Here is a 121,896-nt window from a genome sequence, read left to right on the forward strand (position 1 = left end):
AAAATTGTAAAAAACAGAGAATGGTTGAATCTTTGATACAAAATAGAAAAAAGTGCAATATATGAATGGAAAAGTAATTAGAAATAGATTAAATTATAAAAGGGACACAATATTAGTTTCTTTCATTATTTAGTTCAGTGGCAAAATCCGACTGGTTAGTGTTCATTAGTTGTTTACTCTTGGTGTGCATCGCTGTTTTCACACTGACCTGCGTATGAAGTGTTCATATCACCACTCATACGTTATGCCAGAGCTTGCCGGAACTACGCAGACTTATGGTATCTAGCTAGAATTCTATCAAATAGGTTTCTGGAACAGGGTTATGTTGATACAAGATTGAAGTCATCACTACAGAAGTTTTATGGTCGTCATCATGAACTCGTGGATCGATATGGTGTATCTATCTGCGCCATGAAAACTGATTTATTTAACGTTTCACATTTATCTTTCCCCGTTTGTCTACCCCGGACTTGACTTTTTATGAGCAACTCGGCGGGTGTTTCTTTTTGTTCTTTGTTGTGTATGTCTGTTTTTACATGTCTGGTCTTTGTCCCTGGATTACATTGATAACACTATCTTCGCTCACCCACACGGTTTTGAAATGAAAGTATCTGCTTCTTGTAACAAGTGGTTAGTTCAATGTCGTTCATGCCTACATGTCTTCTTGTAAATGTATGTGCTTTTTTTTTCTTCATATTTGTTTTGTATTTCGTTCAATAATTTAAAAAACACAAAGAATACAACAGACAAATTTAGTTCATACTTGTTAATAAACAATTTAATTATAAAAATGGTTATCATTCCGTACGGCTTCTTTTACTTGTTTGCATGAATATTCATAGAATTCTTTATCAATATGTTATGATTTCTTATCGTTGAATAGATTTTTGATCAGACAATATTCCTTATAATTTGTGAAATTATAATGTCTGCATGTTTTATTATCATTTGGCACTAACAGTTAACTCGTTACATTTGAAATCTATGATTTTCTTTTTAGGAACAATTTTAGTTTGTTTTCCTTTTTAGTCCAAAAAAAAAATATTTGGACTGACAACTTGATTACCAATAACATAGTTAACATATATTTATGTTTTTATCCGTGACATTCGCGTGATTTTTTATATTTTCATTCAAATTTACGTTTTTTGATTTAATAAATAATTTTATTTCAAAAACCTGCTAATAAAAAGATAAATATCCATATCATCTAAATCAAGTTAAAATTTAATGTCTGAGTAAGCAAGTTATGTAATAAAAGTAAAAGTAATAAATATATATATATTACAGTTAATAAATTATTATGATATAGAAGGGTTTGGCATCAGAGTAGAGGATTTGAAAGACTTTTCCCCATCAATATTATGTATGAACCAGATATGGAACTTTATTCTCCGTCTATTTGATGATAATAGATGTATTTATCGTAAAAATGAAATGCAAAGAATAACTAAGAGCATTGATTCGCCATGGGGCTTTGTCCAAAGTAACAAAATGTATGGATTCAAATATTCTTATATTTATATTACGAGTCAAAACCTAACGCAATACCTGTTGTTGGAGCAGTTTTAAGAAAACACAGTAAAATCATCATTATGGTACGTGTTTAAAGTCTAATAAGACGAAAAACGTTCCAAACTCGGATGGTATAGTTGGGGTCTTCTTTCGTTGAATACGAAAAGAAATTTCTCGTCTTACACATGTATTGAATGATTAGGTGACAAATTTAAGACATCAAATAGAACCATTTAGAACACAAGGTGTTTTAGACCAGATCAAATGTTTTAACTGCTATAACCTTCATCAATTTGGTTAACTAAATTATAAAATTGGACAAAACATCAACTACAACAACAACAAAAGGGTTTGGAAATCGTTAAACATTTCTTCTTCAACCAAACGATAGCTTGTGAGCGAGTTTAATTTCCTGACAATGATTAGGGCAATTGATATCTATGATTCGTTCGTTGCCAAGTAAAACAATAACATTTTGTCATAGAACAATCATCGAGCATCATTAATGGCATCAATCATTGGCATTTGTTAAGGTAAAGTCAAGTTCTTCCAAATAACGCCATACTCTGATGATTGTGCCAAAACAAACATAACAATGAAATGTTCAAAGGTAAATTAGTATTCTTATATCGATAAAATTGCAAGGCAAATACATTTTTGAGTAATGACATACCTATATCTGTTTTGATACAAAGAATCATACATTTTAAACAGTAGACCTGTGTAATAAATTATAATGTCTGCAGCAATTTCAAGAAATTTGAAAACATCGATATTATACTTCCGTACAATCACTTCGATCATAAATTTCAAAGCACTGGGAGTTATTTTTTTAAATTAAATTTGTTAAGATGACGTTATGATAGTTTCAAAGTCTGCAAACAGCATACGTCTCAAGAAGCGCAAGATCGTAAATTAAATAAATGCAAACATAGATATGAAAATGAATGACCTAATGGTTTGTCCAACAAATGAATGGATGCCATACAAGCCGACTTTGAGTTTTGAGTAATTCCAATTAAAATAAAATTCTAAAATATTTTATTTGCACCATGGATATAATTGGGTCATTTAAGGATGTCCGTCCTTGATTTATAAGACTTGAATCTATTCGAAACTTTTCAGTCGGCCGTATTGGCTGCTTCAGTAATTAATTCTCAAAAACCATTTTAGTAAGAACTTATCGTAAATATATTGAAATTCGATACTTCTTATCCGTCAATCAAATTGTAAGGACGACAATTAACCTACTGTTGGGGTGATTACTACTAAAGGGTGAACGTACTCCTGTCTTAAAATATTGACAATATCCTTGCAATGTTAAAAAGTCTTAATAATTCAAAAGCCATTGTCATCACGTTTGTCGTCAGGTTTCGATTTCAAATGTCCTGTGTCCTATATGTTTAGTTTAAGAACTAGGTATGAACCACACGTACGTGTGTCAGGCTTTTCGTTTGAACACTTATTGAATGAATAATCAAAGAAACCAAAATTTTAGCGGAAATCATAAAAAATGTAATCCAGGAACAAAAACCATACATGGAAAACAAACACAACAAAGAACATAAAGTAACTAAAATAATACATTCAAAGTAACAAAGGTCCATGGGTATAGTAAGTATCCTCTGCTTTTCTAGAAACACCCGCCGAGCTGCTCATTAAAAGTCAAGTCCGGGATAGACGAAAGAGGAAAGGAAAACTATGTTGAACAAATAAGTTTTCATGGTGCAGATGAATACACCGTAACGTGTTAATGATGACGACAATAAAATCTCTGTGGTAATGCCTTCAATATTGTAGCAACATAACCCTGTTCCAGAAGCCCAATTGAAAGGAGGAATAAAATCCTTCGATCCGATGACAGCTGCTTTAAGGCATAACACCTTATTCAGATGATAATTCAGATGGCTATTTTATACTGTTGTCAATAATCGTTCTCCTGAAACTCACTAGTTAGATAAATTCTAAGTTATTTTTTTAAGAAATCAATTTCATAATGAAGTTGATACACTCATGAAAAAAATAATCATTTTAGTTATTAAAAAAATTGAATATCAACATAATATGACATTTATATTTGCTTTTCTTTTCATTGCAAGTAAACATAAAGAACGCGGAGTATACAAAGAAGTCTGATGAGGTAGCAATGTCTTTGTAATAATTTGTATATAAAGTATTAACAACTGAAAAAAAAAGCTTCAATTGATTTGTATCCAAACTAAAAATTGAACATAATATACTAAAATGGAGCTTCATTAACCAATTAACTATAGCTACTTAACTTAACTACAAAGTACATTTATTTATTCTTTCATTTCATATTAAGCCAGTCAATTAGTAAAAAAAATAAAAATTGCTTTAATTTCTACCCGAACGACAAGAAATGCAATTAATATAATTAAAATTCCCCTAAGAGATGGCACCACAATACAATTTGAAGCAAATATATTCGTTATAAACATTAGTGACAAAGAAATTTATGTGTTCTTATATCAATATTTACACAATGAATCAAACCCCGTTCGAACAGTTTTACGAACATGCACATCACCTTACGATAAGAAACTATTGATCGAACCATGTCCTTCTTTATATATGTAAAGTATCAAAATTACATTTGACTTGTTTAAATTCAAGAATGGCGGAGAGCAGTTGCAGGACAGCTATGTGTCGATTGCACAAGCAGGAAAAATACAAGTAACAGTGTAACGTCTGTATTTGCATTCAGTGCTTGGAGGAGATTCATGATGATCAAACCTTCTGCAAAATTAAAAGTGCAGAAAAGGATATCAGAGAAGACCTTAAAGCATTCATTGAAAGTTTGGATGAAAGTATTAAAAATACACCAATGAATGGATGCCATACAAGCCGACTTTGGTAGTTTTGAGTAATTCCAATTAAATAAAATTCTAAAATATTTTATTTGCACCATGGATATAATTGGGTCATTTAAGGATGTCCGTCCTTGATTTATAAGACTTGAATCTATTCGAAACTTTTTATTCGACCCTATTGGCTGATTCAGTAATTAATTCTCAAACACTATTTTAGTAAGAACTATCGTACAAATATTGAAATTAGATACTTCTTATCCGTCAATCAAATTATAAGGACGACCATTAACCTTCTGTTGGGATGATTACTACTAAATGGTGAACGTACCCCTATCTTAAAAATATTGACAATATCCCTGCAATGTTAAAAATTCTTAATAATTTAAAAGCCATTGTCATCACGTTTGTCGTAAGGTTTCGATTTCAAATGTCCTGTGTCATATATGTTTAGTTTAAGAACTGGGTATTTTTGTAAACAGTGTAAAGTCTGTATTTGCATTCAGTGCTTGGAGGAGATTCATCATGATTGCACCTTCTGCAAAATTAAAAATGCAGAAAAGGATATCAGAGATGACCATAATGCATTCATTGCAAGTTTGGATGAAAGTATTAAAAATACACGAAATCCAATTCAATTAATGAAGATCAAGATCACATTTACTCTGAGATGTTTTCAAGTATTTGTATTCAGCAAGAACGTTTTGAGAAATTACGCTTAAAAGTAGCCGTGAAAAATACGAATCTGAATGAAGTCGTCGAAAATCTAAACTTTCATCCAACACTCTTGAATAAACTTTGTATGCACATTCGGTACATGATTGCGATGTTCTCATCGGTAGCATATTGATGGCAACCATGCATGGTATTATCAGCAAATTTGTAAGACAAGGAAAACTCGTGCCCTTTCCTGACGTAGGTGACAACGACAAGTGCTGTCCTGGTAGTCTTCATGCTCTTAATAATTTGGTCTATGTAAATGTTTGTAAAAACCAAAACCTTGAGTCTTGGGGTTTATTGCCAAATATAGGCTTTATCAGAATCGATGTTTACTTTGGCGAAGGAGTAAGAATCTCAACTACACCGTATATCAGTGACATATGAGTCAAATCAATTAAAATTGGTGAGTCAATACAATGGTACTTTTGGAGCGACCCATGTAAAACTTTTGATTGCACTGGAATTTGCGTCGATGATGATAAGAACGTTTTAGTGGTAGACCAAAAATACCAATGTGTTTATACCCTAAACAGAGATCTGAAGTTCAAATCATTCGTTATTAAAAATACAGACTTTGATCTAGTAGAACCATAGCAGTTTCTAATGGCATTCTGTGGTTAGCTGATTTGGGAAAACTATATAAATTCAAATATGACAGCAAAATTAAAACATTGGTGTAAATAGCCAACTCAATTCATTCCACGTTTTTAGTATATATATATCTACAAACTTCTCAGAATGTGACGACTCTATTCGCTACATGTATCATTAATTTAATCCTCTTTCCTATATAATAACACCTATATGAACTGTCCCGTACTACCATACATTGTGCACTAAGTTACAAACCTAGTTTAATCCTACGAGAAGGAATGACCCGGCAATGAAAGCTATATTTTATATAGCCTCGTTGCCCGAATAGTCTAGGGCGCTGGACTTTGTGAAAGCGGTGTTGCCATAGATATCACAGCGGTACGAGTTTGAGTCCCGCGGAGGGAACGACACAAATTTTACAGTTCTAACATCGTTGGGAATTTTTCAGACCGACGTATATATATATATATATATATATATATATATATATATATATATATATATATATATATATATATATATATATATATATATATATATATATATTAAAGAGAACGGTACACCTAAACTCTGGAATCGATGTGATGCTGCAAATTCGCAATGCCGTGGTAATGTTTACGCTTTACCTTTACTTACGAGTAAGTATCACTCTGTTAATGAAAGCTATATTTTATCAAGCCTACTTGGCCGATTGATATAGAGTGATGGACGTAGTGCAAACGGTGTTGCCAAAGATGTCAGAGCAGAGAAGGGGTTCCACCGAGGGAGCGACCTCACATCTTTTCCAGTGTTTGGGTGTACCTTAGATTTGGTTATATATTAATCCTTGCATCCTTGTTTTTGTTACGTTTCACCATAGCTATAATTTTTTTACCGTATGTAACATACGTGACAACTCCTGGCTTCAGTGAGTCATGGAATCTAAAGCCCGCTATATATCTATTTAGATAAAAACGTCGGAATAATGTTATGTAATTTAACAGCGCAAAACAAGGTTGAAACTATAATTTTATAAGATTGTGTAAATAGATTTGTCATTACATGTATCATGCACATAGAAACATAGAAAAAATGTGATAATAAGTTTGCCATTACCATGTTCATAACAACTTACACTTGAAAGTCATCTTGCATATTGAATTGAATACAATCAATGGAAAAGTTATTGGTTCGTTTCATTAAAACACAATCTTAATCTTAACATCTACATCATTAGAAAACTTTCTTGATTTGTTTGAAAATGCTTTGTGCCTACAGAAAATGTGGACTGACGAAGGGATGAACTGACAGACAGTTAGATTCCTATTAACCCAACGTATGTGTTTGTGCGGGGATAGTATCTTCGTTCCCTTTTTAAATACTTATCAGATACCCGAAAGCGAAAAACATGTGACCCACCATCACAGTAAAAATGGTCTGACCTTTTTAACGGAATTCAATTTGTAACCTGTTTATAAGCATTCAAATTCAGAAAAGCGCACTGAAACCTATTTGAAATTGAATAGATAGCCTTAGATGGACATGCTCATTGAGTAAAACAAATATCTCATTTATTGATACATCGCATCTACCCAAAACAACTTGAGATAAAGGATCCTACAGACACTGTAAAGTCAGCCTCTTATCTTGACCTAAACTTAGAAATCGATGGTAAAGCAAAACTATCGACCGATCTTTACGACAAACGTGATGACTTTTCATTCAGAATTGTCAACTTTCCTTTCATCTGTGTTCAACATCCCTTCGGCACCTGCGTATGGAGTGTTCATATCACAACACATACGTTATGCCAGAGCTTGCCGAAACTACGCAAACTTTTTGTATCGCGCTAGAACTCTAACAAATAGACTTCTGGAACAGGGTTATGTTGCTACAAGATTGAAGTCATCACTACAGAAGTTTTATGGTCGTCATCATGAAATTGTGGATCGTTATGGTGTATCCATCTGCACCATGAAAACTGATTTATTCAACGGGTCATGGTTTTCCTTTCCTCGTTTGTCTACCCCGGACTTGACTTTTTTATGAGCAACTCGGCGGGTGTTTCTAGAAAAGCAGAGGACGCTTACCCTACCGGTGCACCTGATCCATGCTCCCAGTTTTTAGTGGAGTCCGAGTTGCTCTTTTGCTTTTGTTACTTTGTATGTATGATTTTAGTTACTTTATGTTCTTTGTTGTGTATGTCTGTTTTCCATGTCTGGTCTTTGTCCCTGGATTACATTCTTTTGATTACCGCTGTAACCTTGGTTCCCTTGATTACTCTTTCATAAGCGTCACGTGTTTAAACAGGTCTCCCCAAGAAGATACATGTACGTTTTTATTAAAATTGTTGTATGATATTTCTTCTGCATGACAAAAACTTAGAAAAGTGTTCAGTAACATTCAAAGAATGGCGTGAACTAAGTAAAATCGGGAACCACATTTTCCCTATTGGTCAGCCCTATTTCGATACGTGTAAATAATTTTATTGTATGAAAAAATACAAAGAAAATAAAACAGATTATTGAGAATGTCAAAAATATGAAGAAATGTTACAGAATATGTTACAAATATAGTTTCATCTCCAAAATGTATACATTCGTCAATGAATTTGAAGAACACAAGGATATATCAAGCGATACTAGAGTTCGACATACCCAACAGGTAAAAAGACAAATACAAGTTTTAAAAAAGTGTAATTAGTCCAAAATAGGTACTCATTTAATAATAATAGATAGGATACGACTGACCGAAAACTGATTGGTAATCTATGAACAATCGAAACTATAGCTGCATAGATGAGTATTGATGACCATGCTGCTGAAATACGGGAATAAATTTTAAATCTTTTGATATAACAGTACAAAAAGTTGATAATTAAGACATTATAAAAGAAATTGAAATCTTTATATATACAATCAACATCAAGCAGATCACACCTTTACTATTCAATCTACAGCGACCTAATCTAAAAACGAAAGAAACACAAAACGTGTTATGCCAATTTGGAGACTTGGACCACCTTTTAAATCTATCTTCAACAATTTCTTCAACAATTAGAAACTATGCGCTCTAAAGTATATCATGCACATTATTAGTTTCATTAGGAAGATGAACGAAAAGAACAAATAAGCGTCTACTTGTAATGTAAATACTTTAATACTTTAAAGTTCTCAACATGCTAAACCTCATGAATCAGGACATTTGACCATGTGAAATTAATATTTGTGCTGTATATTCAAGATTAACTTCAATATGTTGATCGTCTTGATGCTGTTTATGATGCATGAATACTTTTCAGAGAACATGCAAGCTTTTACTAGGGACCAAGAGGCAAAACTTTGAGAAGATGTGTGTTGCAAGATTATATAATATCATACAATCGGCAGACAGTTCTTCTTACTAGTTAGCAGGCAAACAAGATGTGTTAAACGGTTATGAGTATGTACAAATTTCGTAATATATTTCAATGGAAGGAAAAAGTTCCTTAGAGAATAATGTAACATGTGCAAGATGCTGCTCGGTGAAGTTCTGTGAACTGTTGTTATAAGGATGTAATGTTTATTGCTACTTTTTTTCAGTAATTCTTGGAATTCTGCAGTCGCTAGCGAAAGCGAGGGATAAAATATCGGCATAAAAGTTATGCCCTTGAGTAAAACAATGAAACACTGGAGTTTTCGTGATATATCGATTCTTATACGACAATTACGGTATTTTATTTTACATTTTTGTGACCTACTACGGTAACCTTAGACCCACCATATTGTCAATATTTGGCTGTACACTTTCCGCTATGTCAGTTGAAACGGGCGAATTAATTAGATCGATGTCAGATATAGCAATAGTTGTTTGCATTATAAGGTCACAGTATTCACTCATAGACAGGTACAACGTTTTATTCATTGACGAATTATTTACTTTCCAAAACATAACGTTCAATATTTCTATTAAATATTAATTTGATGTTCATTCACGCCACTAAAATGAATGAAAACAGCTGATACACATCTGAAGTTTACGTGTGTATGTTTACATGATTTAAAATGGTTTATTTGCCACAGTGAGGTATGAAAAGTGGTCAATAAAAATATTCTTCAGTTTTTTTGGGTTTTTTTTGTTTTGTTTTTTGTTTTGTTTTTGTTTTTGTTTTTGTTTTGTTTTGTTTTTTGTTTTTTGTTTTGTTTTTGTTTTGTTTTTGTTTTGTTTGTTTTGTTTTTGTTTTGTTTTGTTTTGATTTGTTTTTTGTTTTGTTGTTGTTGTTGTTTTCTTGTTTTGTTTTTTTGTTGTTGCGACAAATTGATTTGTAGGTGGGAGCTCATATGGTACCTGAAAAGCATATTTGGGTATTTGAGTGGAGGTGGCATGGGGTTTACTACTGGCCGGAATACAGTTCGTCAAGGTAGTGTTTGACAAAAAACGGTCTCGACTTTTTTTTAGATATTTAAAGGGGGTCTTCGAAATTTGTTTCTGGTTTGCATAAAACATTCATTAAATTTCACCTCTGCAGTGCTAATTCCCGTATTCCTACACTTGTCGACTGCAATTAACATGTTTATGCATTTTTATCTTATATAATATTATGTCTTTGTTTTGTTTTTTTTTATTTTTATTTACTGCTGGTTACAAATGTATACATTTTTAAATATTAATTGTTCTGGTTATCTTGTTTATTTTTTTCTAATTGCTTGACAATGTTTAAAAGCTTTAAAAACCCTTAAAATTTTGATTACAGTTTGTTTCCTCTGTATTAGAGGAACCCCGGGTCTTATTAGGGGTCTGGATTCTTACATTGTGCAGAGAAATTTCATGTTAAGTGGACTGGACACCTCTATTTAGTGCACCAGTTTTTACCTCTGTGTTCATTCAATTTGTATTTACATCCTTAATTGAAGTATTTTCATTGCTTTTTGGAATTTCTTTTAATTTCTTATTTCTACTACTTCTTCGTGTCGGGCGCATAAACAAATCTTAACGGGATTGACACTGACAACAATAAATATATAAAAATATTACGAGTAGTAGAAACGTTTGAGAATTAACTAAGTTGTTGTAATGACATAAACAAAATATTATTCACGATAAATATGGTGCACGATACGGTATTTCACAACTTGGGGAGGGGCTATTTCATACAGAATTGAGATGTGTAATTAGCCAATTAAAAGATCAAAAGATAGGGTAAAATTATATTTTGGAAGGGGGTCTTGATGTTTTTCTATCCACATAGAGGAATGTTGAAAAAAAACTTTCGAAAATTTGAAAATTCCTTCCATCTCCTCGTATGAAAGTAAATGATCAGTCACAGTGACTTAATCTGCAAATATCTAAAATGTTCCTTGTGATATAAATAAATGAAGACTGATTAAAATAGAAATTGGTAAAAGCCAGAGACAAAAATAGTTTTTCTTTTCCTGGTAAGAAAGGTTATTGCAAAGCGATCGTTTTAGAGATAAATCCACGATTTATTTTTGCAAGTAGTTTGATAAATTAAAGATAACAAACTTGTACAAAAACCATTACAATAATGACCTTGTCGTTAAAGGAGGAACTTTCCGAATTTCATACTTTCTTCCTTATTATCTGTCATTTATATAACATTTTAGCTTTCTAATGGGCATACAGAAGATATTGGCTAAAACTGTAACAAAAAACAAAAATAAACGTCATTTTCACCTTCAAATGGTAATAGCTCTTACAAGGAGTCATCTGACAACTTGTACCTCTGGAGAATTTCGTAGGCCTTATGATAAGGATCATTTCAGCAACTGAAAGAATTTGGCCAAACCTAACGGTTTTGGAGACATTATATACGAGAAACTACTGTCTGACCTCCATGTTCTATTTTTAGTAACGACATCCATGTGTTTTCCATGGATAAAAAATCCACACATCAGTACTATGTAGGATAAACCAAGGAACATTCATACCAAGTTTGTTTCTATTTTGTCGAGTAGGGTAAGAGGAGAAGATTTTTTTTTTAAAGAAATTACATTAAAAATAGCAAAAACGTCGAAAAAGAGCAATAACTCCAACATAGCATAACCGACTAAAACGAACCTTTGACCACAGATAGATCTCGTAATGCTGAACACTTTTATCCATGTCAGAATTTGGCTATACCTAATGATGAGCATTAGCCCACGAGGCCTTCAGCCTTAGTGAGGTATAAAAATAGGACAATAAAAAAGGAATTTGGCTAAACCTAACAACGAAATAAACTAAAAAGTATTTTTTGCATCAATGAGGTATAAAAAGTGGTCAATAAGATAATTCTTTATGATCAGTTTTTTTAATGTTTTTGTTTTTGTTTTTGTTTTTGTTTGTTTGTGACAAAATGATTCGTAGGTGGGAGCTTTCAGGGTACCTGAAAGAGTAATCAAGGGAACCAAGGTTATAGCGGTAATCAAAGGAATGTAATCCAGGGACAATGACCAGACATGGAAAACAGACATACACAAGAAAGAACATAAAGTAACTAAAATCATACATACAAAGTAACCAAAGCAAATTAACAACTCGGACTCCACTAAAAACTGGGAGCATGGACCAGGTGCACCGGTAGGGTAAGCGTCCTCTGCTTTTCTAGAAACACCCGCCGAGTTGCTCATAAAAAGTCAAGTCCGCGGTAGACAAACGAGAAAAGGAAAACCATGACCCGTTGAATAAATCAGTTTTCATGGTGCAGATGGATACACCATAACGATCCACGATTTCATGATGACGACCATAAAACTTCTGTAGTGATGACTTCAATCTTGTAGCAACATAACCCTGTTCCAGAAGCCTATTTGTTAGAGTACTAGCGCGATACAAAAAGTCTGCGTAATTTCGGCAAGCTCTGGCATAACGTATTAGTTTTGATATGAACACTCCATACACAGGTACTGAAGGGATGTTGTCACAGATGAAAGATAAGTTGACAATTCTGAATGAAAAGTCATCACGTTTGTCGTAAAGTTTGGTCAATAATTTTCCCTTACCATCGATTTCTAATTGTAGGTCAATGTGGGGTTGACTTCACAGTGTCTGTAGTATCCTTTATCTCCAGTTCTTTTGGGTAAATGCGATGTATCAAATCCCCGAAATTAGGATTGTTTAAAGATAATACGTCATCTATATAGCGGAAACTGAGATTGAAGGATCTAGCTAAACGATATTCTCTCTTTCTGATCAGATCAGCTATGAAGTCAGCCTTATAACAGTGAACAAATAGGTCAGCAAGTAAAGGAGCACAATTTGTTCCCATTGGAATGCCGACCGTTTGTTGAGATACACGTCCATCACACTGGACAAATATGTTGTCGACTACAAATTCTAGCATTTTGTAAACATCTTCCTCTGTATATTTGGAAAATGATTTGGAATTATTTCTTACAAAGTATGAGGAATCTCTACCAAGAACTATATATTTGTATCTAGGTGTACTATCTTTTTGGAAAAACAACGATGTATAATGTTTTTAAGTCGGGATTTTAACTGAGTATGGAAGATAGAAGTATACAGTGTTGAAAAATCATAGGTTTTAATGCTATTATATTCAGATAATAGTCTTGAACTAATTGTCTCCAAAAGATCTGTCGAATTTTTCAGGATCCACATTGAATACCACTACGGAAGTAACAAGTGTTGTTGTAGGACTACAGACCCTCTTTGACAGTTGTGAGTATAGAAATTAAAAGTTTTGAAAGAGGTTTGGTGGTAAATTTTGCAGATTCTGCTATAAAACGTTGTTTGTATGGATTCATGTGGAGTTTAGGAATCCAGTACATAGACGGTAAATCACAATCATCGTCTTTGGTTGAGAGACCAATAGAGGATAGCACAGATTTATGGTTTTCCACAATCTCTTCTTTGGAGAGTGTGGTAGCAGTATAGGCCTTATCACTGCTATTATTTGCTACGTCTACCTCTGATAATAGACATTGGATGTAAAACGTTTTGCGGACAAAAACAATGTTGTTTTTGGGCTTTGTCTGCTGGTACGACAACACATTTGTCATGTATAGTAGACAATGTCTTTGCTACATCGGGGTCTTCGAAAACTGATGTAGCCTTGGCACTCATTGACCCAGTTAAAACTTTCATTCGTTTCAAAATTAAAGACCTCACAGCCTTTAACCACTCTGACAGAGAATCAATGTCTTCTTGTTCTCGTTTTATCCATTTTCTTGCATAGTCCTTGACGGCATCCATAAGAACTTTAAAGTTATAATTCCAGTTTATGGAGCGTGGTTCACGGTACTTGAGACCTTTAGAAAGGATATTACGCAGAGATTCGTTTTCGATGATGGTTAAATCTCCCGTAACGACGTGACTAGAAGGACCATATTTGAATGGAGAGGTTTTGCAAGAACAGTCTGGTGGTTTAGCCTTGAAGTCCTCAATCTCGAGGTTTTGCAATAGCCTTTTATAATTGAAAATTTTGGATGCAATGGGTGGAGTATAGGAATATGAAATAATTGTATGGATTTGTCTTTGAAATATTGGGGAATTGTGTTGTTAACGTTTTTGTGATGGAGGATGTTAGCCAAATTAATTGCATCTATACCTTTGTTGACAAACGATAGTGGAAGAAATGATCGTTTTTCTTCATCTTGATTTTTCACACAAATTGGTTTAAGGAGTCTGTGGAAACCAATATCCAAAATGATGGCAACAAGTCTGTATAATGATGAGGTGGGGTCAGAAACAGGAGTGTCAAGACTTGTTTTGTAAAGGGAGTGTAGTAGAGTGAGAGGTATAGGATAAAGTTTGGTTCTAATGTGATGAACTCCAAGAGGTTTTTGTATGAAAGGAAGGTGACCATCTATGGAGACATCATGTAACTTAGATGACGTATAGTGGTGATGGTTTCCTATACTTTTGATGTTGTCATTGCATCCGTAATGTATTGCAGTACCTAGTCTGCGTATCCAGTACTCCTCTCTTTTCCTACGATAGTTTTACGTAGAACCGGTCTGTTCGTAGGATGGTAAATTTTTTCTAAAATACCAACTTTCATGGAGAGGACTGAATGATCTTGTTGATTAAAGTGTTGATAAACTGTCGGGAATTTGATGGTGTTAAATTCCGAACGATGACCGCACGTTCTTTTGTTTAATCGTTCTTGCGTTTCTCCGACATATACTAAACCAAATAAGTTGCATTTAAGCCATCTATAATAAGCAAATGAAAAGCATATTTGGATTTATGAGTGGAAGTTGCACGCGGGTTACTTCTAGCCGGGATGCAGCTCGTCAAGGAAGTGTTCGAAAGAGGAAGGTCTCGAAAATATTTTTTTGGATGTTTAAAGGGGATCTTCGAAATGTTTTTCTGGAGAATTAATTTGGAGGAAGCTTAATATATAAGTGTTTCGTGCTCAAAATGACTGTTTTGATTTCAAAATCTGTTAAAAAAAACCAACCGTTACTAAAAAAAGAACACAGTAGTCAGACAACTTTTTTTTTGCAAACTCATTAAGTGTTAAGAGTTATTGCTCCTTTTATTTAGACGTTTTTTTTTTTTTTTGTTTTTTTTTGCTTTTTTATGTTAATACTTTCAAAAATCTTCTCCTCAGAAACTACTATACAGAATTCAATGAAGTTGGCACTACTGTTTTAGGGGTATCCTGCACAAAACAAAATGACCGTTTGAATTTTTGATCCGTGAAAAAACATGGACACTGTTTCTTAAATATATTATAAGGGTCAGACAGTATATTTTAAAAACCGTAAGGTTATTAAACCAAATTCTGACATTTGTTTAAAGTGTTCACCATGATTAGATATATCTGTGATGCAATGTTGGTGACAATCTGTTGACCCATGTTGGAGTTATTGTCCTTTTTGGTCGTTTGTTTGCTGTTTTTGTTTTTACTATTTTCAAAAATCTTCTCCTCAGATTCTACTCTACACAATTTAATGAAAGTTTGTATTACTGTTTTTCAGGGTATCCTGCACAAAATGACTGTTTGGATTTTTGATTAACAAAAAAACATCGCCGTTGTTACTAAAAATAGAACAATGGGGTCGAAATACAGTTTTTGGCAAATAACTCAAAAACCATTGAATTTATCAAAATTCTGATAGAGGGCTATATTGTTCACCATCAGGAGAATGACCTTTGACAAAGGTTTCAAAATGATTTGCTTCCTATTTAGGAATTATGGCCCCAGGAACAGATTTTTTGTCGTTTAACACTCTGAAATAAATTGCAACAAAATTTAATAAAAGTTGAAATTATTCTGTAGGGTTTCCTCCACAAACTGATCATGTATGATTTTTCATCGGTCAAAACAACATGGCCCGTTACTGAAAATAGAACATTTTTTCTCAGCTATAGAAGAATTATGAAAATGAAAGCTATCCATAAGATAAACATGATATTCTGAGTTGACGGCAGTATTGAAATTATTTTTAGGCGGCCATTTTAAAGTGGCTACCATTTTACAACCATTTTTACCAGTTGCTTAGATTCCATCATTAGGAAACTATGTGTTTTAAGTTGAATGGTGTTGACAAGAGATTGTTTTAGGCGGCCATTTTCCCGTTTTTTTATACTTACTTTGATTTAAACGATAATTGGTTTCTATAGTAAAAATGGTCTCCTGATATGAATGGTGATTATGAAAATTTTGTATAGCTTTGGTTTTACTTCATTTTAAGTTCTTTTTAAGCAAATCTATACTGGGCTAATGCCACCTCAGACCTGGTGGAATAACAGGGCATAACTGCTTATTTTTTCAGAGGTTCTAAAAACACTTTGAAGGCATTTCCAACATTTTACAGTGCCTCAGGTACTCATTTGGTCGAACAGTATTCTTCAATATATACTCTTTTTTCAGCATTCTTTGTCAAACATGGTAACAAAGCATGATACCTTTACTTACTTAGTTAATAGGGTATGATTTATCAGGTAAGTGATTCAGGCTCTTCAGGAGCATCTTCTTTCAGAGCAATTTATGTTAAATGGATTGGACATCTCTATTTAATGCACCAGATTTACTCTGCGTTTAATCAATATGTATTTACATACTTCACCGAAGTATTTTCATTGCTTTTAGGAATTTCTTTTAAGTTCTATTTCTGCTACTTTTACATGTCGAGCGCATAGACAAATCTTAACAGGAATGACACTGACTAAAATTCATATATAAATATACAACGAGTGATAGAAGAGTTAGAGAATGAATAAAGTTGTCTCATTGACTAGAACAAAATATTATGCACGACTTTTCCTATCTACATAGAGGAATGTTGAGAAAAAAAGTTCGAAAAAATCCCTCCCATTCCCTCGTATGAAAGTATATGACCTATCACAGTGACTTAGTCTGCAAATATTTAAAATGTTCCTTGTGATATAAATAAATGAATACTGGTTAATAATAGAAATTGGTAAAAGCCAGAGACAAAAATATCTTATCCTGGTAAGAAAGTTTATAAAAAGCAATCTTCATAAGAATTAATCCACGACATATTTTTGCTAGTAAGTTCATTTCTAAATTAACAAACTTGTACAAAAAGGCATTGTGCAATGTGACTGTCCTTAATTGTAATTGCTTGAATTTATTATTTCCGACACCGCAATATCTCTAAATGTCTGAATAAAGAACCCGTCACTAGTATCAATTGTGGTGAGTTACTTAGTTCATAGCGTTTAAGTATATATTTAACATAAGAATGCATAGGAAAGATGCTTCTTTATACTGATCCAAGGGGGAGGGGCGGAGGGTCAGCTCCCCTTATGCTAAAAAAAGAGAGTCACATGAGTTAGTCCCTCTAAGGGGCTTGGGAATTTTTTAATTCGCTTATATATAAATAAATTAGCGTATTTAGAAGATGGCATTGATTTTCATCTTTCCCTTTTTATTTACGAATTTAGCATATCTCGATCCTAACTAAACAATTATGACTGTTGTGTATATTTGGACAAAATCAGACAATAGTTGGGGCCATGCTTCTCTAGAGGTAGATGATGTTTACATAAGCTGGTGGCCAACGGACTCCAAGTCCAAAAATTCTCTTAAGAACAAGAAGGTATGTATTTTCTGACATCTGTGTTGATAAACCTGAATTACGTATTCGGCAAATTATTGATTATTAACCCCATAATGTCCGAGTCGTCCCACAGGCATAAGTGTACTCAAAACCCTTGATAATGTGAGGATGCATTTAGTGACTAAGCAGTGACTGCATGGAATATATTGCTGGTATAACTTTAATTAGATTGACAGTGCGTAATAAATGTAAATTTCTAAAACGAACTGAATAGAACTAAACCAAATTAAATTCACAAAAATGCTCGAATTGCCTGCAATTGGTTTCATACTCCTTAACTATGTGCAATGATAAGCCCGAGGAATGTGTATAAAATTCGGAGCATTATCACATCTAAAGAACATGTTTCGATTTTATTCTGCAATGCGTTTGAAATTTAATTTATATTATTTCTCTAGAATCCTAACCTAATGTAGGTTACCGAAATGTCATTACGATGTTTATATTACTACAACATAAATCTGCATTACTCTGTTGTCGTTCATAGACATTTATCGTCAAGACAATTTTTGAAATGTACAATAACGTATTATACCACAAAATGAGGACTGGGGTTGTGACTAGAACCTTTTGGGAACAAAGGGCCATCATTTTCTTGATTTCCGCGTATAACCTTTAGTGATAGTGTACGGATTTCTTTGTAATTTTACCGTAAATCACAATGCTCCAATACGAAGAAAATCATGGTTGTCACTTGAATCAATTAAGAACTTGTGGTCAGAGAGATTACTTCATATTTGCTTATCTTGTGTCAAACATTTTATTGGATCAGAAATTAAAGTTTTGTCTCATGTAAAAGAAAAATAAATAAATTATAGATGTTCGTTGATGTGATCATGGTATCGATGTTCTGTCACAATTAAATGTGAATATAAAAATTTAAATCAATATGGTCTTTGCCATGTTTTAATTTTCAACTGTATTTAAAATATTGATATCGGGTCAAATAAAGGAACTGCGTAAATGCAGTTTTTCGAAAGTTTTTTGACACGTTCATTATGTGTCAGAAGCATAGTTTTATGCTGTTTTAACCATTGAATTACAATCCTACTTCTAAGCTGTATTTTTATTTTGAATATTATGTCAATACCCCAGCTTTTATTTTCGTGGTATTAAGCAGCACCGGATGAATATTTTTGACTGCATTTTTTAATCTTTTTTTGAAGTTTATTATTTTTTCTCAGACTGAAGGTCGCATAAAAGAAAGGCTTCCAGAGAATTACTCCGATGAAAGAAATAACTTCACCGGACGTCCGGCGAATCATGTTTTTCATATTTCAACAAGTAAAGTAGATCCCAGTAAAATTATAGGATGGTGGAAAACAAAGGTTAAAGAAGGCTATCACTTTTTATTCAATAACTGTTGTGATATTGTTGTACAAGCGTTGAACGCAGGAGGAGCTGCTATTCCTTCGGCATTGATCAGAACACCAAATGATTTAGTATTAAAGTGTGAAAAACTCACATAAGAAAATGAAAGAGTTACTATGTAGATATTAAAATTTCAGAGACTTTTTGTTGTAGTGTTAAAATTCAAATATTAAGTATTCTTTAATAGATTAATTAATTAAAATAATTTTATTCACACAACCTTCGTCAAAAAATTTCTTAAGTCATAGCATCACTTTAACGACTTTGATGTATCCATTTTTATATGTATCCAATTATTCCTCAAAACAAGATTCTTTAGCACCATACCATGACGGATCAACCTTTTCTGATTGTTCCGTGTGATATACAAAGATGTTAAAGACGTACAACCAATAAAAGAAAATATTATACCGAGAAAAAGTTAAAAAAAAAATGTAAAGTTGCATGGAAATTGTTGTCTTCATATAACGTCTTTAAAACATCTGTAACACATATTCCGCGTTGAATCAACAAACAAGAAACACCTAGAACCAAACATATGATCAGTAACATGGCCACCACTCCCCTAACTTTAGGCCCTACATCTGAATCATCACCTTCTTCATCCTGATCCTTTTGTTTGTTATCATTGCCTTAGTGTTTGTAATATAATGGTTGGAGAGTTTCAAATGGACGATCTGGCAATGAAGTGGATGTTATTAAAGGCGTTCCTGATATACAACATTATTTAGTATATGGATTACAAGGTAAAGTCGGAAGAAGAAAACTCTCTTGGAAATCGTCTATAACGGAAACAAATATATATGTAGTCACTTCATTTGTTAAATTATTATACAAGAATAAACCTTTTGTGAAAATCATTATCATATATGCACGTAGTATTATTGCATTCCCTAAAAATCAAGACACAAAAAAATTAAAAAAGTGAGTTAATCATAGAAAAATCAAATAGAGACTGTAAAACAAAAAAAAAATTGCTTAATGCGAACTCGATTGAAGAAAGTGGCATTATTAAATCTTTTTCAGTAAGTTATTAATACTTTGGGCGGATCCAGGTTCCAAGGTTTAGATATTTTTATTTTGAAAACACTTCAGGTAAATCAAGGTTTTGTATAGAAATATCTAATTGTAAGACAAGCAGAAGTAAAAAAATAAAAACACTTTATATGCATTAAATTCTTTTTATTTTTGAAAACACATCAAGACAATTAGGCCATATTATTAAATAACATTACAGAACAATATAACAGTTAATGGGATAATCCTATACTATTATATATGACATACAACACGTGGTTAGGTCTTCCATCCTCAATTCAAATTACTGGTATAGCCTTGATTTGCTTTGATGTTGATTGGCTCAAAATGGTGGCCAGTTTTTCAATATCTTTTATTGAAAGTTTGATAAGAATAATCAACGGAACCAAGGTTATAGCGGTAATCAAAAGAATGTAGTCCAGGGACAAAGACCAGACTTGGAAAACAGACATACACAACAAAGAACATAAAGTAACTAAAATCATACATACAAAGTAGCAAAAGCAAAGGAACAACTCAAGCTCCCCTTAAAACTGGAAGCATGGACTATGTGCACCGGTAAGGTAAGTGTCTTGTGCTTTTCTAGAAACACCAGCCGAGTTGCTCATAAAACGTCAAGTCCGGGTAGACGAAAGAGGAAATGAAAACTATGACACGTTTAATAAACCAATTTTCAAGATGGATACACCATAACGATCCACGAGTTTATGATGGCGACCATAAATCTAGTGTAGTGATTACTTCAATCTTGTAGCAACATAACCCTGTTCCAGAAGCCTAATTGTTAGAATTCTAGCGCGATACAAAAGTCTGCGTAGTTTCGGCAAGCTCTGGCATAACGTAGGAGTTGTGATATAAACACCCCATACGCAGGTGCTAAAGGGATGCTGCCACAGATGAATGGAAAGTTGACAATTCTGAATGAAAAGTAATCACCTTTGTCATAAATTTTGGTCAATAGTTTTTATCATCGATTTCTAAGTTTATGTCAAGATATGACTGACTTCACAGTGTCCGTAGTATTTTTTTTATCTCAAGTTCTTTTGGGTAGATGCGATGTATCAAATCCCAGAAACTAGGATTGTTTAAAGATAATACGTCATCTACATGTATATAGTTGAAACTGAGATTAAAGGATCTTCTTTCTTTTGGATAAGATCAGCTATAAAAGCAGCCTCATAAGAGTGAAGGAATATGTCAGCAAGTAGAGGAGCACAATTTGTTCCCATATGAATGCTGACCGTTTGTTAAAAAAAAGCGTCCACCACACTTAACAAATATGTTATCGATTAAAAATTTCAGCATTTTGTAAACATCTTCCTCTGTATATTTTGAAGATGGAACTATTTCAAAGTATGAGGATTCTCTTCCAAGAACTATACATTTTTATCTAGGTGTACCATCATTAAACGATGAATAATGTTTTTAATTCGGAATTTTAACATAGTATCGGGAATAGAAGTATACAGTGTTGAAAAATCACAGATTTTGATGCTATTGTATTCTGATAATAGTCTTGAACTGATTGTCTCCAAAAGTTCTTTCGAATTTTTTGAAACCAAATTGAATTTATACCTCTACGGGAGTGTTGTGGTAGGACTGCAGACCCTCTTTGATAGCTGTAAGTATAGAAATTAAAAGTTTTGAAAGAGGTTTGATGGTACATTTTGCAGATCCAACTGTGAAACGTTGTATGTGTGGATTCTTGTGGAGTTTAGGAATCCAGTACATAGACGGTAAATCACAATCCTCGTCTTTGGTAGAGAGACCAAAAGAGGAGAACACAGATTTATGATTTTCCACAATTTCTTCTTTGGAGAGTGTGGTAGGAGTATAGGTCTTATCACTGCTATTATTTTCTTCGTCTACCTCTGATAATAAACATTAAAAAAAAACGTTTTGCAGACAAAAACAATGTTTTTTGGGCTTTATCTGCTGGTACGACAACATATTTGTCATGTATAGTAGACAATGTTAAAAACTGATGTAGCATTGTCAATCATTGACATAATTGTTTAACTTACAGTACTAGTAACCAGAGTAACAAAATAAGCCTTAAAGATACTTTGATGTAGAATCATATGTTCTAAGAAGAAGGTGTGACTTTTGCCTTGTTGTACGTATATTTGTAATTATACCAGATACATTAGGTCTACTTATACGATGACATACCTGTTGTCAGTGTGTGAAATTCATGGTCTCCTTGCCTTGATGTATGCAAACAAATATGTCAGCAACCATTGTCTGGGTTCTGCTGGTTTAGAAATGACCTAACTCATTCACCACCATCAAATATGTCTGTGCATAAAAAAGACAAATATATGCACGAATGAATGTTTGATCGAATTTGAATGGATACAAATGTCACAAACGGTTTACCGTGTTGGTCTTAACGAACGGTAACATCTCAAGAACAAATTCGGTCAACATTTTAGATATATTTTCTAAATCAGTCTCATATACGCAGATTAAATCGCAATAATTCCGCTTAAATCTTTATTCGTTTGATACGATTGCGTACTCTTTCATAACCGTGATTACCTAAATATGTTTTCAATTACCAGGAACTTGATTAAACAACTTACATTGGTTATATATAGATATCGATGTCGTGCTGATAAACATGTATGTGACCTTTACGTAGTCAATTAGAACGAGCCCTTGTGTTTGAATTGGAAATTGCATAATATTAGATAAATTCAGTGCTAACAAATCATTCCATCTTTTAATGTAAACTGCACGTTCCCATACAAACAAAAAACACACATAGACATGTGTACATGTATGATATATTTAAAAAAAAAAGAGGTACGTTGTAGCGATCTTTGGGTCGGTTTTTATATTAACCAGGGAACCAGATTAGAAACCAGAATAAGCTACTGAAAATTAGTGTTCATAGATACCTTACTAATGTATATGACCTATATACTCTTGCTACAAGCCCCTGTTCCCGAATCGGAAACTGGATAATGTTCAATGCTAAGCGATTATTTAATGTACAATATAAAGTTAATTGCCACTCTCATTATTATTTCCTCCTTGACCAATCAGGAGTGACATGCTAGAAATTGATGAATGTAGAGCTGGCCTGTTTCATGCAAAGTTTCATGCGCGTAGAAAACATGTTCTACATCTGATTGAATTATACTGTATTTACATGCTATTGTTTTCTAAAGACAGAAGAAAAGCCGTTAGTGTCGTTGTTTTTCGCTTTTTGATATGCTGCATCTATCAAATCGTACTCCCTGCGTGTGGGAAAATATAAATGCGCGTTTAAATCAAGTTTCAACTTCGGATTTCTATACATCGGTTTGTATCAGTTTCGTCCTATTTATAGTTCAATTACTACTCGTACTGGCATGTATTGAACCAAACCCGGGACCTCCTAGCTTATCAACTAATGATTCTGGTAGTTCATCAGATGATTTAAGTATGTTTGAGACATTGTCGTCTCAAGTGTCATTTCTACACTTGAACTTCCAAAGTCTGTATCCAAAACTTTATCTTATCAGTGTGGAATATGCTGACTTTGATATACTGTCCTTACTGAGACTTGGCTAAATACCAACCATTCTGGCGATTTCTTAAAGCTTCAAAATGTTCAAAACCCATTCCGTAGAGATAGAGGAGCTCATAATAGTGGAGGAGGCTTTATCGTATATGTCAATAATACTATCCATTCTACAAGACAACCGGACTTAGAATCCGAACATTTGAAAGTGGTGTGGGTTCAGCTCAAAATTAAGGAGAAGAAGATCTTATATGGTACTTTTTATTTACCGCCTAGCTCTGGGCAAGATACGTGGAGTCTTCTCCACAACTCTATCGAGGCAGCAAGCGATGACGCAAGTACTGATTACGTTGTAGTTACCGGTGATTTCAATGACAATCAAATATGAAAACAACTCGGAGCTCAATGATATTTTATCACGCTATAACTTTTCTGAATGCTCTTCTTCCACTATCGATCTTATTTTGACTATCAACGGAAATTTTGTTCCTTACACAGCTGTAGGTCCACCATTATTGGCCAAGTCAGATATCATTGTCCTGTTGTCGGATTTCTAAATTGTGAGCAGAGTATCTATAAAACATCTAAGCGAAAAGTTTGGTTATATAATCAAGGTGATTATACAGAATACCGCATGAAATTATCTCTCGTTGAGTGGGATGTATTGTTTTTAACAAAAATACATCAACAATACAAAGATTGATATAACTGACTGTGTCCTAGAAGCAGCTCAGGCAACAATATCTAGCCGGATCATAACTGTCCGTAAGGACGAACCGCGATGGCTTACTAGTAATATTCGCCGACGCATGCAACAGAAAAATAGGATTCATAAAAAGGCGAGACGTACAAACATTCCTAGCAATTGGGAAAAGTTTCGTACAATACGCAATGAAGTAATAGATCTTATTCGTAAATCTCGGAGCGATTATCCAAATAAATTGATTAATAACTTATTTGAGGTCAAATCTTCTTTTTGTTCTTGTTGGAAGACATGCAATCTAAAACGGGCATGAAATCTCCCCACTCGGCTATTCCTCCTTAAGTGAGAGATAATGCCTCTTTACCAGAATTACCTCTAAACGGACTACAAAAACTTGACAACATCATAATAACCGAGAGCGACGTTAATGATGTATTATCTATATTAAACGCATCAAAATCTTCTGGACAAGACTTGATAAATCCGCGTCTTTACATGAAGCTGCTTGCGACCTTACCTACCCTTTATGTAAACTATTTAATCTGTCTTTGACATAAGGAACATTTCCATCGTCCTGGAAAATAGCACACGTGACTCCGATCTATAAGAAGGGAGCACCAAGCAATATAAAGATCTATGGACGTATTTCTTTCTTATGTGTAATGTCAAAATGCATGTAATGTTGTGTTCATAAATACATGCAAAAACTTTTTGTTAGACAATGCTGTCATTACATCGTACCAGTCTGGCTTCACTCGGGGCAATTAGGTGGTTAACCGATTGGTAAATATTTCAAATTTTGAGGGCACTTGACCGCGGAATGAGTTCAGGGTTGTTTTATGTGATATCAGTAAAGCTCGATCGTGTTTGGCACTTGGTACTTATTTTCAAAATTCCAAAATATGGCTTCTCGGGGACGTTTTAAAATGGACAGAGAATTACTTGTCTGGTAGATGCCAACGTGTCGTATTAAACGGGTTTATTTCAGAGTGTGTGGATATAAACGCGGGTGTTCGCAAGATTCTATTCTAGGACCCCTGCTCTCCACTTTATTTATAAATGACATCCTCGAGGAATTTCAAGCCGAAGTGAGGCTTATTGTTGATAAACCAGTGTTGTCGACCGAAAGGCCGAACTATGATCTAGATGATGTCCATATTTAGGCCCGAAACTGGTTAGTCACGTTCAATCCCCCCCCCAAAAAAAAAAAAAAAAATCCCGAGACTATGACGATTTCGCGTAAAGTAATCAAAGTTATCCACCCAGTACTCCAGATACACACTGTTCTTATACAAGAAGTTGTCAATCATAAACATCTCGGCATCACTATATCAGATAATGGGTTGTGGCTTGTTCCCATGATCGTCGACAAGGTATATCGCCATTTAAACATCCTTAGAAAATATAGATTTTTGCTCGACAGGTTCTCACTAGAAACCATCTATTTGTCCTACATTCGAACAATATTCGAATACGGAGATGTCGTGGGGGATAATAGCAATATTTTAAATAAAATCGAATCGGTTCAATTGGAGGCAGCTAGAACCGTGACGAATGGCACAAAACTAACGTTTTTGCATAGGCTCTACAAAGAGACTGGTTGGCAAAGCTTAGCCACTAGACGTGAAGGGCATGAATTAGTTCTATTCCATAAAATGGCTAATGGTATCGCACCGTTATATTTACAAAATATGGTTCTACACGCTCGTCTACGTATGAATTGCTCCTCGCTCCGTGAACACAGATTCGATCGCAACCTCATCGATTCACCTAAATGCTCATATTGAAAAATTAAATCCACTTTCCATTAATTACTCAGAAGAAACCGTTACACTCAGCTTAGACACGACAAGTTTCGTCTCTTCCCTTCCAGATTACTTTTGACGAAGATACTCTACTTTTCGACTCAGCTGATCTTTCAGATGATCAAAACAAACTATTATTTTTACAACTCTACAAGTATGTCATTGACAGCTAACGGTTCACTTGATATGCACTTCAACTTCATACATTTTTTTTTAATTAATATTATTTAATATATTAAATATTGAATAATTATATTCTTCAATTTCTTTATTAACTTTTTGTTTTGTCTCCCTATGTTTTTTCTTCTTTCCAAAATTTTTGTTCATTTCATATTGCTAAATTTGTTATTCTCTGTATTTCATATTATTTCAACACTATCCATTTTCTTCCAGCAATTCATCGTTTTAGTAAATTCGTACACAGAGCATCAAACTATGTTATAAGATATTTTAATAGTCCTACTTTATATGGAGATGGATTAATATAAGCTTTGCTTGTTTCCTGTTCCAGTATGTATTATTGCACTGTGTAAAATTCAAGCAGAAATGTATTTGACTGAATAAATATGTTTTAACTAAATATATTTAGTTTGTTCACACATGCCGTCCCGGGAAGGCTTAAATACTTAAGTATTAAGTACAATTAAGTCACACAAATCTTTTTGACCCAGTGCGGTACAAATATAGACTTATACTGATAAAGATTCCGAGAATATTCTTTTGCGACAAATTGAATCGGTAATGCGAGGTATAAAGGTACATAAAAATCCCCATGAAGTTGATGAAATGGGGCGCCCAGTGGACCGTCCCAGCCCATGGACTATATCATTCCACCTTAATAATAACTTCTTGTGTTGAGTTGTCAAAAGAATGTACCCTGCAATGGAATAACAATATTTTATGTCATGCAAAATACAAATACAACAGAGGTTGAAGGCTTAATCAATGATTTTTTGTATTATTTTACCTTCAGTCTATTTCCACCTTTTCATAGTTGTCAACTTAATATACATATACGGTTCTACCTTACCAAAAAAATCAACTTCATCAAAAGGCCATTAAGCCCAAAAGCACCATCATCACAGGTTTACTCTCACATATTTTCCTTATCTGGTAAGATGTACTGAAAACAGTGATAAAGAGATCGGATCGAACATATTCCAAGAACTAAACAGTGTAAACAGACACAAACAGCAAAGGACAATGAAATAACCGAAATTAACACGTACAAAGAAACTAAAAACAACCCGGACTCCACTACAAAGGGAGTATTGACCAGGTGCACCGGTACGGTATACATTTATTCGCCTTTCCAGAAACACCTGCCGAGTTTGTTATAAAGTCCGAGAAAGACAAAAAAGAAAATATTACTCATTATTTTTGGTCACGTAATGGTTGATTTCATGTGAAAACATGTTTGCATGCTGAAATAAATTGCATAAATAAAGAAATTGGTATAGCTATACATTTCGTCTTGCTAGAAAATGGTTAATGCTTGCTCCCATTATTGATTACTGCTTTTTATGGTACACTGTTTTCTCCAAGTTAGTTTAGTCTATTTTAAAGTTGGTTAGTGCATTGAATGTAGACGATCTTGGCTTGGTTTACCTACAAAGCGGTTTACGTCATAGTGTAAATCAACCTTAAGTCGTTTATAATACTATTGTAACCAACATTATTAAGATAATTTATTTTTTTCTTTTAAAACACTAAAACATTAAACAATTGTTTTACCATGTATTAGTATTTTTCATGTTTTCAATCAATAATTAAAGCGCTTGAATTATCAGAAGATGAATTTAAATAATGTCATTTCACAGTTCTTTTTAGTTAGTTTCTGCTAGTATAAATCCTCCAGCGCTTGACTATTTTTGTCAGATAATTCCATTATTAGATGTTCATTCTTAATGAAGCCTTGATATATTCGATTTAATTTTGATAAATTTTCTTCCTATTCCAAATAGGTGGCATGATATCCAAGTCCAAGTACATTCTGAACCTGTATGATATTTCATGAGCATTCAAAGTATGTAATTAAAGAGTAGTTAAAGAAGACAAACAGACAAACATACAGCACGAACTCAAACCAATGTCTCTTTGAAACATGTAAGTCAAACACAAGATCAATAAAATAGCTTTAAAACAGTCAAATTAAATTAAATCATGTCTACCAATTTGCATATGTTGTTATCAAAAACCCAAAGTGACTCTTTCTCCCACTGTTTACCTTAAGTAACGGTTGCCCAAATTATGCATTTCTGGTAAAACAAAACTAATTGTCACAAAAGGATTTGTCTGTGTAATCTTTATTTTAGTCTTTAGTAATATTTCAATTTTATGAAGCGCTGAATGGTTCAGTGTTATAGAGCAAAATTGTTCATTTGGTATCATTTAACTAAGTTTTGAGCTACGCGCCTAATTACTGTACTCCTATTGTTTCTTAATACATTAAAACAGATGTGAACATATGTAATCTAAGAATTGTGTTAAATAAGTAGACGATTTTTAAAGTAGGAATTTAACAATAATTCCACTATATATAACGATGCAACGAATGAGCAACATCAGAGACCGAGTTGTTAATAAAAATAAAATATAGACAAGAAAAAAGGAGCGAAACACTATTAACAAATTGTCAATAACACTCCGGAATTTCGCATATGGACTACTAGGACGATTTTAAGTGATGTTCTTAAAAAACCCACACACACAAGGTTAAATAAGACAAGACATTTGTTAGGACTCATGCGTTTTCTAGTATGAGGTAGAAAATATACATTTTGTGAAAAACTAAGGTAATTCTAAAAAGAAGTATCAAATCTGTTTGGATATTTTTTGTCGACAATTTTGAGTTTCGAGAAAAAGTAATGTTCCAACAGAATCATTGGAGTACCTTTGGGAACAAACTGTACGTTATTCTTACCGATATATTACTTTATTTGAATAAAACTAGCCATAGGGTTTTAACAAGGACTACAACAGAAAAAAAAGAGTAAGAGAAGCGAATGGCACATTTTATTTTGATTTCGGTTTCTATTATGTATTTGACGTTATATATCTGAATAGACCTTATTTCAAGGTTCACTTAAGTTAGATCTGCCCAAATGAATTTGAAATTAAAGAGACAATTAATACGTCTTCTTCTGCTTCATATCCTAGACCTTAATATATGAAAACTGGTTTAGAGGCAGAATGTTTGAAATCGTAACATTATGACAATTGAGATGATTTGACTTTTTTTGAAAATCTTTGAAGCTGGCGTACTTTTAAATTCTTCGGACATTGTGACAATCAAATAATATTAGGCCATCTGGAAATGATGCACAAAATCATTCACTTTTTCCCGACATTGCAAAATTCTTGTAATTTCTGAGAGGGCGGTTTGCAGCACCTTGAGTTAGTTTGGAACGTCGGATGACATTCGAAGATGGGCTTACTGGATAAATCATTTTCGTTTTGTGTGTGTGTGTGTGTGTGTGTGTGTGTGTGTGTGTGTGTGTGTGTGTGTGTGTGTGTGTGTGTGTGTGTGTGTGTGTGTGTGTGTGTGTGTGCTGATTTTTACCTTACAAATCATTGGAAGAAAAGAAAATATCTTTACACAAGGGAAAGGCAAACATAGCAACACAGATTGAAACAGATACAGAATTGGCAGTGAAGAAAATAACTAAATCAAGTCACGAGCATTTATCAAAATCGAGCAGTTGTATCTCAGTGAAAAAGAAAGTGTCAACGGGGAGTTGCCAACGCTAGACTCTTTATAAAAAAACTATTTTCAAGCTAACATCAGACATGCTTAAGTCATGCTGTGAAACGATATATCGACACTGTACAGAGAATAGTTCGGACTAACTTTAGCAAAAACAACATTTTATTCTATTCCAGGAATTTCTAGCCATTTCTATTGGTAAATTGAAGACGACTAATGATAATGAAAGAGTAATCAAGGAACAAAGATTCTAGCGGACACGAAGGCAAAAGCAAAATTGAATTCAAGACCTCATCGGATGAAATCAGAGAAAATCACCCTATAATCATTAAAGATCCTAAGATATTGTGTATCGGATAATCAGTGCCTAGTGTTAACTGCCGAAAGTACCCTAACAAAAATACAATCATTCAACCTTGAAGACAGGAAAGTGTTTGGAACCGATGTTGGCAATTGACGTAATAAGTAAAGAAAGGTCTGTTCTGCCTTTAAATATAAGTAACTGTGGAAAAATATTTTACTTTCATTGAGCATATATCACAATTTAACCTATAAGTCCTCATCACTCCAGTTTGGAAATTTCAAAAACCATGTCAGGAAACTTTTGATACAATTAAAGATCCGAAATGTTCATATGTCATGTCGGTACAATATAAATTTTGTTTCACGTCGGTATGTAAAATGGACAAGAACTTTGAATATACTTGAATGTGTTGAAACAATGACGTTCATGTTATCATATCTGATTTAAAGTATGAATGCGTATATGAATTGAACAAAGACTTGAAATTTAAAAGAAAGGCTATTTTGACATTGAAAGCACTACCACTGTCAGCCCTAGGATAGGAAACATATACATTTTGAAATATAACAGTTAATTAGCTTGTATAGATATGTAATGTGAAAAGAGAAGTTGCGAGTTTTCTACGAGTTCAGTTCACATACCTTCGGCCTACGACTGAACTAAGTTGTGAAAATAAAAACAAAATGCCGAATTTTTTTGTTGTTGTTAAAGTTAAACGTATTACTGTGGAGACTATATATAATGTATTTTTCAGATTTTTTTCCAGATGTTAACCCCTGAATCTCACTGGTTCCCCATCCTTGACCAGAACATTATAACTTGTCATGCAAAATTGAAAATTTACATACAATGCCTCTGAAGATACATACTTATGCTTCTTATGGACAGGCCGTCCTGGGCCATCTCAAGACGCGTACATGCATTGTCATCAAAGCCGCGGAGAAGGTGGAGCTGTAGTTGCTCGGGATGCTCAATGGTATGTCTTAGAAGTGAATTTTTAACTTTCAAATTCTAAATTTTAAAAACAATCCGGGCTAATAATATAAAATTCAATAAGAAAATAATCAATGAATTTATTTCATCATCAATGGATAATCGGGATCTCCCGAAAGAAGGCCTTCAATTTGATTGTATCTCAACCCAGAGCATAACGCTTCAATATGATTCCCAAGATACATAAAATTGGGAATCCTAGGAGACCGATTGTCTCAGCCTATATTTGTCCTACGTAATACAATTCTAGTTTTTTCACGATATTTTCATGTACAATGTAGAGAACCTACCTACATATATCAAGGATACTACTCATGCCCTCAATATTCTTCTTTTTTTCAGCAAGAGAGTTCAGATTTTAAACTTTTCACTATGGATGTGATAGTCCTATATACAGGCATACCAAATAATGATGCCATGATTGCTTTGAGGCATTTGCTTGACAGAAGACCCAATCCTTATGTCAAAACTGAAATCGTCTTGCTTGCTGAAGTTGTCTTCTACCTCAATATCTTTCATTTTGATGGTAAATACTATAGCCAGTCAGATGGGGTAGCAATGGGAACTAAAATGGGACCAGCTTTGCTTGTCTGTTTGTTGCCTACCTGGAGGGAAAAATGTTCTCTGAGTACACATGCCCAATTCCATAAAAAGAAACAAAGACGATTTCTTTGGTGTGTCCTCCAATGAAGAACACGGTTAGAGGTCTTTTTGTTTCTTTTTACCATCCAGCCATCAAATATATCTTCAACATCGCCAAGGGGAGCCTTTTGTTCCTTGACATCAAAATCTGATTCTGATACATTCATGTCGACTCAAATGACCTGATTCACGTTAAAAGTATGTTCAGTGGTACATTTTTGGCTACAATGAACAAAAAATCAACAATTTCGCTATATCCACTTTAGACATCCACATTTTCGTTCTGTTTTGTGACCTACATAAATAATCATTTGCAGATTTTTAGATTTTTTCAAAATGTTCAGAATAAGTTTTCGTCTAAGTGAAGATTCATGTAACTTCACATTGTCATAGTTTTCATTTACTCTTTTTTCTACCCCGGGTTATCAGCAACTTGGCATGGTTGTTTCCTACCGGATCATCAGGTTCATGCTCCCAGTATTTAGTGAAGTCTGGGTTGCTCATTTGCTTCTGTTTCTTTGTGTGTATAAATTGTGTTATTTCACATTCTTTGTTCGTTGTGCCTATTTTCCATTTCCCTGTCTACTCTTTGGCCTTGGGTTTTATACTTTTGGCCTTTGAACCTTGGTGTCCCTTGATAACACTTTTGCATCAAATTTTGCAAAATGAACAAATCCTGTTTTTTTTTTTTTGTTTTTTGTTTTTGTTATAAGCAGTTTATTCTACAGTTCATGTTCTGCTCAAGACAACAAATAAAACATTGATGTTCTTTAAAATGTTTTAAAAATCAGTTTTATAGTTTTCTTATTTAAATAGAATTCATGAAAGTCAGTCCATATATTACGAATCATGTCGAAGTGTAAACAACTGTAAAAGTTTTATTTCTCGCAATATAAGGTATGCAATTTTTTTTCTATCAAAGTGCCATTTCATCTTCTCCTTTAGACTTTTTTAATACAAGCTGATCTTTATAAATACTTCAGTTACAATGCAATGTCTAAGAAGTACGACTATAAAGAAGCAGTGTAATGTCATTGCACAATTTAAAGTTAATTTGTCTATTTTACAATCAAGTAAAGTCATATTCAATAGTAAATACTCAGTCATTTGAATGCACTGAATGTAATTCTTTATCTATCAAATTAGGCTTTAGTACTAATATGTAGTCATGTCTTTGTTACTGTATATCATATCTATATTTAAACCAAGCTAACAAGATGGCGAAAAATGAAGAAGCTATTCAATGTCGTCAGCACAGTCTGGAAGTGTACAAGTTTTACTGTAAGCAGTCTAGAGACTGTGCATGTTTTCATTGTCTTGGTCAATTTCACACAGACCACACCTTTTGCTTGATTGAAAGTGCAGAGGACGAGATTCGACGAGAACTTAAACTATTCTCTCAAGATAAAGAGACTGAAAGTACAGCTTGTTGCTTAAGCAATTCATTGAAGCAATTTAATGAAAACCTTAAGTTTCAGAGACTAGGAGTTAGGACGCAGATAGACAAATCCGAAGAGAAAATTATAGCAAAGATACAGGAATCTAAAAACATTTTGTTGATGGAATTAGAAGCCGAGTTTTCTGCAGACTTTATCTGTCAGAAAATTCCAGATAGAGCTTGAAAAGAATATGTCAGGACAACAAAATACAGATGTTGAAAATCTAAGTTTTAGCCAAATAGTGAGTATTTTTTCAGAAAATCGACTTTTTTGAGAACTCATGCAAACATATTTTAAACAACGGGGGAGATATAAGATTCGTCGCTTCAAATTGTGAAATTTCATTAGGATGCCTAGTGCAAGGTGCCAAAGCAAACGCCCCTATAGGAAAGTTAAAGGAAACTTTAGACTGTGTGAATTATACATGTAATGAAGTTCAGGAAACAAAGGAAAATGAAATTCAATCTTCTTCGGATGAATTGCGAGAAATAAGCCCGATTGTCGTATCTGATTCCAAACTATCAAAACGTGTCACAAAAATCATTCCCATTTCACAGCAGGATGCATGGATATCTACAGACTGGTACCTAAGGATGATTACAAACTATGCCGTAAGTGAAACAATTTTCGCATCTGATGTAGATGACTTCGATATTACAAAAGAGGACTCTCTTCTTGTGATTTCTAATAAAGAAAGTAACATACGGAAGGTTGTGTCAAGTGGACGAATAGTTCGTTTTGCAGAAGTTAAAAATTTTACGCCTTACTGTTTATGCATTTCAGACAATTCTGTTTTTGTACATTTATGCATAAAAGACACGCAGACAAATCGTCCAGTGTTTGACCATGTTGTAAGGTTTGATATGAGAGGCATTAAGTTATCCAATTGGGATGTTTCTCAGTATAACTTTTATTCCCATCATACAATAACAAGACATGTTCAGAATGTAAACTCAGGTATTCTACAATGTGTGGGATGTCGTAGAAATGGGAAATATTGTGTATTGCTTTTAGAACACTCGTCAGGCTCTACTAAAATTGCAAAAACATTCAATGGAGCGTTTGGAATGGATCCATGGCCAAACTTCGGTCTAGGGGGAATCTGTGTTGACAAATACAAAAATATCATAGTGTCTGATAACATTTATAAGTGTGTTTATGCTTTAGACGAAGATTTGGAATTCAAGTGTTTTATAGTCAGTAACAACTTGTTGGAACTGAAAACCCCGAGCGCCGTTGCAGTTTATGGAGATAATCTTTGGTTGGCCGATGAAGACAAAGTGTATATAATGACATATGACAGTAAACTAGCTTGTCTAAAATTATGATGCCAGATATATGAGTAACTTGTAATTGTCATAAATAGAATCTGTCAAATATAGAATACAAATGTCTGAAAAAAAGCAAAAGGTAATTTAGCTAGGCTATATAATAAGGGGAACAACAAAATAACCGGACACTTATCTGATTTATAATCAAGTCAAGTCAAAAACTATTCTGGTACAATAGTAATTAAACCACAAGAACAGCTGATACAGGTATTTCAAACGAAATGGTGCGTTGATTTTAGGTTTTACAGTGCACTAAACCTCCCTCTGGTGTGGGTATACCAGTGGTGATTAAAAAGCATTTGCATGCTATTTCTATAATCGATAAATCAGCGGTCACAACAGCAGAAAGAACAAATTACAAAAAAAAAAATCATTTCTAATTTTTTTTAAAAAGAAAATGAGTATTTTTTAACCAAGGACTGATATCTAAAAAAAAAGAATTTGGCCAGAGACCTTCATTTCTTCATACCCCTGATTCAGGAGTCTGTTACGCAGACATTTTTGGCGTTCAAAGAAATCAGAGTAGTTAGTATTTGCTCTAGCGTAACGAATCGATTGTAAAATATAAACCCCACATGCAGGAGATGAAGGGATATTGCTGCACAGGTACAGAACATTTATGATATCAAAATTAAAGTCGTCTCTTTTATAATAAATCTTAGTGCTGAGATGACCACTATTGTCAAATTTGAGATGTAAGTCTAACAAAGATGCAGAACAGGCTGTTTCTGTAGTCTCCTTTATCTCGAGTGCTGGTGGATATATTGACGGTAATCATTTAATTACCAAAAGAATGATTGTTGAATAAAATATACCGTCAGTATATCTGTATGTATATTTTAAGGATTTAGCGTCTTTTAATTTTTAATTCTTTACAAGGTTTTTAGGAAATTCAGTCTTGTAGAAATTTAAAAACAAATCGGCTAGGAGAGGAGCACAGTTAGTGCCCATTGGAATGCAAACTTGTTGTTGAAACATAGCTCCTCCAAATTTGAAAAATATGTTATTAATGAGAAAATCAAGCACAGCGTAAACATACCTTTGTGTGAAGCACTCTTTGCCATTCTGCGATGTTTTAGAAAAAAATGTGAATTTGTAACGATGAACAACACACTTTTTAGCAAAAGATTTCCGAATAAGTCCTTTCAAACGATATTTCCATTTATCATGTGTTCACATAGTGTAAAGAGTGAAGTAGTCACAAGTTTTGAGAGAACTAACTTCGAAAAGCTGCGGAATTTAAGGTTTTGAAGTAAACTTTTAGAATTTTTAAGTATCCACATTTGATTAATGCCACTACGAGAGTAGGTGGTATTGCAATACGCTTGCTGTCCGTCATTCACTGCAGACAATTAATATAGTTTTCGCTAGCGAGGTCATTCCTCCTCGAAGAATAAATCTTGGGTTGTAATTTAGTACACGATATATGGTATTACGGGACAGCTCATATAGCTGTTGTTATGCAAGATAGAGTATCAAAACAACGATACACGGCACAAAAAACAATAGTATGCATACGCCTCAGAATGTTACGACTCTATTTGTTATACTGTTCCATCAGATAAATACAGGGAAGGTGGCAGTGGTCCATAGTAGCTTGTGATTGGGGGGGGGGGGGGCTTGTGATGTGGTCCCTGGCCGAAAAAAACATAATTGCAAAAAATGGTTTAACTTCCCAAAGTATATGGCATTTTTTTATATAGATTGGTTAAAAGTTGGCTTGGAGTTGTGTCTGAAATTGGTAATACAGCTTGAGACTGCTGTTTTCGTGTGCTTACACATTACAGTCCGTCTTAATCAGATAGAGTAGTACAATGCATGGCATGCCCGGTTAATCAAGCGTTCTTGAACAAAAATATAAAAAAAAACGGAATATCAGTGTAAAAAACATCTTAACAAAAGGAAAAACAAAAATTCAAAAACCTGTATATGACCCATGGAAATGTCTCAGTGGGGGGGGGTGACTGTTGTCTTATTCCTTTGAAAGTTGCACACATAAGGAAATGTCTTTTCTGTTTTGAACGTTTAAAGTAAGCAATGATGCATAATACAAAAAGTCAATGTAATTTCTTTGAAATATAAAAAAAAATTAGTAGGTATCAAGCGGACGTTTCATACGCCAACGTGGATGGATGTTCTTGCAGAAAACAAAGAAAATTTATGGTTAAAGCTGTGTTATAATAACATTATTAACATTGGAAAATGCTCACATTAATACAATGTAGAATTAAGGCAAATATTTAATACTTCATTTGTATTTGATTTCAAACGGATTGAATTTTGTCCTTTTAAAAAACGAACCTGACAATCATTGTTTAAGAGCGTCATATAATCTCAAACACTATGTCTATAGTCTTATATGTTTTCAGGTAGAAACGCCTGAGTGATGTTATGTAACTTGTTAGCACAAAAGAAGGTTGAAACCATAATTTTGAAGGTTGTGTAAATAGATTAGTCACTTTATGTAACTTGCCTATTGAAACTTATATTTGAATTAAAATTACCAGTAAAAAAAGTTTTGATAATGGACTTAATCATAACCATCTTCATAAAAAATATTGCATTTGAATATAAGCTGAGTTGACCAAGTTATCGATATGCTTCAATAAAATGCAAAATCAATATTATTCTGTGTAAGAGCATACCTCAAATATACAACACATTTGCAGTAAATCTGTCGCTGGAATATTACATCTATTAAAAAAAAGTAATCGAAATTGCCTTGAAACTGAATATCAAAAACGCAGAAAAACAGAATAATTGGAAAGTAATAATACATAAACCAATAAAACGTCATGATTGTAATGGGGTCGATTGCCATTCCGGTTTAATTCATTCCTAAAAATATTCACATTGTTTCTGCATACCTAGTTATTATGCCCAACCCTCATAAAAATATAAGCAAAGTCTCTTCAGTAGTTTGGAGATATTGCGCCCACAGGAAATGTGGTTTGACAAACGGATAAACAGACGCTGTTTTGAAACAAAATTGTTTCTAATTTCCTCATTTACAAAGTGGGAAAATCAACTGATATTTGATGTGAGGTACTTTAACAGTCTCGCAGTGATATTTTAGGATTCAATTTTTCAAATTTTTATTTCCACTCAGGCATTTACCATCATCTTTCTCCATCTCAGGTTGTTCCTGGTGGACAGCAAATATATCTTATGGTTCTCAGTCTCTTCACTTCTGAGAGCGCTTCTATGATCTACAATTAACACATATATATGATTTCTTAATGTCTGGGTTTATTACAATTTAAGGATAACTCTATTGATCGTACATGTAACATTATTTCAAAATTCTTTTTTGTTGGTTCTTATTTGTGTCTATTAATATACTTATTGTTGTTGTTTGAGTCCCATTTCTTCCTGCTCTAAGATCACTTATTTGTTCGCCAGTTTTGCATTTCTGTTTCTACAGTGCATCTGAAAAATACAATTTTTTTTCCTTCTAGTAGCTTGCCTTGTTCATGTATTTCTGTTCCATTCATAAAATGTATTTTCAATACATCAAAAATACAAAAAGTAGGTTTATATTGCTACAAGATTGAAGTCATCACAGCACAAGTTTTATGGTCGTTATAGTGTATCCATCTGCACCATGAAAACTGATTTGTTCAACGTGTCATAATTTTCCTTTCCTCTCTCGACTACATATGTACCTCGGACTTGACTATTTTTATGAGCAACTCAGTTGTTGTTTCTAAAAAAGCAGATGACGCTTACCCTAACGGTGCACCTGGTCCATGTTCCCAGTTTTTAATGGAGTTCGAGTTGCTCATTTATTTATGTTACTTTGTATGTATTTTTTCTTTCTTATTTATTTATTTAGTTACTTTTGATTTCAGCTAGAATCTTGGTTCCCTTTGATTACTATTTTACAGGTACGAAAAATATCAACAAATTCAAATTTAAATAAAGACGTTTCATGAATACTGATATATGAGAAAATTCCTTGAACATACTTAATTCGACCTTGTTTTCAGCTTCTACAGATTTCAATTTGACGGCCTGACCATTCTGGCTGTTGGAAATTTGTCCTGAAAACAATTACGATATCACAAAACGCTCATGTAAAATATCCAAATCTTCGTTTGAAGAATTCAAAGATTATCAGTTTCGTTTCGTTGGATGGACAAAACATTTTAACACAAGCATGCGTTGGCAGAAATCTCTGCATAGGTACGTAATTTACTTAAAAAAAGGATGTCTACCACTTTTTCAAGTTTGTTCTCAAATTTTAAATATAAAGATCAGGTAAAATTTTATTTTGTGTAGTTTTTCGGGTAAAATGCATTTGTCCCCATATCAATGCGTTACTTGTATGTATAGACAATGCCGTTGGTGCACTCAATTGCAAATAGCAACTGTAAAACGGATAAAATTTCGCAAAGCATTGTTAACCTTTTTATGATTTGACAAGGGGTTATATCATCTTACCGTTTTTATCATTGATATTTTCTGCGTTCTCCTTTGTTATCTACATAGAACATAGAATATCAATATACATCTATAGAATATTGGACCTCAGCCACAGAGAGGACACTTTCATCCGTTATTATTTATGTCTTCTTTCTTCTTCAGTATTACTGAAAAACGTTTAACCATGAAAGACTTATTTATCTGTAATGTACGATTAAGAATTCCCTAGTTTTTTTTTGTTTTTTTTTCAACCAAATTTTCTTGTTACTGTATGCCGGATATGTGCCAATGAAACCTTGGAACAGTAGATCGCAAAAAAATTATAATGACCGAATGTTTAATGAATATTTAATACTACTTAGATGTCGTATTTTTTAAGGATTTCATATTTATCGCTTTTTTTTACGTTACTATTAATAGAAGTGTTTCTATGGAATGAAAAAGAAGATGTTTTCAACAGCTTTTCTTTTCCAAAAGTTATGTCTAACTGTCCTCATTACTTTAATCAAATTCTTATTTTACATTTAAGCATAAGAATACCTCTAATGTCTTCGTCAAAAATACCAATCGGCAAAATAACAATCCCCGCTCTGCAAATACGTCTACACGCTTCAATCGATGACGACCCGACGATAGGGTTGCCAACGTCGTTAACAGTGACGTACGCGGTTGAACGTAACGCAGAATCGTCAACATAAAGTCCATGGCGGTTCACCTTACAGAAAACACGTTTTCTGAATTTTTTTCCTTTTCACCACAAATCAAAATTTGACCCTACCAATACTACTCCAAACCTGAAATAGTTTGATTGATAGGAAATGAAATGAAAAATAATTTTATTTCGATAAAACCTGAAATTTAACTCTAGATGGTACTTACAAATGTATGGGTATCTATATTCCCATTCATTTGCACATCATTTCAGTTCATACAACTGTTGTTTGAATACTCAGTCTGAATACGTTTACTTGTTACTTGTGACGTTTTCATATTGATAGTTACCAGACATTTAGTGGTAAGAGGTTAATGATTATTATCGTACATAATTTTAAGCATTCATTAAGGGGACGGTCATTTGGTTCTGAAAGTTTTTTGAAATAAATATTCTAGCCCCACAAACTTTCCAGCCCCACCTTCCATAATCATATGGTTGTCCTCTTAATGAAATCTGCGTCAATAAAATTTGAATAGTATAGAAAAGTGTTCTCCTGCTAGAACTGTTGAAATTACTTTGCGTGTCATGTGTCTTGATTGAGACAGAAACTAAAAATATAATAAGGCCAGACTTAAGTTGGTTGGTCATTGCTTCAACATTTTGTTAGATGCAGAGTAGCTTCGAAAACCAGCATCGAAAAGTAAGCCTTAAGGTCACTTCTCAGTATGCAATAAATATTTAATCAGAATATCACACACAAATACACCTGCACCTAATCATGATAGTGCTTAGGCACTAATTCAATGTAGGTCTAAGGAGTGTTATATAAGATACGAGATGTGGGTCTAAGGCTGTGATATATGGTATTCGATATAGGTCTAGAGGTGTAATATGCAATATACATGTAGGTCTAAGGGTGTGATATATGGTATGTGGTATAGATCTATGGGTGTGATATACATTATGCGATATAGGTTAAGGAGTGTGATATAGGGGTATGTGATATAGGTCTAGTGTGTAATATATACTGAATATTACATGTCAAAATCTGTATTATATGCTGTATCAACCCGAGACTCTTATATCACCCCAAGGGGCACCGGCCCGTGGGGTAATATAGGTCGAAAAGGGTCTTATTATTTTTCACCTTTTTTCCATCTACTCCATGCTTGCTTTCATCCTGTGGTAGTGTCTAAGTACCTGAAATTTTATGACATAGTATTTGGCTGTTAGTTTTGGAAAGGCAGCCCCTGATTTATACTAAAACTCAGTAATATTTTTTTCAGTATGTAACCATGGCTACTGGATTTTAAACCAATAATCACTAAATTATTTTTAAACGACTTGAACCTCCAAACACCAAGGATTTCAAAAATATGCACGTTTTTATGACAAGACACTAGCAATTTCTGTGCTGACTGCCTCAAAATAGCCTTTTTCAATAAAATGAGACCCAATTTTAAGAAATGACCTAACTGTATTGTACTACCTTATATGGAATGGGGTCTGATTCCTAAGATGTTACGGATTTTATAATTCTATAAAATATAAACTGACTGACGCGTAAATATTTGGTTGAAAGTCTCATCGCTTGATCTGTTGTTTTCGTGTGTTTTCAGCATCCTTTTTCTTAATAATTTCAGTGATTTTTGAATTAGTTATAATATGGGCAAATTTTATTTTATTAGCTCCAGTAAAAAATCAACCAGTTTATCTATGGTTTTAGAATCGGATCGGTCAAATTCCAGGCAGATCCGTCCGCCTAGTGCCTCCGAGGTTTTTCTTATGTGTAACTCGAAAGGCTGAAGTGTTGACAATTGGCTCGACCCGTCTATTAGAAGCGATTTAATTAGCTATTACAATTTCTTTGACTGTGATGGCTCGTGCCACGTACTTTTATTCATTAATATAGCTCGAGAGTGCAATATGATATTTTATTGCACAGAAACAATATGTTAAAAAGTGGAATATCACGTGTACTACTTCTGGCCAATAGAAAAACAGTAAATTAGAGCTTTTTGTATTAATTACTATTATTGATAAATATTTATGTCATAGTGCCTCATTTTGCAAAAAAATGCACAGAACAACTAATTATCAGTGTCCCAATAGTGACAATTCAAATACTTCATTGTACAAAACTGATCCAGGTCATATTAGAGACGCAAATTAAGGATTTATTTTTAAAAACCTGGCTTAAAATTGAACAAATACGGACTTCCTGCTAGCCATTTATTGCTTAAGTGGGTACTTTCAAATGTGCGTGGGTTGGCGTTATAAGATGATAGTGCAAATTGATCAGTTTTGTTCGTTATATCTTTGGCTACATTGATAATACTTCATTGAAAAAGATGTCTCATAAAAAAATTCCATCTTCCCTGCATTATTTGATAGTGCAGTAAATGCACTACCTTCTCTATCTACCTTCGTGAAATCACTATTTATTGCGACAAGGACGTTACACAAGTAAAATGTTGTCGAAAATCCTCTGTATTTATTAATCTAATGTTCCAACGCTTTAAAATAATTATGATACATGTAACACTTTTAAAAGAACATTTTGTTCAAACTTTTTGGAGCCAAGTTTTTCGAAACAAATAGAAGCTCACTCCATATAATCTTTGTAGATCGTTTACTTTTTCTTTTCAATTTTCTTCTTATTCTAACAGCATTGAATAAGAACACTTTTACCAATCAATCAATATATATCTCTTAAATTTATTAGTATTTTGTTAAATCCGTATCTGTGAATAAATAGTTGTACCCATTCCGAAAATGAAATGTACAGAGTAAACTAGTTTCTTATTTTTAAGAGTTAGTCTTATCAAAATTATACTCAATTCTACCTTCTGTTCATAGAACTTTTGTGAAGAATCCGTGGGGATTTCCCCTTTGAATATGAAACTTTCACAGGCATGGAAGTTGAAACCCGATTGCCACATAAAAATGGTCATCAGAAGAGAAAATAGAAAAGTGTTTTATTGCAGTATTTGCTTCATGTTGTTTTAATTTGACAAGATTCAAAACAAGTGACGCATTTATTGAACTTTATGGTGTTGTTATGTTTCTTTGATATAGATATAGTCATGCAAATAATAAAAAAACTAACTTATGTTAAATTTTCAAATCTCTGGCAACGGATTTATTTTACATTTCATTTACTTTCTTTTTAGAGGAAAATCCAACAAATCAGCAATATTTATGTGTTCTTCTGCAATATCAACAATAAAAAGGGTTTTTTTTGCTATGCATTTGTTAAAGTTTCCTTTCCTAGAGTAGAAATCAAAACTACTTTTTTAAAAAAGTATAAATATTTTGAAGACAGGTATACAAGTTGATAAACAAGATATAAAAAGATGAGTCTAACTTTTAATTTAATTTAAATTTAATACAAATTCATAGTTTTATTTCGCTTTTGAATGGACATGGAAACGTAATGCTAGGATTCAAAGGAACCTGTATTGATGTGTTCTATTTATTTACACTGGGCCTAGGCTGTGCTGATGAATGGAAAACTTGATAATACTTCATTCCTAAAGAAGGTAGGTAATTGACAGTTTCCCTTCCGGTAATCATTTGGGCGATAACTCCACTTTTTTCAAACCTTTTATACCATGGATTTCCATACAAAGAACCCTGAAAAATAAATCGAGAAAGTTAAGACAGTGTAACTTAATGATAGATAAAGTGTAGCTTTTATGGCTTGAAAGTTTGTTACATTACTTGTCCGCTGTATGTTCTATTTATCCAGTCAATATTACAAACATATATACATACACGTATACATACGAGTCAGATTTTCAAATTTTGTCTACCAAACATTCCTAGACAACGAAAAGGTTGTTAGTTTCGACTGCATCGGGATGCCAACGCGAATGACTCATAAACGGCCGTTGATCGACCCTTGATGTCAATTAAATTATACAATCTGACATTATTGAATATTGGATCTCGTTTGGTTGTTACATGAAATTGGGAATCAAAAGCTCAAAAACCTCACTGATTTGGCACATGAGATTAGTCCTCAGAAATTCATTCAACATGTGAATTTCAATTACATTTTAAAAACTGGAATCAACCAAAAGTATAAAAGCAAATAAATTCAGTGCCAAAGATTTTCATTCCAATTAGAGGAGGCTGGATTTTGGACTATTAATTATTTTGGTCACATTGATAGTCCATTAATATCCGATGAGCTGTTCGTATTTCAAATACATCATACCATGACCTGATAGTCTATACATGTGTCTTCATATTGTATGGACAATATGGTAGTAATAGCGTCCATTTACAGAATAAAAAACACAAATGTTCTTTGTACACCAAATGAATCTCCGGAAACATTTTTCGATTGGAAAACGAAACGTCGATTGCAAAATTTTAGCTGGCATTTAGCGAACCTTAAAGATACATTTACATGTATGTATTACTAAAATTAACGGGATCTTAATCATTATGCTAAAAGTTTACAAGAAAAATTCAACAACGAGAGAAAATAATACTGACAAATAAATTGTACGAAAAGGGACAAGTATCTCGGAGACATATTTTTGGATCTCCCTCTTACATTCGTTATACTGCACTTCCAACAAACATGTCTTTTGTTAGCACCCAGTTTAATATGCTCTTTCATATTTGTTACCTCGAAAAAAGTGAACATTATCCGGAAACATATGTAATTATTTTTTTTTTATATTTCAGCAAAAAAAATCAAAATCATTTTGTAACGTGCCTTGTAAAGTAATGGATAAATTATTGAATAATAATTTTTATCTTTTTCAAGAGATGAGTAAAACAATTTCTCACTTCCTCGTTTAAAATGGCCGTATCATAAGTTTCATAAAAAGTAGAACTGGAATTCTTACATCGGCAGAAATGAATTACGTTAGAGTATTTGTTATGTTTGCATTGCAAATTGACAGTGTAATACATTATTTTTTACATTGTTAAACGTTTGATATAATAAAATTACCATATATTTGAAACTCCACTTACAAATCATGACAAATATCTCTGGGTGGACCCCCTGATGGACCATAGAAAATTATTTAAACGGTAAATGACATGGCGAATATTACATCTAGGTTCAGAAGATATTCATAAATAGAACTTAATTTGAGCCCACCACGAATTTCCCGCCAAATCCTACCAATGTTATTTTCCTATGCTGCTTCTTAAGACATAATGAATGTAATGAGTTTGTTTTTCAAAGTAATAAACAGGCTTGTGATTCGTAAGTTGAAGTGTTTAATGATTGATTATTATTTTTACGCGAAACCAAGGCCAATGCATTAATTACTTACCTTATGGGCTGTTCTAAAAGGAACATCTATTGTTGTTTCTCCGCTCAATACAAGCGGGAACTCATATGCTCCAAAATCATATGAGGTAGAGCTGGTGAGATCAGAGTTTAAGCTCTTTACTCTTGAGCTATATTTGTCCATCCAGTAAACTTTACCATTATTGGCATGGTCTGAAAAAAGATTGATTATATATGTACAACCTAAAAAGTATTTTTAAACTTTAATGTACTAAAGTAAGACAATGTTAGTTTTTTTAATATTTTGCTGTTGCATAAATATGATCATTCGCGTAAGTTATTAAACTATTATAATACAATGGCTTTGATCGACTACAATTACGCAAAGGAAGATTTTTAAAAATTCTAATTTGGTTCTTTTTTTTTTCAAACTGATTCCCTTTAACTGAGACCACGAAGAGCTTGGTGGTTTAAAACAAAAGGTAGAATGTAACATTCTTCTCTATATTTGTTTAACATCTTAACTGTTTTATTTATTTTCGTTCTAAATCTTTGCAGATGAAATTTTTATAACCATTTTTAATCTATTATTCCTCAACTGTATTGAAACTCATGTCAATCAAACCTCATCTATTTCTCATTGATTTTACCAACAAAATAGTCTTTCTGCTACTGTGTAGGAAGTTAAAGTTCCGAAAGACTGGACTAAAAGTCTTGTACATGTAATGTTGCTTCCAAAATAAGGTGATATCGGAATTTGGGACAACTGGAGAAGGATTATCATAATATCGACTCTACATTAGTTCAGAGTAATAGCATGGTCCATGTTGAAAACGCTGAAAGACTTTGATTTTGCAAATACTTTGCATTATTATTATTCCGGTATTTTCATATGTAAGAAAGGCAAACAGACTTAGTTATTTTGCAATACGATGTATTAAGAGAGAATGTACAAGTTCTAGAATGTTAATCCTCTATTTTTCAGCTAAAGTATGCCGATCGAATGGCACCGACCCAAAGATATTGTTGAGGTTATGACTGTATGAAAATGATTTGCTTTGAATTTTCTTCATTTTTTATAAAAATTAACGTACATATTTTTGCTCTTGGTGAATCGACCTGATACACATTATGTTACGCCATAATGACAAAACATGAATCTTCAGAGATTGCTCTTGAAGAAATAAATTGATCTTGATATAACTGACCAGAGTTTTGCAATAAGCCTTTTATATTGCTTTCCTTACATATTTTGTACATGACTTAATGTAAAATGTATGTAATAAAACAATAGACTTACACCAATTACATTTACAGTTGAATTTTCAATCGTTAAGTACAAGCACAAACGATCTTATTTCATTTAAAACAGTGAAAGAGAAAAAAATGTAGATGTACATGTAATTAGGGAAAGATGGCATTTTTTTCAAATACAATAAGCCTTCATGTATACCAATTGCAAAATAAAATCCACACAAAAGTGTTCGACCGTCGTTCGTACAATTGTCTATTGTAAGCGGGGATCTGTTGGAATCCATGTCTCCCTGTTGGAGAATTTCTTCCCAGCCAGTAGTTTCAGAAAGGAAGTAGTATTTCCTTTAATAAATACATACACAGTAATGTAGATATTGGTTTTTAGATGGAAGGTGTATATTCTTTTGTATAATGAAACTCGTAAATTACTCATTAGTTTTTTTTAATCCATGTTTATTAGAACTGTTCTTTAAATATAAAAACATAAGCGCATGGATTTGTAAAGTGAAAGAAAAATGTGTTCACTTCTAAAACACCTGATTTTAAAACTCTAAATTGTAGCCAAGATAACGTTTTGCATGGTAACTTGAATTTAATTATCCATTTGATGTTCTGAGAAACAAAGCATCTGATGTAACAATTTGAAATCGAATTGAATTTACCTATTTATTGGATCCACCTGGAAATTTGAATACCAATTAGACCGTTCAATATTGCGTAGAAGTGAACTTTCACTACCATCTAAGTTCGAAGTGTATATGACTGCATTATACCCAAATCTGTCCGCTTTGCATTTCCAATATAATTTATCATTGATCCAATCAACAGCAACTCGTGGCTTGTTAGCAGTAGTAGTAAGTAAAGTCTTAATATCTGCGAGTACACCATTTTGAAGTCTAGCTGACATTATTTTCCCCCTGTAATTTAAATAGTTTGATAATATTTGTGGTATATTTTTATTTATTTTTTTTTCAACCATCTAGGATATTTTGTAGTTTACATATTTATTGCTTTTTAATCTATACTTTGTTAGAAAAAACGACAGACTTGATCAGTAGTAATAGTACTATTAGTAAATAATTTGACAAGTGTATTACATGAAATACTGAGCGTATTATATATTTACCGTGAATTACAAATTTTTAACAAAACAACAAAACAAAACACCATTAATCAAAACAAAAGATACAACTTCCTCCCAAAGAAAAGGCTTCAACGGTAAAATTAAATGAAGAAAAAAGCAAATGAATAATTTTGGGAAGGAGCTAAAGGAAGATAATTGCAACCCATATACGCTATTTTTATGAGAAAGTAATGTTTTTTTCTCGTTGTAGTCAGCATGATACCAAAGGCGATTTTAAATTATTTATTCAATTATTACATGCTTGATTGACAGAAGTGTATAGTCAATCGTAGAGAAATATATCATAATCTGTCTATGACGTGTAATTATACCTGTTGCCATAGCCACGTTCATATTCGGAATAACCTGCAAATATCATCTGCTTTTCATAATGGAAATCAATGGAGTTAAACTGTATATTCTGTCTGGTATATAACATATGCTTTGTCCATGTAAGTTCGTCCACTAGATAAATTCTATTATTTGTTACAGCGATGAGTGGTGGGCGACCTAAAAATGGCAAGATGGCGTATAAAAATCAAAAATTACTTTCGTATTCTGTGCATTGAAATAATTGACCTAATCGTCTTTTATATGTATTTTCTGGTTTTGACTAATTTTCGGATCATTAAGGAGTAAGATTTCGCATTTATTAACGTTCAATTTTGTTTTTGTTTTACAAAACCAAGAGAACTTGTGCTAGGATTTCGGGGTCTTAATATTGTGAAGACATCATTCATAAGTTTCCCTCTTAAGTTGCAGATGTGTAAGTAGTCATAGTTTTTACGCAACAAATGCTATGCATAAAAAACAACATTTTTCCCATGTCTATTATAGAAAATGACTTCAATAGGAACACTACATATGCTCAACGATTTTGATTTTAGTATGCTATACAACCGTAAGACATAATACTCTCCGGATGAAATGCTATTATGTGGATGTTATTTCACATTTCTTTTCAGGGGATATTATTTGCCTATGAACCATTTTCCACAATTTAAATACTATAAGTAACGGTATTATAGCTAATTGCATTGAGGTTATTTTTAAAATAGACCGAAAAAATATAATAGGCATTCCTTGTAATTTAAAGTTAGAGTCAAAATTCGACGAGTAAATCATTAAAAAATGTTGATGACATCATAGTCACATTACAAGATACCGGACACAATTTTTTTATCCAATTAAAAAGTGTGTCACTTCTGAAATTAGATTAATGAAAATTATCCATAATAACTTTAAAAAAATATTCTGGATGCTAACCAGTATATGGAAGTATTCTGGATACTAACCAGTATATGAAAGTATTCTGGATACTAATCAATATCTAAAATAGTTTGGATCCTAATCAATCTCTAAAAAATATCATGGAAAGCATTTCACTTCAAAGACTATCCGAATCATAAACACCTTATTTTGTGAACTCTTTTTTTTACCCCACAAAAAACCAAGCCCCACTTTTTACATATTAATAGTAACCCTAAAGGTAACTCTCAGACACATGAAAGAAAGTGTAATCAAGGGAACCAATGTTATAGCGGAAATCAAAAGAATGTAGTCCAGGGACAAAAACCAGACATGGAAAACAGACATATACAACAAAGAACATAAAGTAACCAAAATTATATATACAAAGTAACAAAAGCAAATGAGCAACTCGGACTCCACTAAAAACTGGGAGCGTGGACCAGGTACACCGGTAGGATAAGCGTCCTCTAGAAACACCCGCCGAGTTGCTCATAAAAAGTCAAGTCCGGGGAATACAAGCGAGGAAAGGATATTCATGACCCGTTGTATAAATCAGATCTCATGGTGCATATGGATACACCAAAACGATCAACGAGTTTATGATGACGACCATAAAACTTCTGTAGTGATGACGTATAATCATGATAAGATTATGTGTATATGGAAACAATTTAACAGCAATGGAAAACATTTAACTATTACAAGATATCCCACCTGATGAAATTTGATACTATTTTTCCGGTCGAAAGCATCTCACATAGGATACTATTCGATGATACAATATCCTGTCTGCACATCGCCGTTTATAATATTCTTTACAAGTTTGAGGAAGTGACGAAGAATATAGTACTTAGCTCTTTTTAACATTATTTAAAAAGGACAATTATACTTACCAAGTGATTGCCCTGAAATCAAAATTATCATTCTGAATTAGCATGTTTGTCAAACCATGAACAAGTATATATATAGAAACTTACAATTTGTTCTCACGAATCCTTTTGTTTTAAATAAAATGAAACCGAATCGTTGAATAGAATTATTGCAGGCTTTGTTATCTAACTTAGATGTTTGGAACAAATTTGTGAAAACTATTATTTGTATATAAATGAAAATGTCTTTCAGCTTGTAAATTTATTAATAACGTTTTAGTTATCTGCATCGTGTCTTGCCAAAGCTTCAAAAGTGGAAAATGGAAGAGACAGCTAGATATGGTAAACACATGAAACAAACAAACAAACATGGACAAATAATAAGTATACTGTGGTCTCACTCTATCACAGTACTATTTGATAGCTCTCTCAACTCTGGCACAACTGGCCTCTGGAATGTGAATGCTCATTTTGCCTGAAGTTAGTTTATCTTATTTTGCATTGCAAGAATTTTCTTAATACAGCATCTTTTACATTACGTACTTATTTACCCCCAAAAAAATGTTCCCGTTGTATCACACTATACATAAAAGGTCTAAATATTTTCTTAGCATATTTCTGGCAACGAAAATGCATATGTACACGCTTCAACTACTCATCACTAAATCAAAATTATATATTTTTATATTCTTATTTCATTTTCATTCAATTTACAACAATTTTCCAATAATAATTTTACAGAAATAAAAAAATGTCCGAAAATCCGTAAATTTCTCGGACAAACCTGAACAAAATATGCATTCGAAGTTTACGCTTTGTCCAGCACGCCACATACAGAAAATGTGCACTATCCAATGCTCTTATTTCAGTTACACCGTTACACAGTGGAACCCATGATACAATAGGAATGCAGTATAGCGGGGTGGGTAGTACAATTTGAATCTACCTTACCTTTTACGTTGTTTATATATGTTGGAGATGGAAAATGGGAATAGAAGAATCGGGAATCAGTCTCAGCATTTTTAAAATATAAGATGACGATTATATAATATAGATTAAGTAAAATTTAATGTGGGATTCTGAAGTGAATGGAGAGTTTTCAACAGGGGAAAGGGGGAATTTATAATGGGATTTGAGCATGGGACAATAAGTAATGGTGGATTTCATTGCGTAAAAGGTTAATTAATTACATTTAGGAATATCAGTTTACTTTATTTTCAGTAATTGTTTACCACTTGTGATGCAGTATCTAAGGCGATGACGGCATTCAAAACATTCACAAGAACAGCATACTAACATGAAGTGTCGCAATTATTTCCGTCTCAAACTTTAAAGCTTTCTTAACACAGATAATACTGTTATTAGAAGATCATGATGAAGTTTTATGCACATCACATAAATACGTGTGCCATTTAAGCAATGCTGATGCTTGTAATGAAATGTAAATATACAAACGACATTATTTTGTCATTTAAAACAGTTCAAATGGTCAAGTTTCACAAAACTTACCTTCACTATCGCTTATAAGCATTACAACTGATATTACTAAAAATCTCATGTCAACCATTTTTCGTTGATGAATGCTCTAACCTGTATTAAACCTTCGTTTTATTTAATTGATCTCGAGTGCATACACGAAGAAAGCAGCTGGATTTTACAGTTTTCAAAGGTTATCCTCATTAAAATCGTACATTTGTCATCCATGGTATTTATCATGATCACGCCTGCTGGTCGTTCAACGTAATTCAGTTTGAATGTATTATTTGATAAAAACGACGAACAATCATTAAAAATAAAAACTTTTTAATAGGACACAGCTTACGGAAATAATACTGGAAAAATTTTGTCAAAAGTTGTCGCTTTTCAAGACCAATGATCGTCACCAATGACCTAATTCACCGATATCGAGTTGAGTGTAGGTATTCTGCTGCTATTTATTGTAGTTTCTGTTTATCTCTAGTTGTTTGTGTGTGTGTGTGTTTTTTTTTTTTTTTTTTTTTCTTCAGATGGTGTTGTATTGGTTGTCTTTTCTTAGCTTTCATATTTTGTATTCAGACTCCTTTGGATTTTATTTTCCCAAGGAAAGCAGTTGTACTGTTTCTTTTCACCTAAAAAATTGGACTAGATTCTTAATATTTGCTTCCAATGATATTGGTTTCGTTGTGTATTCACAGGTACAGAAACATGAGAGTAGCCCTGAAATATGAAATATAAACAACCTATAAGGCATTGTATATGTCTATTTCCTTACTTTTGATCGGTACGGACTTCTGGATAAATGTATTTTTATTTACACTGACGTCGATGATTCGTAAGAGCAAAAGCTTAACCAACGTAAGTAGCATAAAGCACATTCAGTAAGTAATACGACCTTAGCTTGACTGATAATAATATAATGAATTTTGAACGGTGGAAAGTTTATGCTCCCTGTTTATTTTGTACTGCCAATTAAACGTGAAAGGACTAACCGTAATGGTTTCACGTGCTATCAAACCTGTTTTAAAAACAATATTTCCATCGGAAATGCCTGTACTAAATCAGAAACATTGCAGGTCTTTTTTCCTTGATATTGAAACTTGTTATATGGACATTTCTTTAAGACATTTGCCTAGAGTTCATCACTTCAGTAATTTCGTTATAAATCTTCACTTTATATACCTGCGTATATTTTTCAATAGCTATGACAGCTTCGTCATGTACTACATAACGAAACCTCAATACTGCAGATAGGCTCGCTTTTAAAGTGAAAATTTTAAGTTAAGTGTGCTTAAAAATTTTATCATTTCAGTGTTTGTGAAAAAGGTGTTATACACTAACGTTTAGATGTCGAAGGCAGGTGGGTGGAAACATTCGTCGATTGTAAGGTTGAAAAGACGAATTCAGGTTTTGTTGATACATCTGCTGTATCTCTGTTTTCTGAATTTGTTGTCTGTTCTGATGACTTTGTTGGAGTAATAGATTCATGCTGGATGGAACTCCTTGTTTCTGCGTGCGTCGACAATGAACCCGCAGTCCATGCTGTTTGAGATTTTGTCGTCATTTCAATAATGGACAGTCTAGTGAGCCGTTTCATCTCATGTGAATCGGTCGTTTGTACAGTGTTAAAGGCGATTTTGTCCGTTGTGTGTACTGTTGCTGCATCGACGATTAGTGAACAGTAAGGATTACATGTGGAGAAACCCTTGAAGTCATATCCGTTTTCATTTTGTCCACATATGTATTGTGTACTAATTGACAGACTAGTTATGTTCACAGTAAAATAACCAAAACATTCAGAGGAGCTATTGTATTATATCCGGACTCGCAATGCACTTGTAGTGGGGCGTGCATGGACGAACATGGTAATGTTCTGGTGTCTGATATCAAGCACCAATGTGTTTATGCCTTAGACAAGAAATTGAAGTACAAAACAACGGTGGTGCGAAACGATGAATTCGAAATCAAGTCTCCAGGGGCGATAAGTGTGCACAATGAACTGCTATGGCTTTCAGATGTGGGGATAATTTTCAAGTTCAAATATGACAGTAAGCAAACTGCCTTGTGCAAATAGTTGTTGTTGCCGAACCACGTGTAAATGATCATTCTCATATTTTCACACAAATGTTTATTTTCTTCGAATAAAGACTTCATAAGTATGTATTTGTACATCCGTCATATCTATTCTGATTACCAAAAGTAAGGTTTGTTTAAAAGAATATCTATTTTGAATTCATAATCAGTAAAAACTATATATTTCTGTCATAAAATATATAATTATATTGAGCATGCAGTTGTTCGGTGTACTATTATAAGCAGATTTCTCCTTCGTCACCATTAAACTTTATTCACTGGAACTATAACACATAGATCCACTAGAATTGGTACCAAATACTTGCAAACAATTATTTGCTTGCTTCGTATGGCAATACAATGCTTTATATGGGCAAATTGATTCGACTGCAAAGGTCGACATGACCCGTAAACCGTTGGACAAATTCAAGCTTGAAGAAAACGTCTTTCTTTGATCCCATTCTATATCTCAATTACTAAATGGCCGAGGCCCCAAATCAAAGCATCCTTCCATTTGTGGTATGGTAACTTGTAGTACGTTTTTAACAATGCCCAAGACAAGAAGTAACCACAAATAACGACGCCAGACGGCAAAGGTAAAAGCAATATGACATTTTACCGCTGAAAAATATGCGTCGTATAAAATAATAATCAACGATCTTATCTTAATAAAGATACAAATTAAAATTCAGGTAGTGGTGATTCTGGTACTATAAAAAGAAGTGTTAAGTCTTCTTATGGAAATTTTAGGATCCTAGACCGCTGATTAGAACCACCGGTTCTTATATCATACAGATACGACTTTAAAATTCAAAGGGATTCAAATACTTCTTTTTACACATTATCAAGCACCTAAATAAATCTGAAAAAGATAACGAGTACCATTAATATGAAAACGTATAACGAGTAGTATTTTCGATTTTGGTAAAGTGTCGTGTTGACTATCAGAACATTGTGCTTGATAAATATGTTGCAGTCTAGGTTACAGAATTAAAAACATCAGTGATTTGATTTTATCTATATTTTATACAAATTTTATCGGGTGAAGAGGATTAGAGACACGGTTAAAATGATATCTAATGCAAGGACAGCTTTTATTGTTATTATTAATACCTTACCACAGCCAATGTTATCACAAACACCAATTACTGTGCAAATGTAAAGATATAAATGGCATTTTGCAGTATTATCCAATAGATATTTAGTGACAGCAAATCTTATAATAGGCTCAGTCAAGAATTGCTGTAAATTAAAAGCATTTTCTGTTGTTTGGGACATACATGATTATGTTCAAAGCAGTTTTAGTGTCATTACACAAAATGTGTGTATTCAGCAAGGAGGGTATATCTGGTGCTAATTTATCAAAAATTGAAAGCAATGGTTTTCCCTGCATGACAATGCATTGTCAACAGATTGGTTCTGAGAATATTTAGACAATATCAGGTGAATCTATTTAAATGCTATCTTGAAAAAAAACAGTTATGTACTAATAAGAATCTACATTTGATATATATTTTATTGACCCAATAACAATGTTTAATGTGTTTTGAAATACAAGTATTCGACGGAATGGCACATATAATAATGCATTCTATTTTCGTTTTACTGTAAAGCCCGTATGTAAAGTGTTCATTTTTGAAAAGATAAAATACATTGTACAGTAAGCTAAAAATATTTTTATCTGTTTTTCTTAAAACAAATTCGTATAGTTCATGTTTTATTGTCAATCTTTAAATGACAAAAGATTATCTGTTCGAAATCAACTCGATAACGTGACCTTTGTAAATTATAGAAGATACTACTTTGAGAGGACCTATAAAGCGTGAATTGTATCCGTGCGCCGACTATCCCTACTGACTTAACAAGAAATGTAGAAACAAACATTTTATAAAATTTATCTATTTGTCAGATAGATCTACACACGCAGATAGTGTATTGACAGTTTCCAGACCTAATTATACCAAACTTTATTAAAAGAAATCTTAGCGTGTAGTTTACACACTTGCACTTTTGATGTATGCCAAAAAAGACGCAGATACGGTGTGTCACTCGTCTAATTTCCCCTTCAGACTAAAAATGAAAGATTATTTAAAAGGTATTTTATAGTATATGCATGTATGAATAATAATAATAATAATCATAATCATAATAATCATAGTAAATTATTTTATTAATTGTATTTAAGTGTCATGCATTGACCTTACAGAACAGTCAGTCATATACAATCACATAGAATAAAAGATCAACACCCAACATATATATATATATAATGTCCATGGATCTTCACAGCAAACCAACTGATAGTCACCAATACTTATCTCCCAATAGTTGTCATCCAAAACATTGTACTAAAAGCATCCCATACAGTCAGGCACTTCGAATTCGGCGCATTTGTTCTTCTGACGATACCACCAACAAACGTCTAGATGAACGCCGTGGTCATTTGTTATCGCGTGGCTATAAATCAACAGATATAGATCGGGGATTTGAACGTGCTAACAAAATCAGCCGTAAAGATCTCCTCGAGTACAAACCTAACAAAAAGAACAAAAGGGTCCCTTTTGTACTTACGTACCATCCAGCCTTTGAGAAACTCTCGCAATTACTGCATTCAAATTGGAAAGACATTCAAAAACATCCCAAGCTCTCCAAGCTCTTTCCGGGGGCCCCGGTCCTGGCATTCCGTAGACCGAGGAGCCTAAGAGATGCCCTAGTAAGGGCAGAGATTTCATCTCAGTCTTAACAAAATACAACGGGCCAGTGTCGACCATGTGGAGATAAGAGATGTAAGACCTGTACCCAGATGCTGCACACCAAAACTTTTAAAAGCTACTGCACTGGAAAGGAATTTGCCATTTTTTTGCGACGTAACTTGCAAAACCGAAAATACCATATACCTTCTCCAGTGCCGATGTGGTATGCAGTACGTTGGCGAAACAGAACAACCTTTCAACAGGCGTATGAATGGTCATCGCAGTGACTACAAATGCAAACCAGACCTCCCTCTGAGTCGCCATCTTAGATCTGCCGGACACACCCAGGAGGATCTCCACAACATTGTTGTGACGATCATAGAACATAATAAAAACTGGTCAAAATGTAAAAGAGTATCTCGGGAAAGCTTTTGGATGAAGAAATTGCAAACAACTTCTCCAGATGGAATTAACGAGAAAAAATAATTCATTTTTAGGTCTTGGATCTAAGGCTGGTACAGCACTACTTGCTATACATCAATACGCCGTACTACTATATTTGGACCTTTTAGTTTTTTTAATTGTTGTCCACAGTTAATTGTAACTTTGATAAAAAGGCCCTCTTTGTTATTTTCATTCAGGCTCTTCATCAGTTGCTTATGTGAGCTTTTGATAAAGGTACAATCACCCACAGCGCACACTATTCAGCTTCCGAATCTGCTTTGATCTTGAACTTTGTGAGTTTTATGCTCGTAAAGTTTTGTGAGTTTTATGCTCGTTAAGTTTTGTGAGTTTTATGCTCATATAGTTTTATGAGTTTTATGCTGAGGAAGGATATCTGTTATCCGAAATATTCAATTTAAAATTTATCATCTTCATATATATATATATTTTAAAAAAACAATCATCCATACCAATTATATAAAATATATATAGTGTTAAAGGCAATCGATCCTACTATAATGTGATTCGAAATAAAATAGATAAGTTTACTAATGAATAAGTAAAAATATCATATTTAGATAAAATACCTTGATTTAACACTTAAATCTAAAATTGTAAAATAGAAAGAGGTTCAAACGTTGATAAAAAAATAGCAAGAAATGTAATAAATGAATGAAAAATAATTAGAAGTAGATTGAACTATAAAAGGGACATGATATCTGTAGTATATATAAATATTCTGAAAATTATATTATGTAAAGGTGAAAAAAAAATAAAAAAAAAAAAAAAAAAAAAAAAAGCTCTGTGAACAACTTCATACTAATAAACCTCCTGAAATAAAATTTGTGAATTGAGTCTGCACTGTTATTTGAATGTTATCACAGGTCATTAAAGAACTGAACTTACACTCTATACTCATGTTATCGAAATTTTCAATTAATTGGCGTGTCTTTTGAAACAAGTCATATCTTCATACAGGGAATAGACCATTAAAAATGAGTTTCATGTTCAATGTTCACAAACTTAAAAATGCATTTACATTTGTTTTGTACAAACGATAAGTCCGTAGCTTATTTAAGTTAACATTGTTTCTATCATTATGTAGTTCAGTGACCGTCTGATTTTTCACTCATAATGTGCACCGCTGTTTTAACTGTGATTGTGACAGTATGAACATCTACATGCTGAATCCAACCTTTCCGTCGCTACAAGGCCCACTTCGCTATTTCTGGTATAAGTCTGTCTTCGCTAACCTGTACGATTTTGAAATGAAAGTTTCTGCTTCGTGTAACAAGTGGTTAATCCCAGATCCTCACTGACAGCTGTGTTAGAGGTACGTTTCCCAACCGCAAGAAAGCATATTGCAGCTTTATTCTGTACGTTGTCGATATCTCTTTGAGATTTGTATCCCCCACTACTGCCATAGAACATAACGGTATTCACCTTCGATGTATATAGTTTATAGTAAAATTTCCAAGTCATGCACCAGCAGCTATGAATTCACCGAAAAGTGCCCCCAAGAGCTCTACTAGCTGATTTAGCTGGAAGTTCTTTCACAGCCTTTTCTAGATTTACAAAACAATCGTCGAATCAAAGTTGTAAGAGTTCGTATGTTATAAATATTATCTCCACATTCAAAGTGAAAGTTTGACCTTGTTATTGAAGGGTTCTTAAAATGAACTACTTTGGCTTTTGACAGATTGACTTGTAATTTCTAATCCTCGCACCATGATGCAAGTTCATTCAACATTCATTGTAGTCTGTGTTCGTCAGGGGCAACCACGGCTGTATTGTCAGTATACAGGAGTATGTCAAACGCAATATCGTCATTCCATTCGGTTGGTTCGTTCGGCTAGGTACACACCCGAATCTACGTTGAAACATAGCGAAATCACTCAATAACTTTGACGGAGCATTTCACGCTATCATACAGGGATTGAATTGCTTTCAAGATGATCTTTCCTTGTACTGCAGATGTGAGAAGTTTATACAAAGTAAACTTCTTGGGACGGAGTCAAATACCATTTGCATATTCATGAAGCACACTAATGTTGAGATGTTCGATAATTTTTTTTTATTGATGACAGGATGCAACGTATGTACATGTTCTTTGCAACTTCTCTGCGCTCGGAAACCGTTCACATTCGCACAGAATTTTGTTTGCTTCTCAGACGATAATTTAGTACATGACATTATATTTAATAGGTACAGAAACTAAAGTGATACCGCGATAGTTCATATGGTTTGTCTTATCGTCTGATCCAGCCTTGAATGTTGGATTGATAATCTCTGTTGTCGATTACGGACCATGGAATGGTTTGATTTCCCTCATTTGCTAGTCTAATATTTCCTATCGATTTCCAGAAATCTCTTTGATTAGTTGAATGTAATTTTTCTTGAAGTTTTACTTATTCACTACAGACATACCTCCGTTTATGTTTTCTGTTCAAGACACAGACAATCGGAGCAATATTTTTCCTTTAACCTTTTCTTAAAAGCATTCGAAACGTTCACTCATACAGACTGTTCCATTTATTTTGGAGAGTGTTATCCAAATGCAGTTTGTGCATATCTTTTGCCCCGTTGTTTCTGTTGCTTGCGGTGTTAATAAACGGGAGTTTTGCTGTCACTTCGTCTTGTACCACATCACAGAAATTAACGTATGCCTACTGAACACAGTTGGTTGTCTACATTTATGGATTTTTGATGCGGTTAATTGCTGCAATTATTAAATCAAGACGTTATTGATCACGCAAAAATTGCTTGGAATATTGCTTACATTACACTTTCAACAATACCGGAACCCTGTCTGTCTTTTTTTTTCTTTTTTTATTTTTGCGCTATTGGGAATTTCAAGTCAAATGCGGATGACTTTATACACTTACTTGACTATGATGCACTATGTTGATTATGTCGGACATTTTTACAACTTGAAGTCCAGTATATTCCTTAATTGCAAAAAGGGTACACAGACGTAATTCACAACCGATTTTCCTTTTGATGAGATGTATGTAAATCGTTAGTTCCTACTCTCCCATTCAACACAGCGATGAAAGTATCCGTCAAAAATTCAACAAACAGATCCCCATTATTATTTTCGGAATAATCAGTTACATTTCCTGGAATTATATCATCCACATCTTCTACGTATCTTTTTTTCAAAAAGGGAATTAAAATCGCCACAGACGACGGTTGAGCCTTTATTTTGGTAACAATATATTTGCTGAAGAGGACCATCAAAAAGCGTTCCTGGTCGTTATGTCTACTTGACCACCTCCCACTTTGGTGGTAAATTACATAGGGCAAAGCAAATTAAAAACGTCAGTTTTTACTTTTAGTTTGTACCCATAAAAGTCCACACTTTATTTAGAGTAAGAATGTCGAATTCTTCATACATTTCATTTCTGATAAAGACTCCTACTCCACCAGGGCCACGGGCGGTCCTTTTATGCATGTTGTTTCGGTTATTTCCGGTCCATTTATGTCCATCCATATCATTTCATTTCCGCGAAAAAAAACGTTTCTCAAATGGCACATATATCGTAAATGAAGTTCTAAAGCACAAGTTTTCCAAACTGCAAGTTGTCATTATCTTTAAAAGACCATCCCCGACAGTTCTGCAATTCACACCACAGTTTGTCCTGATGCTTTTTCTTGGTCAGTTTGTTGCCCATGAAGGTAAACTCTTCCTTCTCTTCCATGTTCTTTTAACAATGTTCTCATATTGTTTTACTGTATTCTAGATTCTAAGGGCGAATCGATGTCAATGTACACTGTAGTTTTTATCTTTTTTAGATCTTTTTTTCTCTTTTAAGATCTCCTCCTTTTGGTTACTGTCATTTAGTTCTATAATTATAACGAGATCTTACATGTAATTTACATGTCCTTGCTTTCTACTTACTTTTGATATTCTTTTGATTTCCTTCCATACTTTTGAGAATTCTTCGTCTATTTGAGTTTTTAAAGCAGTTTGTATTATGGCAGAAATCTTCTCTTCCATATTCATTTTAAGTTGTATGCGATTGTTGATAGTGTTGAAACTAATAGACATACTATTGGCCAGATTTTGTACAGCCAAATATAAAATTAGTTTACATTCTCTCATTTGAGAGATATTTTGGTCAGAGATTTCTATCAGTTCATTGTTTCCAGTGCTTTTTATTCTTTAATATCACTACACGCTGAGATTGGAATAATACCTGTCTCTTTCTCAACGTGCTACATATTGACGTCTCTGGGCTATAGTCTGTTGATATATTTCAAAAGAGTGTACTTGACTTCTACAAACGGTCTAGTTGTTTAAACTGCTTGCTATCTCGTCAAAATACCTTTAAAATCACACTTCGAGTCTAGGTTCTTATCGATAACTAAATAGTTACAAGTACAGTCCACTAGTAAATATATTCCACTACAGGAATATTTGTTCAGTGTGGTGGATGTGTTTTTCAACAAACGGTCGGCATTCCAATGGGAACAAATTGTGCTCCTTTACTTGTATGGAGTGTTCATATCACAACTCATACGTTATGCCAAAGCTTGTCGAAACTACGCAGACTTTGTGTATCGCGCTAGAACTCTAACAAATAGGCTTCTGAAACATGGTTATGTTGCTACAATTTAAGATAAAGTCATCACTACAGAAGTTTTATGGTCGTCATCATGATCTCGTGGATCGTTATGGTGCACAATGAAAACTGATTTATTCAACGGGTCATAGTTTTCCTTTCCTCGTTTGTCTACCCCGGACTTGACTTTTTATGAGCAACTCGGTGGGTGTTTCTACAAAAGCAGAGGACGCTTACCATACCGGTGCACCTGGTCCATGCTCCCAGTTTTTAGTGGAGTCCGAATTTCTCATTTGCTTTTGTTACTTTGTTTGTATGATTTTAGTTACTTTATGTTCTTTGTTGTGTATGTCTCTTCCGAAAAGAACTTCAAATTTTAGCATCAGCTACATACCAATAATTATGTGTATGTATTGATGGATTATTGACTAATAAGATATTTAGCTATATCATTTGCAGTCCTAATCGTTGAAATGGGATTGCGGTACCTGAATGTACATGTATACAAAATGATTTTTTAAGTAAAAATGTAATATTTGTAAACTTAATGTCAGAAGTTAAATTGTAATAATAAGGTCTTCCAGCTTTCTTGAAATTTCTGTAGCTCAGGTTTACGGTAAAGTTGAATAATAGATTTTTTTTGTTTAGGATGTAAAAAGTTCATATGTTTGATACTATATAATTGTATGCTATCATACAAAAGCTTGTCTGAAAATAAAATATCAAAAACATGTGAAAATCGGAAATTCTGAATGGTTCACATTTTATCATTTCATAATGATTAAAACCCAAAAATAAAAATGTATCTAAGGGTCTCAGTTGATGAGATATTTTGGATACACCATTATCTTAATGATGAATACCTAAAATATGAGTTTACGGTGTCGATGATAATTATGTTTGTTACTGAAACAAGTTTTCTAGAGGTAAGTTATATTTTTTTTATTTTTGTTAAGGAGTAATAAACTGCCTTCATGAAAATTAGTTTCTCATGACTTTTTATGTAGGACATTAGATTATCTGTCAAATAATGCCAGTATTGAGACATGTTGGTTGAGCAATAATATGTACAGTCGAATGTATGCGACTTTTTATAGGAAAATCAAAAATCGTATTATGTTGCAATTTGTGATAAATTCTGACAATAGAAAGTCGCGACAAGTCATCAAAAGAACCCCAAAAGTATCAATTGTGATAGTAATAAACAAAAAATACAAATTCAATCTTCTTCAATTAAGCATGAATACTCTCGGGGTTTGATATTGAAAATGTCTCCAATATCCTAAGTGTTACCCCGACGTATTTGATAATTTTGGAAAGCGGGATATTCGGCTGCCTGTTAACGGTGAAAAATGTCAGTCTAAGTCGTTTTGAAGAAAGGAGAAATTAGATGAATTCAAAGAATGGATGTTTGCCTCAAAGAGGTACAAGTGACCCCCCCCCCCCCCCACACACACACACAAAAATAAAATAAAATAAAATAAAAACTGTTTTTGGCACAAACAAGATTCATTAATAGGAGGTATAAGGGTACAATTTAATATGACCTGCTACAAAGCTCTTTAGATCACAGCCATGGAAAAACATTTCGTGCAACACAAAGATTGCGTCTATTCAAAAATATATAGAAATTAGTCCTATTTAAATCAAAATGAATCAAAGAAACTCCATTTTGTCATCGTTCTAACATAGGCTGGCCATTTATATCGTTATTTAACTCGTTTCTCTCACAACATAAATGGACAACCCGTGGTAAAACAAATATTAAATGGAGTTTCCGTGATTTATTCCTTATTTATAGACTGGGTGGGAAAAGTGTACGTGATTTTTAAAAAAAGTTCTTATGATGTGTAAAGGAGACAACACAAAGTCTTATCTCTGTCTTAACTAGCATTATAGGAGTATCTTATACTCAAGCAAAATTATTTCACATAATTTTTACATGAACTTCACATGATTTTTACCTGAATTGAGCAAATAAACTAAGTGACAGGGTTCACGTGCAATTCGGGTGAATGGAGCCTTCACGTGAAATTCACACGGAATGTTCACATAAAATTTGTGTTTAGTGAATTTCACATGAAAATCATGTTAATTTCATGTGAATTTTACATGAATTTCACATGAAGAATATTTGCCTGTGGATGTCCTTTGAATTCTGATTTTAGTCCGTCACATTTTCTCACGAGTAGGAAACTCGGGTTTTCAGACCTTGTACAATTAACATTTTATCACACAAGGAGTATTATGATATTCAGTTCAAACCATTAAAACCGCTAAAAATGGGTGACCAGTCTTTAAAGGCATGGTAATGATCCATGGAGACCAGTTATTGTTTTATTCAGTACACTGCTAGATCGTTTTGTAGTTAAAACCAAAACAGCGCCCTTTGTAGGAGAAACTGACGGGATGTAATCAAAGCAAATAACAACATTCCTCTTCCTACAAACGATTTTCATTTTTCTGAGAAAAAAAGGAGAAAGCAGGATCAGACCGTGAGTTTAGAAAACACTAATAAAAAGTCCAATATGATGTGAAACCCAATTGAATCTCTGTCAACACACTATATCAGACAGCGAATTAAAGCCTAAGGTAAGTGAGTCAATGTAACTATATCTTTACAGATATCAGATTTTGTATCTCTCTGTAGAAAACTAATATGTTATTGACTGTCATGCACTTTTATATCATATTAACACTTGTTTCTGTTTTAATCATTTCAATGGAAAAGGGAAGGTATGTATGCAGTTTATTAGTGCTCCAGTGCTTTGAATTGTTTTGTAAATGTAGTTGAGTTGTCGAACTTTTTGGATTATTGATTTTGACAGCAGTCTGGAATACGCCCATCAAACGCCATTACGATTTGTAGAATTTTCGAACTGTTCATTGTTAAAGGAAACAATTTTATGACAACATGCTACAACAAACATGCAGGTAAAATATACATTGACATACTTTGTTAATTTGTGTGAATACAGAAGATGGCGGAGAATAATAGTGAAACATTAAAGTGTCGATTCCATGATCAAGAAAGTTACAAGTTTTATTGCAAGCAATGTAAAGAGTGCATTTGTTTTCAGTGTATTGAGGATCGCCATGAAGATCATACGTTTTGTAGACTTAAAAGTGCTGAGAATGACATTCGAACTGAACTTATGGTGGTTATAGAAGACTCAAAGAAGGAAAACTGCAAATCTATCAAAGGCCTTCAAAAAACGCTATCGGATATGAATGAAGATTTAGGAATCGCCAAAGCGCAGTTAACTAGTAAAATTGAAGACGCAACCAACACAATAATCCTAAAATTAAACGAATCTAAACAGAAAGCACTTAATAGTCTGAATGAAGAATTTGGTAAAAGAGAAGCACTTTTTAATAAACAAACGGAAACGCTGGAATGGTTAAGTTCAAGATTTGCGGAAGTAGATGCAAAGTCAATGGATCTAACCGACATAATCGAAATGGTCACTATTGCAAGAACAACTTTTAACTCGATCGAAAACCTTACCACGAGGAAGACTAAACCGATGTTCGTCGGCAATGATTCCGACGTAACAGTTGGGCGGTTTACGAATTTAGAAGCAGATGGAAATTCTTCTGGATTTCAAGAAAATTGCAATTATTATGCGGATGCTCAAGTGATGAAAATCGTGGGAAACAAATCGTCAGATGAAGAAAGTGAACATACATACCCGATGGTTATTTCAGACAAATACGGTAGACAGGCAATTAAAATCATACCAGTATCTAAGAATGACGCTTGGATTTTATTTGAAGAAGGGAATATTGGAAGGATCACGTCCAACGTTATCGAAACGTACATATACGCTTTAAGAACAATAGACTTTGTTTCTCTGTCAAATGGTAGATTGCTATTAGTTAGAAAAGATGATAGCTTTATTCAGGAAGTACTTAATGACAAAAGGATCGTCCCGTTCGCTGATATCGGTGGTAAGAAGGGTTACATTCCGTGTACTTTGACTATGTACAACAAATTAGTTTTTGTTAATATTGGATTAAAACATACCTATACTAATTTGGACAACTCTAAAACTACCGGAGTTACATTTAAAAAAATATGCATCTTTAATACAGACGGCATCCAAATCTCTTGCACTGATATCTCATCATATAGCAATGGAACATATCCAAACTTAACTACACATGTTCATCAGACAGAATCTGAGACGTTCCAATGCTGTCTTTTCAGAAACTTATACTATCAAAATACATCGATTATTCATCTCATTAATTACAAAGCTTCAGAAAAACCTAAAACGGTTGCCACTTTCCGAGGAGTTTTTGGAAGAAATCCTGAATTGGAGTTTGTGTGCTTTGGAGTCTGCACAGATAAAATTGGCAATATTATTGTTTCGGACTACAATTACAAGAAAATATATGCATTAGACAAGAACCTTAAATTCAAATCAGTTGTTCTAACTAGTGCTCAATTAGAGTTACGAAATCCAAAAGGAGTAGCTGTCTATGAGGATATTTTGTGGGTGGCTGATGTTGGGAAAATACACAAACTCAAATATAATAGCCAAGATGCGACTTTGTGTAAATGATTGTGTTATTAACTACCATAAAACTTATATACTAAGACGTATACCTTATTATCTGTATTGAAAATATTATTGTGTATGTGTTTTGGTAAATATACATTTATGAAGCAGTAATTCATATTCCGATGGTATAACACAAAATAAGACTGTAGTCCATCGAGGCTTTTGTAAATAATAAAAGTTTCAACATTTACCGGAAGTGCACTTTTAAATACCAAGGCTGTTTTAAAGTACAATTATTTATGAAATTCACCAGATAGGAATAGCTCAGTTTGACTTGTTAAATTAGATGCTATTCTCTTCAGGATAGAACATTTCTTTTTTGTCTATCGCGGACTTAACTTTTTGTGAGCAAATTGGCGGATGTTTCTAGAAAAGCAGAGGACGCTTAACCAAGAGGTGCACCTGGTCCATGTCGCCATTTTTTAGTGGAGGTTGAGTTGCTTATTAACTTTTGTTGCTTTGCGCGTATTATTTCGATTATTTTATATTCTTTGTTGATCATATCTGTTCTCAATGTTTAGACTTTTCCTTTCATTACATTATTTTGATTTCCGCTAGAATATTGGTTCCCTTGATTACAGTAATCTTTCCTGCTTTAAGGTATTTGTAAAGCATTAGACTATTATGATGTGACGCGAGATATTTCAAAAATATTCACGAAAAAAGCATTACAAAATAACTTATAAAAGTTTACCTTGTGATATATCAGATCATTGTTTGCTTATTTTTATCCTTTAATATAAACAATATTTAGCAAATTAATTACAATGTGAAATCTTTTAATGTGATATCCACCCGTTTGTCCTTGTTTGTTTGTTGTTGTTTTCTTTTTTGTTTTGCATGTGTGTGTATGTGTGTTTTTTTGTTTTTGTTTTTGTTTTTGGTTTTTTTTTGTATTTATTATTTAAATCAAATTTCGCTTTTGTAAAGAACAAATAAATAAATATTAAAATGAAGTTCAATTACAGTGTATTAAATTGTAAGACCTATGGTATATAATGAAATTCACTTCCCACACACTTCTGTTTTCATATATACATGTATGTCATAAAATCATATGTTCCTAAAAAAATAGTGTTAGATGACATTTAGCGGCTAATTAGTGCACATCACTTAACTTAACATTTATTAAATGCTATTTCCTAGACTGATATTTTAAAAATTTGGTCAATTAGGCTATAAAGCCACTCAACATTATGTAAAAAAAAAACAATAAACACTGTATGATTGACTTCCCATGTCTTAACAAGAGATATGAACAGGTATTTTAAGAAAGATAAAAATACTATTATTGCAAAAACAATTAAAACATGGAAGATATTGCTCTAAATATATGACAGTTTTCTAAGACACAATGATGAAAGAGCATAATTGAATTATTAAATAAAATTATAAAAATGGATTAATTGCATTAAAGACCTAACAAAACACACATCTAGAATTCAGCATTTAGATAATCTTCATCAATATTTCAGTACATATGGCACATATAACCCTCAGTGCAAAAAAAGTGAGTTCTGTCAACAAGTAAAAATAATTAATACTGCAATATATATAACAAATGGTATAGATCATGTCGAAACCATAGTTGAATAAACACTGCAGTTATTTCAATACAATTATATCATTATTGTATTTTAAGGAAAACATTGTTTGAAATAGTAACGATAAAAATTTTATATTTCCAGTACAAGTTTAAATAAGTCCTTGTACCTAAGTAGCGCAATATGTTGAATGAGTAATCAAGGGAACCAAGGTTATAGCGGTAATCAAAAGAATGCAATCCAGGGACAAAGACCAGACATGGAAAACAGACATACACAACAAAGAACATAAAGTAACTAAAATCATACATACAAAGCAACAAAAGTAAACGAGCAACTCGGACTCCACTAAAAACTGGGACCATGGACCAGGTTTACCGGTAGGGTAAGCATCCTCTGCTTTTCTAGTCCGGGGTAGACAAACGAAGAAAGGAAAACTATGACCCGTTGAAAACTAAGAAGCATTTAAAATCCAGTATTTTAAGTTTTGTATTGTTTGACTGCACAAAATATTACATCGATGTGCTAAAAATAAATTTACAGATTGCTATGCAATATACATGAGTACATTAAAAGATTCAAATGCGCAAGATGGCGGAAAGCAGTGTTAAAACCTTTGAAGTGTCGAATTCAAGACAAGATAACTTATAAGTATTATTGTAAACAGTGTACAGTCTGTATTTGCCCTCAGTGTATGGGGGAAGTTCATGGGAATCACACTTTCTATAGGCTTAAAACTGCTGAAAGTGATATTCGAAGTGAGTTAAAGGTGATAGATGCATTCGTAGCCAAACCTGAAACAAAATTTATTTGTAATGGTACCTGTATTGATAAAAATGGTCACGTACTTGTCTCCGACTTCAATCAAAGAAAGTATATGCTTTAGACAAATCCCTTAAATTTAAATCAGTAGTCCTTAGCAATGCAGAAATAGACTTAAAATATCCAAAAGGAGTTTCTGTATTTGATGACATACTATGGGTTGCTTGTAATGGGAAGTATGTACAAATAAGCAAGAGTTATTGTTTGTTAAACGCCCGGTGGCAAAAGAATAGGCCCGCGGCAGCACCACCAGGCTTGTCGTAAAAGGCGACTAAATAGTGCTCAGATCCCTGGCCGGGGGCTAGAGCGCTTTGCGCACAGAGCAACTATTTTTTTGTGCCTAAGGTGGTGGAATGGTGTATCCCCTGTCATATTGCATGCTGGTGTCGTCGGGCTATAATACGGAAAACCTGACCGCCAACTATAGTGGTGCAACGTGTTAGGAAAGATGCCACATTCCTCGCACGTTAAAGAACCCTACTGTTGTATTCTCCCGGAGTAGAAATCACAGGGCTACGCCAGAGAAGGCTACATTACCTGACCCTTCCTACCTCTCCCTATTTCCAGTGGCAATCAAAATTTGTCGACCCCATTACCTTGTGTCGCATCCCATATTTCATTCCATTTCATCATCATTCGGTGTTCGTATTATCATCCATTTCATGCTCATCGCCTAAATATAACCGAAATATTGCTACTCGGGCGTTAAACCCCAACAGTCAATCAATCAATCAAAACTGGTATATCATGCATGTAGAAAATATCTCCATATTTAGTAACTTTTACATAGTTTCAATATGTATTTTTGGTAAGTACAAAAAAGAAAATTCAATCATTTATTCTTTGTAGCAGTCTTTGTACGAATCATGCAAATTCTGTAACATGTGATACACCCGAAAACAAGGCTACACATTTTTTTAATTTTTTTATTATGTTGCATTATGGATCTATATGATGAAATTTATAATTACTCATTCCAATATGTATGCTCTTGGGAAATAAACCATATTGAAATTCCAACAGTTCACAATTACACAAAGATGCATATATATTTGTTGGATAACAAAATTATTGAGTATGTGTTCACATATTTGTATGGATTTGGAATACAGTGGAACCTATCTTAACCAAGCCCTATATAATTGGAAAATATATTTAAACCCGACAATTTTGATATTGCTTAATATCAATTAGTGTATTTTGAATCTTGGTAAACCTAGCACCTATCTCAACAGACCATTCTTCGAGTCCAAAAGGGGTTCGGGATAGATTGGTCCACTGTAGACAATGGATTAAACTTCTCAATGACACAGTATCATGACACACTTTAACACCAATAGGCATGGCAACATGTGACTGCATTCTTCTACGATTGATAAGAAATTTATTAGAAAAACTTAATGATAAAAAACAAATAGATTATTACTATCATAAGTAATCATCACATGTCACTTCCGGCTGGCAATATCAAATCAATGTAAGTATAAGTCTTATAGGCTTGCTGGAGAAAGCGTACATGATTTTTAAAGGAATTTTAGAAGTGGAAAAGATACAACTCTTAGTCTTATCTAACATTGCTAGAGTGTCTTATTTGTCTATCAATGTTGGTTTTAGTCCGTCACAGTTATGAATCATGAATAAGAAACTCGGGTCATTCATACCTGGTACAATTGATTAATTAATCACAAATACAAAGTTATATTGTGATACAAGACACATCGTTTTTTTAAACAAACGTACAAAAAGAAATATTCTAATAGGCAGCCGATCTTTTTAATGGAGTACATACAGGAGATTCTTCTAGGTTTCAAGAAAGTGACAATAATCGGGCAGGTGCTCAAGTGATGGAAATCGTAGAAGAAAACTAGTCAGATAAAGAAAGTTCAATTAAATTACACATACCCAGTGTTTAGTTCAGACAAAAACCTTTGAAATGTAATAAAAATCTTCTTAGTATCTCAAAATGACGCTTGAGTTTTATCAGAAAATGAGGATATCATCCAATGTTATGGAAACGTTCATACCGGTTAACGCTTCAACAGTTAAAGACATTGTTACATTATCAAATGGTAGCTTGCTAGTAGATGAGAGTTGTATTCAAGAGTTAATTCATAACAACATGATCGTTCCTATCGCTGATATTGGGGAGGGGGACAAGCAGGGTTACATTCCGTATACTTTAAAGATATACAACAAATTAGTATTTTACCTCTACCAATACCGACCACTCTTAAACCACCGGAGTAACATTTAAAAAAACATTTAGAAAATATTTTTGTTTGGAAATGCAAATTGATGTAGCTTAATTAAAATATCTAATGCAGTGCAAGCTAGGAATAATGTATGACAAATTGCCAGATTTTAATGAAAATTTTATTGTTTTATGGTTATTAGTGTTGGTACTAAGCTGAATTGGTATGAAGTATCCAAATACATCTAAATGTAAAGAAATGGCAGTTTTTCGAGAACATTAATGCCAGCTTGCAATGCATAATACATTTAGGAACAAGAATACATTTCATATTTCTAATCTTATTATTGGCAGCTGTAGATTTATTCTAAAGTATGTTGTTTACATTTTTGTTGTTAATGTTATAGAAGTTATAAAATATGTTTTCATAAATTTGGCTTGTGTTTGTGTGTTAAATACATATAAAGATGCATTTAGTAATGTTTCCGCGCTAAATTTAATGTATTATTAAAACTAAGAATGAAAACATTTCATTAAGGAATGTCCCAGATATTGACTTTAGCTGAACCTCAAGGTAGATCAAATCTATTAGAAAAAGCTTTTTCTGCCATCACGCAAAATTATGTCTTGGGCATTATCTTATAAATAGTTAAATAACAAATATTAATTTTGTATAAATCCTCTTTCAAAAGGGGGGGGTAATTTGTGGAAGAATGTTCTAAATAAATGTAAAGGGAATTTGAGGTTTTTTATATTACATAAAAAATTGTTCGGTGACCCCCGCTTTTCGTTTTGAAATATGAAAATAATAGTAGGCGTAACTGTCAAAATTAATTACAGAATCCTTATATATAGAAAATAGTCTATTTAGCCTCAATTATCTCGAAATAAAGTTCGGTGACCTATATTTTTTATCTTAAAATTTTAGACTATGTTCTTTGAAGGTCATCTTTGAGAAGAATAAGGAAAATGTATAGACTAAACGTATTAGGCACGATATACCTTAAGGTACATACGACATTGTACTTCACACACACTTTTGTATTCAAATTATATCACTTAACTGAAAATAAATTGAAGGTTCTTTCCTGAAAATCTTTATTTACATAGATAAACATTTGGTCAATGAAACATAATGTACATGGAAAGCCACTTCTTTTTCTTATTTGTTCTACAAAAAATCAATTACAAAAAAAGTTAAATAAGGAACATATTCCTCTCAACAGAGTATTATTTCATAGCTCAAATTATCCTAACGATTTTACGCTTGTACTTTCCTGGCCTAGGTATAACAAGGCACAACGTTAGGCCAACACATGTGAAATGAATGCTTTAAAAACCTAACAAACCTAGACTTCATTTGTTAGATGATATTCAAAAATATTATTCCTGTACATAGGACACTTTGAGATCATCGATGCAAAAAAAAAAAAAACGAGTTTTGCGCATATAAAAAATAAATAATATTGCAGTAAATATGACTAATATGAAAACTACAGTTGAATAAACAATAAAACCGTCATTTCAAAACAAAGATGTCATTTTAAAAACAATTGTTTGAACTGGTAAAGATAAAAAGTTAATATTTAAATTGAGTCCTCCTACACTTTATCTAAGTACCCTAATACATTTAAAACTAATACGCATTTGATCACACAGTATTGATAGAATACACAAAATATTTCATCAATGTGCTAAATATAAACATGCACATTATGATACAATGTAAAGACATGAATACATTAAATATTTAAATATACAAAATGGCGGAGAGTAGTGGTAGACCCTTGAAGTGTCAATTTCATGATCGGGAAACTTACAAATACTTTTGTAAACAGTGTAAAGAATGCATTTGTCCACAGTGTATTGACGAATTTCACGAGGATCACACATTCTGTAGGCTTAAAAGTGCTGAAAGTGATATTTGTAGTGAACTCAAAGTGGTAGTTCAGGAATCAACAGAAAATGATAAATCTATTCAATGCTTAAACAAAACTTTGAACGAAATTGATAACAATATGTGCATCAAAAAGGAGCAGTTGGTCACCCAAATAGAAGCAGAGACGGACAAATTGATCCTGAGTATAAACGAATCCAAGCAAAAAACACTTAACACTTTGGATGAACTTTTTAATGGAAGAAAAGCTTTTGTTGATGCACAGAAAGCGATAATAGGACGTTTAAATCAAAGAATAGCCGAAATTGATTTTGATTCGATAGATCTAACCGACGCAGTCGAATTAGTTATGACCACAAGGACAGCTTTTAGCGCAATTGCAGATTTTACCGATGGAGAGACAAAAATACACTTCGTCGGTAACGATTCCGATATAACGATAGGGCAATTGAAAGGTATAGAATTAGGCCAATATCATATTGAAGCTGAAAGTGGAGTTGTGTCTGACAATGTTCGTGTGGATGCTCAAGTGCTGAAACATACGAATAAGAACTCACCAAATGAGTTAAATGAATCCACATATCCGATGGTTATTTCAAACACTGACCTCACAAATGTCAGAAAAATCATTCCAGTAAATCAAAATGATGCATGAATTTTAGTCGGTACAAATCTTAGAAAAATAACTTCCAATGTTCTCGAAAGCACACCATATGCTTTAGATGTAAAGGATTTTACATTTCTGTCAAGAGGAAGTGTACTGTTAGCTAAGCGAGATGAAAGTTTTATACAAGAAAAACTATCGAATGGAAGAATGTCTCCTTTTGTTGATGTGGGAAGCTGTTTTAATTTAGTTCCCTGTACTTTGAATGTGCTTGACGAGTCTATTTATGTTTACATTGCCTCGAAACGTCAATTCTGGGAAAATTATAAATATGTGACTGAGTTAACATTCTGTAAAATTGGTGTTTTTAACATGGAAGGTATCCAAATTGCTAGCACTGATGTTTCACGTTTTGATACTAACATTTTGCCAAGCTTAACTGTTTATACCACTCAATCAGAATCTGCGATTGTTCATTATTGTCTATTTGAAAACTTTGAAAACTTGAAATCAAGTATTCATCTTCTGAATCACAAGGCTCAAGAAATTCCGAAAACGATTGCAACTTTCCGAGGAGCATTCGGAACCCAACCAAACACCACATTTATCTGTCATGGGGCATGTATTGATGAGAATGGCCATGTACTTGTCACCGACTTCGTTTACAAAAAAGTATGTGCTTTAGATACAAACTTAAAATTCAGATCGGTTGTTCTTAGCAATGCTGACATAGACTTCCAATATCCAAAAGGAATTGCAGTACTTGATGGTATACTTTGGGTTGCTGATCATGGAAAAATTCACAAATTTAAATACAATAGCCAATATGCCACTTTGTGCAAATAAAAAATGCGTTATTGTTCACGAAGATAATTTCAAAGTGTTAAATGTGGTTAATAGTAGAAAATTCTAATGTATATTGATCAGTTTAGAGATATTTTCAGTTTTGTTTTACTTCATTGTGTTGACCATTTTATGTCTGACAAGATTCTTTTCAATAAGATTGTATTCTGTATTTTCTTGTAGCTTTTTTAAGCTTTGAGGCTATTTTTTACTGTTCCTTGATAGTATTATGTAATATATCTCTAGCAAAGATTACGAAATATCTGAACATTGAAACGAGAAAAACTTTCTATAATTGGTACATTCTTTCACTTATTGACTACTGATGTATTGTATGGAGTGGCTCTGAAGGATTAGACAAAATTCTTTAACTCCAAAAACGGGCTATCCGCCTCATTCTAGACGCTGAACCCTTTTCTCCATCAGAACCCTCGTTAAAAAAATTAAGAATCATGAAAGTAGAAACAAGTATTAAATATCACAAATACCTATTAATCTATAAATCTCTCCATGGGGAAGCACCAAGTTACATATCAGAAAAGTTATCAAGAAACAAACCTTATTCACTAAGAAATGCTGAACAAGGAAATTTGATAATCCCTAAAATTAAAACTGAACTTTTCAGACATTCATTCATGTATTCTGGGTCTGTCTTGTGGAATAAGTTACCCAAACATTTACGTAATCAAGTCACTGGCAACTCATTCAAAATCAGTCTAAAGAAGTACCTTAACACTTTTGAATAGAGTATCTTAAAAGAGAAAATTGTTGCTGCTTACACTGTTTTTTTTAATATTCTACATTGTATTATCTTTAAGTGATTTGGTATTGTCAAATCAGCTTTTGTTGTTGTGTTGTGTTGTTTATTTTTAATTTCTAGTAGATATCGTTTTTGTGTGTGAGGGCCTCATGGAAGATTAGCTTGTAAACTGTGTAACCCTCTTGAAATACAGATTTTATTATTATTATATTTATCTCTGATACATAAAATGATTACACCAATCATTTTTAACAAGGAACTCGAAAGAAAACAAACAGAAACTGTAAGACCTTCAACTTTTTTAGAACTTCTGAAATAAATCTAAAAAATAATTCTGTGCAAGGGAATCAACATTGGCGAAAATAATGTTATTTTGAAAGTGGAAAGACATTCAAATGTGTCTATGCCCTGGAAAATACTTGAAATTTAAATATGTCATTAAAACAAATCCTGACATAAACGCAAAATCAAAAAAATGTTATTGGTATCTATAGCTATCAATGAAGGTTAAATTTAAAGTTTCATGTTTAAATATTACAGCCAGCAAGTTTTATTACAAGCTTTCAAAATTCCCTAGGAATTTGATTAAAACATTTATACTTCTCCAATAATATAAGGGTCAATGAATATTTATAAATAATTTTCAATCATCTGTAACTTTAAAGCTTGTTTTTATTAGCTCACCTGGCATTCGGCGAGGTGAGCTATTGCCATCACTTGGTGTCCGTCGTCGTCATTAACAATTATACAAAACTCTTCTCCTCTGAAACTACTTGACAAATTAGAACCAAACTTGGTATAAATGTTCCTTGTGCTATCCTGCATAGAACTGATGTGGGGATTTTGATTCGTTGAAAAACATGGCTGCCGTTACTAAAAATGGAACATAGGGGTCAGACAGTAGTTTTTCACATATATCTCCTAAACCGTTAGGTTTAGCTAAATTTAGACATTGGTAAAAGTGTTTAGCATGATGAGATCTATCTGTGGACAAATTTTCAACGATTTTTGACCAATTGAAACAAAACTTGGTATGAATGTTTCTTGGAGTATCCTGCATAGAACTGATGTGGGGTTTTTTGATTTGTTGAAAAACATGGTCGCCATTACTAAAAATAGAACATAGGGGTCAGACAGTAGTTTTTTCACATATATCTCCTTAACCGTTTGGTTTGGCTAAATTCTGACATGCGTAAAATTGTTCAGCATGATGAGATCTATCTCTGGTCAAATTTTGGTCTGAATTTGTTGAGCCATATTGGAGTTATTGCCCTTTTTCAATGATTTTTGCTATTTTTAACGTTACATGTATTTCTTTCAAAAAACTTCTCGTCTGACACTACTTAACCAATTGAAACCAAACTTGGTATGAATGTTCCTTGGGGTATCCTGCATAGAACTGGAGTGGGGATTATTGATCTGTCAAAAACATGGCTGCCATTACTAAAAATAGAAGATAGGGGTCATACAGGTTTTTCGCATATTTTATCTCCAAAACCTTTAGGTGTTGCCAAATTCTTTCAATTGCTGAAATTATCCTTATTGTAAGGCCTAAAAAAGTCTCCCGGGATATAAGTTGTCAGATGACTCCTTGTAAGAGTTATTGCCCTTGAATGGTAAAAAATTACTAGGTGAGCAGTCCAGGCTCCTCGGAGCCTCTTGTTGTTATTTGCTTTCATATTTCATTTTTAATTAACTATGTGTATTATTATTTTTGCTTCATGCATTTGGATGAATCCAATGATAATATTTAATGTGTAAGTTGATAGGCTGAAAGTTCAAAAAATAGGAAATCTGTCCATCAACTGGTTAATTTTTCAATTTAATGAGATAATCAAGTAAAATCCATAAATTTTGCAGAAAGCTCAAAACTTTTGATGCTCATGTTACACATCCAAGTATGAAGGAATTCAATTCTATTTTTTGAAACATTTCTTTCTTTTTAGGGTACACATTTCCAGTATCAGCCGAGTGCAAAGAAAACTTTTTTTTTCAACACATAATAAAAACTTCTCCAAGCGCAGCATAATACAACTGCAGTGGTCGAACCCCGAACAGTTGGGGTTAGTGTGGACATAATATTAGTTTTGACACTTAAGCATGGGGACTTATAATTCATAACTTAAAGAATAAACAAATAAATTTTAAAATCGAACAAAAAATTTAAAAAAGGTTGATTTTTTTTGGGTGTGGCTTTTTTTACCCCTTATAACTTCAAGACAGTCGAAAGCACACCAAATCTGCTGATCCACTTGTTTACCAGTAAAAGGAACACATTAAAAAAATAAATGAAATTGAAAGACAAACATTCTACATGGGTTTTAATGTAACACCCATTTTTTACACTTTTTGGCCACTTAATTTCACGAGATAGGGGCAACAAACTCCAAATTAAATAGGAAATTTTCTTTTGTGGTTAGCAAGATCATACCAAAATTTCATTACAATTGGTCAACCACAATTAAAGTTATCACACAAAAACAAAGTGTCTACAGATGACAGCAACTACAGGTCCATACCAACATAAGACAGCAAATTGTTTGCAGTCATATAAAAATTACAAAATTTTGTTAAATTTTAATTATAAGAGTTGTTTATTATTTAACAATGTTACCAACTCTGGGAACATCTTAGCACTTACAAACATCACTCAACATCGTAGAGTTACATCATAGTTCAAGAACACACTTAGTACATACAGGTGTACAGGAAATGATAGGTCTGACAGGTCATGTCAATACAATGCACTAATTATTAATTCTCTTTGGCTCTCTATGTTTATAGTAGAATCAGTCAAATATGCACATTTTGTCACAATTAACAAATTTTTGTTAAACATTGATACATACATGTAGATGCATGTAATAAGTTACAATCTAACTCTCCATGAAAACATTATTACTATTATATTTAAGTAATGTTCTAATTTTTGACATTGTTATAAAAAAATGACCTGATTCCAACTTATAATATAAGCAGGAGGTGCTTTATAAAAAGTGTAAACTGGCCCAAACCAAGTTATTTTGTATATGAACAAGATGTTGCATGCTACGTTGTGCTAACAATACATCCACTCAATCAGGTCAGTCAAAGCTGGGAAAGAGAGATACAATACAAGTCATCATGCAAAAGCAACATACCAAATATCTAAGCATTCCCATAATAAAAACTGGGAAATCTGTTATGAAAATTTCCATTATTTACCACCTGAAAAATGTGCTTGCAATATAGCCCCACTCATTAAGATCGGAGCATACTAATTGATTTGTAATCAAAACAGTGTTGTTTTTTTTTTTGTTTGGGATTACTAAATTCCTGAATTGCAGATCACTGGATGTTACTAACATCACAGTACCAAGCCAGGTCTTACAAAATAATCTAATTTGTTCAAAGAGAACCAACCAATCAGAAAGCTTGTTACAAAACAATTCAAATTACTCACCAATAAAGTCACCATCACAGTAGGATACATGTACAATTATTAAATAACAAACTTTTTGAGTATGTATAAACATATTTGTACGGATTGGATTACAGTGAAACCTATCTATATCAAACCCTGAATAATTTGGAAAACCTCTTTAAACCGGATACTTATTAAAATCCTGTTTATATCAGTTTACAGAATTCCCCTAAAAAGCAGAACAAAATCATCAGACCAAACACCTGTCTCATCAAACCTATCTTAAAAGTGCGAAAGGGATTCGACAGATAACACTGCATACAATGGATAAAAATGTCAATGAGACCAATACCATGTAAAAAATCATTTAGACATCAATGTACATGGAAAAAATGATTGCATTCATTTGTGATGAAAAAAAAATCCTTCAAAAACTTAACAATCATAAACAATTAGATAATTAATATCATAAGTAGCACTCTATATCTGTTTCATCATTTTTCTCCTTATATGGATTACTATTTACATTTATACATGAAAATGTACATTCACTAATTAATTTTACAACTTATATAATGCAACATATACAATAAAGTAGCTATTTACATGTTAAAGTACAATATAATTAACATTTCCTTATACCCTGATTAAGGTCCTTTATTAGTAGAAAATTTAGGCAAAAATGAAATTCTAGTGCATACAAAATTTATCTAAGGTACATGTACATGTGACTGCAAACACTTAACTGCTTGTTAATTCTTTAAGCTAAATATCATACATAGCCATAGAATATCTGTGAAAAAAAATCTTAGTTTTTATTTATCATCTTTATTAGTGCACAACCCAATAATTGATAATTAATTGATAACACAGGGAACATTTGAGAAACAACTACTACACTAAAAACAATCATATCACATACGTTATAAACAATTATATAACAGGAAACTTATCATTGTATCAAAAATCAAACAAAAACACATCTAACCAAATTAGATAATGTCAAGAACTTTCCATGAACAAATGATACTTAGTAAAACTCTATGCCAAAATATAATACTTTAAATCATCAAGCTTAAATAAATACACTTATTCAATACTATCAATTTGAGATCATCAGAGTAATTAAAATAGTGGAAGAAAAAATAATGCTTGAAGTCAAGAACTTATTCCATTTGCCTAACTTATACCACAATAATGGAGGACCAGTATTTGAAATATATTTCAGCAGGTAAATCTAATAATGTGTTAATTATCAGTTAAAAATATCATGGTGATTTCAGACTACAAAGTATTTTAATAAATAAAAAGAAATGACAATTACACAATTTAAGCTAGGGCAACATAATTCAAACAATGAAATGGAAGTACAAAGGAAAAAAAATTTTTGGTGATGTGAATTGAATTATCTCCCCTTAAAAAAAACAGAACACCTTCAGATAAATAGCGCTTTTAGGAACAATGGGGTCGACCTCTTAAACATTAGTGTTATATATAGGGTCAATAGGCTTTAATTAAATGTTATTTCAGTCCCTTGTCTCTTTGTCACAATTACAGATGAGGTTGTTTTTGTCTCTTTGCTGTCCATACTGGAGTAGCCATAGCCTGTGGTACTCTCTCCCAAGTGATACGTTCATCTACATTCTCTGAAGCATGATAATACTGTAGTAATTCCTGAATGGCTTGTTCTTCTACATGGAATCACATATACAAAGTCCTTAATGTGATTCTCTATTACAAAGAATGTCAATTTCCTAGGACTGATGACATTGGTTGGTAAATATAAATGTTTGTTTGAAATAATAAATATAAAGTTTTACGGTCTACCTCAAATGAATGCCGGACATCTCGGCCCACAAAAATCTTGAATTGTGACCATTCGGCCTGTAGTTCAGACTACTTGGCCCATGAATAAAATTGTCTGGAACTTGTTTTAATTCAATAGTTACTGAATTTATTGTATGGATAGTAGCTGAAAACATTTTTCAAAATAACTGTATTTAAACTCAGTTTTTTTTTATTGATAAAATGTGAATCGTGTGATGTCACAGAGTCAGTGAAAATTTTGAACCAGCTAATGCCATGAATGCATCATAGATGGAATAAAATGCAAAGAAGTACAAACTCAATATTAAACTTCACAAATATACTCTAACAATTTTTACAAAATTCCTAAATATTATATCTATTTGAACATTTTCATTACGGGCAGAGTGGTCACAATCTGAGAAGTCCATGGGCAGAGATGTCCAAACCCCACCTCAAATACCCCATTTTCACAGATGAGGTATGTTTCATAGTCATGAAAATCACTCTTAATATGTTCACTTGCAAACTGACCTTTAGGAAAACAACAGATTTTTTAATAAGTAAGGTAATAAATTTTCAAATTCCTATGACGGAATAGACATAACGATAGAATAATCAGAAAAAGAAAACTATTTATGGGAAACTTCAAAACCAGATCATAATTTTTTGTAGATCAGGAAAAAATTAACTTGATAAACTTTCCATTTTAAGGGTATTAAGGACAGCTTACTTAAACCATTGTGAACATGTAGATGTAGCTGTACACTCAATTAAATATCTAAGAAAAAACTCGGACCAAAAGTTTCTATCTAAACCTATTTCAAAATGTTTTTCACCTGTATAAGACCAAGTGGTTTATTCGTTGTCCTAATAAATGTCTCATGTCTTTGGATTCCATCTTTAACAATTTCAGAGAAGCTGAATGAATTTGAAGCTGCTTCCTTCCTCTGTTGCCATGGATTCACAGACTCGGTTGGACTTGTTGGGCTCTCAATGGGTTCCTCTGATATACTTTCCTTTTTCTTCTAGACTGTGCTGGTTGGAAGACCCCAGCTAAATGTAAAATGAAACGATATGGCTAAAATCAACACTTGAAAAACAAAATACCAAACCAACAATAAAAATTAAAAAACATTAGTTTTAAATATTAACGAAAATCAAGGCATTATAAATAGTTTTTTTTACTAGCAGTCCACATAAATTGAAGCCTTCTCCTGTCTGCTCTATAATAATGATAAATCTATTAAAAAATATCAGGAAACACATTTTGATTCACACACTAATTTTTTACCTTCTTTCAAAGTAATACAAGACGACTTGGACCACTCAGACCATACATTTTGACAAAAAAGACAAATTGAACCATCAAAAAATACAACTTGGACCATCAAAAAAGACATCTGGAAAGGTGAAGACTATGTTTTAAATGCAATGTGACTGAGTGACATTGATATCTTGTTGTACATTATATATTGTGTGAATGTATGTTTGTTTGTGCTTTGTCGTCTTGTACACACAGACCTGAGTTTAAATAAAGTATTTGTCTTTGTCCTTAATATCAATCAAGTGAAAATTATATGTATAACAATTTAAACTGAATTAAATTTAATTAATTCTAATCAGTTGAATTAGTTTTAAAAAAAATATTAGTTATTCATAACATTTACTTCAATGAATGGGTTTAAATTACTTCTACCTATAAGGATTGGTCAAGTTATCCTTTTTTGAAAATTTGGAAATCGATTATAATTCTGTTATATCTTCCTTTCTTTCATTAAGGTCCAACTAGTTCCTTAAGATGACCAAGTTATCTGTTCTGACTGCCCCAGTTGTCCTGTTGATGGTTCAAGTTGTTCTGGGCCAGTTGTACCAGGTCATATAATGCATATTGTAAAATGTTTACGATTTTACAAAACATTTTTTTGCTTATTTTTTAATATGAAGATGATAATTTTCATTATTTCATTACCATACCTAAACAAGTTAGATGCAGATTTGGAAGCAGAAGATGACTGGATTTTTTGTGTAGCAGGCCTACTGCTAGTAGGACTAGTGATATTTTGCATGCCCTGGTTAGTTTTTGGAACCGCTGATGTGGATGTAGAACTAACTCTTTGAGAGGTCACATGAACAGATTTTGGATGCTGATTAAACTTCTTGTCTTCTTTCATCAGATCTCTGAATGATTTAGTCACTTTATTTACATCACCCCTGCAAAACAAGAGGATCCCAGAAGCCTGAATCGCTCCCCTAGTTGAATTATGCCTTTCAAGGGCTATAAATTAAACAAAAAGTTGTCCAACAATTTTGACTCAAGAAAACTTTGATAGGACTTATCATAAGGATCATTTCAGTAAATGAAAATCTAAATCTATCATAGTTTTCAAGACATTGGCTGAAAAGTGTAAAAAAAAACCCTGTTATTTTCCACTATAACTCTTTTGTAGTCCTAAAAATAAGAATCACTTCAGCTATTGAAAGAATTTGGCTAAACCTAACGGTTTTGGAGATATATGTGAAAAACTATTGTCTGACCTCTATCTTCTATTTTTAGTAACAGTGGTCATGTTTTTCGACGGATCAAAAAACCCCACTTCTATTCTACGCAGGATAACCCAAGCAACACTTATACCGAGTTTTGTTTCGATTAGTAATATAGTGTCAAAGGAGAAGAGTTTTGAAAGAAATAACATTAAAAATAGCAAAAAACGTCGAAAAAAGGGCAATAACTCCAACGTGGCTGAACAGATAAGAATAAAAATTTGACCGCGGATAGATCTCATCATGCTGAGCACTTTTAGCCCTTCAAAATTGGGTTTAACCCAACCGTTTTGGAGATATATACGAAAAACTTTTATCTGACCCCTATGTTCTATTTTAGTAACAGTAGTCATGTTTTCCAATAGATCAAAAATCCCCACAACAGTTCTATGCAGGGTACCCCAAGGAACATTCATATCACGTTTGGTTCTAATTGGTCAAGTAGTGTCAGAGAAGAAGATTTTTGAAAGAAATAACATAAAAAATAGCAAAAAAAAACGTTGAAAAGGGGCAATAACTCCAACATGGCTTAATAGATTAAAATGAAAATTTGACCGTAGATAGATTTTATCATGCCAAATACTTTTACCTAGTCATGATTTGGCTAAACCTAACGGTTTTGGAGATATTTGCGAAAAACTACTGTCAGACCCCTATGTTCTATTTTTAGTAACGGCGGTCATGTTTTTCAAAAGATCAAAAATTTCCACATCAGTTCTATGCACGATACCTCAAGGAACATTCACAGGAAGTTTGGTTCCAATTGGTCAAGTAGTTTCAGAGAAGAGTTTTGAAAAAAGTTATGCATTTCAAGGCCTTCGACCAGGTGAGCTAAAATTAACAAAACTGGAAATTCTGTGAGCACTTGTAACTTGATACCCTATTTCCCTATTTGATATTAAGACGCACCTTTTAGCCTCCATTTTAATTTAGTTCAAAATCTGAAATAGGAGGTGCACAATGGGAACATGTACTAATGATTCGAAGACGCATAATATCAATAGAATAAATATTGTATTGATCGACTGCAATATCTTTTCAACGACAGGGTAAAAATAAACTTATACATAATCTACTCAATAGAGAAATACAAATAATGTATATGTGTGGTTTTGAATACGAGTACACAAAATGGCGGAGAGTAGAAGTAAAACCCTAAAGTGTAGAATTCATGATCAGGATAGTTATAAGTTTTATTGTAAACAATGCCAAGAATGCATTTGTCTTCAGTGTATTGAGGAACTCCACGAAGATCATACATTTTGTAGACTTGAATGTGCTGAGGGTAATATTCGGCATGAGCTTAAGGTGATAATTGAAGACTTGAAAGATAATAGTAAGACTATCCAAGGTATACTATCAACTCTGAACAATATAGAAGACAATTTGTGCATTGAAAGGATTCAGTTGACCAGTCAAATAGAAAGAGAGACTGAGAAAATAATCCTAAATATAAACGAATCCAAACAGAAAGCAATACAAAATTTAGATGCACTTTTTGATGGAAGAAGAGCTTTTGTCGATATACAAAAAGGGATAATAGAACGTTTAAAAGCACGAATAGCCGAACAAGATGTTGAGTCGATGGATCTCGCCGATGCTGTCGAAATAACCCTGACTGCAAGAGCAGCATTTGCCGAAATCAAAGATTTTACCGATGAAAAAGCAAAAACGCGCTTCGTCGGTAACGATTCCGATATATCGATAGGACAATTGAAAGGTGTAGAATCAGGCCTATATTATATTGAAGCTAAAACTGGAATTCAAACGGAATTAAACGACGATGATCGTGTAGATGCTCAAGTTAAGAATGATAACTCGTCAGATAAATCAGATGAAATTACATATCCAATGGTTATTTCGGGCACAATCCTTAAAGATGTAAAGAAAATCATTCCAGTAAATCATAATGATGCATGGATTTTAGTCGGTGCAAATCTAATGAAAATAACATCGAATGTTCTCGAAAGCACCACATACGCTTCAAGTATAAAGGATTTTGCAGTTTTGTCAAAAGGAAGCGTTTTGCTAGTGAAGACAGATGAGGCGTTCATTCAAGAAAAACTAACCAATGGCAGAATCTCTCCCTTCATTGACGTAGGAAGCAGTGATTCTTTAGTTCCTTTGTCTCTAAGTGTAGATAAAGATATGATTTACGTTAACATTGCAGCGAAAACTGAAGTTTACGTTGAATTTCCTAGACGGCAAACTCGAAGAACATTCTGCAAACTTGGTGTTTTTACCATGGAAGGTATCCAAATATCTACCACTGATGTTACACTTTTTGGTCATGATATTCTTCCAAGTTTAGCAATTCATTACACTCAATCAGGATCTGAGAGTATTTATTATTGCCTTTTTAAATTATTTGAAAGGTGTAGATCAAGTATTCATCTTCTGAGTCACAAAGCACCAGAAACCACGAAAACGATTGCAACTTTTCGTGGGGCATTCGGAGCCAAACCCGAAACCATATTCAAGTGTACTGGGGCCTGCATTGATAAAAATGGCAATGTTCTTGTCTCGGACCAAAACTACAAGAAAGTATATGCTTTGGACAAAAACTTGAAATTCAAATCGGTTGTTCTTAGCAACGATGACATAGACTTACAAAATCCACAAGGAGTTGCAATACTTGATGGCATACTTTGGGTTGCTGATGATGAGAAGATTCACAAATTAAAGTACAATAGTCAAGATGCAACGCTGTGCAAATAGAAATGTTTCATTATATCTGATAAAAACAATGATTACACCATATCATTTTCACTTGAACTCAAGAAAAAAAAACTGTAAGACTTTCATTTTTTTTTAGAACTTCTAAAATAAATCTAAAAAAGTAATTTCTGTACAAGGGAACCATCATTGGTGAAAATAATATTTTTTTTTGAAAGTGGAGACATTCAAATGTGTCCTGGAAAAAAACTTGAAATTTAAATATGTCATTTCATTTCTAGTTTACAATGTGTTATTGTTTTTGCTTAATGCGTTTGGGTGAATCCAATAACAATATTATAATGTATAAGTAGATACACTGAAAGTTCAAACAATAGGAAATTCATCAATCAAATGGTTCATTTTTCTATTCAATGAGATAATTAAGTGATTTCAATAAGCCATCAAATTTTGCAGAATGCTAAAAACAGTTGGTGCTAACAAATTTAAGTATGAAGGAATTCAATTCTACACATAATAACACATCAAATAAAAAGCTTCTCTGAGTGCAGAATGATACGACCACAGTTCTGGCAAGTGTGGACATATTAGTTTTGACACTTAAGTTTAGGGACTTACATTTCATAATGGACACTACAACAGGTCTGGATACATTATTGCACAAAATTCGAAATTCAAATAAAAATGTTCAAAATCTGACCAAAAATAATAATAAAGTAGATTTTTTGGGGTGTAGTCTTTTTGACCCCTAATAACTTTGTACCATATCAGAAATCTTAATGATAAACATAGGCAGGAATTTTCATAAAAAATCAATAAAAAAAATTCTGAAATCGGACCAAAAATTAAAAAGGTTGACTTTTTTGGGATTTGGCCTCCTTGACCCCTTATAACTTGAAAACAGTCCAAAGCCAAATCTGCTGATACATTTGTTTACCAGAATTATAAAAGGAACAAAATACAAAAGTCATCAAAATTAGAAGAAAACAAACATTCTACATGTGTTTTAACACCTATGTTTACACTTTTTGGCCACTTAATTTCATATGATAGGGGCAACAGATACCAAATTAAATAAGAACCTTCCTTTTGAGGCTAGCAAGATCATATCAAATTTCAATACTACTGGTCTACCACAACTGAAGTCATCATGAAAAACCAAGTATCTACAGATGATGGGGACGACAGGGCCATACCAATATACAACAGCAATTTTTTGCGGTGGTATAAAAATTACATAAGTGTTAAATTTTAACAGTTGTTTATTATTTAACAATGTTACCGACCCTGTGTTCATTATAGCACTTATAAACATCACTCAACATTGTAGAGTTACACCATAGTTCTAGAACACAATAAGTACTTGCAGGTGTACAGCTAGCAGGCAATGATAGGACTGACAGGTCATGTAAATACAAACTATTAATTCTCTTTGGCTCTATATGTTACAAGTAGAATCAGTCAAAATTCGCACAATTTGTCACAGTTCAAAAGCTTTCATTTAACATTGATACATAGATAATTAAATCAAACTCTCCCTGAAAACATCATTACTATACTATTTAAGTAATGTTCTAACTTCTGACAATGTTATAAAAATTGACCTGGTTCCCAGTTATGATATAAACAGGAGGTGTTTTATAAAAAGTTTAACCTGGCCAAAAACCAGGTTATTTCATGTATGCTGCAGGCTATGTTGTGCTAACAATACCCAAAAATCAATCACTTCAGTCAAAGTTAGGAATGAGAGACATAATACAAGTCATCATGCAATACACATGTATACCAAATTTCTAAGCATTCCTAAAATAGACGTTGGGAAATCTGTTATGAAAATTTCCATTATGTAACACCTGAAAAAATGATTGCAATATAGCCCTCACTCACTGAACAGTGGATCAATCGATGTTAATAACGTCAATGTACCAAGCCAGAACATACAAAGTAATCTTATTTGTTCAAAGAGAATCAACCAATCAGAAAGCTTGTTATAAAACAAATCAAATTACTGATCAATAACGTCACTATCAGAATATGATACATATATATTTATTGAATAACAAACTTTTTGAGTGTGTAAACATATATGTATGGATTTGGATAACAGTATAATCTGTCTATTTCAAACCCTGAAAAAGTTAGAAAACCATTTAAAATCCTTTTTATATCAGTTTAAATGTATATTGAATCTCGGTAAACCATACATCTGTCTCAACAAACCCACCAATCTTTAAATCCAAAAGGGTTCTGCTAAGACAGATTACACTGCATACAATGGATAAAAAATGTCAATGAGACCAATACCATGTAAAAAATCATTTAGACATCAATGTACATGGAAAAAATGATTGCATTCATTTGTGACGAAAAAAAAATCCTTCAAAAACTTAACAATCATAAACAATTAGATAATTAATATCATAAGTAGCACTCTATATCTGTTTCATCATTTTTCTCCTTATATGGATTACTATTTACATTTATACATGAAAATGTACATTCACTAATTAATTTTACAACTTATATAATGCAACATATACAATAAAGTCGCTATTTACATGTTTAAGTACAATATAATTAACATTTCCTTATACCCTGATTAAGGTCCTTTATTAGTAGAAAATTTAGGCAAAAATGAAATTCTAGTGCATACAAAATTTATCTAAGGTACATGTACATGTGACTGCAAACACTTAACTGCTTGTTAATTCTTTAAGCTAAATATCATACATAGCCATAGAATATCTGTGAAAAAAATCTTAGTTTTTATTGATCATCTTTATTAGTGCACAACCCAATAATTGATAATTAATTGATAACACAAGGAACATTTGAGAAACAACTACTACACTAAAAACAATCATATCACATACGTTATAAACAATTATATAACAGGAAACTTATCATTATATCAAAAATCAAACAAAAACACATCTAACCAAGATAATGTCAAGAACTTTCCATGAACAAATGATACTTAGTAAAACTCTATGCCAAAGTATAATACTTTAAATCATCAAGCTTAAATAAATATACTTATTCAATACTATCAATTTGAGATCGTCAGAGTAATTAAAATAGTGGAAGAAAAAATAATGCTTGAAGTCAAGAACTTATTCCATTTGCCTAACTTATACCACAATAATGGAGGACCAGTATTTGAAATATATTTCAGCAGGTAAATCTAATAATGTGTTAATTATCAGTTAAAAATATCATGGTGATTTCAGACTACAAAGTATTTTAATAAATAAAAAGAAATGACAATTACACAATTTAAGCTAGGGCAACATCATTCAAACAATGAAATGGAAGTACAAATGAGAAAAAATTTTTGGTGATGTGAATTGAATTATCTCCCCTAAAAAAAAACAGAACACCTTAAGATAAATAGCACTTTTAGGAACAATGGGGTGGACCTCTTAAACATTAGTGTTATATATAGGGTCAATAGGCTTTAATTAAATGTCCCTTGTCTCTTTGTCACAATTACAGATGAGGTTGTTTTTGTCTCTTTGCTGTCCATACTGGAGTAGCCATAGCCTGTGGTACTCTCTCCACAGTGATACGTTCATCTACATTCTCTGAAGCATGATAATACTGTAGTAATTCCTGAATGGCTTGTTCTTCTACCTGGAATCACATATACAAAGTCCTTAATGTGATTCTCTATTACAAAGAATGTCAATTTCCTAGGACTGATGACATTGGTTGGTAAATATAAATGTTTCTTTGAAATAATAAATATAAAGTTTTACGGTCTACCTCAAATGAATGCTGAACATCTCGGCCCACAAAAATCTTGAATTGTGACCTTTCGGCCTGTAGTTCAGACTACTTGGCCCATGAATAAAATTGTCTGGAACTTGTTTTAATTCAATAGTTAGTGAATTTATTGTATGGATAGTATCTGAAAACATTTTTCAAAATAAATTTGCCGTTTTTTTTTATTGATAAAATGGGAATCGTGTGATGTCACAGAGTCACTGAAAATTTTGAACCAGCTAATGCCATGAATGCATCATAGATGGAATAAAATGCAAAGAAGTACAAACTCAATATTAAACTTCACAAATATACTCTAACAATTTTTACAAAATTCCTAAATATTATATCATTTGAACATTTTCATTACGGGCAGAGTGGTCACAATCTGAGATGTCCACGGGCAGAGATGTCCAAACCCCCCCTCAAATACCCCATTTTCACAGATGAGGTCTGTTTCATAGTCATGAAAATCACTCTTAATATGTTCACTTGCAAACTGACCTTTAGGAAAACAACAAAACTTTTAATAAGTAAGGTAATGAATTTTCAAATTCCTATGACGGAACAGACATAACGACAGAATAATCAGAAAAAGAAAACTATTTATGGGAAACTTCAAAACCAGATCATAATTTTTTGTAGATTAGGAAAAAAATAACTTGATAAACTTTCCATTTTAAGGGTATTAAGGACAGCTTACTTAAACCATTGTGAACATGTAGATGTAGCTGTACACTCAATAATTAAATATCTAAGAAAAAACTCGGACCAAAAGTTTCTATCTAAACCTATTTCAAAATGTTTTTCACCTGTATAAGACCAAGTGGTTTATTCGTTGTCCTAGTAAATGTCTCATGTTTCTGAATTTCATCTTTAACAATTTCAGAGAAGCTGAATGAATTTGAAGCTGCTTCCTTCCTCTGTTGCCATGGATTCACAGACTCAGTTGGACTTGTTGGGCTCTCAATGGGTTTCTCTGAGATACTTTCCTTTTTCTTCTGGACTGTGCTGGTTGGAAGACCCCAGCTAAATGTAAAATGAAACGATATGGCTAAAATCAACACTTGAAAAACCAAAATACAAAATCAACAATAAAAATTAAAAGATGCACATCAGTTTTAAATATTAACGAAAATCAAGGCTTTATAAAAAGTTTTTTTTTTACTAGCGGTCCACATAAATTGAAGCCTTCTCCTGTCTGCTCTATAATAATGATAAATCTTTAAAAAAAAAATCAGGAAACACATTTTGATTCACACACTAACTTTTTACCTTCTTTCAATGTAATAAAATGATAGTTGTATAATAAGGTTCAAGACAACTTGGACCACTCAGACCATACATTTTGACAAAAAAGACAAATTGAACCATCAAAAAAGACATCTGGAAAGGTGAAGACTATGTTTTAAATGCAATGTGACTGAGTGACATTGATATCTTGTTGTACATTATATATTGTGTGAATGTATGTTTGTTTGTGCTTTGTCATCTTGTACACACACGTCTGAGTTTAAATAAAGTATTTGTCTTTGTCCTTAATATCAATCAAGTGAAAATTATATGTATAACAATTTAAACTGAATTAAATTTAATTAATTCTAATCAGTTGAATTAGTTTAAAAAAAATTATTAGTTATTCATAACATTTACTTCAATGAATGGGTTTAAATTACTTCTAGTAATAAGGATTGGTCAAGTTATCCTTTTTTGAAAATTTGAAAATCGATTATAATTCTGTTATATCTTCTTTTCTTTCATTAAGGTCCAACTAGTTCTTTAAGATGACCAAGTTATCTGTTCTGACTGCCCCAGTTGTCCTGTTGATGGTTCAAGTTGTTCTGGGCCAGTTGTACCAGGTCATATAATGCATATTGTAAAATGTTGACGATTTTACAAAACATTTTTTTGCTTATTTTTTAATATGAAGATGATAATTTTCATTATTTCATTACCATACCTAAACAAGTTAGATGCAGATTTGGAAGCAGAAGATGACTGGTGTGTAGCAGGCCTACTGCTAGTAGGACTAGTGATATTTTGCATGCCCTGGTTAGTTTTTGGAACCGCTGATGTGGATGTAGAACTAACTCTTTGAGAGGTCACATGAACAGATTTTGGATGCTGATTAAATTCCTTGTCTTCTTTCATCAGATCTCTGAATGATTTAGTCACTTTATTTACATCACCCCTGCAAAACAAGTGGCTCCCAGGAGCCTAAATCGCTCCCCTAGTTGAATTTGCCTTTCAAGGGCAATAAATTAAACAAGAAGTTGTCCAACAATTTTGACTCAAGAAAACTTTGATAGGACTTATCATAAGGATCATTTCAGTAAATGAAAGTCTAAATCTACCATAGTTTTCAAGACATTGGCTGAAAAGTGTATAAAAAAACCCTGTCATTTTCCCCTGTCAAGGGCAATACCTCTTTTGTAATCCTAAAAATAAGGATCACTTCAGCTATTGAAAGAATTTGGCTAAACCTAACGGTTTTGGAGATATGTGCGAAAAACTATTGTCTGACCCCTATGTTCCATTTTTAGTAACGGTGGCCATGTTTTTCAATGGATCAAAAATCCCCACATCAGTTCTATGCAGGATACCCCAAGGAACATTCATACCAAGTTTGGTTCTAATTGGTCAAATAGTGTCAGAGAAGAAGATTTTTGAAAGAAATAACATAAAAAATAGCAAAAATACGTTGAAAAAAGGCAATAACTCCAACATGGCTTAATAGATTAAAATGAAAATTTGACCTCGGATAGATCTCACCATGCTGAACACTTTTACCTGGTCAAGATTGGGCTTAACCTAAGCATTTTGGAGATATATGCGAAAAACTATTGTCTGACCCCTATGTTCTATTTTTAGTAAAGACGGCCATGCTTTTCGACGGATCAAAAATCCCCACAACAGTTCTATGCATGACACCCCAAGGAACATTCATACCAAGTTTGGTTCCAATTAGTCAAGTAGTGTCAGAGGAGAAGATTTTTGAAAGAAATAACAAAAAAAATAGCAAAAAACCTTGAAAAAAGGCAATAAATCCAACATGGCTTAATAGATTAAAATGAATATTTGACTGCAGATAGATCTCCTCATACTGAACCTCGTGTCAGAATTTAGTTAAACCTAACTGTTTTGGAGATATGTGCGAAAAACTACTGTCTGACCCATATGTTCTATTTTTAGTAATGGGGACCATGTTTTTCGTCGGATCAAAAATTCCCACAACAGTTCTATGCAGGATACCCCAAGGAACATTCATACCAAGTTTGGTTCCAATTGGTCAAGTAGTTTCAGAGGAGAAAAGTTTTGAAAAAGTGTTGAAGACGATGGCTGATGACAACAGATGTCAAGTGATGGCAATAGCTCACCTGGCATTCGACCAGGTGTGCTAAAAATTAACAAAACTAGAAAATCTGTGAGCACTTGTAACTTGATACCCTATTTCCCTATTTGATATTAAGACGCACCTTTTAACTTCCATTTTGATTTAGTTCAAAATCTGAAATAGGAGGTGCACAATGGGGACACATAATAATGATTCTGTGAAAATTTCATTCAATTCCATACAGAGGTGTGGGAGGAATAATGGATAAGAGCTCGATCCCCTCTTGTCCCCACACTGACAATGTCCATGTTTTGCTATTATGAAACACCCACATTTATTTCGGAACAAATTCTAAAATAGAAGGTGCATAATGGGCACATGCAATAAAGATTCTGTGAAGGTTTCATTCAATTCCATCCAGTGTGGTATGGGAGGAGTAATGAATAAGAGTTCCCCCTATGTTACAGAAGGATGGACAGACAGACATCCCTATCACTATATACTCCTAACTTGTGAAGCGGTGGTATAACAAATATGCTTCCATTACTTTTTCTTGTTATCAATCTATTATTTTCAACAATAGGGTAAGTTAAAACCAGTTTACTGAATCATACATTTCTGTTTTTTCTGGTTTTTTAAAGTTTATAGACTGGACAGATAACTAATGTCTTTTTCTATCATATCAGGACATATTTATAAATCATGGCAGTATAAAATTTCAGTAATGTACAAAAAAAATAATTGATCAAATGCTTTGCAGGGTGTAGCGAGATATAACTGCAAAAACTAAAACTAGAACACTTGAAACAAGTATGGATACACCATTCAAGCTTGATTCAGCCTTGGGTTTGATTGCAATTTGGAGTGGCCAACTGCTTGCCCCTAATTCCTATATGGTTCCAAGCACAACTCCTAAAATCGATGCCAGTATTCCAATAAAGTATTGCATTTTGCAGTACAATTTCAGTGATCATTTCACTCAACTTATTGTCCAGAAATCACGAAAATGCTTGATTTTAACCCAATTTCAGCCTCACATTCCTTCTCAGTTCAAGTCAAAACCTCCAAAATTCATACAAGCCTTTTTTAAGTTGTATGACACCTTGTGGTGCAATTTCAAAGAGATTCATGAATTTCTAATCAACTTATTGTCCAGACATCAGGCAAATGCTTGTTTCAGCATCCTAATTGGCCCTTAACTTCTAAATTATTTTAAAAATGACTACCATTCCCCCCTATGGAGACTATATCTATACCACAGGAACAAATTGGAGGAAAATAGTGACAACTGAGTGATGAATGGAGAAATAAAACATCAAGGTTGACATTTAAAAGTACCATTATATAATTCTTTTTTAACATACCAAGGACAGGCTGGTTTAACAGTTTCTTGTTTAGTATTGTTGTTAGTATTACTGTCAGCAGGTTTTGTGGTCTGTGATTTAGTCAATGCTGTGTTCTTATTCTGTTGCTTCTTCACATCTTTCCAAGAGAATTTCTTCTGGGGATGACTGGAAAAAATACATTATTCTTTGAAACATTTTCATTTCAGACTATAAAAGAAAAAGCATTGGAGTTCAGTAATTCAACAATGAAATTATGCACCTTACTTTCACTGAAGAAACGTATTCTGCTGAAATTAATGTGAAAGAAATTTTGCTTTGAAAGAGATAAAAATATATCCAAGAATACAATATCAAACTCACTGGTAGTTCTGTGGCAATTCCCCAGGCCTTTATTCAATGTAAATAATTACAGTGATGAAAAAAATTGAATATGATACCAGTTTTGACAAGTTTCTAATAAGACATGATTTACTTTAAACTATTGATATATATATATAGAACAGCTGATGCACTTTTCTAAAACCATTCCACCATTTTTTTCAACAAAATCTTTAGAAACCAACCTAACTGAAGCCTTCAATGTGTCTATGTTTTCCTCCTCCATTATCTGTCTAAGATCAACGCTGTGTTGTTTACTGTCCCCTGATGACAACTTCGGAGAAACATGCCACAATTTCCCTGGGGAAGGGCTGGGGGATGATGGCCCCCACATTGGAGTTCCTTTGGATGCAGCAATTGGCACAGGGTCGGAAACTATTTTAATGCTTTTATGTTCTTTGGGTTGCTGCAAAATACATTTCAGAGTATTTGGTTAAAACATATCATAGCAATCCAGAATTTTTAGGTTAAGATTGGTAAAGAATCATGATTGTTTTCTTGTAATCAACCCATAAAACAAATGAAAGCACATGAAAATTACCTGTCAAATAAAAACAATGGCAAAAATGTACAAAACCTTATTTTCATAATGTTGACATATTGCATTGCCTCTATAAAAATAATAGTAATATGAGGCAGTTGTAACCTGTCAGTGAACGAAGTTCAATATATAGATATACATGTATTTAAAAATTTTCTTGTCGCTATTTTTCCCTCTTATTGCTTTTTCTAGACATCTTAATGCTTCATGACACTTCTTGTCCACAATTAGTGAGACCAGTAAGACTTCAAGTGTTCATACTTCAGACTCTCTGGCTCAAAAAAAGGCCTCCTCTAAATGCATGTTGGAAACTAATAAAAAGTATCTGAATTTAAATAGTTATTGAAGACCATATGATAAATGTTTTTACTGAAGAAAATACGAAAAAACTGAAATTTGTATGGGAAGATCCAAACAAATGTGACTTAGTGTCAGATTGAAATCAGGCCCTAAGTGCTTCCAAACTGTGACTTAAGTTTGCATTAAATACTGTTATGAGGACTTTTTCTTCTATAAAAAAGACAAGGCTATTCTTTAAGTGGAAGTACTGTGAATATGTCTAAAACAAAACCCTAAATAAACTTAAAAAAAAATGTATAACCCTGACCCTGAGAGTCAATCCCATACAATTATTGAAATCACCTCATATCAGTTTAGATTGATTTGGAAACTTGGAAAAACCAATCATCTATCTAAAAAAACTCTATTGTAGAAAAGAATGTTTGATTTAGACATATTTCATCTAAACTTGAGTCTGGAAGGTTAATAAATGAGCTAAAATTATAGAAAGTGAATAAACTATCTAATGTTGAGAAATGAAAGAATATTGTGTAATTATTCAATAGGTTATGCCAACAAAAAAGCAAATATAAACAAAATTTCTGCACTAAATACAGGCATACCATTATGATATGTTCCTCCCTGGGACTAGAAGCTATATCAGCATCATTCAAATCCTCATCCGATTTGACACTGATATCAGAGCTAATCGAGATCTGCCTCAGTCTGGAGGCCATATTTCTGTCAACTTCCTCTGACATACTCTTATTTCTACTCCTTCTCTTCTTAGATTTACCAGAGGAGCTCTTCTTTAGAGGAGTGTCAGGACTTTCTTCAGTCATCTGGGCATGTGCAAGTGCTTCAAGGTATGCTTTATCAGGGCCCTCATCCCAAGGGGTGATAACTCTTCTACACATTTCATGTACCTGTTCCCTGTAGTAGGATATCAGTTCAACCATCACATCATCACTCAAAATATCCAAATACCTGCAAAATGAATGCATATTCACAGTACAAAAAAGATGGTTACAAAAATGTAATCATTTAGATCTAAATGATTGTTCTAGCCCTTTAAGGCATTTATCTAAATGATTGTTCTAGCCCTTTAAGGCATTGATCTAAATGACTGTTCTAGCCCTTTAAGGCATTGATCTAAATGACTGTTCTAGCCCTTTAAGGCATTGATCTAAATGATTGTTCTAGTCCTTTAAGGCATTTATCTAAATGATTGTTCTAGCCCTATTAGGCATGAAAGGAGACAATTGAAAAATTAGGAAAAATCTTTCATGCAAGTAGTCTAACCCTTATACTTGACATTTCATAACCTCAAATTAATATCAGAAACTAAGTTCATTTATATTATGTTGTGTGTTTTCTATGGTTACTCATTTTGTGTCAGATTTATTGTATCTTGTTCTCTTCATGGTTTGTAAATAACTTTAAATTGTGGTTTCAAAAGATTTCACTTCAACAGAATCAGAATACATTCTATAGTATTTTCTAGTAGTTATACCTTCCTTCCATTAAAGCAGCCATATTGATATGTATATATTGTTGACAAGTCGACTTAAGTTGTGTGGCATTATACAGACTTGAAAATTCTAACAATTCTCCAACATTCTTAAAGGTTACTGTGAAAACAAAAACCAATAATTTGTTTAAGTTAATCACATCAAACGTCAATTTCTTTTTAATTTTCTCTTATAATACAAAAGAAAATGACAAATTACTGTGTCATAATTAAACCATGTCCATAATTTAAACAGTGACTTAAAGAAATATTATCTTGACAATGAAATCAATGAACAAAGTGAACCAACAGTTACACCAAAGAAGGAGGAAGAGCCGTAGGGCAATTGTAGAATGCAAACCTAAGTGTGTAGTGATTGCCTTTAACAGATAATATGATACAACAAAACAACGCCATAGATACCACAGGTCAATTCTTTATTCTGGTGTACATGGTTCATCACTGAAGAGTGGTGTCTTCACAACTGTTAAGCAGTTTCCAGCATATTTAGCAGAATGGACAACGTTTTTTGAGAAATAAACAGGTTTAACACTGCATATTTTCTTTATAAACCTTTTATAAGAATACATAATAAAAAGAATGCTAAATCTTAAATTTGAAATGAAGGTTGAGGTAAAAACAGGCAAATCAACAGTCAACTTATTTAATATGGTCAAATTTATACAAGCTTTAATAATATAGCCTGTCTACTATTCAGCGGGGTCAAAATGAAAAAAAAAAAAAAAACCTAATGACATGATCATTATTCCTGGATTAAGGATTAAGCTGTGACAAAGAAGATATATACCAAGCTGTGACAAAGAGGATATTTACCAAGCTGTGACAAAGATGTTTCACACATTTCCTTCAGCCTTATAACTAACATCTGATCAGCTACTACCAATACATTACACAGGAGTTCTACATTATCTGTATCTGTAAAGAAATAGTGTAATCACATTGATTTTTTTTTCTCTTTTATTAAGACTTCATGTTTTAAAACCTGTTCCTAAAATAAAAAAAAAAAATGTTACTTTTGTGAGCAAAAAATATAGAGAAAGTGTTATTAAAAAGTGCCTTTACTTTGAATTAGATATTACAGACAGAATTCAAGTAGCAAAAACAAATAGCAGCTAATCTATAATAATATCATAAAACATGAAATTAAGTATTCACAAAATAAGATGTTTACAGTATTTTTAAAATTTCTACAAGTTTCATAATAACATGGTACGGCAACAACTTATACTTTGAATGTATTCGCATAAAGTTCCATGATGACCATGAACATTTAAGGAGACAATCAAACCAATATTTCTTTGGTTAGACATATAATCTTACTGTAGCTCGGTAACTTCACATAAATCGTGTAAATGAAATTTTTAAACAAATGATTATAAGCTTACATAATTATATAGAAAACAACTTTTTCAGCTATACACACCATTAATGACAGGAGATTTATCTGTGTAGAGATAATCCAGCAATATTTCTAATACTTCAGCAGTTACCGGTAAGGTTAAAGCTTTGGTATTGGAGGTCTGAAAGGATATAAATAAAGAGGAATGAAGTAATAGTGGTTAATATTATTGTATGAATCTTGCTGCCTAATTAATGAAAGTTAATTCTAGTATCTCATTACGGCTGTTTCAGTAAATCATACGATAGACAGGGGAGGCACTTTTATTCATTGTATGTGGGTGGGTGTTGAGGTCTCTTGACAAAATATAGAGTTTAATACAAAACTTAAATAGAACTTCTATGGGTGACTTTCCTGGTGAAAAAGTGCCTTCTCCGTATACCTCACATCTGTTAATGGAACAGCCCTTATAGCTTCAAGTTAATCTCTTCACAAAAATGAAAATTGAATTACAGTCCTGAGGTTAAATAATAATAAAAAAAAACACATAAGTAGGAAAATATTAAAAAAATTATTAGGTATGCTGTGAAGGTTTCCTTTATTTAAATTTGACTAAAGTGTAGGTTTACTCAAACTTTTACTTAATCAATTTCTTTAAGATTTTTACCTCTACCCATCCAGATCCCAACATACTATGGAAGTATTCCAGTCTGGCTACAAGGATACACTTGTGACACATAAACTGCACTCCATCTTCTGACTGTATACACACATCATACAGGTCTTTCCTATAATGGAAATAGAATGATAGACTGATTGTTTTAGTTTTAGTTAAAAAAAAAAGGTACAAGCATCAAAGAAATTAAGATTTAAAAAGTTTTGTTTACTACTGCATTAAAGTTATTCGTAAAAAGGGTAATAAATGGCTGAGAGTAAAATGAAGCAGGATCAGTTCTATTTTAGTTCCAATAACTATGTTATTAGGATATCATTTTTTTTCCAGTAGTACATACATTTCTTGATTTATCCAAATATTTATTTCAAAAAGAATGTTTCTTATTTCTTTGCACAACTCACTCTCTAAGTCGGTCAAAGGATAAAGCTGGTTTTGGCAAGACTCTGTTGGGAACAATCTCTACTTTGCCTCCTATATACTTCACTGCATCAAGTCTAAAATTATATTAATGGAAAAATTTGTATAGGTAAACAAAATAATGAAAGTTACTAGTTTTTGTGAAATTTCTTTAATACTATAAGTTACATTAACACAATGACTGAGACAACAAAAACAAAATTTTGTCATAAAAAAAAAACTAAATGGCAAATTTAGACATTGGCTGTTAACTTGCTTAGAATGTACGAGCAGTGATCACTTTGTATGTCAGAACTTATTTAATAAACCATAGGAATTTTTCAAAATCTAATCTATTTTTTTATCATTTGACATCTCAACTGGCTCAACATTATGTGTATCAGAGTAAAATTTGGGATGTCTAAATTGGTTTAAATAAAGATATGATAAAATTATCACACTCAAAAGACACATACAAACCTCTTTGGCAAACCTTTAATACCATATTTTCTGGCAAGATCTTGTAACATTTTTACAGGGTTGGAAGATTTTTCATCCTTCTTCCCACCATGGCCTTTCTTTTTCCTCAATGCTTCAAAAGCAGATGTTTTATGTGGAGATGTAATAGCATCAAACTCAGCCATCTTATCAATAAACACATCATCTGCTGATATTTCGGGGGGAAGTTTAGACAATTCAAATTTTGCACCTGGGGTTAAGAGGTCACAATTGTCAGAATAGATAAACTTTAACAGCTGGTCAAGTATATCTGGATGAACACCTTGTACTGTGATAATAGATGATTCATCATCCTGTCTCTTCTTGCTCTCAGCCAGGAGTTTGTGGAAATAGTCACATCTTGTTACTAGGATGTATTTGTGTGCTATCCAAGAATGACCATTAATCTGAAATAACATTAAGTTACTACCATAATAAGACTATTCATTGTAGGAAAAAATGTGTCTTTAGAAACATTTACATGCAAGCTCACAGTCTGAACGTTTCTTTTAAGCCCTAAGTTGGAACATTTAGTTTAAGCTCTCAGTCTGAGCATTTATATTAAGTCAGTTGTCAAAACATTTCGTTAAAGCCCTCAGTTGAAACACATATTTTATAAACAAAATATATCATTAAAGAACAATTTTCATGAACTTATAATATAAGTAGGTTGACATCTATTTAAGTAGCACTCCATCTAAGGATCATCCAAAATGTGATTCATGGGTAAAAAGCCTACATATTTTTATTTTTGATATTTTGTTTGAAATGTCATAGTAAACAGAAATTAACATGTGGTTTTTCATATAACCTGTGCTCTTAGGAGATAAAAATTATATAGAATGCACTGTAAATTTCAAAATTAAGGGAGATAACTCTATAAATGACGCTGTAATACAACAGAATCTACTGGATTTTCAATGTTGCTTATCTCCCAAGAGCAGGCAGATTTGAATGAATAATTACAAATTTCATACTATAGACCTATAAAACAACTTAATTACAAAATAAAAATATGCAGCCTTTTTTGTATCACATTTTTCAGATTTTTGCATGATTCTTACAACGACAGCTACTTAAGCACTTTTATTATTTTTTTTTGTCTTTATCAATATCAATAATACATTAACTTCTGAAACATCCATCTTGTTGCATTTCTGATGATCTAAGGAATCTACTATTCAAATACCACAAAACGATTGTAAAAAAACACACATGTAACAAAAGATAATGAAAATAAAAATCATCATTTTTTTTTATCTTGATAGACATAGATCATTTAGGGTATGTGACTAATAAAATTATTAATCTACAAAATTTGAAAAAAAAGATAATTCCATGATTTTTGATAATGTTCTTATCTACATTAGTTATTAAATAATTATTACACACATTAATGACAACATCATGAATGAGATCAAATTCATCAGCTTCCTCCATCAATTGTACACAATCTTCTACCATAGCTGAAGGACTGACTGATGGGACATCTGTTATACTGAAAATATATGCAAAATCATATTTGTATATATAAAACAATTTCAAGAGTAATCCACTTAATGATTTTTTTTTCCTATTCTAAGCCAGTGATTAAAATTGTACTTGACTTTTTAACCATGGGGCAATGATTAAATTTCTGTGAGAGTTTTCCTGCCATTTCCTTGTTTCCTACAGATTTCATGGGAGAAACAGATTTTCCTCCGATGCTCTTGGGGATTACAAGATTTCTCCACTCTTGATAGCTAAATTTTAGATTTAACCCACTCGCTAAAGCTTATGGGTTGAAATCTAAAATTCAATTATCTTGAGTGGAGAAATCTTGTAATCCCCTCAATACTGAAGGAGAATATATGTTTCTTTCCCCAGAAGAAAAACATGACAAAAAGTTATTTACATGTAATTACTGATTACTGTAATGTAATAATTTTTGCAGAGTACAAACTTCACTATTTTGTACAATGGTCAAATAATTGTACCTGCAAAATTGAATTTTCACACTAAGGAAAGTAAATCATATTACAGAATCAAGAAAATGAATACCAACTAAGTAAATTACAACAAATCTGTAAAAAATTATGAAGACAGTCATATACATTTTAAACATTAACATAAATAAAAGATAGACCATAGTACTTTATTCTGGATTGTTTACAGCCATGTAAAAAAGAGAAAATACAAATAACTGATAAGACATCATTGATCAAAAGTCAAAATAATCCCACATCTAAATCTTTTAAAAACAATACAACACACATACCATAAGTTTGGCATAGACTGCAGCACTGTAAAATTTCTACCCTTTACATCACAGAATATCTTTGTGCCTCTATGGACATTAGGGAGACGCCTCAATAAGACATCTTCTGTGTCATCCTTCAACAACAGGTCAATCAACCTTATCTTACCAAAGTCATCCTCTGTCTCCACTGTAAGAAGAAATATCTAGGCTTAATTTGTTTTCATCTCAGTTGCTTTATTGTCATGTAATAAATATTTTTAGCAATTAAATTAGATTCTAAAATGTCCACAAATATGCAAATTGGTTTTCTTACTTTAAAAATTATTATTCAATGAAAAATATACACATGATACAGTCAAGTCTGTTTCAAGTGATCTTTCAAGGAAGAGAAAACTAAAGTTACAAAGAAGATAGTCTTTATATATGACTAAACTATAATAAAATGCACTACAAAGACATATTATAACCATAGTCTTTTAAGGCAAGTTCTTGTGAATACAGGTGGTCGTAAAGACGGGTCTGACTGTGTCTAAAAACATTAATCCTACATCTGTCAGTAGACAACCATAGTTCAGTGTGTTGTTAGAAGAAACAAAATGACCGAAATATACTATGGTGACTTTAAAAAAAACAAAACAAAATAATCCACCACTGAAGACAACACTTAGTCTTAAGGAATATTTTGAAGAGATTGTACCATACCATTAGAATTTTGTCTTATTATATCCTTAGGTGCAGTTTTCCTTGGGTTAATGGTACCAAGAAATGCCTCCCCTTTGTCTGATATAATAGACAATGATGTGGAGCTGAGACAGACATCCTGTATCTGTAACTGTCGTTTTATTGCCCATCTACACCTTCTTAGGATTGGACTACTAGCTCTCCATATAAATACCTGAAACAAATATAGAACATCTTTATTTCTAGTTGAGGTCTAGGTAAAACAAATCATTTTTAATACACTTCTAAAAGAATACAGTCTACAGACTTTATTTTAACAACATTTAAAAAAGACATTATAGCAATAGAGATCCTTTCTCAAAGAATGATATGATATGTATGGTAGTACCCAGTTGTAACAGATTATCATTCTGTGAAACTATACAAGGCAAACAAATTCTCATTTTACCGTAGGTGCATAGCATATTACCATTCATTAGTACAATAGGAACAAAATATACTCCAAAAAAGGTGTGCCATGACAGGTGTGCCATGTTTTAAGACTATGGTAAGTTTTTATTTTTACCTTACCAGGTGTGCCATGTTTTTTAGATTATGTTCATTTTTACAAGTTTTAAGAATATGACAAGTTCTTTTTTGTTACCTTGTCAGATGTGCCATGTTGTAAGACTATGGTAAGTGTTTTTACCTTGCCAGGAGTACTATGTTGTAAGACTATAGTAAGTTCTGATCCTCCTTTCTCTCTCAATACATCAATATCTGTATGATGGTCTAGATTTCCTCCAGATACTCTGATCTTCACGATTTCCTGCCATCTATCAACATACATGAATTAATGCTCAAATGATATTCAATTTCTGTATATCGTCACAGTTCAAAGATAAATAGCTATTTAAGGAAGAAGAGCAATACTTAAAAAGACAGAAATTCAGATTTAGATTGATAGCTTATTCTTAAATCAATTAAATAGTCCAAATAAGTTTAACTAAACCAGAACTACTCAGAAGCATAAAAAATAAATGATAAATCAGCAAGACTGAAATGTAAATATCTTACTTGGAGGCTATTTTTCTACACTGGTATTCATGAAGTACATATATATCCCCCTGTGAAGTCAGACAAACTACAGCAGCATCAGAACATGATACTTTCTCTAAAACAATATCCTTTTGGTTCAGACTGGATACCTGTCTTAGAGGACAAAATCTGTCCTGTGTCTTTGGGTGTCCTAAATTGAAAGCAAATTGCATAAAATGTTTCTTAAATACTTGTATAATGGCATCTTTGTAAATTGTGTCAGAACAAATTTTCATGGTAATACCACAAATTCTAATTGCAACCGATTAGTCACCTTCCCAGTGAAAAGTTAATTAAAATTCCAATAAAGCAAAGGAAAACCATAAACAGTAATACTTTATTTTAAATATTTTTGCAGGACACAAAATAATTTTATTAGTACATGGTGTATTCTTTACCAAGTGTTCATGGAATATGTTTATTCTGGCATTTCAATGCTTTACAAATACTGTTTAAATAGAAATGTATGAGTGGGATTTACTTTCATGCATAATTCCATCAAGTTATAAACACTTGATTTCACTAGATTTCTTTTTTAAATAAAGAGCGTATCTTAATTTTTGCTTTCATTTCAAAAAGGTTATCAGACAATTCAGTTTTTAACTTCTGAATATATTTTACCTAGTTGTCCAGCATTTAGTCCACAAGTAAACACAGCCTTGTCAGTAAAGACAACAGAATGGAATCTACCAGCACAAATACCTTTAATCTGTCTCCCTTTTAGTATCTTACCACTGATCTGAAAGTTTTCAACAGAACACTGTTTTAAATAACATACAAATAATTCAATATCATTAAGAGTTTTCTAAATGTTTTGTTTGAATCTGGAAACAAAAAGTACCCAATAAATGGCCACATGGAATTTTAAATCCAAGGCAGCAAACAAACTAAGACTTAGTTGGCTGATTTGAGAACTAGTTGGTGATTTATGGCAATTAATTTTTTTTTTAAATGAAAGAATACAAATTTTTGAAGAACCACCGAGTTTGATTAAGAAGTCAATAATTTTTTTTAAAAATCTTGTTATTCATACAGCTTACTGCAAACCAACTGTTAAAGCCAGTGAACAAGAGAAATACCAAGAAAGATAACTCTTGATTCTTTTATTAAGTAGTGTCCTAATACATGTGTAAACAATGACAGAGTTGTAATACTTTATCAAGAACCTATTTAACATCTTTATACAGTGGTATATCATCAGATTAATACCATAATCTTATTTTCACAGTTTCCAGATGTAAATTTTGCTGCTACTTATTTAAGCAACTTACACTCTGTCATAATTCAATAATGAAGAAACTTATTTGTAGCAATTTATTACTGCATTCTTTTCTTACTCAGGAAATTAATGAAAATATACCACCTGTGAAATAAGCTGGTTACAAATCTTGCAAAATGTATCACTTCTACATTTACATTTCAAAGTACATGTAATTAAAGTTGTTTTTTTTTCCCCAAAAATTCATATTCATAAACTCAAGTATAGCTTATCATAACTTACTGGTTTAGGGAATAAGGATTTCTTTATTGACTGGCCTAGCTGGTTATTGTCATTGAGTCCACAAGAATATACAATTCCACTGTAAAGATAAAACTTTCAAAGTTTTTAATGGAATCAAGTTTTTCATTGTTTTTTTGTTATTGTAGTTTTTTTTAATACCTTCTACTCTACTTTATGATACCATATATAATTGAATAATCTCTTCAAATTTTTGCAAGATTTTTTTTCTTTTTTTTTTTTTTTTTTTTAATTTTAAGAAGGTATATTTCACTAACGTATATTCTTGTTCTTGTTCGTACATGAATATGAACATGTTGTGTTAGGCACACGAGTCACACAGCAGTTTTACATCTTTATTCATATTAGTTCCTAAAATCAATAATACTTAAAACCTTTCTGAAAATGCAAGAACATAAAGAAGAATGACAGATACAGGTACATAATTAATATAATCTATTCCTGTTGATTGCTACTTAAAAAAAATATTAATTCGAAGTTAATCAAAACTGCTCTTAATCAAACCTGCTGTAAATATAGTCACCAACCTTTCTGTCAGGGCCATAGTGTGATCTTTGGCTGCTGCTATCTGTGTACAAACTTCATCTTTCAAAGCCTCAACTTGTCTTGGAACCTATAAGATATGGTAATACCAGTTTAAGACAGTTCAAACAGAGAAATAAAAAGCTTCGCAGCAGAACACAACATGATATGACCGCAGTGGTCAAACCCTGAATAGTTGGGGCAAGTGTGGTGACAATATTTGTTCTTGACACACTTAAGCATAAGGACTTACAATTAATTATGGACACAATATAGTACAAAACTTGAAAATCAATTAGAAATTTTCAAATTCAGACCAAAAATATGAAAGTTGAAAACCAGTGAACCAACTTTTTGTTAAGAAAATCAGTGGTGTAACACCATTAAAGCAGTGTAAGCATGTGGTTACAAATTATTTATTATTATTGTTTTTTTTTTCTTTTTAATTTTTCACAACTTTGGCTTTACATTTATACTAATTTGCTTGTAACAATCACCTCTGGAATTGATCTCTATTAAACATTCGATCATTTAAATGTAACTGTGGTGTTTAAGTTCTATAGGTTCAAGATCGAGTTCTATTCAAGATCAGTTCATATAAACAAACGTCCGTGTGTTGATCTTGAACTTCATAAAACCTAAAACGACACCGTTTACGTTGACGTGACAAATAGGTGTCTGGGATAAACATGCTTTAATCGACAACTCGAAATTAAAACATTATCATCCTCAAGTTATTGTTACATGTAAATTAAAATGAAGAGCAGTTGTCCCTCGTCACCAGAAAATACTGTGAGCAAAGGACAAAGTAAATAATCATAATACTTTTCAAAACAGCAAAAAAACTGCTTCCACAGGTATAAATAAATAAGGGTTTATAGAACCTCAAGTTTTGTCAGAGCCAGACATGTATGCTTGTCCTGCCCAATGTAGCACTGAATGTGTATAGAAAATACGCTAGGGCCTAAATCATTACAGCCACAAAACTTTGATATTGCATGGTACAAGGGGAAAGTGGACGAAAAACAAAAGTTCTTTCTACTGAAAAAAAAAAGGTTGTTCCCGATTCGTTTGTATTTCCTCTTACAGAAATTTGTGGAGTGAAAAGGGGTTTTAATCCAACATGACACAACAAACATTCTTGGTTAAGATATTCAAAATGCAGTGTATTGTTTGTATTGCGTTTTATTCAATAGTTAATTCTGATAATGCTTTTGTAAGAACCCCTGTAAATGATTGGGCAAATTTGACAACTACAATAATACGACATTTGGGCCAACATGGTCATGACAAGTGTATAGAAATGAGTGAAAATTTTATGAAAATTGCTGAGGGTAAAAGGGATGATGTTGTCTCAATGTTGCGTTGCTTATTTCAAAATGAAATATCAAGAAACAAGGCTTTCTTGAAAATTATTTTGAAGACTATTTATTTGTGTGGAAAGCAGAACATTCCCCTACGTGGTCATACCGAAGATAAAAGTAATTTCATTGCTCTTATCAAATTAAGGGCAGAAAATGATAGGATTTTGTCTGACCATTTACAATGCAGTCTCCCAAACGTTAGGTATCTATCAAACCAGATACAAAATGAGTTAATTCATATTTGTGGCCAACATTTACAACAGCAGATCGTCAATGAGTGTAATTCTGCAAACTGTTTTAGCATAATTGCAGATGAAACTATGTTTCTATCGTCGAACAGGTTTCTTTATGCTTGTGTTATGTAGGTTCCATCAAAGAGGGTTGACAAACAAAAAAACAAATGAAAAAGAAAAAAAGGAAAGAAAAAAAGAAAAAAGAAAAAAAAATCAAAGCTGGCTGTGATTCTTTTAACTTGAAAACTTTCCTCTTACTACTTAACAAGTAATTAAATAAGCTGTTAGCTTAATGAAAAAAATGTTATTCGAATTTGAAAATTATGTTCAGCTTCTGTGGGGGGGTGCTAATGCCCCCATACCACCTGCTTACATATCTTAAATTTCTGGCTACGCCACTGAAAATCATCAAAGCATTATTGAGTTACTATATAGTTAGTATATAACAAAAGGATAAGCAAAAGAACAGATGGACTTATATGGTATGTATATAACTCCAATCAAAGGCAGGTATACAAAAAAACAAAATACAAACCAGACAAGTGTGTTCATCACCATGACCGAGTCTTCCTCCATGACCATGACCACAAGTATACACTTGACCAGTCTGAGATAAGAATACACTGTGGTATTTACACATTACAATCTGAAAAACAAAGAAACTCGACATAGCAAATAGAACTTCATAGAATAAAACTGGAGATATTGATCCCAGTTGTTATGTCCCATGAAACATTCAACTTTATAACTAAAGAATAAACTGTACAGATTTGGTAACACATAGAAGTATTTTTTACAGTTTATTTTGAACAAGTTCAAAAGTACAATCAACTTTCGTGTTTCTCTCTTCTATTTGTATCTACTTTAGAAATTTCAAAACAATTCTGCCATGCACATTATACATGAACTGTAATACACATATTGTTTTAGTTGGTATGCTTTAAGTGTGAGTAGACTAGGTAATGTTAAAAGTGTCATAAATTATATTCCATTAATATTTTTCTTATTAGATTAAGTTCAGATATACCCTAGAATAGTTCATATTAATTGATTTAAGACATTTTTTTTGGTCTTTAAACAAAATTCATGGTTTTATCTTACAAATCTTACACTTTTAACTTATTATAAATTAAGAAATTATTCCCATATTTATTATTCTGATTTTGTAATTTAAGCCCAAAATTCAATTTTAATTTTTGTAATTTTGAAAAAAATGTTTCCCATCAGTATACTAATGTTAAAAATTCCATAATGCAAATTTAATTAATCAGAGTTCAAGCCAATATCATTTTTCACAACAAGTTCTGAATTTACCATGTATATAATTTTGATTCCTGTTGATAAATGTGTATATAAAATTACTGAAATCCAACTACCAACATACATCTTTTATGTTTATGTTATTTCTGAAGAATTCCACCCTCTCTGGATAGTTACGTCTCTGTTCATTAGAATGGCCTAATGTGAAATTGGAGTTATCTCCCCATGAATAAACATTATTAGCATCTGAAATAAAAAAAAGTATGCATTTCAAGATTTAAACCTTATATTTTTACTCAAACCAATAATTACTCAGACTTAGTCAGTACAAAAAAAAAGATATAAATCATTTCTTCTGTTATTTTTTTCTTCATGGAATATGTTGTTATACTAAATAAATGGTTTTGTGGTTATACATTTTCTATCTTAATGAGATGATTTAACAAGGTCAACAAACAAAGCGGAAATTGACAGACTTGGAAGTAAATATACCTTACAAAAGAGAATCCTAACGGTAAACTCTGGATTTGGAATAGTGGAATTCCACTAAAAAGGGGAAATATATCATCCCTGATCTAACATTACAATACATAGTAAATATTTAGTCAGTAAAACCGTTTCCTTCCTAGATTGTTTTAAAATTTCTGCAAATTTTTACCAGAAATACTTCTTGCCAAACTAATGTGGTAATCCATTGGACAATCTGTGCAAACAAATAGCTTAATTCCTATATATTTATGTATTTTCAGATTGTTACCTGTGCAAAAAAAAGATACATTTGCAGGTATATTTTTCATCAGCAAATCAAGAGGAGATAATCCTTCATGATCCCTGCTATACAAGTCACAGTTAAACTGAAAAAAAAAAGAACAAAGTCATAAAAATCACTACCCTAAACTGTAATTTTTTATGTAAAATGTATATTTTACCATAGACCATCTTCACAATGTTTGGGCTTATATCAATAAATTCACTTATGTCTATAGGGACCCCTTACAATAACAATCCATCATTGATTCCTATCAACTGTGTTACATTATTGGTTCATATAAATAAAAATCCAATCCAAGCCTAAAAGCAGACACAATGAGTGGAAATTGCTGATTCATGTAAAATTTCCTGTGAAAAGTAGAAGGGATATATCAAGCAGGACTTTACATAAATTTTGGTAATCTTCATTTAATAGGTTTCTGTTTTGGATGATTAGAAATACTTCAAAAAACCAACTTTTTTTAATTTGTTAATATAAGCCCTATATATGTAATGTATTTCAAGGGCAACCCTTAGACTTTCAGGCACAATAAATTTTACAGAACAGTAAAACCTCCTTTTTACTTCTCTTACTTCATCTTTAATTAAGGGCTTAAGCGATATACAATCCAAACAAAATATATGTCATTTAAAAGATTCATCAATAACTTTTTTTTTAAAATATATTCAACAGAATTGAACATATAAAGCCTTAAATATCAAATAAAAATTGCATAACATGTACATGTAGTTTATGCTTAACAGTGTAACATTTAAATGATCTGAGACTTGATTTGTCATGAATTAATTTAATATGAATTGTGTTTAATACCTGTACAAGCAATCTAAAAGCTGCCAATTGACCATAAAAAGCTGCTCTGTGAAGGGCAGTCCACCCAGACTCTGAATCTTTCTGAGTGGCATCCCCATTCTTCTCTGTCAACAACCAGTCAATAATATCACATTTACCACATGATGCTGCAACTTGCAAAGAGGTTCTGCCATAGATGTCTGAAACTTGAGGAGCTGCATAGCATAGACGACAATAAGCTTTAAATTCATCAAGAGTGCCTTTTGTTAAAACAGAATTAATTTCTAGAGCATGACGCTTAGACTTGCATCTGGAACCACATTCCATGTCCAATATATATTTGCAGAAAATGAAAAGAACTTTAGTTTATAAGCTCAATTTTTAATGTATATACTTATACATGTAGGTATATCAGTTCTAAGAAGAAAATGATGATAAAAATCTGCAAGTGATCGTCGGGAAACCAACTGACGAAAACACAACAGCACCAAGTAAAGCTGGATACCAGCCAAAAAGACTGGATGCCCACTAGAGGGCAGCCATCATTGGTTCCTATTCAACAAGCCATAATCGCCTACAGAATATCTGAAATATAAATTTTTCAGTAGTGTTTTGTGCACGTAAGGGTATTTAAACCAAAGTTTGATTTAAATGCCCATTTTTAATGTCTCATACATTACTAAACTTTATTGTACTAAGTGCATCATGCTTAACAGTACATGGACTTCAATTTTAGAATATGCAAACTTGGCAAACATACACCAAGAGTGAATTAAACCAAGCATGGCCTGTACTCCGTCAGCTATGGGGCCATATTGGAACTGACTTAAAAATGAATTCAGATGAGATTGGGACTACAGTACTTGTAGAAGTAGTTTATTTTGAAGTGCTTTAAGTTTGAGTAGTGCTTTATCTGTTTGCTTGATGCCTGATCAAATATGTCTCTTAAATACACATAATTACAAATGTATGTTTGCATGCTATCTGTAATTTGTATGTCTTCTGTACATTGTATGTGCTTAGTATCTTAATTATATCTTGATATGTTGTGTCAATTTTAAAAGCTCTACATAGCTTATTTTAAATGCTCTCAGTACCAATTATATAAACAAAGTTTACTTGGCAACTTACAAGGGGAAAATCTTCACTGGCAGTGCTGCGGCACTGAGCGATTTCGATGTAATGTACGAATGTATTTATGTCATAATATGAATGTATATATATTGTGATGTGAATTTATTTATAATGTGTGAATGTAATAATACAAATGTATGTAGATATTCAATCTAAATAAAGCTATATATCTATCAGTATCGACAAATGTAAGGTGACATAGTCATAGGCTCATAGCCAGACAAACTTTTCTTGGATTTAATATTTGAACATCAATTCATTGAAAGGTCTCAGTAAATATCATTGTTTTCAATAAATCAAAAAGGCATTGTGATAAACTGCTTAACGAAAGTTGCACAACATTCAGAAAGAAGGGTCAAGGATGAGAACTTCAAGGTTTTATCGTAGAAATAATCAATTGGGCAATGCACAATGTACCTGATCAGAAGTGTGAATAGGAGAATTTCTCAGAAAAAACTTTGATTGATGGAATAGCGGTGATTATCTCCTTAATATGCATGATTATTATGAAACTTTTGCAGCCGACGTGTTATTTTCGATTCCGGAAAAGACGAATGATAAATAATTTCGGAACAAATTCGGACATTCCCGCCGATTATCTCCCTTTTGGTGCTATCTGTAGATTTCTGGAAAAAATGTATTAGTGTGTAAGATGTATTGTTTCTGTATTTGTATGAACAGCTTCCATCAAAAGAATAGCAGAAAAGCGTTTTGACATCCAATGGTTGGCTTGTAAATTTAAAAGTTGAGAAAATATGTGCTGCAACCCATTTATATTATTGAAAGCTAGGATTTTTATATATTGTTGAAAGGTACTTCATTCAGTGATTGCCTAATTAATTTGTTTGTTTGTTTTGTTTTTATGTTCCCCTCTTTTGTTTTCTTGTAGCCAATTACTGAGTATAGCTCAATCCAGTTGCAGGATGCTGCAGAGATGCCAGCAACATTCATGTTGCAGAATTTTAGAATTTTTTTTAATGTGGTAGCAGGGACATAGCAGCTGGTAGGGCTGGTGCAGTATCAATAATTTTCGTCGGACCTAAAACACTTGTCAAGTTTTTTTTTAAGTTACTTGGTTACTAATTAAAACAAGTTTAAATGTGTTTGTTACCCCTTGGTTACAATCAAGATTTGGGAACTATGCCTCTTGGAAGTGAATTTTTATGTTGCAGGCAGAATACAAAATCACAATAATTATTTTAAAATCTGAAGTGATATCTTGAGCATCAACCCATAAAAATATTAATTTAAAAAGAGGATTTGAATGTACACTTTTTGTACATGTACCTATAGTGCATACTTTATGAGAACATTATATTGCAATCAATTTTCTCTCTTTCACTTTCTTCCTTAAGTATAATTTTGAAAACAAACAGTACTAAAATGTGTATTATATATTTAATTCATACATTTTAATGGTAATTCAGTCCTTGCCTTCAAATTTTTTGTCCAGTAGCCCTTTGGGCTAGCAAGTTTAAATTTTTGGTAGCCTGAACTCAAAACTAATAGCCCGAAAAATTCAGAAAAAAAAATAAAGAATTTATCAATACCGAAAACTATTGACGGACAACAACGACCCTCAAATCAAAATAAGAACCACGGTAATTTTAATTTGACAACTAAATATTATGTTGTCCTACAAGTATTTGTGAAAGATTTTATTATATAAATCGATTAGTTTTTATTTAGTTTTACTTTTAATCATCGTTTTTTATAGTAACTCTAACATAAAATAAACATTGCGGCATATTGCTGTTTTTAATTAACGCCTGGTTTTCAGATATCGTCAGGTTTAACTCGAATGATTTGACATGAAAGGACAAAAGGTCGCGAAAGTAAGTAATGACAAATATAAACAATAGTGACATTGTCGTAACTTTGTAATTATATTTCGGACAGAATGTAAACACAACAACATACTGTAGGTCATTGAAACACTTTAATCTTACACCTTCACAACTTGAATCTGACTAGCCCGGTCGGGCTACGGACATTTAAACTGTACTCACCCGAGGCTGATTTTACTAGCCCCGAGCTTCGGGCTAGTGGCTAACATCGAGGACTGGTAATTTTTATCGGAGAAATGTGAATATTCAATATTCTCTGCTGACTACTGTGCTTACAACTATTCACCATTTACAGTGAAACCAAAGACTTATTAGAAAGAAATGCTGTTAATAATGTCTCAACATATATATTTCACATTCAAACTATCTTGTATATCCTAGCATTGTCACTGAATTCAGCCCTAATGGAACAGTCATAATATATTGATATTGTTCATATGTACAGATCTTGCATGCTGAGGTTGGTTTACTTATTGCAGTTGATAATTTCAAAATATAAATTTCAGTAATTTACTGTCTAGGTTAATCAGGGAATCAGTCATGTTTGACCTTTTCATGGATAAATTCTATGACTATGACATCATTTTACTCAGCAATCAAGTGGTTTAATGCCAAATTAACTGATCTACAGGTAGATATAGAAAATTTATAAAGTAAATGCCAAGGAGAGTCTAACATACCTCACAAGGAAGTTTCTTATATAAACACAATCAAACGTTGCACTATTTGGCCTACACAGAAAGAGATACACAATAAACAGCAATTTAATAAGCTTTCTAGTGGAGTAATACTTCATGACATTCTTTAAATGGTCTCAACATTGATGGGAAAGCTATTGTGTGAGACAGTATAATTATTTGGAAACACCTTCTTATATAAAACTCAAATAAAAAACAGGACAAGACAACCAACAAATTTATTTCCTAACTTGGGATATGGCAGACAAGTATATTGGGTCATTGGCATAGTAATGGGTGTTGGCATGAAGAATATGAGTAGCTATTTAAATGTCTGATACATCAAATGTGGAACCAACACTATAGACTTAATGTCCATTTTAAATTTATATTATACAAGAGCTAAAATAAATTGTGGACAAGTCTGTTAGTCGAGCTTTCTTATTGACCAAAAATACCCAGTGATTACCTCAGTCCTACTTAGAAATGCTTGACAATCATAAATATTTCCACAGAGAAGTAGTTTACTCCTGGATTTCTTGTTTTCCATTGAGAATTTTTTTCCTAACATCTAAAATAATATTTGGCCCTGATTCTAGTTCAAAAACAATAATATAGAAATCCTGACCTGGAAAGGTACAATGTACATTTTATTTGGTTTCATCATTTAAGTATTATAACATGTTTTCCCCATGACTTTCAAAGCTAATATTAGGACATCCCACCACTCATTTCTATAATTTTGGTTATCAAAGGAATGAAAAATATCTAGAATTAAACAATTTTTTTCAGAAACAGTTTCAAAATATTGATGTTTTAACATGAAAAATAATAAAACTATGGCACAAATTCTCCATTAGACATGTAGGTAAAATCAATTTTGAGAGTTATTTTTAATTTTAGTGATTTTGTTCTTTTTATTTAAAAAAAAAAATTATAATGAAAAATTTTAAACCCAAATAAAAAAAAAGAGATAATTGTCCCTTTTTGACAACATCTGCATTAAAATCTATCGTAGATGGCTGGAAATTAATTTTAAGAAACCCAAATTGTTTAGAAAGTTATGGGAAAAATAAGGATTCAGGTCTCTTTTAGCACCATGCTGTAGACACTTTATAATGGACCTTTGATTTTTCCTTCACAGAAATTAAATTTAAACAAAAGTGCTTTTGGATACTGTTTGAAGAATTTTGTTTAAAAGCTTTTACTTTTGCAATATTTGTCTAACTTTATTGCATTATAAGAGGCAGAAATATTATGTTTTATTATGCAAAAGCATTCTCCTAAAACCTAACTAGCATCATGTTGAGTTAAATATACATAAGTGTCTAACTGAATTGCCTACATATGTATGTTGTGAAGTGACATTGTAAACTTCTAATTTTAAATAAATTAATTTGAGATAAATATTGTAATCTGATTGGTTAAAATTATTTTGTTATATCTCAATGGATAAAAAAATATTGACATGCCCCTATTCAGTTAAATTCAGAGCTACTTTTCTCATGTTTAAAGATAAAAATATGTTTTAAAATTAATTTATAAGAATTGGCAGTAATAAATATTTTGTCTATTGAAAAATAACATAAATTTTCCATGTGCATATTTTGTTTATTGCACTTAGCGCAATAAACAATATGCACATGGAAATTTTTTTTTTCAATAGACAAAATTTTTATTATTGCCAATTCTTAAATATTTCACATTCAACAAGGTTATTCTATCCTTTGAACAAATTTGTTTCAGCCTTCCAATCAAAGCAATGCGAAAATGAATCTCACAGACAACAGATCAATATTCTCAAGTCTCTCTACTTTTATTGAAAACTAACTTTTTTATTTACTTATAATTCAATGTACAAAGGAGGAATAATTTTATTTTATTGAAAATCTTTTACTATATTTAGATAGCTATTTAAATATATTGTTCTTTAGGAATTTAATGAAAAACATTTTTAACAAAGGTTTAGGCCATATCTTAATATGGTATTATATGTCTAGCCTTTTAATCATCATAATAAAAAAAGATAAATTTGATAGCACTTCAGAAATCAGCATCTACCCTGGTAAATATTATCTATCATATTCATTGTTATACTTTTAGGATGATTCGTCAAGCGAAAAGGTGTAAATATGTATGACGACAATGCATTATTCTTTTCAATAATGGGAATTGCAATCAATGCCGAATTGGAAACGGAAGGAGTAAATTGACCTTGTAAATCTAGATCTACAGAGGTATGTGCAGATTGATATTCCACAAAGATAAAAATTATAATGTCACTAAATATGTCACAATTTTTTTTCAATTAAGATCACAAGACATATAGTTGGAAAGTAAATTGCAGATTTTAACTGTGGATTCTATTAATTTTATCATGATACAACAAATTTGTGTTGATTTTTAATGTGTATATGAGCTTATGTTTGTCATATGTTTAAATCATATAATGAACAATTGAAAGTTACCGTTACTATGGAAATTGATTGTGTAGTGCAAATATTGTTTATGTTTGAAATGAAACTTTTCATTTAAAACAAGCTACATGTGTATTCCAATAAATTAGTCTTCAACCCTCTCTGTAAAATAAGGGTTTGAAATAATATCCTTCGAAAGATATTCTTTGACATAGGCACAAAAATTGTCCCTCTGTGCAAAACCGAAAGGATAGTAAAGGACATTAAAACCCTACTCAGTGAGTCAGACAAAAATGGTACATATCTGAATACTCAGGATAGTAAATGTGTTTTTAGAGAGAATCCAGTAACACAATAGTCCTTTCTTCAATCAATCATATGTCATAGGTCATAGGTCAAACACTAAGATCGTGGTGGCAATGGCTAATTCTCTAAACCTTTGTTAAGACTGTGTAGAAGCAACAATCTTCAATGGGTTTTGATTATTATTACACCACGATCATATACCATACTTATTCTGAGGAAAATATTGAATCTTTTTGAATTCTGAAGTCGTGCATGTCAAAGGTCAAGGTCACTTAATCAAAGCTGAATATACATGTATATGATCAGGGGAAAAAACTGCTCCACATTGTTCCTGTATGTTGTTCATCCTCATCCTGTATCTTTAGCTTCTTCACTTGGCCTCGCTTTGTGTCATTTGTACATGTATTTTCATGGTTGTTTGCCTTAGTAATGATTTTTGCTATTACCTACATTACAGGTTATTCATTGTTTCTCTCAGAGTCTATATTTAAATAAATTTTGCAAGTCACAGATTTATGTTGAGATTAAGATAAAGTACATGTAACTAGTGCAATATGTCACATATAAAAAATATACATAGATTGCAGTACCCTTTAAAACACTATGTTACATAAACAAAAAATATTTTCACATCAAGAGCAGTCTTGATGATTGCCTAATTGTGTTGCTACTTTATCTGATAAGATTGATAAGTGCTAAAAAAATAGTTGTTGTAGGAAACATCTTGGTTTAGACAGAAATTTGATGGATCATCCTCCAACAGTTGGCACGAAGTTACATAACTTGTGTTTGTTTTCTTCTCTTTTTTCTCTATTTTTACATGTTTATGTTTGATAAGTGGAATGTTAGTATTTGATGAATATTTATGTAGGAAATATTTCTCTGCTTGATAGATTCATTTTTACCTACCATTTCAGAGTCTTATATACTTGGTTTTGTTGATATCCTGATGTAAATCAATCATTTCCATACAATGTTTTAGAGGCATATAGGAATCACCTTATTGGTCTGTCTGTCTGTTACATTTGAATTGCAACTTTTCTTAAACAATCTGCATTAGAATATGTAGAAGTCTAAAATATTTGGGAGGATGATCTTCGTTCCATATGTATATGTCTTTTGTGAAATCAGAATAGGCAAATTTTTCCAATGAACATTTCAAAAACTCACTGACAACTTATACCCTTCTTATACTACCAATAAATTTTCTCACGGATATGAAATTTTCCGTAAAACTGATCACTCAGGGCAGTGAAACAGTCATTTGGCATAACTATGTATCAAAACATTAGCTTGTAGGAGTCTGTAATAAAGTAAGTCTAAATCGTGCCTTTTTGTAGATAGAAATGATGCTGATAAGTAAAAACCATGGGAATAGTAGCTCTCATTATAGATTAGTTTTCTCCCGATTTGTCAAAATTTAATTATTGTCTTTCATTATTAACGACTATTCTGGCACCTTGTTTTGGAGTTCTCATTTGTGGAGGGAAATGTTATGATCACAAATCATCATCGTATTCGCCCTAATATATTGTCATTTTGATTTGCATCTTACAATGTTGGAAGACAAATGTATCTGATAGTTCATCAACTGGTTGCTAACCTAAACATTTAATTGTAAAATTCTTGTTTGGTGAATGGTTCATATGTATTGAAAATTGTCAGCTGTTGCAGTGACTGGAATTTTATGCTGGCAATTAGATTTTCCTTATCCTGTAATTATACCCCAACTTAGTAGAAGGGGTATTTTTTTTACCTGTGTCCATCATTCTATCATTCATTCTGTAACAAAATTTTCATGTTCTTTAAATCACAGGCTGTTGATAATATATGCAAAACTTCATATGGGAAAACTGTATCTTGGGATGTGTTTTTGATCTCATGTGACATGTACTTCCTGCCATTCCTATTTGCCAAAAAATTGCATTTTCCTAATACTGTGCTAATGTACAAAATTTTTGTCACATTTTCCTGGCTACTTTTCATTACAGATTGCTGATATATAGTACTATGCTTCTTACAGGAATGTTGTATTGTGGGATATGTTTTAGGAGTCATATGACATATACTTCCTGTTTGCCAAAAACAAATTTAATTTCCTTAAACAATGGTAACATACAAGATTTTTGTCACATGATTCTTAGCTACTGTTAATTAAAACTTGCTGATATTTTATACAAAGCTTCATATTGGTATACTTTATCCTAGGATGTATTACTGTACTTGTATGACATCTACTTCCTGTTTGACGAAAAAAATAAAACATAAAATTTATCAAATGCTTTATTAATACAGTAGTAATACAAAATTTTTGTCACATTTTTCTTGGCAGCTATTGATCATTGGTATCTGATAAACTGTACTAAGCTTTCTTTTGGTCATGGGATGTGTTTTAATACTCATATGACATCAACTTCATCAACTATTGATCATTGGTATCTGATAAACTGTACTAAGCTTTCTTTTGGTCATGGGATGTTTTAATACTCATATGACATCAACTTCTGAAAAAAAAAAACAGGAATTTTCCTTATATGGTGATGGACAACGTGGATATCACTATATAGATACCAGGAAGATCCTATGATATGAGTGACATAGAGAAAATTTCGTCCCCCTATATTTTTGTACTAGTGTGTAGTTTATCTCATGATGATGCTGGTGAGAATAAAGAATTTTCTGTATCATTAGTGGAGACTCATGATATATATTCAAAGTTCTACAAATCCACAAAATTATGCACTGTTCAAAGAGTTATTTCCCTTTATTTTAAAGTATGTAATTTACTTCATTTTTACCATTGCAGAAAAGTACAAACAATCATTTACTTTTTAGACAAAAAACTTGAGTTATTTATCTCAACTTGATAAAAAAATATTTTGAAAACAAACTTTGGCCTGTGCTCCCAGCCTAGGTCATCCATGGACAGACTCTTAATTCCTTATCAAATGGTAGAAGTTTTTATAATTCTGGTTACCACTTTATAAGGGGTCTTTTTTGCTAAGTACAACATACCTTCATGAAAATGGATGTTACAACCTTGAAAGGCCAGTGGTATATAGGACCCTCATGGCTTACCTCAATTTTTTTTGCAAGAGGTAAATAATTTGAGTTCAAATTGCACCTAAAACACAATAGTCTATTGACTCTGCATTGCTGCAAAGCATTCAGAATATCAGAGCTAATGTGCCAGCAGTTTGATTCAGAAAAAAAAGAGAAAAACAAATTCTGATATATGGAGCATGTTCAAAATTCAATTAATGTTATAGGAGAGAAGGATAATGTAAAATTGTTTTTTTTTTTTTTTTTTTAGTTTTTTATTATTATTATTATTTTTTTGTTTATCTTTTTAATATTCCAAGATGCAAGTTTTAGTAAACAGAATTCACATGGATAAAAATTAATTTTGTATTATTTCTGAATTTACAATATTGAATTTTTTCATATTAATTTCACATGAGTGAAATGATTTCCTTTAGCCTGACCTAAATCTAATTCTCTTAAAACATTTGTCTCTAATTGAATTGATTAAAACTTGAAACCTAATTCATTTTACAACAGCTGTTGAACTATTAATTTTTGCATTTCAATAGTTTCCTTCTAAAATCCATTCAATTTGTGTAAGGATGATTTTTACGTTTACACAGTTATGACAAAAGATAGATTATGTTTTGAAAGCTGCAGATTTAATGGTAGAGAAATAATGCAGGCTCAGAAATTTTGTGAGTTTCAAATTACATAATTTCTAAGAAGAAATTTTCTTTTATGAGGAACTGTCATATTAAAGCACTAATTGTCTTGGTAAGGCTATACTTAAATAATGCTTTGGTTCTGAAAGTAAGAACACTTGAATGAAGTATGAAATAATTATCTTGCACAGATAGTTAAATAAAAAAATAAATAGAAGCTTAATTTACTTGAGTTTATTTTTGATTAGTTGAGAATATATGCTATGCTTTTTTTAGGTCACAGCTTTGAATCTGTTTTACAGCAAGTAGTATAGTTAAATTCAAGCAGTAAAAGTTAGTCTCCCCTTGTTTACTATAATTGACAATCACCTGATGAAGTTTCTTGGTTAGTAACTGGACATTTGATGTAGACAGGTGCACCAGCAGGGTATCAAACTTATTTAAATACCTAGGAAGTGATAGACTTTAAGGTACCTTAGACATTTCATTAGATCATGGTCATCTTATCAAGGGAAGATCATCTCAATGCCCTAAAGTTAACTATATTTCTCATTGTAATTGCTATTTGAAGTTATAATAATTTCCACGAAACACAAATTTTATTCAATTTCCTTTCTTTTATTTTCTTATAGATTCAGCAGAAAAAATGTGAAACAAGACAATATTCTATTCTAGATTCTATTGACAAGATCAGCTCTACTGTAAAATATAGTACTTGTTAAGTGCTGATACAAAATGTATAAGCTTAAGTATGGTCTCATGTATAACTAAATGTATATGAAGTTAAAGACCACTTAGACAAAGTCACAATGTTTTTCTTGAAGAACAGCACGACCAGGTTTGTGACTGTCCTATTTTTTATGTTTGCTTGTTTCTCTTGCATGACCTTTTTCATTAAATATTGTATGGCTTTTTTGCAACAGTATCTTTACATGTTTGTCATATACATTTTTGGGCCTTTAACATAATTTGGATAGGACTTAGTGGTCTAATGTTCTGAAATGTGCTGATTTTTACAAGATAATTAGTCATAAAAATTAACATGCCTAGAAAATCAATCCACCAAACTTACTGGCTTTCCCTTGGCTTGATTTTACTTGCTATTGTCATTGGAAAATATGAATTTTGTAGCATTGCCAAGATGAAAAATATTCCAGCCAAGCTGGCAAGAATGGTTGAGATGCCAAATATAGTTCATTAAGTGACAATCCCTGTAAGAATCTGGCAGTATGTGAAACATGCTTTGAAAAAAACCTCATCATTTTGATAGTGTAATTTGGCTATTTGCAATAAGAATCAAGGAAAACAGACAAGGTTTTCCCTATCATGCTGGACCATTGAGTTACAAATTCATTGAAATGCACTGAAAATGAACATTTCAAGGGCATATAACTCTGCCAAATACCTCATTTTCTTAGAGTCTATTGAAAAATTTCTGAGCATATCCAATGATGCAAAGATCAAATGTTTTTTTTTCAAATAGAGAAAGCATCCTTGAGTGATATTTCATCGTAAGATTGGTGGGGAATTCACATGCATATTTCGATTTTTCCCATTTTGTGTGATTCTTACTGACACTTACACTTGATAGTCAGGGATCTCCATTGATCAAAGTGAACACATGGCTCACTCTCCAGTCGGACAAATTTTCATTGTGGCGCATGTCTTTTCATGAAGAAAATGACTTGCCAAAAAAGTATGATAAGGTTGAATGTGACATATTTAATAGCACTCGATACAACATAGAAATCAACAATGGTATTTTTTTTCTTTCTGTATTGTCTGTTTCAATTATACCAAGGTAAAATTTTTCCTTCCCTAGACTTGACCATAGGTCCACAGCTCTAGAGAAATTAAGACCACTGGTGGGTGTGATCAATTTGTTGATACCATTAAACCACATGCATTTAACAAGTTCATTATAATTTAACCACAAGAACTTAAGATGCTTAAACATCGTTTATGATTGAATTGTGTCCTTGAACGATTCTTCAGAACTTTTGGGATTTGATCCATCACATTTTCATAAAAGTTAGGCAAATTTAACTGCTTTTCTCGTTAGACAAATTGAACTGCTTTTCTCTGTCAGATTATTGCCGAGATGTTTGGACGTTGTATAAATTAAGATCGTCTTCCTCCCTCTCCGATCACATCTATCTTCATCAAATTGAATTAAATTCTTGATACTTTATCTATTTTATTAAATGAAAAGTTTTCAAATTTTGTTCATTTAAAAAAAAAAGTAGAAATCATTCAGCTTTTTTTAATTTTGCCAACAATGATATTCGTAAATTTGACAGATCCAAGATGTGTTACACACGCGTTTCACTCCCTGACACATTAAACCCCCATAAATTACCAATCAAAATGTTGAAATTACCGTTAGAATAAACACACGCGCCAATCATTTAAATTTATGACAGGTTAAGGTGATTAATAAACAAGAGTAATTGGGAAATACTGTGCCAATTTGCAATGTATTGAAAGTAACACATGGCTCAGCGCCATGCAAAAAGAGGCAGTGAAAAACCCTTGATAGTCCTCTGAAATACCCTATAGAGGGTAATTGTTGTGGGGTGCTTATTTTGACATATTTTAGTGGTCTGTCTAAAAACTCCGAACAGCAACACTGATTTCATTGAGGCTCATATTATTATACCCACTCTTGTACAATCACCCTTTTTCGTCCAAAGTTTGTTAGTTCATTCTTTGATTGGCAAACATTTTCTCAGCTTTTTCAATGCAATAGGTATAATGTAATTTCAGATAATTTTATTTTTATCACAAACTTTTATTCTTCTAAATTAGTTCTCTTCTTTATATTCTTCATAAATCCAATATCCTATTTGACAAGACTTCAACAATGTGCAAAATAGAATGTTGGTTAAAAAAAAATCATGAAATGTACCCTTTTTCACAGAAAAGCTGAAATTTTATTGTCTCCATCTTATATATGGTTAAGTCATGCCCCAGTGTCCTTTAACTTCTTTCTTAAGCCATAGTCACTGCATGATACCAGGAAAT

The 121,896-nt window shown here is 32.5% G+C and overlaps 5 protein-coding genes and 2 long non-coding RNA genes across 9 annotated transcripts; 3 read left to right on the forward strand and 4 right to left on the reverse strand.

Annotated features, from left to right (window-relative positions):
* The first annotated feature begins 17,034 nt into the window (after positions 1-17,034).
* LOC148614352 (uncharacterized) lies at positions 17,035-19,256 on the forward strand. The gene is made up of 3 exons (XM_088588452.1): positions 17,035-17,102; positions 17,499-17,653; positions 18,859-19,256. The coding sequence occupies exons 2-3, from the start codon at positions 17,525-17,527 to the stop codon at positions 19,141-19,143; spliced, it is 414 nt and encodes a 137-aa protein (XP_088444578.1). The 5' UTR covers positions 17,035-17,102; positions 17,499-17,524; the 3' UTR covers positions 19,144-19,256.
* A 962-nt stretch (positions 19,257-20,218) lies between these two features.
* On the reverse strand, positions 20,219-22,666 carry LOC148614353 (uncharacterized). The gene is made up of 3 exons (XR_015923645.1): positions 22,625-22,666; positions 22,256-22,381; positions 20,219-21,702 (listed from the first exon to the last, which is right to left on the reverse strand). It is a non-coding gene; the product is annotated as an uncharacterized LOC148614353 (long non-coding RNA).
* Positions 22,667-42,958: 20,292 nt separating this feature from the next.
* Positions 42,959-51,152, reverse strand: LOC148614354 (uncharacterized). 2 transcript variants are annotated; one of them, XM_088588453.1, is made up of 7 exons: positions 50,864-51,152; positions 49,379-49,390; positions 47,567-47,744; positions 46,774-47,028; positions 46,311-46,453; positions 44,901-45,070; positions 42,959-43,233 (listed from the first exon to the last, which is right to left on the reverse strand). In XM_088588453.1, the coding sequence occupies exons 1-7, from the start codon at positions 50,919-50,921 to the stop codon at positions 43,069-43,071; spliced, it is 981 nt and encodes a 326-aa protein (XP_088444579.1). In that variant the 5' UTR covers positions 50,922-51,152; the 3' UTR covers positions 42,959-43,068. The 2 variants fall into 2 exon arrangements, with proteins under 2 accessions (XP_088444579.1, XP_088444580.1); XM_088588454.1 differs by lacking the exons at positions 49,379-49,390; positions 50,864-51,152 and adding an exon at positions 48,530-48,592.
* A 12,254-nt stretch (positions 51,153-63,406) lies between these two features.
* On the forward strand, positions 63,407-66,575 carry LOC148614355 (uncharacterized). The gene has a single exon (XM_088588455.1). The coding sequence runs from the start codon at positions 63,587-63,589 to the stop codon at positions 65,171-65,173; it is 1,587 nt and encodes a 528-aa protein (XP_088444581.1). The 5' UTR covers positions 63,407-63,586; the 3' UTR covers positions 65,174-66,575.
* Positions 66,576-70,787: 4,212 nt separating this feature from the next.
* LOC148614356 (tripartite motif-containing protein 2-like) lies at positions 70,788-75,897 on the forward strand. Its single transcript, XM_088588458.1, has 2 exons — positions 70,788-72,903; positions 75,781-75,897. The coding sequence occupies exon 1, from the start codon at positions 71,494-71,496 to the stop codon at positions 72,280-72,282; it is 789 nt and encodes a 262-aa protein (XP_088444584.1). The 5' UTR covers positions 70,788-71,493; the 3' UTR covers positions 72,283-72,903; positions 75,781-75,897.
* Positions 75,898-79,962: 4,065 nt separating this feature from the next.
* Positions 79,963-81,431, reverse strand: LOC148614357 (uncharacterized). The gene is made up of 2 exons (XR_015923646.1): positions 81,021-81,431; positions 79,963-80,099 (listed from the first exon to the last, which is right to left on the reverse strand). It is a non-coding gene; the product is annotated as an uncharacterized LOC148614357 (long non-coding RNA).
* Positions 81,432-85,507: 4,076 nt separating this feature from the next.
* Positions 85,508-110,491, reverse strand: LOC148614358 (inhibitor of Bruton tyrosine kinase-like). Of its 2 annotated transcripts, XM_088588456.1 has the most exons (25): positions 110,354-110,491; positions 108,824-109,387; positions 107,999-108,095; positions 107,366-107,487; positions 106,517-106,627; positions 104,390-104,475; positions 103,845-103,923; positions 102,965-103,082; positions 102,323-102,494; positions 101,955-102,081; positions 101,288-101,480; positions 100,604-100,772; positions 99,739-99,844; positions 98,329-98,753; positions 97,854-97,946; positions 97,444-97,564; positions 96,861-96,957; positions 96,251-96,352; positions 95,420-95,537; positions 94,530-94,893; positions 93,272-93,492; positions 92,727-92,873; positions 89,989-90,219; positions 88,841-89,057; positions 85,508-87,896 (listed from the first exon to the last, which is right to left on the reverse strand). In XM_088588456.1, the coding sequence occupies exons 2-25, from the start codon at positions 109,127-109,129 to the stop codon at positions 87,753-87,755; spliced, it is 3,966 nt and encodes a 1,321-aa protein (XP_088444582.1). In that variant the 5' UTR covers positions 109,130-109,387; positions 110,354-110,491; the 3' UTR covers positions 85,508-87,752. The 2 variants fall into 2 exon arrangements, with proteins under 2 accessions (XP_088444582.1, XP_088444583.1); XM_088588457.1 differs by lacking the exons at positions 85,508-87,896; positions 88,841-89,057 and having other exon boundaries at positions 90,031-90,245.
* Positions 110,492-121,896: the final 11,405 nt, after the last annotated feature.

Source organism: Perna viridis, chromosome 6 (assembly GCF_037379345.1).
Source record: "Perna viridis isolate PV_CMFRI_1.1 ecotype Kerala chromosome 6, ASM3737934v1, whole genome shotgun sequence".
Lineage (NCBI taxonomy): Eukaryota > Metazoa > Mollusca > Bivalvia > Mytilida > Mytilidae > Perna > Perna viridis.

Bases quoted from the DNA above. Each gene is read 5' to 3' on its own strand.
- LOC148614352 (XM_088588452.1), top strand. From the start codon at position 17,525: ATGACTGTTGTGTATATTTGGACAAAATCAGACAATAGTTGGGGCCAT. The intron at 17,654-18,858 runs GTATGTATTTTC...ATTTTTTCTCAG, and splicing joins ATTCTCTTAAGAACAAGAAG to ACTGAAGGTCGCATAAAAGA.
- LOC148614354 (XM_088588453.1), bottom strand. From the start codon at position 50,921: ATGGTTGACATGAGATTTTTAGTAATATCAGTTGTAATGCTTATAAGC. The intron at 47,029-47,566 runs GTATAATTACAC...TTTAAATTACAG, and splicing joins GAACGTGGCTATGGCAACAG to GGGGAAAATAATGTCAGCTA. The intron at 43,234-44,900 runs GTAAGTAATTAA...TTTATTTTTCAG, and splicing joins CTTTTAGAACAGCCCATAAG to GGTTCTTTGTATGGAAATCC.
- LOC148614355 (XM_088588455.1), top strand. From the start codon at position 63,587: ATGGCGGAGAATAATAGTGAAACATTAAAGTGTCGATTCCATGATCAA.
- LOC148614356 (XM_088588458.1), top strand. From the start codon at position 71,494: ATGGCGGAGAGTAGTGGTAGACCCTTGAAGTGTCAATTTCATGATCGG.
- LOC148614358 (XM_088588456.1), bottom strand. From the start codon at position 109,129: ATGGAATGTGGTTCCAGATGCAAGTCTAAGCGTCATGCTCTAGAAATT. The intron at 102,082-102,322 runs GTAAGATATTTA...GTATGTTGATAG, and splicing joins TGTAGAAAAATAGCCTCCAA to ATGGCAGGAAATCGTGAAGA. The intron at 95,538-96,250 runs GTAAATATCCTC...TTGTTTTCACAG, and splicing joins AACATCTTTGTCACAGCTTG to TAACCTTTAAGAATGTTGGA.